The sequence below is a fragment of the Rhea pennata genome, chromosome 21 (genome assembly GCF_028389875.1).
Source record: "Rhea pennata isolate bPtePen1 chromosome 21, bPtePen1.pri, whole genome shotgun sequence".
Classification (NCBI taxonomy): domain Eukaryota; kingdom Metazoa; phylum Chordata; class Aves; order Rheiformes; family Rheidae; genus Rhea; species Rhea pennata.
In genome coordinates this window covers 8,924,759-9,068,937 of record NC_084683.1, presented here as the reverse complement: position 1 = coordinate 9,068,937, position 144,179 = coordinate 8,924,759, and the positions used below count along the sequence as shown (strand labels likewise).

At 47.3% G+C, this 144,179-nt stretch overlaps 1 protein-coding gene across 1 annotated transcript; it reads right to left on the bottom strand.

Moving 5' to 3' along the window:
• Positions 1-50,873: 50,873 nt before the first annotated feature.
• On the bottom strand, positions 50,874-128,748 carry LOC134149744 (uncharacterized). The gene is given in 26 exon segments (XM_062592950.1): positions 50,874-51,433; positions 52,987-53,013; positions 53,720-54,061; positions 54,846-55,187; positions 55,972-56,307; positions 58,406-58,468; positions 59,097-59,327; positions 65,148-65,210; positions 65,839-66,069; positions 72,858-73,091; positions 73,696-73,722; positions 75,478-75,819; positions 76,643-76,984; positions 78,972-79,313; positions 80,137-80,373; positions 80,376-80,477; positions 81,301-81,642; positions 82,466-82,807; positions 83,631-83,972; positions 84,796-85,137; positions 104,289-104,630; positions 105,454-105,795; positions 106,619-106,960; positions 107,784-108,125; positions 110,230-110,292; positions 128,646-128,748. Coding segments are annotated over 26 exon segments (6,723 nt in total).
• Positions 128,749-144,179: the final 15,431 nt, after the last annotated feature.

Here is a 144,179-nt window from a genome sequence, read left to right as displayed (position 1 = left end):
GCCTTCAGCCTGAGGTGAGTGATTCCCTTCCTGCACATACAGTTTTCCAGAGCACTGGCTCAAGCAAGGCTGGGCTCTTGGCATGAGGGCATGGGAGTCAGCAACCAGGCTCTGGTGCCCGAGGTCTCTGGGCTGTATTGGGATATCCTGCTCTCCCCTTGTTCCCATTCTCATCCTGGCATTTCCTCTGTGCTAATACCCTCCACCCCCCAGATTTGTTCCTCCTCATCCTCCTGACCCTGAACCCTTCGCTTTAGTCTTGGGGATCTCTTTATTCACTTGATTCCCTCTCAGTTTCTGCTGCCTCTACAACACCCTCCCGATGCTGCCATGCTGACCCTATTCTTGTCTTGTCCCCATCTGGTTCTTGCCCTCTTCCCAATGGAGAAGCACAGAGGTACCCCGCTGATCCTACAGTGACCAGGGGCTTAAACAAGGCCCAAGGTCAAGTGCTTTTGGCCAGCTCAGCTCTTCTGGTGCCCCTCTCTCCTCCTAGCACCCACAATAGGCATTGCACTAAGAGTGGTGGCTGCCTCCCTCCTCCTGCTGCTGCCTACAGCAATGTATTTCACCATGAAGAAATGTAAGTGATATGTGGAAGTCACTGATAAACCAAGAGGTGCCAGTTGCATCCTAACTTGGGACTGATGTTTTTGTGAAAGGCACAAAAAGTGAGCTCAAAACTTTGCTCAGACATCAGGCTGTCATTTTAGGTGTAGCTTCCCAGGCAGCCTGCTGGAGAAATATCCAGCAGCAAGTCAGACCTGAAGTCTGCAGAACCTGAATGTAACTCTGAATGAACTGCATTGGTTTAGGATGACGTGCTCTTGCCTCCTGTTTGACAAGAAGCAGAGCCTCTCAGGTCTTTCCTTTGTCACCTGAAGAGAACAAGTTGCCACGATGGGAAAGATGTTGCACCTGCTGTGGTTCCCTCTGGATGCCAAAGGGAGGAAGGAAAGACTGAAGACATCCCTGCCTGATGCAGAAGTTTGCCTTCAGGTCTCAGGGCTACCTGCAGAGCACCAAAAGGGAAGCACTGAGCTATGTGGCCAGTGTGGCCCCTTGCCACTTGGGATATTCATGGCTGCTAAGGACTTTGGGAGAAGGCAATTTGGGAAACAGGACTCCAGACAGGGTAGACTGGTCTGAAAAATTCCTCATGAAATGAGGTATCAATGTTCACCCCATCTTCGCCATCCAGCCCAGAACATAGCGATAGCTGGATCTTTTGTCATTATGGTGTTTTCCTCCCCACTTCCCTCCCCTTTTCTTGCAGTCACCTGTACAGAGAGAAATCAAGGGTGAGTAGAAATCCCTCCTAACTGAAGGGCTGTGTGGTTGAGGCGGAAGGGGTGATATCAAGCCTCCACTGCAACTCCCCTTCCCAAGTTTTTCCCACTCAAGAACCGTGTTGTTCATCTCTATGAGATGGTTTTCATCTTTGGTAGAGACAGGAAAATCTCAGGTTGCCCTTGGGTTGGATCAGGGCCTGACCAAAGAAAAGAAAGAGCCATCTGCAGGAGGGAACAACCTGTCCCTGAAAGAAATCAGCAGAGCCTCTGACCTTGAATGGCTTTTTTCCCTTCATCCCTTTCTCTAGGTCTCTTAGAATCACAGAATCATAGAATTGGCAAGGTTGGAAGGGACCTCTGGAGATCATCTAGTCCAATCCTCAAATGAGTGGCCTGTACGGGGATCAACCCCCCGACCCTGGCATTATTAGCACCACGCTGTAATACTGGCAGTGCTGAGGACTTTCCTGATGATTTGTTTAAGCACCCATTTGTTCTACTCTGTTCTCCTAAGGGTGGGGTCTTTGCTTGCAAGGCAAAAGTTGTCCCATATTCAGTATTATTCTTTCCTAGCGTCAATTCAACCATACAAACCTGTGCCTTCTCCCTTCTAAACAGCCACCTTTTTCTTCTCTTTTGACCTTGGCCACAAGGTCAGTCTTATCTAGTGGGAAAAGCAAGGCAAGGGAGGGGAGTCATTAGAAATAGCAAGAATAACTTGTAGCTGCAACAAGGTCTCAGGACTCCTATTAGGGAGGCCAAAATGGTGATGGTACAGGGGGCAGAAAGGAAAAGCCTTTTGTTTGGATGTAAGCTGGGAGGCACCACTGAGCATTTGTTCCCAGTAATGGAAGTGGAATGTGTGATTTGCTCAGGTCAAGGATGCTCAGGGCTGTTACCAGTGGCTACTGGGGTCTGTCTGCCTGGACTAGGCAGGAACAGGGCACTGCGAATACACATGCTGTGTATGCTCAGTGGGTGAGGAACTTTTGCATTATAAGCCTGGATGTGTGGGAGTAATCTTGCTGGGAGTGGTAGGCAGGAGCTCTACCTCCTGCTAGCTGTTAGACTCTAATTCCATTTGTCTCCCTGCTTGATACCAGTATTAATGAACTGGTCAGAGTTAAGGTGAGTTCAACATTTATAGAGGCTTTCAGGCTGTGCCATCACTGTTTTGCTCAAACATAGCACATGTCTGGGGAAGGAAATTCCAGCCCAAACCACATCAAACCCAACATTTCCCAAGAAGCTGAGATTTTTCCTTGGCATTGCTGTGGCTCTCAGTCCCCTCCTTCAAGTGCCCTGGCTCAGACTCAGGGTCTGTTTCCATGACAAACATCAGAAGGCTCAGGCTACTGTGCTTTCTCTTTGAAAGGTCAGCAGATCAAGCTGCAAAGTCATTATATGGCAACATAGGGAAAATAAGAGGTGACATGGCTAGATTCTGAGTTATCCAGCACATGAGATGGCATTCATGTGGATTGTTGTAAGCTCCCTCTCTCCATGAGGATTCATCTTTTAGGGGCAGGATCCTGGGACAAGGAGTTGGACTTTTCCAGAGGAGCTCAAGATGGCTCATTCCTGGCTGGTAATTCTCCTGTTCTCCACTGACTCTGGGCTTTGGCTCTCCTGGGGGATGTTTGCTTAGGGAGCTACCAGAAGATGCAAGAGACATCTCTCCATAAAATGACCCTGCTCCCAGCTTTGTGATGGGTGTGTTGTGCAGGCAGGGGTGGCATACACACAACTCATCTGGGAATGGCTGGGAAACATGGAGAAAGCTTTAAAGACTTGCAAGTTTCAGATAAAGGCATGAATTTCCATTCTAAACATAAATTGGTTCTTTCCTTACGCTACAAGAGATAGCCGAAATACAGCAAGTGGATTGCACCCTGCGAGTGAGTATGTCTCACCAAGGGACTGTATCAGAAACCTAGAGAGTTTGGCTCACATGTGGGCATCAAAAGTCAGCTGGCTCAGAAATCAGTAAGGCTTTTTGTAGTGTGGAAGCCTCTGTATTAATGTTCACTGCTAATCAATAATCTGATTAGAATTATGATGCAAGACCACTAGGAGCTTTCTACTGCCTTTCCTAGTCAACAAATACCTGTGTTTCCCTATCCATTTGTGGTATTTGGAGACTATACCACACGTGTATGTGGTACAACTGCTATCAGAAACACCAGCACATCCTTTCAGCAGTCATGTCCATCACCAAGGGGTCCTGGAATTGCTTTGCTTGCTGCAGACTTTGTCCTGTTCCCTTTTCTGACACTATCTGCTCAAAGGAAACACTGACCAGCAGTGATTATCCACCACCACACAGGTTGCCCCATGCCATGGCACAGTGTTTTAAAGGCTCCCATTGCATGGGTAGTTTTTGGCACAGCAAATGCAACAACTCTACTTTGGCTGGCAACCAGACTTGAGAAGCAAGAAAGTCAAGGGCAGGAATAAGATGCAGTAGCATGGAGTAAATGTGAAGCTTTTAGGGCACTGAATTCAACTCTTGTGATTATTTGCCCTGTTGCAGTTGGGACTGAGGTGTAAAATGAGAGAGATGGGGCTCGCCTGTTCTTCCCCCAAGTGCTGCGGTATCACCCCTGTGGCCTTGTGCAGCCCATGGCTAAGGCAGGCAGGCAGACTATCCTTACCTGGCTCTTACCTCTGCATCTGCAGCAAACTAAACACAACAATCAGCAATAGCGCCATCTTCTGAAAAGATTCCCCAAACTAACCCACTAACCGCAGTTAAGAGTATCTGTAACAACTAATCAGGATAGTGTCCTAGTTCTCATGTCTGTCTTGTCTCAGTTTGGTGAGAAACTGGACTCTCAGGCTGATGAAGAAGAGAAGTCCTTTGCAGGACTGAAGCCAGAGGAGTTCAGAAATTTCTGAATACCTTGGCACCCATAAGGCCATGGGGCACTGTGCCCAGCCAGCTTGCCTGAGCTCCTAGCATGAGCATGACCTGGGATATTTTCCAGGGGGAAATCCCTAGAAGAAATACAGTTTAGTGTTAAACTAGACACCAGCCCAAAATGAGGTATCGCAGACTGACTTATATTTTCTCCATCCCTACGTAGGTTCTTCTTCTGTTGCAGTTAAGGAAGTTTTTCCAACTCTTCCATACCCTTGTGCTGAACATGCTGGGGCAGAAAAAGCAATCTTATGGTAGACCAGACTATGACAACTTGGCTCATCCTAGATGTAAGTGCTGCCATCCCAGCACAGGCAGCACAGATAAGCCTGGATCCAATTTAGCAGAAGAAAATGGCTTTGTGGCATAGCATGTGAGCTCTTGGGTTGACTATGCATGCTGTAACCATGATGGGACAGGGCAGGACTCCAGTAGTATAAGTGCAATCCTATGCCCTGGCTGAGGCAAGCTGGCTTCTCTGCTGCTAGTAAGAGTAAGGTGATGGTAAGAGCAAGTGCATGAAAAATCCCAGCACAGTTCAGCTGGGCCTCAATATGATTAGAAAGAAGCACATGTAACAGCTGAGGTTCAGAAAGCCAAAAAAACTGGTGTGGATAGAGCTGCTTCAGAAAGGAGAATCTCTCTTTCAGGTTTGCACTTCTAGAGTATGTCCTGCCAGGACCAAACAATGAATTCACAGTGTATTCAGGTTTCATCCTGGAAGAGCTTTCTTCACAGAGTAGGCATTTAGGAGCTACCCCTTCTGCCCCCCACAAAACCCTAAACCCCAAGGCTATATCAGTGATAAGAATGGTGCATATTGGAGTGTTCTGCATGGCAAGAAAAAGGTAGAAGAGAGATGTCTCTCTGGTCCATTCAGTGCTCAAGGGTCTGATCTAGCAGCAGGGAGAAGAGATACCTTGAATTTGGCTCACCTGAGCTCAGATATCTTTAATGAAGACAGTTCCACGTGTGATCCCTGCATACCTCTGCAGTTGCCTTTCAGCTACTTAATAGCATTCCTTGAGTGATGTGTAAGGAAATTGGATGGAGATGCAATTCATCATAAAACTTCAGACATATTTATTTTTCATTTAAGCAAAAAAAAGTCATTATTGCATATATATATATATACACACATACACACTCACTCCTATGCCTATATACCTATATAAACCTACATGCATCTGTATAGGTAGAGATAAGAACATACTGATAGATCTATGATGCACGTCATGTCTATGTATTATATACACAATGAGATATAGGTATCATCACTTGAGGTACTCAAATATATATATTCACAAAACCATATAACAGTCACATATTTTCTTTTGGTATAAGTCATTCAGAATACACGTCATATATTAATGGAAAGGGCTGGGCATGCTTGAAATGTTGTGAGTGGCTGCATGTGGATATGTTTGCATGGACAGGGTCTGCAGTCAGGTGATATCCTCTGCACCTGAGCATCAGCTACTCCCTGGCAAGAAGCACAGAGTGTGCCAAAGGATTGGGCCACGGTGGTTTTTTTTGCAATGGGAACAAATTGACTGGAGACTGTGAGGATATCTGTAAAGCCCAATATGCCTGGTGAGTGGAAATGGGGTTGGAAAGAGAAAGATAGAGAACATTGTCTAATGGGAAACTGGCAGCATCAATAAGAACTGCCACTTTGCTACTGACAGATAGTCCTTCCCTGAAACAGAAAACCCCAAGCCTGGACTGGACATGCCAGCTCTCTTTCACTGCCTGGACTCCCATAGAAAAGGGGAAAAAATGCAAACAGGGGCTACCTTCACCATGCATTTTCCATGCTGGAACACTCTACAGTCTGTGTGTGGGAGTAATTCATGATGGCATACATTGAGGTGTTGTCCTTCTGTAGTGGACAAGGCTTTAAAGGGGGAAAAAATGACTTATTTCATCTCCTGGATCTGAGAATAGTATGTGATTTCTGGTATGATGTTGCTTCTTGATGGTCCCCTACTTCTTCTCTGTTGTTCTTTTCCCAAGAACTTTTTTCTTTTGTCTCCTTTCCCCCACCATGATAAACTTGTTTTCCAGGTCCCCAAAATCTCAAAATAGACAGCCCTCAGGTTTTAGAGGGAATACCCCACAATGTTCACAGTGGCAACAAAGATTTGCCATTGTTCATTACAAGAATAAGCATGTGCAGAAGATGCAAAAGAAGCAAAAAATTTTCTTTGTGAAAAAAAAGAATCTTTTTCATTAGAGAAGCATCACCTGTTTGCAATATAGGGAAACATAAGGCAAGGTCAGATGTGGGTAGCTAGATACCCAGAAGGTCTTTTGGTCCAAGTACATCCTTTGGGTATGTGGTAACAATAGGGATTTGGGACTCCTCAACATGAATGTGTCACAGGGTGCTGCTCCCATGCAATACTGTGTGAATTGAGACTTGTTCACACCTTGAAAGTGGGACCAACCCTGCTCTACCCCCAAGCATAAGTCCCTGCCAGCACAACACCTCCCTTGGGGCCTCATATCCTGGTGTAGGCCCAAAGACATGCCAGAACTCATCTTTCTGCTGTGGATGATGGTGGAATCTAGGAGAAGGGAAAAGAAAGTCATACTAAGTACTTGCTTCCCACTGCAAAAAACCACACTCCCTTGATGAACACCAAGCCTCATAGGGTGCCTGAGGACTAGAAGGAAGCCACTACCACTCTGATCTTCAAAAAAGGACAGGAGGGAGGACCCAGGGAAAGACAGACCTCCCAGCCTCACCTTGATCTCTGGGAAGGTGATGGATGTCATGTCCAGACACACAGAGGACAAGAAGGTGATGGAGAACAGTCAGCATGGATTCACAAAGTGGAGGAGGGGTGACAGCATGTTGAGACAGGTTATACCTTCTGCTAAAAACTGGTGATACCACACCTGGTGTGCTGTGTCCACTTCTGGGCTCTGCAGTATATCAGAAAAATGGAGCAAGTTCAGCGTAGGGCTACAAAGATGATTAAGGGACTGGAGCATCTCTCACAGGAGGAAAGGCTGAAAGAGTTGGGACTCTTCAGCCTGGAGAAGAGGAGGCTCCCAGGGGATCTTATCAATGAGTCTAAACATCTGCAGGGAGGTTGTAGGCAGAGCCAAGGTCTTCTCAGTGGTGCCCAGTGACAGGGCAAGAGGCAACGGGCACAAACTGAAACACAGGAAGTTCCGTCTGAATCTAAGGAAAAGCTGTTTTACTGGGAGAGAGACTGAGCATTGGAACACGTTGCCATGAGAGGCTGGGAAGTCTGCATCTTTAGCGGTATTCCCAAGCCATGCGAACAGGGTTCTGAGTACCTTGCTTGAGGTGACCCTGCCTGAGTAAGGGAGATGGGAAGAGGTGATCTCCAGAGGTCCATTCAAACCTCCTCTGATCCTGTAGGGCAGGAGTCTAGCCTCTCTCCTGTTTTCCCCAATTGCACAGGACACTCCGCTCTTGGGAGCAGAGTGAGCTGCCCTGACACTAGTGGCTGAGCAGAGAACCTGAAGTATACATGCATTTCCCCTAATCAATGAGATTTTCTCTTGGAGGCATGGGCTCAACAGGACTGTAATAACAGTTCCTGTAGCCGCAAGGGATGTTACACACACCTCCCTTTCCCCAGGCTATCACCTCAGGTACCCTGGGAGTACATTCCCGTCTACCACTGTCAACAGCAGGCAAGGCCAGCTTTGCAGAGCCAGCACATACTTACCTATTCCTTTGCTTCTGCATGCATGTGTGCATGTGGAAATAAAGTTACCCTGCAAATCGACCTGAGCTCACCTACTGCACAGATATACCTTCCTTCCCCATCCACAACACACTGTGTTTGCTGCTGCCTGTGGTTTCAGACTCTGCTCTCATATTTAGCAGTGAGACATTTCCCAGCCAGACCTGATTGCCCCCTTAAGTGAACTAATGCCCTCAGTTGCTGCACTTGGTTTTGGCTCAAGCTCAATACAGAAACAGCAGTGAGGTGAAATTAAAGAGCAATAAAACACAGAGCTGGGGGCTCTGTGAGAGCCAGGGGCTGAAATAGGTGGGGAAAGAACCTACCTGCCCAATGGACTTGGTCACTTCTAATGTTAGGACGCCTTTCTTTTGAAGACCTCAGCTGGGCTGTGCACACAGGGAAGAGCACGGACCCAGCAGACATAGGAGGACTTTCTCTTTCTAGAGGGACAGATTTCTTGTTTATCCCATACCTGCAAAATGAATTGCTGGCCAGGGAGGACGTGTGGCATGGTAGAAGGTGCCACATGGCTGCATAGACCAGAAATGACGGATTGGGTGGAGAACTCAGCAAGTGACACTGCTCCTCTGTGCCACTGTTGAGATCCCAGCATAACAGGTCCCTGGGCTCAGGGTCACTGACAGTGCTCGGGCTAACAAAGGCCATGAGAAGTTAGAGTCCCCATGAACAGAGGCGTCTCTGCTTTCCTCAGAGAGAGGAACCGACCAGTGCATCTGGCCATAGTCGGTTGTGTCCTCCGCGTGGATAAGCACATCTCGTTGCCTGGAGAGAGCAAGAAGAAAAGGCATTCAGAGTTTGCAGTTTCACAGCCCTCCCACAGTGACAGGCGCAGAGAAGTCCCTCCTGAGGAGGGCTATTTCTTGTCCTCCTCAATGCAATGGCCAGGTCATCTCGTCCTCCGCCATAAGGTGGAGCCATTCCTCAGACATGGACAATGCTGCTCCTGGTAAGGGACCACCCCAGGGCATCAGGTACAGATGATCACCCTTTCCCCCTCAGGCACACAGCTAGGAACGATTTCTGCTCGCTTTTGGTTTCTCTCTTTACAGGCAACTACAAGAAAAAGAGAGAGAGAGAGGCAGGAAAAAACACCCTTGGGGAGTGGGGGGATTTTCAGACCAGCCTACACTGTCTGGAGTCCTGCTTCCCAAATTGCCTTCTCCCAAAGTCCTTAGCAGCCATGAATATCCCAAGTGACAAGGGGCCACACTCGCTCCACATAAATCAGCTCAGTGCTTCCCCTTTGGTGCTCTGCAGGTAGCCCAGAGACCTGAAGGCAAATTTCTGCATCAGGCAGGGATATCTTCAATTTTTCCTTCCTCCTTTTGGCATCCATAGGGAACCACAGCAGGTGCAATCTGCTGCTGTGATGCAGACCTCTACAACTTCTTTGCTAGGACAGTGCCTGGGGCATTATGATGCGAGGCTTTAGATTCATGGAGACAATCTTGGGCTGGGGTGCAAGTCTGGGGGCTACTAATGCTCTGCAGGGCACTGCTTGGCCAGGAGACTTCTGCTCCCAGCCACCTGAGCCTTGAGCAATTGGTGCAAATGCCCTGGCAGTGGCCCGGATGTGACAGCCAGAGACCCCATGCGAGGTTTACAAAGAGCCTGTCTGTATCTATAGGAGTTGGGAGATTTTCAGGGGCCTTCAGAAGATCCGGGAAGGGCTGCCTGGGTCTGTTCCAGCCTCTGCCCTGTCTCAGCACAGGAGAGGCTGTATTACAGGCACAGCCCCAAAGACAGCATCCAGGCAATTCCTATCTCCTCAGGAGCTGGATCTCTCCCTGCTCATGTCCCTGCTGAGGGCTGTCTCCTGAGGGAGGTGGAGCTCAGATCTTCCAAGACAGCTGGGTATGTGGTGCAGAGGGTCCCACACAGCCTCTTTGTTGATTTTGTGTGTGGAGATGAGCTGTGTCACTCTCAGCTCTGCACTTCTCTTGGCCCCGTCTGTACCAGTAGATAGGGAAACCCGTGTCTCAGTTCAGCTTTCAGGATGTACATCCCCATCCCATCTTTCCAGAAAATGATTTTGGTTATCTCCAGAAAGACAAAATAGTGCATAATAACTAGTCATCAGGCTGAGAAGAAGGTATGTTGGGGATCAACTGAGAAATGGGGAGGTCATCTTGTAGAACGGCAGTGGTGGAGGGCTTGTCAAGGGCCAGTATTAGTGCCTTTGAGGTTGAGAAACGCTCTGTGTCCAGGATAGAAGATCTCTTCTCCAAGTTCACATCTAGAATCAAAATCCCTTTTGTTTCTGATCTCTAGCCGCTATGTATCTCCTTTGTCTGATCCCATGCTCATGCTCACACTTACTTGGTGACCTGCAGAAGTTTTGGGTGGTCACATGGGGCCTGCACTATGCACTATGGGGTTAAGAGGTTGAACATTCAATGAGTCACCTGTGAGCACCTGCCCAGGATACCATTCCACTTCCATGTCATGCCAGGCAAGGTATCTATTCTGGACACTCCTCATCATCCCTGTGTCTCTTTGCACCTTTGTCTCCAGGCTCTGCCCCATCACACACATGTCAGATCTCTACATCTCAGCAGTGAACTCACACCAAACAAACAATGTCTAAGTGATAATTCTCTGTCTACACAGCTTGAAGAATATCAGAGGCAGAAAGCTTATTTCTACCTAATATTAATTTTACCATTGCCACCAAGAAAAAAAAAATAACTTAAATTCAGTATAATATAAAAGAAAAAAGTAAACCTGTGGTAGTCCCTCTGGGTGCCCAGTAGAGAGCTTGGTCAGTAATTCAGTAAAGATAAAACAGAAATAGAGAAGCCATGCATTCCCCTTCTTTGGCTGCTACCTGAAAGATGTACACAGAAGAATGAACTCTGAATTCTGATGTCTTTAAAGAGAATGGTGAATTCATGATTTATTCAAGATGATTATTTAATATCAGTATTGTATATATGGAGAAGTGAGGATTGCTAAAAATATATGCCAGGCATAAAGTAAAAGTCAGACAGGTTTTTGCACAGACTTGCCTGGACTGGGATGAAATATACATTACTTGAAATATTTCTTTCTTATTTAATGTAATTCTCTGCAAAACTGAGTCTTCATTGCCTGCCGCCAAAGACTGGCGGCCCCATCTCTGGCCCACAGCCATCTCCCCTCTGACTTGGAAAGCAGCAGCAATGCAATGGTGAGGGAACCAGGGGCAGACATCCAACATGCCATACCCCATAGCAGCTTGCTCTTCTCTGACAGGAAACTACTCTGGTTATGAGCTTGCAGGCTCTGCTTTCTGAGCAGCTGTGAGGAGCAGCAGAAAACAAAATGTCTGCTCACCAGTAGCTGCATCTAGGAACAACCCTGACATGTATCTGTGGCCAGAGGTGTCTTCCCACAAAGAAGAGAATTAAAATCTATTCTTGGTCTTTTGCTGGAGTCTGGCCTTTGTCTCTGCCTTCTTCAGGGGCTTGTCCCTGCTTTTTTCCCTGGGTCTAGGATGGCTGAGTACACTGATGTCTGCTATCACAGTGGAATCCATGTTACTCACAGTGAGAAGACCTCCGTCCCCTCCCTCCTCCCAAGATACATCAGGGAACAGTGATCAAATTTGCCAGCAGGGCAAATTTCCCCATTGCTCCTCTCTTGCTCAGCACTTCAGATCTGAACCTGCAAATAGAATGGACTCCTGCATCTAGAAAGACCTGACTATCTATATTAAGGGCCTGAGCACTAGGACAGCAGCATTCCTAAGAAGGTTTTCAGCAAGTGGAGTTGTCTGAGAACAGACCTGATGCCTGTGAACTGAGTGGCAGAGTAGGACAGTGGCTGAAACCTGTTTGTCTTCATTGAGTCAGAAATACTGTGAAGATGTGACTTCAGTCCCAGGCTGGGTTGCTACCCTACCCTGCCTATTTTAGAGCCATGAAGTAAATGGAACTGTGCTCAGGGAAATCTTCTTGTTCTCAGAGCAGATTGGAAAGAGTGTTGACACTACATATATTTCCCCAGGCACATCCTATTTTTCCTTCTGCAGCCCTTGTTTGGATGAGGAGAGAAATTTAGCCACCTGAATGGGATTTCTTTGTCTGTATCTGCCTATGGAGAAGAGTAGCAGCAACACTGGAGGTGTAGAGGCAATATGTACACCTACACTGTGCTCGTGATATACCGGGCTCTTGTCTGTGCACATGGGCACTTGTGTCTGCCTAGAACAGGGTGAAGAAAGAGTATGCAAATTGAAAGAGGTCATGAGGGAAATGACAGGTGCAAATATGAGTGCAGAGGGACATTACAGGGAATGGCTTTTCAAAGCGGCCTTCAGGAGCCAGGTCTCTCTCATCTCTTCCCATTACAAGGCAGTGGATCCCACGTTGGAGGAAGGGTTCAGCTGCACTTTAGCACCTTCTCAACCCAGGCCAGTCACTGCTTTGCACTGCATCTGCTGACCCTAAAGCAACCTTACTCTGAAAAAAGCCCTTCCTTTCTCACATATACTTTTTGAGAACTCTCAGAAGCAAGATATTTGCCTTCTGTGCAGTCTGCATGCTCAGAAATAGCTTGTGCTATTTTTTGCACATAGCTCTATTTGAAGTCCTCCTTTCTCTGCTCTTGAAGTTTTGCCAGGTCACTCCAATGTGTTTACAGCAATGGCACTTATATTTGGCAATGAGATGCTTTTCTCAATGTCAAACATACTGCTCCTTCAAAAAAGACATTTCCTCATGATGCTTTGCTCTGTTTGAGCTGGGCTTGAAACAGAATTTCAAAGTAGCAGCTATGAATATAGAGGCCTGTAGCTGAAAAAGCTGGGTGCAGAGGATTGGTAGGCTGGAATTGCTACCAACTCTTTACATGATTATGACCCCAGCTTTCTGTGCTCTGGACTGAATGATGAAGAAGGCATACTGAACCTTCCCACTCTATTTAGGGAGGGATTTTTAGCACAGCCTATGGGGATTTGGAGTGTCAATCTCCAAACTAATGTAGCTCTGACACGCAGCAGCTATAAACATCCTAGTTGAAGACAGATGCATCTCTGACCCATACTATCCCCTTGTGCCTTTCGGCCAATGAGAGATGTCTCAGCAGGATTTGTTGTGCCTGAAAACCTCTCTGCCCTGTGCCCGTACCTCCTTGGACTCTTACTGAAGTTTTGCATGCAATAACTCTGCTAGGACTCATGTTCCCTGGAGATTTAGATCTATGGAAGAGATCTCTCCTTGTGCTTCTCTCCCCTAGACATAGCCAATTGCCAGTTCCTCAGTGAAAGGTGTTTGGCCAGACATAGCCATCTTGGCTTTTTTCATGGGCAGCATTACTCTCCTTTGAGTCCCCCAGCTACCTACACGGGCCTCCAGAATTAAGAAAGGAGTTGGCTGTTGAGAAGGAGTGGATGTTTTCTCATGTGTCCCTGATGAGTGTTTTTGTGTATGTGAATGAAAGTGTCACTCTGCAGCAGACTCTGCATAGCTTGGAGCTGCAGATAATGCATGTGTGCATTATGGATGAGATGAGAGAAACAGGTCTGCTGGGGAACCCTAAGGAGATTGCACTAGAAAAACAGAGGCACATTTGGGGCAGTCTGTGTCCATCCTTTGGGCATACAATTCAGAGCCTAATTGCAAGACAAGACTATGAAGCACGGATGAACAGAGAACTAAGGCACTAGTGTAAAACAGGTAATAAGCAGACTGTGCTCAAAATGATGAGAAAGGAAAAATGAAAATAATTACAGGCACTTTCATCAGCAATGGCCTTGACTTTTTATAGCTTCAGCTAATACAGAGAATTCCTGTACCTAACCTTACATGGAGGTTTTTGAGCATTTTTCTTCTCAAGTTTTGCTATATTGCATGTCATTTTTCTTAAGGCTGAATAAACCACTCGTTGTTAGTCCGAATTCAGAGTGCTGCTATATTGCATGTCATTTTTCTCAAGGCAAAATAAACCACTCCCTGTTAGTCTCAAATCAGAGTTTGGTAATATTCATGGTTAGGAATTGTTACTGTGATATTTGACAAATAAAGAAACATTACAGTAGACTTCCCTAGCTCGCTCTTTATTAATCTCAATTAGAGATGTCTCGAGTCAGAGAGTGAATCCAGTCTCCATCTACTGTTTAATCACTTAAATCTCCCACATAGGATTCCCTTCCTGCAGTTTTATTTTTATTCATTTCTTCTCTCTTTTTGAGAGTACTTGAGACATCTTCACTTGGCTGGCAGATATGCCATAAGTCCTATGTGGGATCTGGGCTCTCCTGGAGCATTGACAGTCCTTGTGACAACACCTGGGAAACTGCTAGGTCTCTGCAACACTTGTGTTTAGAAAAATGTATTGGATCCAAAGTGTCTGCATCTTCCTACTATATATTAGAGTTATGTGATAACTAGCTGAGGAGTAGATGCCCATTTTACAAAGGCAAGGTACTAATTTTCCCAGTGCATTTCCATCCTCATGATTCTGACATCATTTAAAAGTTTAAGTCCCAGGAAAAAGCTGCTTCACACAATTCCTCTCGTGTCCATTTCTTCAGAGTAATATCTACTGGGGATTACTGTATGCTAGCTAGACTTGTTGCTAGGCAGACACGCTGCAGCTCTGAATATTGTCCTGTTACCTCTAACTTAAGGGAAAAGAAGATTGTTTTGTCCGTATCAGTATGGGAACCTTTTTATCTCTAATCTATTTATCTGTTTTTTATCAAGTTTGGGGGTTGTTTGTTCTTACTATTATTATCATTGATTATGTCCTGTGCACTGTATACCCATTTTGGTTCTGCTGTAATGATGAAGAAGGACATAGGAGAAAGCAGATGGAGATCCTACTAGAGGAAAGAATACAGGAATATATTAAAGAAATCATGACAGAGACTGTGCAGCAGATAATTAAAGAGCATCTGGAGCCTAAAATCAAGCCTTTTCTTACAGAAGTTTTGAAAAAAAAAACAGATTTTAAAAGGCCATGGGAAAATACAGGGAATATTATGAAGTATATTGTTAAAAAATGTGGAACCATGAAGGAGATGAGTTGACTGTTCTCCGTTCTCCAACTTAAAATGTGCTACCACCATCCAATACTGATGTGCACCACAGAAAAATTGACCTGCCCTCTGAGAGCAGCAGCTCCAACAATTAACTCATAGCTATGAAGCAGCACTCAGTTGATCTCACGCTCCCAGGCTTTGCCTTTGCCTGAAGCACAGAATGAGAGACATCTTCAGGTCTCAAAGAGGAGGAGAATTCCTGTAAATGGCACAGGTCCACATTGTTCACATTTGCAAGGAAGCCCAAATTATTAAGTGCCTTATGGCAACAAAACTTTTTGAGCACAAGTATCAGCATCTAGATCACCTTTAACAGAAGATCACAAATTAAGATGCCTTGCTCATCCTCAGGTAAATCAGCCTTGTGGAAGGCTTAATATCTGGCTCTATTGTAGGAAGGACTTTAACCTGTCTTTAACAGCTAAGCATGTTAGACAGCATTGCGTCCAGGGGAATTTGGAATATCTCCAGAGATGGAGACTCCACAACCTCTCTGGACAACCTGTTGCAGTGCTCTGTCATTCTCACAGGAAGGAAGTTCTTCTTCATATTCAGGTGGAACTTCCTGTGGTTCAGTTTGTGCCCATTACTCCTTGTCATGTTGCTGGGCACCACTGAAAAGAGTCTGGCCCCATCCTTTTGACATCCTCCCTTAAGGTGTTTGTAAACATTAAGATCCCCTCTCAGTCTTCTCTTCTGTAGGCTAAACAGGCTCAGCTCTCGCAGCCTTTCCTCAGAGGGTAGATGCTCCAGTCCACTAATCATCTTCCTAGCCCTATGCTGGACTTTCTCCAGTAATTCCATGTCTCCCTTGTACTTGGGAGCCCAGAACTGGATGCAGTACTCCAGGTGTGGCCTCACCAGGGCTGAGTAGAGGGGCAGGATCACCTCCCTCAACCTGCTGGCAACACTCTTCCTAATGCAGCCCAGGAGACCATTGGCCTTCTTGGCCACAAAGGCACATTGCTGGCTCATAGTCAACTTGTTGAAAAATCCTTTCCCTCTTTACTGGAGAGTTTTACAGCTGGTGACTGCCCCAGCACCTCATTATCTTCCCCCTGTCCCTGCGGAGATGCTGCTGAAGAGAAGAAAAAGGGGAAGAAGGACCAGTATTAGTTCAGTAGTGTTGGCATGATGCCATTCTCCTTGAGCTGTTCACAGATATTTAGGATTTGGCCATCTAATCTGACAAGCATGAAATCTGACAAGCAGAAGATTTTTCCTCTATTTCTGAAGACCACCTTTATCTGTGACTGCTGTTACTATTGGTTGGTACTGGAGATAAGTTTTGGTTTCAATAAATGCATAGGTGACACTCTACTGAAGAGCCTCCCTGTCACTTCAGGTAATTAAATTTACTTTAATTCTCCCATATCCAGTAGGACATCAACCTAATGTCCCTTTTTTGTCTTTTTAGAGTAGTAACAATAAGACTCCTGATGAGGAATGTAAGCCCCCATGGAACAATCTGAGACAAAGCAGACATACTCTGTATTTTGGCATAGTTGTACTGGTTGCATATAGCTTCACTGGGCAGTTTTCCCGAGAATGCAACCCATTTGAGTCTTGTGTCATAAAAATTCACCTGATGTTTTCTCTGGAAGGTTGTTCCTGACTTGTGGCAGCTCAGGCAAATCTTCTGGCTATGGTGCCAGGAGGGATTTACAGGAATAAAGTGCAGGCAATTTAGTAAAGTGAAGGTTTATCTTGTCTTTTGTATTTTAATAGACACAGAAGACAGGAAAGTCTGTTGCAGTCTACTGAACATTACGCCCCTGACTAGTCCTGCCCTTTTTTGATAAATTCAAAGAAAGCATGATTCATCTGACTTAATGAGAAGGACAGGATTCAGTTCCCTAATGGAATTTCACTAGTGCTATTTGAGAGGCCCTAGAAAGTCTTAGATAGTCACACTAATCTAGTGAATATGAGCTGGGCCTTAGGCAAGATCTGCACCTTCCTGAGTCTGCAGGAGGGGGCTCTGTGGGTGCTCAAAGGAATCCAAAATTTCATTAGATATTTCTTGTGCTCAGTTGAATCAAAACTTGTCTAACTTTTGAGTGAACGTAACTCTTCTCCAGATTTCACTGACTATTGTCAGACACAAGGGAAGGTATTCATCTGCCTAAATATGATGACCTATTGCACTTTTAGGCACTGTCCAGCTCTCAGCTGGACCAGGAAAGATGCTTGCTTGCTGCGTATACTGCTTTTATCTCAGCTAGTCCCAGGCAGATCCTAGATACCTGTATTGAGGAAACTGGATCCCATCGAAGAGTTTCACTGACTATAATGATGATTTAGATACCTACAATTGAGTGTCTTTTCTGAATTCCACTCCTAAAAATAAGTGACCTGAATCTCATGCTTAGGTTCCTTTTCCGTTCAAGTGAAGAGACATAGAGACTCCAGAGATGAGACTCAGATAAGCTATTTCAAACTTCTGCTTTGAGATGAGATGAACAGCTCAGTAGAATGACTTAGTAGCATAAGGATATTGGCAGCTAATTGTCTTCTCCACTGTGGAAGCCAGTTCTGCACTTGGGAGACTTTTTGTTTTTCTTTTGTTTAAATCTATGCACTACAAAACTGTGCAGGCTCAATCAGGAAATGGATTTTTTTTTTTTTTTTTTTTTTTTTAACCTTCACCACAGAAAGGCTGTTTCCATCCTATGCTGATGAATTGTCAGGCAGTGGAAGCCGCAGTTCTTCAGACTGCAGAATAATACATTAGAACTGCCAAATCTACCAATTGCCAGAGGCTCTTCATCTGATCTTTCTCGGACCTCTGTGTTAGGATAGAGTGGATTGTTTTCTGGAGAGGCTGAATTTTCTCCATTGATTTATAAGAATAGGCCATCTTAAATTGAGTTGACATTGAGAGGCTTATGTTATGGAAGAGGACTATCACTCTCTGTTTTTAAAGAAAGTCAATGGAAAAAATAAATAACTCAGATTCAGCCTAGTGTGCCAGAAGTGAAGGGCTGACTGAAGGGGTCTGACATGAGAGGCAGCTAGAGTGCAGTTATGAGAACATGGAGAGCAGGCTGTTCAGGAAAAAAAAAAAACTATTCTCTTTTCAAAAATATCTTTTATTGTCTCCTTAATGAACTTCGGAAGCCACTGGACTAAGTTTTCCCCAAGTGCCTCTTCTGGGAGTCCCATCTGCTGGGAGAAAGACTCTTCTCTACTGGTCTTGCAGATTTCTGTGTGGTTCACTGCTTCCATCAATCTATTCCTCATTCAAGGACAAAAAGACAAAGAGGGTGCAAATCACAAACTTTATCTGAAATTAAGATCAAGAGGATATTCAATCTGTGACTGAAACAAATCCTGACTTCACAGAGGGCTAGCAAGGACTGTTTCATGTTTTTACAATAGCAAAACCACATCTGACTTACAGGGTAGATTTTTGCTCATTTAACTTCATGAGTGGAATTCAGCTCCAGCTGGAGAAACAAAAGTTTCATTGTCCATTTGTAAGCATGTACATGCAAGCTAAGTGTCTCAGTTTTCCTTCTAGTCAGTGGTGGTCTGATCAATAGTTAAAGGAGTTAAAAAGCAATCCTCCATACCCTACATTTCGTCAGCAATCTCTACTCTCCTGATCAATATCTTATTGCCCGAACATAGCCATCAAGTGCCATTTGAGACACTCCGGGGTATCCCAGACTTGTCAGCAAGACTGTCAGGTGTGGATGGGAACATAGACGCAGAGCTTGCATGAGCAGCATTCATCTCTACCTTTGTTTTATAGCTAAGTAGAAAATTTCTTCAGTGGCATTCATCTTAATGCAGTCATCTAAAATATATTGGTGGAGTAGCATCCCAGAAGTGCCTATTTCTGTCCAAGAGTAAAAGGAGTTTATATAAAACGGTGATGGCAAGTAAAAAAATCTGTACCATATACATATAGACATTATTCTACTAAAAATAACTATCTAATGCTTTTTAACCAATGTATAGCATCTGATTTAGCCTCCAGAAGAGTTTAGATCTCCTACAGGTTCCTCTCTCACATTCATTAACCTTGTGCAGAATTTTTGCATTCCTCAGGGCATATCATGTAGCAGAGAAATGAAGCTTACCTATAAAATCAGGCAAGCTAAATTGTGGCCCTAGAAGTGACTACAATCAGTCCCACTTGCTGTAAACTTGGAACATTCTGTATAAAGCCACAACTCTCTCACACTTGTTTGTCTACATTTTTCAGTAAAATTATGTTAAAATATTTCTGAGGACAGAAAAGGGTAAAATACAGGTATTCTAATGTGTCTTTGATCATGCTGATGTCCATTATTTACTTATGTGTAGCTAGACATAATCATTTCAATCACAATCATAGGAACCAGTTATCTTTTTTCTTTCTTTTCTTCCTTTTTTTTTTTTTTTTTTTGATTTGCATATTGGTAAAGCCATTTTTGAAGAGAGAATCTTACTGATAGTTCTTGCACAGCTGTGAACTGTAGAAGAGCAAAAGGGTGAAACAAAAGGAGGAGGAAGGAGAAATGACACCAGATAACATTATTTACAGATGAAAGTTAACTGATGGTGAAAAGTACTGATGAAAGTCTTTCCCTTTTCTGGGAAAGACTGGGGAACGTGGCACCGAGCCAATCCTTGCCGCGAGGGCGTGGGCATGGGCAGGTGTTCCATCCTGCTCTAGTCTCTATCAGGAGAAAGGGAAGCCCAGAGCTCTGGGGAAGGGTAAAGGCTGTCAATCTCATTGCTCTCCAATGAGAAGGAGGCAATACTGGGAGCATGACCAAAAGACAGTGTTCAAGAAGTGCCTGACAGAGAGGAGTGGAAGATACAGCAGGACACCCCAGAGAGCAGCCACATGTTGGTCTTGGGAAACTAGAAGAAATCACTAATCCATTTTCCCCTTTTTGGACTTATTAGGGGAACTGTGAGATGTGAAGCAGAAAATGTTCTCAGAGGCAATTACAGATACTCTGAAGAAGGAGGAACTGAGTTGTCCCTGGGACACTGGCAACACTGGAGGAGAGAGATTATCACCACTGATCCTATCATCCCCTCAATAATCCTGCTAATAGTTGTGATTGTCATTGGACACGGATGATGGAAAAAAAATAGGCACTTTCAGAGCATGGAACAACTTGTTCTGGAGCAAGCACTTCATTTCCATGAAGCACTCCTCTGCTGACTGCAAAGTCACCTGGGACAGCCAGCACATAGCAGCAGGCTGAAATCATAAGCTTGTGAAACAATGGGTCTGAATCTCATCCTAGGGTAGGGTCCAGGTATTTTAAAACATCCTGGAGTATCAGGGGCATCTGCTTAAGGGTGCAGAATAGGATGAGGTACCAAGGGAAGACGAGAGCTCTTCTAGGGCTCCAGCTGCAGACGAGGCAGGAAAGCCCAAGGCGTCTAAGGGAGATCAGGCTTTCTCCTTAGGTACACAGTCAGAAAGTAGAATGCCAAATGAAATATGGTGTTCACACTGAGGGCAGGATTATGTAGCAGAAGAAAAATCATGAATACAACAGGGCAAGGGGACATTGCCAAAGCACCGAGTGTTGCAAAGGCAGGAGTGAGGCCTGGCTGCAAAGGAAGTTCCTGCAATTCTGAGCAAGTTACCCTAAGCTAGAGGCCTAACTCTCAGTCTGCTCTGAGTGTTACCATAAGTCTCCATTTGTATTAACTATCCAGAGCTGGGAGGAGACAAGAAAATCACTCATCAGTATTAGTGTGGGTGTTAGAATGAATCTCAGCTCTTTGTCTTTATTGATAACTTTGTTTCATCAAAAACCTAAAAGAAAAAAAAAAACTTCCATGAAAACATAATGAAGAAAATAATTCTTGGGGTCAGAGGAGTCTGGAATTGCTCTTCCAATGGGAAAGTGCGCTTGCTGGTTTACTCCTGGTGTGAGACTGACTTCTGAGACTCTACGGGAACTCTATGGGAGTAGCTCAAACAGAGACTTCAGAGCAATAAATGTGCAAGGAGTGCAGAATACAGACATGGTAAAGACATGACATGGACAAAGGAATACCCCAAGGCACAGTGTCCATTTATAGAGTCCTCAAAGAATCCAGGGAGTGAAAAATTTCAGAAAAATAAATGATATTCTGTTTTTTTTAGCCAAGGACATTATCCTGGGTGCAAATGACAGGAGCAGAGAAGCAGGGAAAAGTAACCTTTGTTGCCTGCTGTTTTCTGGAAGTTCTGCTCTGATCAAGGAAAAGACAAGGAACAGTGTTTAGGTATTACCTGAAGGTGGTTGTTTTGTAGGATTTCCTTTTGCATGCCTGTGCCCAAAGGGGCAAGAGCTTCCAGTGAGCCCTTCTGCTGCTGTCCTCTGATTCTTAGTAAACCAAGCACAGGAACTGACCTGGAGAGCAGTGCTGAACATGAGTTCCTACCAAATGCCTTGGAGATCTTTCCCATGGGAACATGAGCTTGCCTGTCCCTCTGCCTGGATGCCAAATGAGAGTAAAACAGGGAGATGAGTGGGAGTTTCAAGCACGCTTGATTAGACAGAGAGATCTCTGAGGGCAGGTGTTGGTAAAGCAGAACACAAATTGGTAACTGATGCAAGGTTGAGGTGGGGACATAGCGGGCAAAGGAGGAGCCAGCCAAAGGGATGGTGTAAGTATTTGGCTTGGCCAGAGCAGAGCTCCAGGAGTGACTTTGTGTAGGGAAGTACACCTTCCCCTTCTCTGTTACTATCTGAAGATCAGGGAGGAGAAGCCCTGGCCTTAGCTACATCCCCTGTGCTCCTGCAGGCCTTGGCCATCCTTTCATGACTGTGGGAACTCCATACACCTCAACAGCCTGAGTCCAGGCTCATTTCTGGCATGACTGAGGCTGATTCATCTCAAGGAAAGGATGTGGTCTCCTTCTTCACTTATTGCTGTGCTGACAAGCAGCAGAGTTATAGCAAAGGCCCTCCAAATTGCTGCCACACCCTCCTCAGACCAGGAAAAAAGCAAAATATTCTTTTAATCTGTTTCTTTAATTCTTTTGTAAAAATATCCCCTTCTTCCCCTTTTCATTAGTCAAAGGCAGGAGCTGAGAGACTGTGCTGCAGGTTCTTTCCCAAAGTGAATGAAGAAGCAGCAAGGTGGAGCATGTGGCACCAGGTACTTGCTGGTCCATTCCCTTCTTGAGCTTGGGGGGATGAAGTCTGGCCCACAAGAACATGACTTACAGGGACAAAATCAGCAAAAGGTAGCAGGGAAATGGGCTGGAACACTTGTTCTGTCCTAGTGAAGGAGTTTGCTTTGTAACAGGTTGAAAAACATTGTTAATTTCTTTGAGTACATTTTCATTTTCTAAAATAGTTTGGGCATGGTTTTAGAGTTGAGAAATAAGTTCTCTCTGCAGCTTTTCCTGCACTATTTCTTCCTTTTTGCTTTTTCTTTCTCTAAAAGGACCTTTCTATGTGTTGTCTTGTAGTTTTGTTAGTTCTTCTTCTTGTAACAGTGCTACCACAGAGAAATGATCTACAGCAAATAAATGAAGACAACGATGAGAATGGAAAATAATGCAGAAACCTAGAGGGGAAGTAATTGTAAGTAGTCACTCTCAATGGATTTTTTAAAATTACATTGTGACTCACTGGTACAGGAACTTTTAAAATTTCAGCTTCCAAGATCTACTTATAAACTAAGATATCCTCTGCAATCATTGTTGTGATGGGATTTTCTAATGATAAAGTAAACCTATCCTTAGCACACATCCTTAGGTCTCAGTGTAAGCAAGGATTCACATTGGAAACTCACGTTACCCTCTGACTTAAATCAAGCCTGAACATTCCTTACTTCCAAGTCATGCAAAGGATAGATACAGAGACTTTGGTTTAGGCATTGTAGATGCCAACTGAGATGAACTAGGGTCTCTCAGGACAACCCATCCCTGTCCCCTCAGGGTTTTCCAGAGCTGAGATAGGGTCCAAAGCTGGGAGAAGGAGAGAAAGGAACCAGAACACAGGCTAGATACTCTAGAGCTTTTAAAACATTAGTCTCTGTATTTGTGCTTGTATCTTGTATTTCCTCTACCGTGAGGAAAGAGGAAATACGAAGGTGAGCCCGGGGGCTGAGTCTGATGGAGCAGAAAGCGAACTCCATGGTGCTGGACACTGCAGGAATCAGAGGCAGAAAAAGTGTCACACTTGGCCTCTTGCCTATACCTTTCCATTATGACTTTTATACCCTGTGATTTCCTGAATGTGAACCATGTGATGAGAAAAGAGCTAACTTGTTGGGGCTCTCTAATGACCATTTTTCTCACACCAAAACAGAAGAAAGAAGCTTATTCCCCTTTCAGGAAATGCTGCTTGCAAGTGGTTGGGCAGTGCATGCCAACACTTCCATGATTTACCTCTCTTAAACACAGAAGCTGCCCAAATACAGCAAAGAGGAAAGGAAATGATTGCAAGGTGCCTGCCCCCTAAAGTAGCTGCTGCAGCTGGGGAGTGTTTCCTGCTGATGAGCAGGGTGGAGGAGGTTTGTAGTGCAGTGGGAGATGGCTGCTGCATGGTGAACTCTGAGAGATCTTTGCTCAAGGAAAGAGGAGGCATATGGTGATGCCGGAGACAGGAACTGAGTAGGAGTCTCCCTGAGATCCTGGGGAGAGAGTGGAAGCTCTCTAGGTGTGATTTATAGCGGCGGGGGCGGGGGGGGGGGGAGGAGGAGGAGCAGGAGGGTGGAGAGAGTTTCAATTCAGTCATGTTTAACAATATTCCTTCACATCCTGAACCTGTTGCTATTGTTTTCTGATGTCTCTGAGCCCTTAATTCAAGATTTTTAAGAGGGCCTTGCAGGGTGCTAACAATGCACCTTGTATTTCCTTTGGTGGGACTTTTCTGAGCTAAATTTGGATATCAACTTGCTATGCTAGAGGCCCCTGTGTATGGGCTCTTGGGTTCTTTAGATGCAGAAAGCAAGGGCTTTGCCTTCTGTGAGAGCTGCAATTTTGAAAATGTCAGAAGAGAGAACTCCTGAAGAACTTTTTGAAGTGCCTCTCCATACCACTGAAAGGAAAAAGAAAAAAATTCCATCACTCATAAGCTTTGTCCTGAAAAGAAGCCAAAGGACTACTTCTAGATGAAAAGTAAGAAGCCCTTCAGATGCCCATGCACATCTAGTTTCCTGCACGTAAGGTCTAGCTGTCTTGTGTCACGCCACCTTTTCCTCCCCAAATCCTGCTAACAGATAACCCACTTCAGTCTGGAAGTACTAGGGCAGAAATGGATGGATGAATGACTACTGACACAGGCACCCAGCTCCTTTCTACATGGCTTTCTGCTGAGCACTGTCTGTCCAGAGCAGTGGAGGATGTGAAGTTTTGGACTGTCTATTATCAGGTATCTTGACTGGTGTCCAGACAAAACTCACTTCTCCAAGGCCCCTGGATAACGTATTTAATGTAACATGCATGTCAGTATGCATGTTGTGTTATGTCAGATACCTTATAAAGCAACACTTGTTCCTCATTTCAAAAGATAATACGTGTAGGAAATGTAACTTTTCACAAAAGACTTTTTACTGAAAATATTAAAAATAAAATTAACTCTTAATGTTGTCATTCTTTTTTCAAGCAAACTGGGTCCTGTGCAGGTGATATAATTCATAATAAGCATCTGGAAACAGAATAATAGACATCATATATATATAAACATGCAGTTTTATAGGGTTCTATTTACTTTCTTGCCATTAAAAAGGTGTGTAGTCAGGATGGTTGAAGTATAAGAGAGATCTTTTCATTTATGCCTATGGATGGAGAATTGTACATTACTAGGGGAGACATTCCTGTTAGCACATACAGTTTTCTAAATGAAGTAATTGCAGAATTGCATGCAGTTTTAATGGTAGTTGAAAGATAAACAATTTTTTGTAGTTAGTATGCTTTTTCCTAACTCTTGCAGTTTTAATAAGTTGATTGCATTTTAAACAAACTATAAATACCTCTGGGAGACAAAGTCTATGGCCTAACTTAGGTATTCTCTTCTATATGATCTGTTAGCAGTTTTTAAGGGTTTTTCTTCAGTTTGTTCATTTGTTTGTTTTACAGGAGGGTTCTGTCGGACACAGTTCTGTTTGACTTCCCATTTTCTGTATTCTTCACTCACTAATACTCCTTCTTGAATCCAGGATCACCGGTCAGGCACAGGCACAGTCCTTCTCTTCAGCAAGCAGATAATGATAGGTGCCGACACCAGGAGGAAAAAAGCCAGCACCCAGATGCTCAGAGAAACTGCAGTACCATACCCTGCAACGTGAGAAGGAAATGATGAGATGGTGGAGCCACATATGCCAGGGCTGTGCTATGGATTTCATTATCTGATGAACCAATACTGTGTGCAAATTTTTCTATGGGGATTATTTGATGCACAGAAATGGTCTCACGGGATGTAGCACTAAGAGAGGTTTTGTGACATAGATTCAGTGAAAGTGTAAGCTCTCCACATTAATCTGTTCTCAGAGTGAATGCTGTAGTTTAGGGGAGGGCACATCTTTTATCTGCCTTATCTAGTATCATGGCAAAGAAGGTCACAGCTAGCTTTTGATATGTATCATCAAATACAGTAAAAGACCCTGTGAGGTAGGGATGTTCTATTCAGAGATTACCCCAGTCACTCACCTGAAAATGCATGAGTACTACTCACAACTTTTGGGGGCTTGGGATGACTATGGGCATCCAAGAGCTGAGACACTCAAGGTGGGATTCAGTTACCTACACTCACAAACTGGGTGTTCCTTGAGGCATTCTTCAGCCTCCTGCCTGCCTCTGGCAGTGTCACATTAGTCTGGTGCCACATCCACCAGCTCCATGCAGATGTCCTGCATGCCTGGGGCATCTTCAGGAGCTGCAGGCACCTATTTTTAGGCAACACAATCCTGCCTTCATTCCTATACTGACAAGAGTGACTCGGTAGTAAAAATTGTTAGTTGAAATGTGGTCAGAGATGGATATTCTCTCATTGATAAAAATAAAAATGACCGTAAAATATAAAAGGATCCATTTTCTCACCTAGCTGCCCACTCACTCATTTTTCCTATTAAAGTTCCTCTTTCTACATATTTTTCTGTCTGTCCATCTGCACAGCTGTTGTTCTCTCTTTTATATATCCTCCATCCATGTTTTCCTACACATCTATCCTGTTTCTCACACAATAGCATTGCAGTAAAAGGCATTAATGGGGGGAACTCAGAGACGTGTACAAGTATGTGCACAGGACTGTAATCATCTTTCAACCAGAAGAAGTAAAATGAATATTCAGTGTCTCAACATTGCAACTACTGACCTTACAGAAACCTCCAACCCTAGTGCAGGCTGGCTGGAAAGCTTACATGAAGAGAATGCCTTAAGGGTTTACGTTTCTCTTCGAGACTGCCTGAAAACATAGGAGCTTGCAGTAGCTATGGGTGTGAGAAAGCTGCCCAGAGGCACCAGACAGTAGCCAAGCTGCTAGCAGAGAGCACAGTTGGGGGACAGCATTTACTGCTAAAAGGTAGTGACAGAAAAGGGTCTGCAGGACTGAAGTTTCCAAGCGAGTGAGATATTTCCTGCCATTTGTGATGACTACACTCCTTGTGTTGTACAGATTCATGACTGAACAGAGTGACAAGAAAGGAGTAACTAGAGATAGGAGACTTGTTTGGACAATTGAAAGAGAGCGGTCATTACGGTCATTACATTTCCTCTAGTCCTGCCAAACCTGAATATCCAGTGTGCACCCAGATATCAGCTGTTTAGGAGCAGTATATCAGCTGTGGATGCTCAGTGAGGCATTCAAACAGACACATACCAGTCTGTTAGGACCTTATTTTTGGAAAATAAGGCTGCTGTGAAATGTTTATCCATTAGATTTCCTACTTAGGCTAAAAAGAAAGAATGTAAAATGAGTCACACTGTGAGGGAGCTCTCGCAGGGAGGATGTCAGCATGATCCAAGGGATTTTTCACCTGTAACTCTGCCTGTCCCTGTTTGTTCACCCAGTACCCCGCTCTCTGCCAAGCTGTGCCTGCAGGTACCTGGTGCTGTAACTTGCAGGAACCGGGGATTGCTAGGAAGAGAATTCATCTCCTGGTTTTGCTCATCCTTGTGCTGGTAGTGGCAGGAGTATGTCCCTGTGCTTTGAGAGGATACTTTCCAGGTGTACTCAAAATGGAACTTGGATTTATCCTTAGCGAGGACCACAATTTCCTTCCCATCTTGGCAGAAGAAAATGCGTGTCAGAGGAGTGTCTGGAGGCACCACACAAGTGAGGGTGACAGTGTCCAGTTCATGAACAGAACTTGTGTCCAGGAATAGTGATGGAGCTGGGAGCTCACCTGCTAGGAGGAAGAGGATGCGTGATTGAACCTCCGTCACTCACTGAAAGGGAGATGGAGAGAAGGTAACAAGGGTTGGTACTTCCCTAGCAATGTCAGATGGATACGAAAATCACACAAGTTTGTCCCAGAGAGTTTCACACCAAATATGAGGAGTGAAGAAACTGTGGGCTGATGCGTGATTGAGCTTGAGGTCCATTGCTGCTTTACTGGTACCAAAGCTGCCTCTCGTAGAATTTCCCTGAGTCTTTCTGTATTAGATGCAGCCATACCTTTGACAATGACATGGATATGGATCAAGATAAAACCGTATCTGTAGTTCCCCACAATAATTTAATGGTGATTTCTTTTAAATCAGTTGTACAAATCAGTGGGCAGTCTGCCTGGTGCAAATAAATTAATGTTGCTCAATTACCTTTAGACCACTCTGATCTGTCAGAGTGGAGCCAACTCAAGGTTCACAAAAGCAACCTGATGTGAGTGAGAATAGAACTGGGTCAAACTCTACTAAGATCAGAACTGGGTCAAATTCTACAATGAGAATTACTTTGAGGTATTTTTGACAATGAGCCTGTTTTAGCAATACCTGTATTCTATGGTGGCAATAAGGCCTTCAGGATGACTTTGGCTGCTGCCAAACCCAAATTCATTGAGACAAATCAAGTTGAGGGAATATTAGGTCTACACCTTTGTAAAAACATAATTTCCCAGACTTTCAAGACCACATTTACTGTACACACGTCAGATGCCTCTTGGGCATAGTGGCAGTGCTTTCACTCCTACCTCCATGTTCACAGTTCCATTTCCTGATCCATTCACACTCAAGCTCATGGAATATAGATGATCACTTTGCACAGGAGAATGGACTGACAGGATCACACACATTTTCCTTTATGCATATGATTCTACTCTAAGGAAAAATGGAATATATCTCACTAAACTAAGCAGAATCATCTTTTCCCTTCTGTTTTAATTCAGCCATACAATGAAAAATGGGGTCTAGGAGTCTTGATCTCTAATTACCTTCTATCACACCACTTGCCCTACTAGATGCTCATAACCCTCACCCCAAGACTCATATCTTCACCTTAATCCTATACTGTATGACCTCTTCTCTCAGAGTTGACATGTTTTCCATCATCACTGCAATACTCCCATCTTGCATTCATAACAACAATATGGAGACATACTCACCTCCAGAGCTGCAAATTTCCTGGTTTGCCACAGGTGAACCTTTTGAAAAAAATACGCATTCATATTATTTACTTGATCGGATAAACAACATTTATAAGAATAAATTATATTGACAGTTTATTGTCCTTTTTCTCCAGCAGAAAAATAGCCTTCATGAATTTGGCCAGCCAATATAGGTTGTGATTAAGAGCACTCAGTTGAAAGACAAATGTTGCTCTTCATCAATGGAAAGCATCATGTTTTCCTAATACTAAAATAGGTTGACTTTGGTAGTCTGCATGTTTCTGACATTCAAACGACCATGTATTGTCAGACAAGGTCCACCTACAGCTGTTTTGACCTTTTGGTATGGATAATTGCATAATATGAGCGTTTCAGACCCGCTCAGAATGCCTGTTACACACTGGTTTATAAACAAATTCAACGAGGAGCAAAACAGAAGCTGAGAGGCATTGTCAAAGTGACCTCAATGAAAACTACAGGCTATGCCTGAACAGCCATGCTCTTGGGTCCTTTTGGGTGCATTCCCTGTCTATATCCAAGCTCATGCTGGGGTGAGACCATGCCTATCCTTTCCTGTGGTCTCTGTAAGAAGGAAACCCAAGTGTGGAAACTGAAGTGTGTAAAATTCCCTCCATGGGAGGGAATGGATCAGTTTGTGCTGTTAAAGCTCATGGAGCTTGCTCGTGTGAGCCAGAGTAGGTTCAACACATTACATGGCTCACCTCCACTTTCCAGCATCGCTCCCAGACCAACCCAACCCATCCACGCCATACTCACAGAGCAGGCCGATGCCTAGCACCATCATTCTCAGCAGAGGTGGTGAAAGTCGCATGAGTCTAGGATGTCGTAGTGAGCTTGGTACTGTTGGGATCCAGTAGAGTTGGGCTCGGTCTTGGTCTCTTCTGCTACTTGGTGTCAGTGAGGTAAGTTGCTTTTGCAGTCACCTCTAATCTTCAGGCAGCAAAGTAGTCGCTCTTGCTCTCTGATCTATCTCTTCCTCTTCCTCGAGGCTCAGAGAGTAGCAAATCCACAGCTTTTGTTCAGCTGAGAAACCTTGTCACTAGTCACTGTGTGGCTTGTGGGGCCATCTCCCCAATGCATGAGGATGTGCACCTTGTCACGGACATCTGCAAAATTGGCTATAACCTGCAGGCTCTTTCTTAGCTGCAGTGTCACCACAGTTCGTGCAAACATATGCATTGTATATATATATATGTATATATGTATATATACACACATAATTTCTCTCACCGTGCTTTTATTAGCTCTGATAGTAGCTATCTCATTGTGTAGGGAGTTATTCCACTGTGACATTTCACCAATGTATTACTAAGCCAAGTGAAACTGTGCTGCTTCTGTCATGTTTCTGCTGCTATCCCACCACATTGCTAGGGTGGAGGCACTCCTTGACCTTACTCAGAGCAAGGCATGATCTCTCATAGACCTTTCCAACATGAGCAGTTTTCTGGTTATGCCAGAACCACAAAGGAGGCAGCAGATGGAGGTTTCAGGGACTTCATTTATCCTTTTGGGACTTTACAGGGTGATGTCAAAGGTGCTGTTGCTTACAGGACTGGGCATTTAAATTTGTAGGACTGGAATAAAATATGATCTTCATGGATGTAAGAGGTAACAACAGGTACCGTCACATTTGGACTGGCTACCTATGCCAATACTAAAGTTATGTGTTATCCATCTGTCAGTCGGAGCTGCTGGAAGACATCTGGTTTCATATAAGGAGGATTGGCTTACATATTCAGCAAAGCCATCAAGCAAGAAATTCTCATGTTCATGCAAGCCCTAAGCCTCTACTTGCTGCTGAATCTCTTGTACTCCTTGAAACTTCCCTTGGGTGGCCTAGAACATGGTCTTAGAGGGGCCATGGCATATTTTTGAGGAAAAATGTAATTTCATTGGGAAATGGAATTTCTTACAGAGAGTAGCTTAGGCTCAAAGAGTTTATCTAATTCTAAGGTCTTCCCTACAACTGGTAAAAATGACCTAGGTGAGGCTCAATACAAAGACAATGGAGAACCATGGTATGGAAGGCAATGAAACTCCATTTACTAATGGCCTTTGCCTGTAGCTTGGTAAAAGGAATCTTTGAGCTGAGTAAGTTAATTACTGTAACAAATGGTCATTTACTAACCACCTGGATTAAAAGAAGGTAAGGTTCTCAAATCCAGGTGCTTATCACTAGTCAGATTTAATATCCATTCTTCAGATTTAATATCCATCATTTCAGACAACACATTCTTTAGGAAGCTATCAGAGCTTCTCTTGCTCTTCTGAATGTCAGTGTCAGTGTAGGTGAGCCCTTTCAGCCTCAGGTCAGCTACTTAGTTTATAAAAATATCAGAGTATCATCCCATATGTTCCCTACCTCCATTTAATGTTGAATTCATTAATCATCAGTGCAGCCTGGGCTCCATATTGTGCTTATGATGCATTTTGGGCTCATTTTGTTATCTATGTTAAAATGATCAAATCATTTCCAAACATGTCTGCTGTTTAACAGCTTGGACTTGTAAGAGACAAAGAGACTGGGCAGAAATTCTGTTCACCCTAAAGTCAGTTTCCACGTGCTTGATCTGGTTCACTAGAAGTGTCCTCCAAGATGCACTGGGATGTCTCACCTGGCTTATAGGTGCTCCAAAATGCTTCCAGAGCAATTCAGAACCTTAAGGTAGATATGTACCAACCCGCAGGCTGAACAGCATCCTAAACTCCAGTGACTGCAGTGACTCCTTTGCTTAACTGTAGATGTCTAGAGCTATTTCAGAGGCTCTAGAGTACCGGAAATCAGGTAGGGAGTCTGGCAGATGTCATATGGAGGAGATCTGTACCCTTCTGAGGATGCACATGGTGGTAGCCCATGGCACCTCTAATGTTACTAGAAGTTTGTGTGGGGGCAGCAGAGTCAATCTTTGGAATTTTTATCATGCGCTCAGTACTAGCCCAGAAGATAACAACAGAACTGTGATTAAAGCATTTTAACTTTTATAGTTTCAGGTTAGACACTTATTCACACTTATTCCACAGAATTTTTTGTTTGCTTTCTTTTCCCATAGCATTCCTGTCATTGGCTGTGTGCTGTGGATGGAAATGACTCCAATTATTGCTAGCTGCAGTGTAATGATTTTACACTTGAAACAGAATAAGAAATTACATCATAACTAGAGTTGTCTGTCACCATCATGGTGTTCAACCCTCCCCCTCGAGAGAACCTCATCCACTCTCACTGTTTGCAGAAGCTATACTGATGAGAAAATAAGCTGTGAAAAACCACTAAGAAAAAGAAATAGCTCTTCTAATAACACAAGCTCACACAGTTGTGGTTAATCTGCACCGTAACATGACTTCCTCTGTAAGGAAACTTGCTTATCACACACCAGACAGCCTGTGACCACAGTCTTGAGATCTACCTCAGGGAAGAGCCACTAGCATTCAGACAGTGTGGATCTGCTGTCACTGGCGTGTCAGAGTTAATTGCTGTTCAAAACCTGCCATACTGCTTTCACAGCTTGCAAGAAAAAAGTAGTGCAAAGCATCTCTCAGAAGTAATTACAAAAAAAGATATAACCATACTATTACAGCTAACATACAGTAATGTGCCTCTCCCTTCCTGCAGGGATTTGCTCTTTGGCCAGACTTTCTGAACTCTATTCTCAGCAAAAGAGAAGACTAACTGGGAGATCAGCTGCAGAAAGTGATTTTATGTCTTGAGACTGAATATATTTATGGAAAAGGGATATCCAGGATGGCTATCTCAGTTCTTTTACAAATAGGAATAGTAGGAAAACACGGGGTTTAAAAACCTCTGAAAACAGAGTAGGATGTTCATTTAGTGCGAGAGCAGTCTGATAGGTTCCTCAGTCCTCCCCACCTCCCCAGTGTGTGACTGATTCAACCTAATGGCTATGTGCCTCCCAAAGTGTGAAAACTGGAATACCCCAAAGGTCTTTCACTCCTCCCCATGGCTCTCTAGTACCTCACATGGTGTGCCAAAGGGTGGGAAGGGTGGTTGAGAGTCATGGGACAAGTAAAAATCCAAATAAGCTCTCTAAGAGACTCCTGCACATTGGCCTTATTATCAGCATTACCCTTTGTGTTCCATGTTACATTTGCCAGTGCTGGAACTCTTTAGGGGAAGGGCACTTGCAATTGTGTTGCCAGGAAAAAGCAACTTTGCTCTTGTGGTGAACACAAACAAGCACCAAGAGTACCAAGGAAGGAAGCACCTTGTGGAAGCAACATGTTTCTGGGGCACTACACTTTTTTATAAGGATGTCTAACATATCAAAAGGTAACAGCTAAATGGCTGCAAAGAGCAGGGATAGGCCTACACAGGTGCAATTATTTTTCAGAGGAAATTTGAAATGTAGGTGTCTAATGCAATCTGCTCATGAACAGGTTCCTCATTAATTAGTGTACACAGTACTAGAGCTGCCAGCTCCACAGGCAAACCATCTTTCAATTCCCATTTAATAAAGAAAGACGTGGAGTACAAACACCAGGGAACAGTGAAAATGGGAAGATGGGTAGCTGTAGAAGCTGTGAGTGCAACCCTTTGTCCAGGTTGCTCCTGATGGCTCCTCTCAGGAGGCAAGGGGTTGCATTGTACTGCAATGGTTATGCACAGCTCTACCTCGTGGCCCTCCTGAATCCCTCAGTCCAAGTGTGCCTGACTCTCACCATCAGATTTTAATTGGAGCCAACAGATGTGTCACCATCCTACTCTGGCTGCTCTCTTGCACTTTCTCTTCTCCCTCTCCAAGCTCAGTTGGCTTTTGCATATCTCATATCACTCTTAAATATTTGTGGGAAATCCCAGTCTGTGTTGTTGTTGATGCTGAGGGGTTTCCCTTTCCCTCCTGCCTCAATGAGACCTGGTCTGAGGAAAGGGTACAACTTCGTTGACCCTTCAGTGGGAATTTTCAGAATAAGGGCTGAAAATGCAATAACGTAAAAGGAGAGTGTGCTCTGTGAAAGGTCCAGGTTTAGGTTAGCCCTGAATCCTTGCTATCGAAAAGTCTGGCTTTGATCCCTACAACCCCCTCTTTCCTGCCCCATTGAAAAAGAGTGAAATGATGGACAGAGGATGTGGGATCCAGTCCTTTTTGGGCTATGCACTCATAGGAAGTACCACACCTTGTATCCCAGTCAGAAAATTGCATAAATCTGGAACTGAGGTCTTTGTTTTGTGCAAATATATCAGGGATAAGATTCAGACTCAGACAACTCTGTGGGAGGATTGTCCCTGATAAGAGAGGTGTCTGACACTTGTAGGAAGAATCACTCCAGGATTATTTCTATCCATCTCCAGGAATTACAGAAATGAATTGACAAACTCAATCAAAATCACAGCTTTTGGAGAGAGACAGAGAAGTGAATTCTACCCCAGAATCAGCAGACAGTTATCTTCTGGACTGTAAAGGTTAGAAGTATCACAGAATCACAGAATCATAGAATGGTTGAGGTTGGAGGGGATCTCTGGAGATTATCTAGTCCAACGTTCCTGCTCAGTCAGGCTCATGCAGAACACGTTGCACAGGATCATGTCCAGGCAGGATTTGAATATCTCTAGAGAAGGAGACTCCACAACCTCTCTGGGCAACCTGTTCCAGTGCTCTGTCACCCTCGCAGTAAACCAGTCTTTCCTCATATTCAGATGTCCATAAATACAAGCTAATTAATCTGAGCTACAGTAAGAGTTACAGAAATGAGTGGATGAGAAGTGGTCTGAGACCCTGGGATGGTATTTTTCTTCATTATCTTGGGTGTCTAATGTTACTTAATCTGAATTTCAGTACCCACTGAAAGACTCCCTACAGACTCACGGAGAGAAACAATCAGAACTACATACCCTGGGGCAGAGCCTACCTTCTCTAGAGATATATTCAGCATGTAGGCGAAGAAAGATTCTCAATTTTCAGTGCAATCCATTCTACTAACAGTTACAAATGGTGGTTTGGGATGCCTCTAGCTGGACAGGAGAACTGTCATCTTCCCTGTCACTTAGGGCCTTAGAAGGCTTCAAGAATAGTGAATCTGTTCACAGTAAAGACTTCTCAGGATGACTGCAGGGCATAAATGACTTGCTTGAAAGGTGAATGCTAGTTTCCTCCAAGGTGTTCAGAATTTGGCAGGTGACTTCTCCCATTTCCTCTCCTGTATTGTGACTTGACTCAGCATGCTGAAGAGTTGCTCACTGTCCTGGTATATTACAGTGTCAGAAAAAAGACTCTACTCATTCTGAGTAACCCACTGGATGACAGGTTTGGGGAACCATCCATGTGGTCTGCAGTCCATTTTAACCCCTTGCACGTAGCCATCCATGATGACATTCTAGTCATGCAAGCTATCCCATCATGTCTCTGTAATTGCAATGAGATCATGGCCCTGCAACCACACACAGATCTCCAGTTCCTCCTATTTATTCCCCATGCTGTGTGCATTGGTGTACAGACATTTCAGAGAAGTAGTTGTGCATCCAGGCAGAGTGCAAGGGGATTCCCCATAGCCATGTATCACATCTCTGGCTGCAGGGAGCTGCTGGAGGCCTCCCAACTTGAGCTGTGTTTTGTTGACTACCCCGTCTTTATAACTCTCACCTTCCCCCTTTCTACCTAGTTTAAAACCCTCTTTACAATGCTGACCAATCTGCTGGCAAAGATACGCATGCCCCACTTAGTGAGATGGATCTCATCTCTCCCCATCAGTTCCCCACCTGGGCTTGGAGGAAGAGGAAGACACACTGCTACCTTGTTGATACCACACCCTGAAAGCAATCACACTGCAGGATGTGGAGACAGCCTCCTCTTTGCAGCCCTTTTGGCTTCATTCAAGATTTAGTGCAAGTAACTGATACAGTTGACCAAATTCAGTTCTGATGTAAACCTGATATAATTTAGGGAGCTGCATCAGGGTTGACTTTGGTGCACTCTGCTAAAGAACATACCTTTCCCTGTTTCTGGCCCTCTTTGCCATTTGTGGACTTTGATATTGCCATCATGTTGCTGATTGTCCCTATCTCTGTTCTCATGGCAGCACTTTCAGTGTAGTATCTTTATTACTTTATTAGCATTCAATATTCTGTGTTTAGAAAGCAGTAAGGAAAATCAGGCTTTCTGATGACTTCTCAGCAGGTGTTAATCACCCTGTACTGCAGTGTCTGGATACATCACTGCATCCTAGGGCAGGCAGTTAACTGGCCTCACATCTACATCTGATGTAACTAAAATGGATACTGCTGGAACAGGAATGTCTACCACAAGCCAAAAGATCAGTCTATCTCACGCTTCATTAATTCTTGTGTTGGGAAAGGCAGCTGCCCTGTTTGGCTAGCTGGGTAGGCATAAATGGAGTAACTGGGGAAGAATTCAATTCATCCATTTTTAACTGCAAATTCTCAGTTTAACTGCAAATTCTCAATTTAGCTGCAAATTTAACTGCAAACTCCCATCTGAATCAGCAGTTGGAGGCTTGGAAATGTCAAAAATGTTTCAAGATACCTATAGTTAGACAAATGAATCCTCTCTCCTAGATGTACTCACTGCAGAATGAGTCTCCTAGGCTCATTTTAAGCTTAGTGAAGTTCACCCACCCACCCTGTTTTCAACTTCTTCATTGTGCAGAAAGTTCAAATCAAAGTGCAGAGAGCAAGATCAGACATGTATAGAGGCACTATACCAGTCCACATCTGGACAGACAAATTTCACCCAGAACACGGATTCAGCTCAGACACTTTGTTTAGCAACACTGATATTCCTGCTACAAAATGAGATATTTTTGTTAGGTCTATTTCTTTTAAAATTTCTTGTCATCCAAGGAGGGACTAAAAGAAATCCCATTAGCCACCAAGTCATATAATTTATGGAATTAAAACTTCAGAGATCATAAACACGTTCCCAAAGAATTAAACAGATAGGTCAATAACAGTGTTTACTGAAAATTGGTTAATAATTGTTCTGAAAGAGACAAAGGTTGTGCGTTTCAAAGAAAAAAAAAAGAATGAAATTATGCCATTATCAAAAAAAAAAAAAAAAAAAAAAGAAAGAAAGAAAGAAAGAAAAAATAAAAAAGAAAGTAAAAAAGCCATTGCTTCTCTTATTCCTCGGCACTATATATATTGCTAAACAGATACCATAGAATCATAGAATCAGTAAGGCTGGAAGGGACCTCTGGGGATCATCTAGTCCAACCTCCCTCCTCAGCAGGGTCACGCTGTAATATATTTCAACTAAGACAAATAATCATTGCTATAACAGAAAGGTAGACAACAGAGTTAACATTGACACTGCAACATGCATGAAATCCATAGACATCACTGTGTGTCCTGAAATTTTAATATGAACAAGTTAATCGGTAAACTGAGACAATCTCATAAAGACCTGATGTTTGCTGCAGCTAAGGTAAAACCTCAATTATTCACAGTACTAATTAGGAATTTTTAATTTCATTCACATTTCTGCAGACACATCTCATCTACTGGATGAGATGATTATTATCATCTAATCTTGAATTTACATTGTGATAGAGAAGATAAAAGAAATACTTGCTGAAAAAAAGATCTAACTTAGCCCTGACAGTTTGTCCAGTTGTCCCTCACAGGACCATCCTTTCTATCCCATTTATTTCTCTCTGTGAACCTACTAGGAAGAGACAAGTTAGTCACACACACCGTATTTTGCTGACTACACCTGAAGAGATGTGTAAACCTGCTGGCACCTGTGGGCAGAGCTTGGATGAAAGAAACAGAAGAGTAGTTCCCTTGCACTCACTACAGCAACACTGGATCTCCATCTTGTGTGGAAGCGAAATTATTTTAAAGAGTGATTCTTACCTGCTTTGGTGAGGGAAGATGAATAGTGTTATGGGATAGTCATTTTTCCTCTGTGCCAGAGAAACTAAACTTAGGATTTGAATCATGCAGGATGGCAAAGAGTTATACATCCCTCACCTTTAGAAGAGAAGCGCATAACTGTAGAGAAGGAAAATGAAAGTAAGAATCAGATACTTAGGTTTAAATTCTGCTTTTCTCTGCCTGAAAGTCACTTCTCTGCCAGAAGATCATGTCTTGCCTTCTAGATGTGTGATGGATTATCAAAGAGTGTTGTACTTGCAATTAGGTTCTTGGACGGTCATTTGAGAGTTTTAAAACAACAGTATGACCTGTTGAATGGCTATTCCTTAGCAGCAAAAGTAAATCTTATTCTAGAGTTGTTAAAACTGGATTTTACCTCTTGTTGAAAAGGGAATATCCTCACATCTTAACTGTATGGAGCAAAGGGGTTGAACCCTGGACGGTGAAACTGAAACAAAGGATAATGTATTAAAGATTAACTTTGGGTGTAGCTCTGCCTGAAGATCACATGCTGTTCACTGTAAGGCCAATGCTTTGTTTTAAAGTTACATTGGGAGTAACAAGCACATGTTCCTTGAGACTTGGGCAGTCTTTATTTAGAATCATATTCCCTTTGGAAAACATCATCTCTTTGGTGATTGAACATGATCAAGAAGACAGAACTCATGCCTTGTTATCTGTGCCTTTGCACTGTGAGACATGCTATTGGAAAACCCATTGCTGCATAATACCAAGAAAATGTGTCTATTATGAGTTTCTAACTGGAAAATGTGAAAGAACAGGTCTCACAAGGAAGCTTTGCTGTGTGGAGTTGTCCTCAGTGAGCTCAAGCAGGGCTTGATTGTTTGAGGGGGTTGGCTCAGAATTGCAGTCACTATTCAAGGAGAAGCTATGCCTTTTGTTTAGATACTGTCATAGCTGTGTAAAAGAATCTCCTCTCTTGGCTGACCAGATCTGTATTCAAGCTGTTCCTGTCCTGTGACTCATAACATTTTTTTCTTGTGTGCATTGACATTTAACTGGGCAGTGACTGGTGAGTTTAGAAGAAAGTAGGAAGATGAATTCCAGGTGAATGTGTGAGCTCACCAGCTTCTGTACAGGTAAATTCTTAAAAATTCACTTCAGTCTTTCTGATTTCCCTCTTACCTATGACTTGATATCATGAACATTTCTGATCTTTGGCTTCTGTTGGTTGCAATCATAATTTTTAAATGCTTCTGTTTGACTTAGAGATTCATCTGTCTGAATGTTTATGTCTGCAGTTCAGGAGTTTACACTCAAAGTGGTCCCTAGGTTCCCTTTGCAGGACAAGAAGACATGTGACAACAAGTTGAGTCATTGCTACTGCACTGATACCATTCTACAAGCTAGTGACATTTTAGAGGCTTTGGGTTATCCTACTTGGTCTGGGGCTGAAGACTTAGCAACAAATTATTTTGCCTGAGGACAGCATCTGATACGATTTTGAACACAATGAGATACTTTCTGGATCCTCCAGCTATCACTCCAAAAAGTGGAAGATCTCTTTCAAGTTCACAGTGCATTCGAAATCAGTTGAATTATATCACCTTTGAATACTATACTGGAATGCTATATATTTGAGTGACTAAATATAGATTTAAATCAATTCTTTTACCTGAGAGTATAATCAACATGGCAACACAATGCCTTATTTCAAAATTCACCATGTGAAAGTTCACTGATTCCACTATTTTTTTGTTTTCTGCTATGAAAAGATTTGATTTGGAGCTACATAATTCAGTTCTGATACAGATCCACTGCCGTAATATCAGATCAGTAAGACTGACTGGATTGAAATCAAACCTAGTGTATGCAGAGATGAAAGTTTTAACTTCAGAAGCAGCTAAAGGTGGTAAATAGGTCAGTTCTAATTAATAGGTGGTACACTCCTCAAGGGGAGTATTTTCAACATAGACATGGTAAAAATGTAGCATAGCTGACTGCTACTTTAAGGAAAACAGGAAAGAAACATAAGTTTCACCCTCTTTGCAGAGCAAACATGAGGAGGAAAAATTTGCACAGTAGAAGGACGCAGCTGGTTTATCACAGGGCAAACTAGCTCTGTTAGTTATTTCATCTTGTCACAGGTGACCAAGAACATCAGTTTTGTTTCTGTTAACATGTATGGTGCTTCTGTCAGAACAAAGTCTACCAGTAAAATCACCATGGAAAATCAAATAGCTTTTACATATCACCTTCTGGACACCAAAAGGTCTAGTGATGGTCTCTCTTACACTCTTAGCATTGCCATGACCAGTTATAATGAAGGGTAGAACTGGAGCATCTCTCTTATGAGGGAAGGTTACAAGAGCTGGGCCTGTTTAGCCTGGAGAAGAGAAGCCTGAGAGGGGATCTCACCAACGTATACAATTATCTTAAGGGAGGGTGTCAAGAGGATGGGACTGGACCCTTTTCAGCAGTGCCAAGTGACAGAGCAAGAGGCAATGGGCACAAACTGAACTACAGGAAGTTCCACCTGAATATAAGGAAAACTTATCTCCTGTGAGAGTGACAGAGTAGTGGAAAAGGTTGTCCAGAGAGGCTGTGGCATCTCCTCTGGAGATATTCCGAACCCACATGGATGTGATCCTAACATGCTCTAGATGACCCTGCTTGAGTAGAGGGATTGGATGAGATGATCTCCAGAGGTCCCTTCCAACCTCAACCATTCTGTGATTCTGTGAAGTGCACCAAAATTAACCTTACTTACTATGATCAAGATGCTTACACAGAAGTGATTGATGAGCTTCTGGCTGCCAGTCCCAGAGGAATTTTGGCTGCTTTTGTCAGGTGAATACAATCTTACTGCAGAAGCCCAAGTACGGAGTCTGGTGGTGGTATCATTAACTTGTATGGAGACCATCTAGGGCACAGAAACTCCTTTCCTTTTGTTGGGTCCTAATATCTTCATGAGTTGTATTCAACTTGCAGACTAGGTCACTTAAGGTGTGATTCAGGAGCTTAAATTCAGACAAAACCTTCAGATGACATATAGCATCAGACAGTCAAAGAAGAATTAAAGTTGGAAGACATCAGTCTTTAGTCCAACCTCTTTCTCAACACAAATGCGGTTAGAGCAGGGTGCTCAGGGCCTCATCCAGCTGAGTTTTGATTATCTCCAAGGATGGTGATTCTTCCATCTCTGTGGTCCCTGATCAAGGGTTCTGCTCCCTTATGGAGAAAAAGAAATGTTGGCACTCTGCTCTCATTACCTCTCATCCTTTTACCATGCACCTCCAAAATGAGTCTGACTCCATCCTCTCTACCTTCTCCCATTAATGAGCTGTAAGCAGCCATAAAAGCTCCCCTTTGCCTTCTCCAGGCAAAGCCACATCTCTCAGCCTCTTCTCATACATGATGTGCCCCAGGCGCCAATAACCATCTTAATGACTCTTCTGACTTGCTTCAGTATGTTAATGTCTCTTGAACCTAAAATGGACACAATGTCCAGATGTGGATTAGAGTGGAAGAATCTATTCAGAATGATATAATTTGAGGAGAATACCTTCCTTCTGCATATTGGCTACACTCTTGCTAATACAGCACAGATGCAGTTAGCCTTCCCTGCTCCAATGGCACACTGCCTATTCCTATTCAACTTGTGGATCACCAGGAACCACAGCTCCTTTTCTGAAGAGCAGCTTTCTAGCAAGTTGTTCCCCAGCTCATCCTATTGCATTAGTTTATTCTGTGCTGGGGACTCAACTTGGAATTTACCTTTGTTGAGCTTTGTAAGGTACTTCTCAATTCATTTCTCCAGATTGTCTAGGTCCCTCTGAAGAGCAGACCTTCTTTCCTATATATCAACCACTACCCCAACTTCGTCATTGTCTCAAAAACTGCAAACAGAGTACTTTATCCCATCATCTAGGTCATTAAGAAAGGCTTTAAACAGTTTTATATCAGTCCCTAACAGGTGTCACTGGTATTCAGCCTCTGCTGTAGTTTATACCACCGATCACAACCCTTTGTGCCTGATGATCCAGACATCTTATCATCCACTTACCCAGTCCATATGTCCCCAATCTGGCTACAAAGGTGTTATTGGAGATCGTGTCTAAAGACTTACTTAAGTCAAGGTATACAATATCTGCTATTCTTTCCTTATCCATAGAGTAAAATAGAAGATAATCAAGATTGCCAAGTATGATTTGCCCTTGGTAAATCCATGCTGAGTGTTTCCTCCCATCACACACACTTGTTCTTCATGTACCTGGACTTGATTTTGAGCAGGATTTACTCCTTTATCTTCTCAGGGACTGAGATGAGCCTGAATGGCCTTTTGATCCCTGAGTGCTCCTTCTTGTCCTTCCTAAAGACTGGTGTTATGTTTGCTTTCCTTCAGTCCTCAGGAACCTGCCCTAATTGCCATGATAATAGAAAGAAGCCTTATTGTGGCTTTGGCCAGGTCTCTCAGCACCTTCAGTTACATCCTGTCTGGTCCCATGGACTTGTGTGTCTAATTGTATTGGATTGCACTTCATTCCTGCAGAATCTGCTAGTAGGCCTGTCAATCAAGGGGTCCACAAGACACATCGTACCATCAAAACCAAGGAAAAAGTGCTGAGTATTTCAGCTTTTACATGTCCTTTTTCAATGGGTCCCAGTTCCATTGAGCACTGAGCCTACATTTTCCTTAGCTTTCTTTTTTGCAGTCCATGCACTTATAGAAACGTGTCTTGTTGGTCTTCATATGCCTCACTAGTTTCAACTTCAGCTGAGCTTTGTGTTTCCTGACTCCATCCCTCCATATCTATGGCATAGGATCCATGGGTAACTCACATCCTTCTGGAGCGGCAGCTGGAGTCCTGGGCATCTCAAATGACAGTAGTATGACAGCTGTATCCTAGCATCCATTGCCTACAAAAAGAATTGAAACTCCAAGTCCAAGTAGCTAGATAAATTTTGGTTTATTCTTCTGCAGGCTGAGGCCAGGCAGAGTGACCACAGATGGGAGCTTCTCACCCTGATTCTGTTACTGTCAACACAAAAAGAGGTTGTTTCCAGTCCAGCTACCCCACCATACATTTCCTTGGGATTTGATATGTTTCCTTCCTTCTGCACAGAAGTGTCTGCTTCTTTCCGTTGCAATGGAGACAACTAGCTCAATTATAAACAAGACTCATCACATTAGCAAGGAAGATCCTGCAATTTGCTGTTCATGTGTTTCTGGAAGATAAAGTTAAAGCCCCCAGGGCTTAGCGTAACAATGCCACAAAATCAGTAACTCTATAGCCATATGCGTAACTGCTCATGTTTACTCCAATTTACCTTTCAGATCAGATTTATTGAGAACATTACAAGAAACAGTTGGGCAGATGAGCAGTCTTGGATTGTGGTGTTTCTTCCGTGTCAAGCTTCTGTTCCAGATCTCCTGTGCAGGTAAACGTCTCATCCTTGTATCTTCTCAGAGGACTCACAACATCCATCATGTACTTGCTTTGTTTTTATTCTTGCCTGCAGTCATCCTCTATTGTCCACTCTGGGAAAGAGTACTGTAAGGGCTGGCTTTAATTACATAAAGTGAAGCATCTAATTTCATTTGAGGTGCTGTCAAGTACTGCACTTTCTCTGTGGCATCCTAAACAGGACATGGGGTTCCAGTGGGTCTTGTACTGAATCCTGGTTTAAGATTGCATTTGAACACTTGCATTTAGGTTCCTATATTCAGGTGTATTTACTTGATGTTTGCTTGCTCTGGGCTTGATGGCCTGGGTTCTGGCCCAGGGGAACTCAGACGGATCTTTCTTGCCATCCACAAAGGCTGCTCTCTCCAGCTATCTCTTAGGATTTTGAACTTGCTACTGCCTTCTCTCTTCTTCCCTCTTCATCCTCTTCTTTCTTCTTCCTAGCTGCATCTCCATTCTGTGGTCTGCAAGTTCTCTTACTCTATCATCTCCTCCATTCCATGAGTTCCATATTCAAAGCTCCAATAGTTCACTAGGCTGCTCTGATGCACTCTACTGTAGCTGCCTACAGTCACACTGAAACAGCTGGCATGGGGTTTATTTCAGATTTTGGGAAACACACAAATAAAAATTATCTCAGTAGCCCATGAATGTTATTTATTGAATAAATAAATTGTCTGTTGAGTAGATGAGTCTTGGCGACTTGTACTTTCAAAGATTTCAGACCATATCTTGTCTTATTTTCCCCAGAGAATCCTGATGTATCCAGATGGATCCAAGCTGACCATACTATCCTGATAGTTCTTGTTGTTATAGCCTGCATTCTCAGTCTCTTTGCCGTTGTGTTCCTCTTTTGCTATTGTTCAGGTATGGACATTTTCTCCCACATTGGCAGCCTGTTAATGTACTTATAGCATAAAGCCAAACTCTGCTGCCTTCATCTCATATTTATTGGCTTGGCTTCCAGGAGAGGGTGGTGGGTTAGCAAGGAGCAACTGGTTCACACCTAGACAGGTGAACAATGAATGATTGCAGATGATAAGGTGTTGGAGCCAAGGTTCACTCTCCCCATCCTTTCCTTGTGGCGTATGGGCACTGGTCATGGGCCTGGGCTGAGACATGAAAAGCAGCCGTAGTTCCAATTTTCATCCTCTTCCTTGCAGAATTTAATAAAAAATTCTGATAGAAAATGTCTATCATAGTCATAAGTTTCAAAATTATTATTATTTATTCCTAATAATTAGTTCTTTGTAGTGACAGGGAAGGTGTACCCTGCATTTCTGATACTGCAAGGATCGAGTAGAGCAGAACACGGCTGAAGGCTGGTGTATGGTTTGATGGTAGCATACAGCTGCCTCTCTAAAAGCCCTTATTCTTTGAATAAGGATGAAGAGTTTGGAGACAGAAAAGGCATGCATCCTGATACGTTGTATTCATAACTAGGTATTTGATACAGTGAATAGCTGTACTGCAAGGTGAATTGTATGAGAAGGCTTTTCAGAACTAATCCCTTCCTATTTCATTAATTTGCTGCTATGTCTCTTCATCTACAGACTTCCTGGAAAAATGTTGTTGAGAGGTGAGAGCATTTTAACTTGTTGGTAAGGGGGGGAATCCTGCATTATGTTCTTGCTCTCACAATTTTAATTTACATTCAAAAAAAAAAAAAAATCCCAGAGGTGAGTGGTCTCATTTGCTTTGTTTTCTCTCTCTTTTGCCAGTCTACCATATCAGAGTAATTATACAGTGATTAATGCACTTTAATATTACTGTGTCTCAGAGGGTCACGTATGCACAGTTGCAAGTCTACATTGGTGACAAACCTCAAGTATGAATCTCAACTTTATTCCCTTTTAATGCTGGAGCCAGTAAAACAATGACATGCTTATTTAGACAGTTAGTGTATAGTCTAATAAGATTAAATTATCATGAAGATGATTCATTTTATACTGGAAGAAAAATATATTAAACATATCTGGAGCATTACATACAATACTTTGTTTCATCCACTTTAGTAAGGTAAAGAACCATTTCCCGTGAGAGTCATTCCTGCATTGTAAGTAGGATCTGATAAAAAATGAGTGAGCAGTGTGAATATCGGCCTAAACAAACCTTCTGAAGAACTGGTTGATATTGCAGTATCAGTATCAACTTTTTCTGCAGAAGGAAGTAGAATATACTTTGGAGAAGAGAGGATTTCTAACAGCTCATAGAAAAATGAGGATGGCTTTGTCTGGTTATTGCCCAACCTCATTGTCTTCCTTGAATTTAAATGTGGATGTTGATGTGCTCAGAGCTTGGAACAGAGACTTGTCCTATTATTTGCATATAGAACTTCTTCATCATTTTAAGAACTCTTAAGATCAATCTCTATTAGCACTCTGAATTGATCTGTCAGGTTCTTTAATATACACTGGAACTGCATTGACACTCAGACTTATCATTCACTTGTCAGATGTTTACCTTTTTGATTTTAATCTAATGAATAAAATCAGGTTTTTTTCAGCTTGAATTACCTGTCTTTACTCCTGTCTGTGCTTTCCTTTACTTGTCTTAAAGTAGGTCTTTTCCAAATATTCTTCAAGTTAGTGTCAGTGAGTGGGGGAGACCGTGCATGCAGCGCATGATTTGAAAGCTTCATTAGAAAAATGAAGATTCTTTACGTGATTTCATTGCAGTATGTCCAATGAGTATAATGTGGTTGATTTCTGAAGAGGAGGTTGTTTTAACACAGGAACAAATAGAAGTCTGTTGTGATAAAGATGAGGTTCAGGAAAGGGTTTCATAGCACTTGCTCTTCTCACTTCACCATTCCTCCAACGCTCCTAATCATATACATCTTTAAGGGAATTCTGTAGCTCTCAAAGGAGGATATGTGAGTCACTGCCCTAGGTGTTGCAAACAGTACAATAGAAATAGACAGTATTTAGAAAACAAGGGGATGCTCTCCAGAGGACCATTTCAACTTCATCTTTGCTGTGTTTCTGTGACATTCTCACTGAATCATATGTATCTGATATTTGGATCACATTTGAGCTTCATTATCTGTAGATCCTGGTAAGCTGTGTGATCAGGCAAAGCCTGTACACATCCTAACAGACCAACACGTGTTGTATGGATGAGGTTTTTGTATTGATCCAAACCCAATGTGGCTGAAGGATCTTCCTCTTTTAGGAGCTCATTTCCTTTATCCGTAAATGACAGTCTTCTCGTAAAGTCTCTGCATATAACATGATTTGTTTTCAGCTTATATTGGTTAACATCAGGCTGGAAACAAAGCTGATTTTTTTTTTGCACACAGGAAACTCATCTACTCTGCATGATTTTTTTACCTGTAGCAGCAAGGTTCCCACCTTCGGAAGAGGCCAAGTGCTAGATTGCTGCAGATGTATATTAGGGCAACAGACGGCAAAATCTGTTTAGATGTCTCCTCCTTTTCAAACCCCCTTTCCTCAGTGAAGACATCACAGCATCACTCATGTTGGAAGGGACCACAAGAGCGGTGTAGGCCATGGCTAGAGCATGTTAGACAGGATCGTGTCTAGGTAGATTTGAAATATCACAAGAGAAGGAGACTCCACAACCTCTCTGGGCAACCTTTTCCAGTGCTCTGTCATTCCCACAGGAAAGATTTTCCTCACATTTAGATGGAACTTCCTGTGTTTCAGTTTTTGCCCATTGCCTCTTGTCCTGTCACATGGGACAAATGAAAAGAGTTTGGCCCTATCTCCTTGATACCCTCCCTTCAGGTACTTATACACATTGATAAGATCCCCTTTCAGGCTTCTCTTCTCCGGGTTAAACAGGCCCAGCTCTCGCAGCCTTTCCTTATAAGAGAGGTGCTCTAGTCCTCTAATCATCTCTGTAGCCCTATGCTGGACTCTTTCCAGCAGTTCCACGTCTCCCTTGTACTGGGGAGCTCAGAACTAGACGCGGTACTCAAGATGAGGCCTCAGTAGGACTGAGTAGAGGGGCAGGAACGCCTCCCCTGACCTGTTGACTCCCTTGGTAACAATCTTCCTTATGCACCCCAGGAGACTTTTGGCTTTCCTGGCCACAAGGGCACATTGCTGGCTCATGGTCAGTCTGTCATCCACCAGCACTCCCAGGTCTTTCTCTGCAGAGCTGCTCTCCAGAAGGTCAGCCCCCAGCCTGCGCTGGTGCCTAGGGTTATTGCTCCCTAGATGCAGACTCTGCACTTGCCCTTGTTGAATCTCAGGAGGCTCCGCTCTGCCCAACTCTCCAGCGTGTTCAGGTTTCTGTATGGCAGCACAGCACTCAGGTGTATCAGCCACTCCTCCCAGCTTGGGATCATCAGCAAACTTGCAGAGAAGTCGCTCTGTCTCTTCATCCAGGTCACTGATGAATAAGTTGAACAGGATGGGACTCAATACTGAGCCCCGGGGAACACCACTAGCCACAGGCCTCCAACTAGACTCTGTGCCACTGATGACGACCCTCTGTGCTCTGCCATTCAGCCAGTTCTTGATCCACCTCGCTATTCACTCGTCTAACCCACACTTCCTGAGCTTATCTAGGAGGATGTTACGGGAAACAGTGTCAAAAGCCTTGCTGAAGTCAAGGTATGCAACATCCACTGCTCTCCCCTCATCTACCCAGCCAGTCATTCTTCCAGCCCTCAGGCACCTCTCCAGTTCTCCAGGACCTTTCAAAGATGATGGAAAGCGGCTTGGCAATAGCATCCACCAGCTCCCTCAGTACCCGTGGGTGCATCCCTTCTGGGCCCATGGATTTGTGGATGTCTAGCCTGCCCAGAAGGTCTCTAATCCTTTCTTCCTCAACCAAAGGAAAGTCTTCCCTTCTCCAGACTTTCTCCCCTGTCTCCAGGCTCTGGGATTCTTGAGGGCTGCCCTTAGCAGTGAAGACTGAAGCAAAGAGGCATTCAGTAATTCTGCCTTCTCTGTATCCTTTGTCGCCAGGGCCCTTGCCCCATTCAGTAGCAGGCCCACATTTTCCCTAGTCCTCCTCTTGCTGCTGATGTGTCTGAAGAAGCCCTTCCTATTGTCCTTGACATTCCTTGCAAGACTCAATTCCAACAGGGCTTTAGCCTTCCTTGCAGCATCTCTACATACTCTGACTGCATTCCTATAATTCTCCCAAGTAGCCTGTTCCCCCCTTCCACATTCTGTGTACTTTCTTCTTCTGTCTGAATTTGGCCAAGAGCTCCTTGCTCACCCATGCAGGTCTCCTGCCCCTTTTGCTGCACTTCTTACTCAGAGGGATGCACCGCTCCTGAGTTTGGAGGAAGTGATGCTTGAATACTAGCCAGCTCCCCTGCACCCCTCTTCCTTCCAGGGCCTTAACCGATGAGATTCCTCCAAGTAGGTTTCTGAAGAGCCCAAAGTCCGCTCTCCTGAAGTCCAGGGTTGCAATACTGCTTGTTGCCTTGCTTCTTTCCTGCACGATCCTGAACTCCACCATCTCATGGTCACTGCAGCCAAGGCTGCCCCCAACCTTCACATCTCTAACCAGTCTGTCTCTGATGGTAAGGACAATATCCAGCAGGACCCCCTTCCTTGTAGGCTCCTCCACCATTTGCAACAAGAAGTTATCATCAACGCGTTGCAGGAGCCTCCTGGACTGTTTGTGCCTGTGTTGTCCTTCCAGCAGATATCAGGGTGGTTAAAGTCCCCCATGAGAACCAGGGCCTGTGGTCGTGAGGCTACTTCCAGTTGCCTATAGAAGGCCTCATCAACTTCCTCTTCCTGGTCAGGTGGCCTGTAGTAGACACCTACAACAGTGTCCCCCATGCTAGCCTGCCCTTTGATCTTGACTGGCTCCTCCTCCACCCCTAAGCAGAGCTCAATGAGTTCCCGTTGCTCTCTCACATAAAGAGCAACTCTACCACCTTGCCTTCCTGGCCTGTCTTTGCTAAAAAGCATATATCCATCCATGACAGCATTCCAGCCATGTGAGCTATCCCACCATGTCTCCGTGATTGCAATGAGATCATGGCCCTGCGATTGCACACAGATCTCTAGCTCCTCCTGTTTGTTCCCCATGCTGCATGCATTGGTATACATGCATTTTAAAGAGGTGGTCATGCCTGCAGGTTTCCCAGGAAGGGTGTACAGGGGTCGCCCATAGCCATGTCCCAAATACACATCCCCAGCTGCATGCACCCGTTGGAGGCCCCCCCAACCCAACTTGTGTTTTGTTGTCTACCCTGTCTGTATGACACTCCCTCTCCCCTCTCCTACCTAGTTTTAAGTCCTCTTTACTAGGCTGGCCAGCCTGTCAGGTTGATTAAGTAGGATTTCCGCTTGGTGAATCCATGTTGACTATTCCTGATCACCTTCTTTTCCTCCATGTGTCTGGATATGATATCCAGAATGAGCTGTTCCATTCCCTTTCCAGGGATGGAGGTGAGGCTGACCAGCCTAGAGTTACCTGGGTCCTCCTTCTTGCCCTTTTGGAAGACCGAAGTGACATTGGCTTTCTTCCAGTCCTCAGGCACCTCTCCAGTTCACCAGGGCCTTTCAAAGATGATGGAGGATGGCCTGGTAACAACATCCACCAGCTCCCTCAGTACCCATGGGTGCATCCCATCAGGGCCAATGGATTTGTGAATGTCAAGTTTGTGCAAAAGATTTCTAACTTGATCCTCCCTGTCCAAGAGAAACTTAATTTCTCTAGACTTTCTCCCTTGTCTCCAGGCTCTGGGATTCTTGAGGGCTGCCCTTTGCAGTGAAGACTGAAGCAAAGAAGGCATTCAGTAATTCTGCCTTCTCTGTATGGCCCCTTCAGTGCTGTAGCAGAGGTAAAATCATCTTCCTCCCCACACACCTCTTAACTGCAGTACCAGTGTGATATTTATGTCTAGGATGCCAGTGTTTCCTGGATAAGGCTTAGGTCCTTGTCAGAGGCATCCTTTGCAAGGATTGGGATGCTCTTCTGCATTTGAACTGTGTTTGAGTGCCTATATTATATGATCAAGATGTGGCGGTGATACCATTCAGTCTACCTCAACATTGGCAGATCAGCATTAATTTTCTAACCCTGACTCTCAGTTAAAGAAATGATTTCGGAAATGGCCTATGTTCTCTGAAGGACTTCTGTTCTCATCTGTACCTCAGATTTTGGCAGCTGATGAGGAGTTTAGAGTCCCAGAGCAGGAGTCCCAGAAGCCACCATGTAGAGTGGAGAGATAGCTTATTCACTTCTGAAAAATGGTAGGAAAGGAAGTGTATTACACATGCAGGGCCCTGTTGCAGCTCCAAGATTAGCCTGGAAAAATAAAGATCACCACTACTTCTTGAGATTGCATCTCTGAATAATTCATTTAGATATGTCTGCCAGAGATTTTATGTAATAACTTAGTACAAGGGAGGATAATTTCACTAGGAATCACCAATACAGTATTTTTTTGTGGGGTGCAGGAGCAATGGGGAACTCAAGGGTAAGTTTCAAAGGCCAACCTCGGATACCTGCTTCAAAGACAGAATTTAGGAGCTGAGTGAGTCAGGACATGGTGAACAGCAGCAAAGAGAGGAACATTCCTGCAGGAGGATTCTTCCTCCATGATGAATACGATTGGTCTCTTTATATGTATGTTAAAAACATAATGGAATTCTGAGCAAGGATATCACAGTTGTACTTCAATATTTAACTGTAACAGAAGGTACTCAAAAACAAACAATGTATCCTGACCATGCAGAACATGGGACATTATTCGGTTACATTAGAGCCAGACAGAATTAAAAGGTTGACATTATTCTAGTGATACACAACTTCCATAAACATTCAAAATCTCTGAGAAAAGAAATTAAAAATTTAAAGTTTTTTTTTCATCAGCAATTGCCACTTAAAAGTTAAGCACACCCTTGGATATTGAGTCATTTGATTATCAGGAAAATACTACAGGTGGGGAGTAAAAGTGAAAGAGTTGCTCTTTTCCCTCCCTTCACACGAAAAAAAAAATTAGGAAAACAAAATAAGAGGAAAAATACACCAGCTTAAAAATATAATTATTTCTGAGAACACTTCAATTTCCCAGACGGACAGAAGTCTGACAACAGAGCAATGTGATCAGTGGCTCTACATGCTAGACCTACATGATGAAGAGTGCACTATTCATCATCATCAAACCCCTGGACTATTTTCAATGGCTCAGTGTCAGGCTTTGTAGCAGTGGACCCTGTAGAGAAGAAGGGAAAGAACTTCTCTTCCTGGCTGCTGTCTCTGTCAAAGGTGAAAGTGTACACAACTGTTTTCTTGTGAACATTATAAAATGACAACTGCTTGGCTGAGACATCCAGGAAGATCCCAATCTTTCTGGGTTTCCCACTCACAGCCAAACGAGTCCAAGGAACTTTGCGGGCCCAATAGTCTTGCCCATCCACTAACCCTATGACCCAGAAGCCATTCTCTGGGGACAGAGTCAGTGTCCCCTCACGAGTCACGGGCTCCCGGGCAATGCCCACATCCCAGTTTCTCCTCTTTCCAACATCCACTTCCCAATAGTATTTCCCAGATGTGTATCCTTCCTTTGCCAAAACAAAGAGGTGGGAATCAAATCTCTTCTCTGTCCTGGGCACATTTCTGATATTGCCAGTATCTTTCACACTCTTCCCATCTTGAGAGACTTCCAGTCTGGGATGAGCCGTGTCAGCATCCAGGGTGACATCAACTGCAACAATCAAATCATTCCTTAAGTAGCAAAAGTCATGCAGTCTGCTTTTCAGAGGCTTTTTGTGCTTTGTTCCCATACACCTCTTTATTTGCCACCCCCACCCTCTCCACTTTTCTGTACCCTAGGCAGCCTCCTGCTTCAGGGTTCCTGTAGCTTCTCCCCCTCTCCTCCCTAATAACTCCCATGACCCTCTGTTGCTGTCTTTGGGCTGCTGCTGAGTGAGCAGCCAGCCAGCATGCATGAAATGCAAAGAACCCAATAGACGTTCCTGTGGCTTGAACATTCAGCACCAAGGAGGAGCATGTGGAGTTAATACCTTCTTTCTTCTTCTTTGAAAGTCAGTAGGGATAAGGGGAGAAAAGGGGCCAGGTGTTACTTTCTCTTTGGAAAAAAAAAAAAAAGAAAAAAAAAAGATAATCATGCCAACCTTTTTCAAAAGTGTAGACATGAAATCATAATGCCCAAAAGGAAGAATGGTATGACATAAACGTAAGTTGTAGTTGTTGAGATATTCAACTAATCAACCCTGTAAACAGCTGAAAACCACCTGGAAATCAATGCAGATACTCCTCTATGCAATAGTCCACAAGAAATAGTAAAATATAGATCCAAAGTTTCCAAAGTGTGCAGTTTGTATGCTTAAAAGCTCATAAACTGGAAGAGAGCCTAGCATGAATTATGCTGGAGGGAATAAAAACTCTATGTATGCTGGTATAAATGGTGTATGTTGGAATCTCCAAGTTGTGGGTCATGATACAGGCACTCAGAGGCATGGGAAACCTGAAAAATCTTTCAAGATCCTGCAGTAGTGGTGAGTTTTCCAGCTTAACCTGTTCTATGTTAGCATGATCAAATACTTAAATTACTGAACTGTGAAGCTCATGAGTTGATTTAAATGGTGCTTGCAATAATCCTATAACCCCAGCTGCTCACAAAACTTCTCCCTGTCCTTTATTGTGACCTGCTGGGCTGAAACAGGTATAAGACAGTCAACGGGCTTGTTCTTTCCACCTACCCTGCAATGACACTTCATCTGGAGAGGGATTTTTGGAATTTAGTTCAGATGCCACAATTAACTCCTGTGAAATACTGCAGAGGTTTTGCAAAACTTTCAGTAGTTTCTTCTGACCAGATTAGGGTACTTATCAATACAGATTAGAAAAGAATACTGAGCTCCAACACTCCAGCGATGAATAAAAGTTTCTTATTTCAGTTTACCCAGCTGATGTATGTATGTGATAGACATCTGAAAGGTTTCTAGCAAGGATCTAAAGGTTAAGGAGTTGCACATATAGTGGAGAAAGATAAGCTATAGATACTTATCCTAAAATTCCTAAGAGGGTAGAAACAGGATGGGAGACAGGCGCTAGAGTAGCTAATACAGGAAACTCCCACATTGTTGCCAAAATGGTAAGAGTCTTGGCAGGATTTGACTAAGGAAAAGTGATAAAACCGTGATTATTATTCTCTGAATTGATTAGCAGGCATATGCTTTCTAGAGTTGCATGTAATCTCCAAGAATTTACGTTCACCATCAGCTTTATACTTACCTGTGTAACGCTGCCTTTTGACAAATTCTGTGGGGAAAAAAATAAAGCAGGCAATAAGTAGATCAGTCAAGAAGTCCCAGCCTTCATTCAGTTAATACATAGCCCATACATGGCCCATATAGACTGTGCTGTTCTGCAGAAATGTGTTTGTTCTATAAGTAGGGAAGTATACTAAAAGATCCAGTGTCATTCTGCAGAACAGGAAAGTCGTTGGGAAACTGGGAAAGGCTTGCTCTTTTAGCATCGGCTTTAATACAATTGGAAACCAAGGGAGGAATACATAACGAGAAAAGGTCCTGGTCATTGTCAAGGCAGAAACACGAATTACCCACCCTCCAAGATATTCTGACATTGTAAACACAGGCGGTTTCTCTCCTGGAGGATGAAGGGAGCACACAGACTAGCTACTAGGAGATGGCAAAAAAAGATGAAACCAGTGAGACTTGTTTTCAAAACTGTGTGCCATACAAAGGACTAGTGGAGAGCACACATTACACACTGCCTTCCAAATGGAGGGCATGGAGAGGGAGCTTGGGCACCTGTGCTTCCTGCCTCCTCATGTGGACAGCGCTGGGCAGTATGGCCCGGGAGCCACCCTGTCAGGGAGGGCTTGCGATTCTCCGCTACTTGCATGGTTGTGCCCAGAAGCAGCTCAGAGCACGTTGTGGCTAGAGCACACCTTTCCAGCTTTGGCGAGGTGAAGGCCCACCGCACCAAAGATGTCCCTGCTCACCTAGTTTGCTCTCCAGCTCTGCCACGTTGCTCTCGGACCAGGAGCCCTGCGCTGCTTTCTCCACTTGGGACTTTATGCCCTCCAGGTCTGCTGCGGAGTGCTGGCGGTCACGCTGCAGGGACACCTGCATGCTCTCCAAAGATCTCTGCAGAGCTTGAACTTCCTGGGAGAGGCCGTGCAGGGTGGAAGTCCAGGGGTAGGCCAGTTCCTCTGGAGGGGGCGTTGCACGTGGGGCCGCTTCCACGTGGCTCTGTAAGGTGGTCAGCTTCTCACTCAGAATCCTCTCCACCTCCTCCTGCACGGCTTCCAGGGCCCTTGCAGTGTTTCTCTCCACTGCCTTTCCTGAGGGGCAAGAGAGGTGTCACTGGGACACTGAGGTGTCCTTTCTGCTGATGAGACCACGTCTCTCTAACAGACCGGCTCCCCTTTGCACACGCAACAAAATAAACCCATCTCTCACTTGCGCAGCACGGAGGACTTGCCTCAAGAGATCACGGCAGTGTGAAGCGGGCAGCTTGTCAACTGCCCTTTCCCTGGGAATGAGCGCTGTTGTGGGGAGCATGCTCCTGGGAGGAGGGAAACCCCACAAGGTGTGATTGGGAACTCCGTAAGCTGTGGAAGAGCAGTGGGGCTTCCCAAAGGCTCTGGCCTCATACGGCCATCGTGCCTGAATGCTTCACAAAGAAATGCCAGTGAGGACGGCAGTGAGAAATCCCCTCACTTCCCTTCTCCACACAGGTGCCTTGGCCTGTGGGTGAGAAGCACCCTTGTCCCTGCGGGAGGTGACCAGAGGAAGGCAGAGAAGGAAGCAGGACTTGGTAGGGGACATGCCTGAGCTCAGAGGGAGATGTCTGTCCCAAAACAGGGCTAGTGGAGAGGCCATGCTTCAGACTGCCTTCCAAACGGAGGGCATGGAGAGGGAGCTTGGGCACCTGTGCTTCCCGCCTCCTCATGCAGAATGCGCTGGGCAGTATGGCCCGGGAGCCACCCTGTCGGGGAGGGCTTGCGATTCTCCGCTACTTGCACGGTCGTGCCCAGAAGCAGCTCAGAGGACGTTGTGGCTAGAGCACACCTTTCCAGCTTTGGGGAGGTGAAGGCCCACCGCACCAAAGATGTCCCTGCTCACCTAGTTTGCTCTCCAGCTCTGCCACGTTGCTCTCGGACCAGGAGCCCTGCGCTGCTTTCTCCACTTGGGACTTTATGCCCTCCAGGTCTGCTGCGGAGTGCTTGTGGGCATGCTGAAAGGACACCTGCATGCTCTCCAAAGATCTCTGCAGAGCTTGAACTTCCTGGGAGAGGCCATGCAGGGTGGAAGTCCAGGGGTAGGCCAGTTCCTCTGGAGGGGGCGTTGCACGTGGGGCCGCTTCCACGTGGCTCTGTAAGGTGGCCAGCTTCTCACTCAGAATCCTGTCCACCTTCTCCTGCATGGCTTCCAGGGCCCTTGCAGTGTTTCTCTCCACTGCCTTTCCTGAGGGGCAAGAGAGGTGTCACTGGGACACTGAGGTGTCCTTTCTGCTGATGAGATCACGTCGTTCTAACAGACAGGGCCTCATTTTCACGTGCAATAAAATAAACCCATCTCTCACTTGCGCAGCACAGAGCACTTGCCTCAAGAGATCACGGCAGTGTGAAGCGGGCAGCTTGTCAACTGCCCTTTCCCTGGGAATGAGCACTGTTGTGGGGAGTATGCTCCTGGGAGGAGGGAAACCCCACAAGGTGTGATTGGGAACTCCGTAAGCTGTGGAAGAGCAGTGGGGCTTCCCAAAGGCTCTGGCCTCATATGGCCATCGTGCCTGAATGCTTCACAAAGGCACGTCAGTCAGGACGGCAGTGAGAAATCCCCTCACTTCCCTTCTCCACACAGGTGCCTTGGCCTGTGGGTGAGAAGCACCCTTGTCCCTGCGGGAGGTGACCAGAGGAAGGCAGAGAAGGAAGCAGGACTTGGTAGGGGACATGCCTGAGCTCAGAGGGAGATGTCTGTCCCAAAACAGGGCTAGTGGAGAGGCCATGCTTCAGACTGCCTTCCAAACGGAGGGCATGGAGAGGGAGCTTGGGCACCTGTGCTTCCCGCCTCCTCATGTGGACAGTGCTGGGCAGTATGGCCCAGGAGCCACCCTGTCGGGGAGGGCTTGCGATTCTCCGCTACTTGCATGGTCGTGCCCAGAAGCAGCTCAGAGCATGTTGTGGCTAGAGCACACCTTTCCAGCTTTGGGGAGGTGAAGGCCCACCGCACCAAAGATGTCCCTGCTCACCTAGTTTGCTCTCCAGCTCTGCCACGTTGCTCTCGGACCAGGAGCCCTGCGCTGCTTTCTCCACTTGGGACTTTATGCCCTCCAGGTCTGCTGCGGAGTGCTGGCGGTCACGCTGCAGGGACACCTGCATGCTCTCCAAAGATCTCTGCAGAGCTTGAACTTCCTGGGAGAGGCCGTGCAGGGTGGAAGTCCAGGGGTAGGCCAGTTCCTCTGGAGGGGGCGTTGCACGTGGGGCTGCTTCCACGTGGCTCTGTAAGGTGGCCAGCTTCTTACTCAGAATCCTCTCCACCTCCTCTTGTATGATTTCCCTTGTTGCCTTTCTCTCCACTGCCTTTCCTGAGGGGCAAGAGAGGTGTCACTGGGACACTGAGGTGTCCTTCTGCAGATTAGAGCATGTCTATTAGTAATGTACTGAGTCCCTGTGTCCTTTTTTTTTTTTTTTTTTTTTTTTAAATGAAGAAAGCGTGGGCCTGCTTTGAATTCTATGTTGTGAGAGGGTCTATGGAGGTGATTATTTTATTTTATAAAATATGTATCATACTGCTTAGAATGCTGGAATATGGCAGTACTCCACCAGGCTTTTCTGGCTAGGGTTCCAATGCTGAACTATTCGTCTGCACCTTCCTACTTCTGTTAGAGAAACTGTCACCTTGCTGAAGCTCATACTATTTTTCCTGATGTGGGAAGAAATAGAATGTTGAATTATTTTTCACTATGTATTTCCTGTGCAGTTGGGATGAATCAAGAAATTACCTCTTATCCACCTCTAAGTGGTTCCTGTCATACCCTGCTAAATACAGTGTTGCCTTTTGCTTGTGATGGGACACTGTGTTACCTCAGTGGCTTGTATGATCTGGATTTGAAGTTTTCTCTTGGTTTCTCTCTTTTGGCAAACTTTTTCTTAGCTTTACTCTACCTGGTAGCATAGTGGTTTGCTTGAAAACGTTACATAGAATCATAGAATCAGTAAGCTTGGAAGGGACCTCTAGAGATCATCTAGTCCAAGCTCCGTGCTCAAGCATGGTCACCTAGAGCATGTTAGACAGGGTTGCATCCAGGCAGGCCTTGAATATCTCCAGAGGAGAAGACTCCACAACCGCTCTGGGCAACCTGTTCCAGTGCTCTGCCACTCTCCCAGTGAAGACATTCCCCCTCTCGTTCAGGCGGAACTTCCTGTGGTTCAATTTCTGCCCATTGCTTCTTGTCCTGCCACATGGGACAACTGAAAAGAGTTTGTCCCCGTCCCCTTGACACCCTCCCTTCAGATACTTATCCACATTGATAAGATCCACCCCCCCACACCAGTCTTCTCTTCCCCAGGCTGAAGAGGCCCACCTCTCAGTCTTCCTAATGCACCCCACATCCTTTATGAGGAAGGTCTGAGAGAGATCTTTATGTAACTAGGTGTACGACACAATGAGAAAAGAAAGATTGAGGAAGCAGACTGTGTTTGAACGGGTGAAGATAAACCTCAACAGATCCAAGACCAAGTAGGAGGAACCCCCACTAACATCACGCTGCTCCACCAATACAGAAATCCAGATGATGACTTGCCACAAGTGCCATTCTTCCCGGTTCAGCGGGAAAGCTCTCACCACTCAACCTTGGTATCACAGGGCATTGAAAGGCTGAGCACACTGATGCAGAAAGGCGTAAATATGTCACCAGATCCACGCCTTCCGGAACTCTTTTTGTGTTCAGACATGAGAATTTGCAGTAATTGGAGTATTTAGTGTTGAAATGCTTGTGTCACTCTAACTGGAGTAAAAGTAAATCTTTGCTTTTTTAGGGTTAGATTTGCAGCCCCACTGGAACTAAGGCCAGGAAAAATTGTACCAGCATTGGTCCTCAGTGCACACGGCACATCACAGACAGGTATAGTGAGCTGTCATATTCCCTCAGCATTACAGAGACCCTCCACACAATTCCGACCTCTCTCAATATTTTGTAGCATGAGCACATGAGATGGACCTTCCGGAACACAAAGGGAAAAGGGGAACAGTGTATCTGAGATCTTCACACCAGGCTGGCAGGGGTGAAACAGGACCTGCTGCAGATCTGTACCCTTCTAGAATGGCATTTGAACGCCAGGCTATACTACCACCATGCTGCCAGTGGCACTAGTTGGACCGAATTGGGTATCTGTAATCTCTAAATGGCATGAGGTGGGTACGTTTAGAAAACAAAACCTGCCTCTACTCTGCAAAGCTCTCCTCCGACCAATGCTTCCTTTCTGCAGCAGGCCCTTTCTCTTGTGCTGCCAATTGCTCTGGAAGATGCCTTCCATTTCTCCAAAGCTTTCTCTGCACTTGAACTTCCAGGGAACGCCCCCTAATGCTATCACCAAAGTTGGTTTGGAGGAAACAGCGCGGCATCGGACATCTTTGCCTTGCCAGCAGTGTGTGCTTTGAACAGAGGTCTTCCCAGCACTCACCTGTGCTCAGAGACATCTCCTCTCCCTCTTTGGATGGTGGTCCACCTCCTCCTCTTCTGTTGTCTTCAGGAAAGAAAGGGTGAGAGTCTCAGGTGAGCTTCCTCCTCACGTTAGTGCTAGGTTCACAGATCACCCCGAGTTGCATGCTGCACCAAACCTGCCCCCTCATGCCCCCAGGCCCGCCTGCCCCAGTGATGGCACTGCTCAGCACAGAGAGCAGAAGCTGTTACTGGGCAACAGGAAATAAAGAGGCAGTGATGCCTGCTTCTTGGGGCTGGTGCGCGAGTGTGACCATCATCTGGCGAGCCAAGACGGAAACAGGTGGGCAGCCTCGTCAGTAATGCACAAGACTAGAGAGAAGCTTGCAAGAGTAGAGCATCCAAAGGTGGGCCCTCCTCGTAGAGCAGCCTGTTGTGACGGGCAATTGCAGGCAGAAGGGAGAACCTTGAACTTCATGGGGGAGTAAGGCGGGAGAAAGCTGCCATGAAGTTCCCTTCTCCCCCGTGAAGTCACTTTACAGCTCAGTTACATTCCCTGTGCTGCCTTTTTGCCAAAAGATGTGCTCTGTGATGGCCCCTCCTTGCTCAAGGAAGGACTTGCTCCAGCAAGACCTCTTTTCATGGCTACGACATACAGCCAGCTCATGCAAATGACAGGCACGGCTGACAGGCCAACTGTCACCATTACTTACGTCTTCCCTGTCTTTCTGGTCTTCTTTCCTCATCGGTCTGCTGTGAATGGAGACTCGGGCCTCTCTCCTGCGAGTCCACCCTTCCTCCTGGCAGGGGCAAATGTTCTCCTTTATGGCTGACATCTGGCCCCCCTGCCCCTGCAATGTCCTCTGAGCGGTGGCTCCGAGCTGTGCTTGGTGACTCCGCTGCTCCCAGCTTTGCTCCAAATTGTGCCTTGCTTTGGCTGGTCTCTGCCAAAAGAGAGCCCAAGCACTGTGGTAAGCCCTTAGCCACAGCCACCTGGTTTGCACCTCACCTTCTTTGGTAGCCACAGGAGGGACCCTAACGTTGAGGACAGGGCATGGTCATTGGCAAGCATCCCCCAGTAGGTGACTGATATTCCCCTCCAGCCATGCCGCTTGAACGAGCAACAACAGGAGCGTGCACACTGGACGTTACGAAGAGCTCATCCGGAGGACCGGATTGCCCTCAATCCAAGGTGTTCTTTCTCCACCGGGGCAGTGTGACATCCTGCACTGCTAAAGCACGCGATGATCCTTCTATTCCTTTGCGGTCCAGGAGGGCAGGGAAGCAGCGTGACTGGCTGGCTTTACCTTCACCTTCAACATGTGGCCTCACTTTTGCAGTTGACTTTTCCACTGGCAGTGGAGAGCAGTGCAGTTCACGAGAGCATGAGCGGTGTGACTCCAAAGTCATGGGCCCTCCTGAACAGCTGAATCCCACCATCGTGCAGGGCATGTTATGCCCTGCATGATGGGGTTCTAAGGGGAGCTGTGTGTTTCTGCCTCAGGGGAACAGGCCTTCGCAGGCCACGTTTCCACCTGGAATGAGCACCCCACCCCAAAGCACCCAGCTGGAACACAAGATACACAGCCAATTGGAATGGCACCCAGAATACTTACTCAGCTGCTCAAAGTGTTCTATTCGTTGTTTGACAGGCAATGCATTGGCCTCATCGTCGGGACCTTCAGTCACGTTGGAAAGGAAAACAAAAGAAGAAGCTCAGTTCGGTTGTTTCCCTTTCCCTGCCCTCTCGCCTAAAGGGCTTTAGGTTTCAAAAGATGCAAAGGCCTTGCTCCCAGAGCGGACACTGCTCCTTATCCTACCCAGCCCAAATTCAAAACCTCTGCTGCACCTGGAAGTCCCAACTGAGATCTGCAGCGCTGCGTGTGCTTTTCCCTGGGCCACAATCACTGCCTCACTCCGACCTTCCCTCCTCCCACCTCACCAGTGCTTTGCTCTGCTCCTTCCCTTCCCCTCGCACGATACTCACTGGAGCTATCCACCACGCACTTGGTGTTCTGAAAAATTCCTCTGAAAGCTTGTAGGCTTGGAGGAATCTTGTCTGTGGCTTGGGATTTTGGCCTGCTTCTTTCCTCAGACGACACAATGTTCCTGTCAGGAAGGCACCTTGGCAGTTCTCCAGGGGCACCTCCTGCTCCAAGCAGGGTATGTGCTGAGGTCCAAGCCTGCTGCTTGGGGGTTTCTCCTGGTGGCTCTGGAAAACCCCAGGGACAGAGATCAGGTTTGCGCCTCTTAGTCCTGCTGCAGCAAGGAAAGCCCACAGGCAGCTCAGAACTCAGCCAACTGAGCCCCAGCAGGGGAGCTGACAGCAGGGAAGTGGGGAGAATTTCTGCAAAACGTGGTGTGTGTGTGTGTGTGAGTGCGTGTGTACGTATGTGTCTGAAAGCCTAGATTCCATCTGCACTGTTTACAGTGAAGAGAGGAAAGCAGGATGTTGTGGCCTTTGCATGTGGGCATTGAGGCACTTCTTACTCCCCTAAGAACGACTGGCAGATAAGGCATGTAGCAGAGGTAGAATGAGGAGAGCTAATACAGGGGTGCAGAGGCAGTGTTGATGATACACATCCTCTGTCAGCACTGGTTACGTCTTGCCTGACTTTCCAGTTTCCCCTGTCAGGTTGCTCTGAGAAGTACTGGACTCTGTTCTGGTAGAATGGTGGTGCTAACATTTGACTAGACCTTCAGACTTCTCTTGTGGGGCAATAGAGCTAGGCGTAAAAGACAAGTGGAGGTGTTAGTTATGTCAGCTGGAAGGGAGTGGTTCATTCTGGGAAACTGGTGACACGCTAGTTTTCTGGGCTTGCCCTGCCTGCCTGCAAAAGGCAGGCAGAAGGTGACTTGAGGGGCAGTATTCAGAGTCTGGGTGTGCTGGAGCAGGGTCTGGAAAAGTGAGTCTTTCAAGAGAATCCTTGTTCAATGAGATTGGAGGATGTTTTCATTTTGGAGCATGAGGAATGTTCAAAGAGCAAAGCACTGCTTCGGGTAAGCTTGTCTGAGCTTATGACTCTCACTCAGTGTGCATCGCAGACAGTTAAACTGTGCTGCCACAATCCCTCAGCATTATGGAGACCCTCCAAGTAATTCTGACCTCTCTCAATATTTTGTAGCATGAGCACATGGGGTGGATGTTCTGGAATGCCAAAAGTAAATTAAAGGGGAAAAGAAAAAGGACAGGGTATCTGAGATTTTCGCACCGGGCTGGCATGAGTGACACGGAACCTGCTGCAGATCCATGCCCTTCTGGAATGGCATTTGGAGGCCAGGCTGTACCACCACCATGCTGCCAACAGCACTAGTTGGACTGAACTGGGGACCTGTAATCTCTGATCTAAACCCCATCCCCACACTTGGTCAAATGCAGCAGCCCACCACAGTGCAGACGTCATAGTGATGGAAGTGTCTCAGATGAGTTAATGACGAATAGATCCACAACAATCAGGGGTAGGTACAGTCAGCGCTGTGGCTGACTACTCTCCGTACCCTGGCGGAGGTCAAGCTCCTTTACCATACCCCTCTGTCCACTTTGGAAGACATCTAACTGCTGCCTTTGAATTCTGTACGAGTAGGAGCAGCCATAGTATTGCCAAGACTATGGGCTTTGTCCCAGTGCAGGGCATTCCTCTGACACCCTTCCCAAACTCTGTCAAAGCAAAATTTGAGTCCTCCAGACACTCTGTGGCTTTTTACATGTAACTGGCCACACGCAACAGGAATTGCATCCAGCAGACTTACTTGCATGTTCAAAGATATTTGTTTGTCCTTACAAGTCCTGCAAGGAGAGAGTCCTGGTGCCCTGGACATTACCTTTATATGACCAGAAAAGGAGGAGAGAAAGAGGAAGCTTAGTTAAGACCCTTCCCTTTCCCTTGCCTTGCCCCTGTGCAGAAGGAGTCCTGGGTGCTGAAGAGCCCGAGGCATTGCTCTCAGGGTGCCTGCTCGCTACGCCTTCCCTGTCACCCGGGCAGAGTGCCTTCTGACTTGCCTCTCCACTGTTAGCTCGACTTCCCCACTGGGGGAAATGAAGACGCTCCTGGCAGGAAGCCAGCAACGATGCGCGAGACTGGGTTTTCTGTACAATTCGACGCGCAGGCAGACAGTGAAACACCTGGTCTATTTTTGTCATGCAGCACAGAGAATGGCCGCTGGTGACTAGCAGATGCCAAGCTGTATGAGAAAGGATGTCTCCCTTGGAGCTCCTGCCTCTTGCACAGAATGTCTAGCTGCCATGCAAAGCCTGCTGTTGGAAGTGAGCGTAATTACAGAGAAAATAAACACATACTATTTATCCCTCCCTCTATATAATCTGTACACTGGGCACTCGGAGCTGACATTCTGCAATACCAAAAGAGAAAAGAGGGAAACACCAGAAAGTTACAGTGTTTCTGAGACGTCCTCGCAGGGCTGGCAGGGCTAATGCCAGACCTCCTGCAGATCCGTGTCCTTCTGGAATGGCGTTTCACAGAATCACAGAATTGCGGAACAGCCGAGGTCGGAAGGGACCTGTAGGGATCACCTTGTCTTGCCCCCCTGCCCTAGCAGGATCCCTTAGAGCAGGTTGCCCAGGACCCTCCCCAGACAGCTTGTGAAAAGCTCCAGGATGGAGACTTCACACCTCTCTGGGAAGTTGGTTTCAGTGCTCAGTCACCCTGCCAGAAAAAAAAATCTATGGTTTCTCCATAGATTCAGACAGAACTTCCTGTGTTGCTGTTTGTGCCCATTTCCTCTTGTTCTGTTACTGGGCTCCACTGAGAAGAGTTTGGCCATGTCCTCTTTGCAGCCTCCCTTCAGATATTTAGACACAGCGGTGAGATCCCCCCTCAGCCTTCTCTTCTCCAGGCTGAGCAGCCCCAGTGCTCTCAGCCTTTTGTCAGGCGAGAGATGCTTTTGATGATTTAGAGGCCAGACAGTTCAGAGGCCATTTGGAGGCCAGACTTTACCACCACAAGGCTGAAAACGACAACCGTAGGCCCTACCTGGGGCTCTTTAATCTCTGACCTAAATCCTGTCCTCACGCTCGACCAGAGGAGCCAACACACCATAATGCGGAGGTCAGAGTGAACTGTTACGCATGAGATCTAGGAATGACCAGGGATACAGTTGGCCCTTGTGAACAGCTCCAGGTCAGAGTCTCCAAACCTCTCTGGGAAGCCTGTTCCAGTGCTCAGTCACCCTCACAGGAACTGCTGACTTCTAATGAGGTACGATTAGGTGCAGTCAGAGAGGGAGGAGGAGGAGCAGCAGTATTAGGAAGCGGAGGAGTATCGCTAGGTCAGTGAGATTCCGGTGAGGGCAGGGCTTTCCTCCAACACCCTTCCCAAATGCTGTCAAACCAAAGCCTGCATTCTCCAGAAACTCCGCTGCTTTTCACCGGCAACTTCACAACCTCCCTTTGGCTATGGCCACGCAGAATCTCTGCTTCAGTGTGTTTGGAGGGCACGCACCAGAAGAGAATGGACGACAGGCCGAGACCACGTATCAGAAAGAAAAGGACCATTAGCCTAGGAGACAATTTCTGGGCACCTTTCCTTCACTCCTTTGGGAACTCAAGCATGGCAGGTATTTGAGCAGGAAGAGAGATTGCCCAGGCACTCCCCTCTGTCTTATCTCAGCCTCCCTTGAATGGGATTCATGATGTTCACCAACTCAGTGATGTTTGTGTTTGCCTTCCTGTGTCCTGTGCCACACTCCTCATCTCTGGCACTCTCCCCTTTTCTCAGTGCATGAGAGGTCCCTGCCTCGAGGCAGAAGCTTGGACTTTATACTGAGCCCAGCTAAGGAGCCTCATCCCTAACTCCAGCCTTTCTTCTGCTTGCGTGGAGGAAAAGCCCAATCCCCCCATCACAATAGGGCTGGAGGGGAGCATTGCTGAGGACAGCTGGGGCTTCAGGCTACTCCTGATGAGCCCCCCCTGAAGAAGGCAGCACTCCTCTCCAACAGCTGTGCTGCTGTCTGCCTCCCAGACCCAGCCCTGTGCCCATCTGTGCTACAAAACAGACCTCCTCGCCAAAGCCCAGTGTGCCCAGCACACGCAGGAGTTGTATTATTGCCTGTGTTCCCTGTGGCTGAGATTCTGGCCCTCCTTCCCCTGCAGTGTGCTCTGAATGGTGTCCCTGAGCTCTCCCTGGTGACTCCCATGCTCCCAGTTTGGCTGCGCTTTGTGCCTTGCTTTGGCTGGTCTCTGCCAAAAGAAAGCCCAAGCACTGTGGTAAGCCCTTAGCCACAGCCCCCTCGTTTACAGCTCACCTGTTCTGGTGGTTGCAGGAGAGACAGTAATACTGAGCACAAGGCACAGTCATTTACAAGCGTTCCCCAAGGAAGTGATTAATGTTCCCCTCCAGCCATGCCACTTGAATGAGCAACAGTGGGGAAAGCCTTGCCTTAGCTCTTTTTCAGCACTATGTCTACATCCTACTTTGCACAGCATGGGTGTTCAGGAGCACTTTGGTTATTTCTGCTGTAGCCTCACGCGTCTCTCAGCTGGCCTCAGAGGCATGCCAGAGAATGGCATGAGCTGGGTGCGTTTAGGAAGCCAGACCTGCCTCTGCAGCAGGTCCTTTTTCTTGTGCTGCCAATTGCTCTGGAAGATGCCTTCCGTTTCTCCAAAGCTTTCTCTGCACTTGAACTTCCAGGGAACGCCCCCTAATGCTCTCTATCACCAAAGTTGGTTTGGAGGAAACAGCGCGGCATCGGACATCTTTGCCTTGCCAGCAGTGTGTGCTTTGAACAGAGGTCTTCCCAGCACTCACCTGTGCTCAGAGACATCTCCTCTCCCTCTTTGGATGGTGGTCCACCTCCTCCTCTTCTGTTGTCTTCAGGAAAGAAAGGGTGAGAGTCTCAGGTGAGCTTCCTCCTCACGTTAGTGCTAGGTTCACAGATCACCCCGAGTTGCATGCTGCACCAAACCTGCCCCCTCATGCCCCCAGGCCCGCCTGCCCCAGTGATGGCACTGCTCAGCAGAGACAGCAGAAGCTGTTACTGGGCAACAGGAAATAAAGAGGCAGTGATGCCTGCTTCTTGGGGCTGGTGCACGAGTGTGAACATCGTCTGGCGAGCCAAGATGGAAACAGGTGGGCAGCCTCGTCAGTAATGCACAAGACCAGAGAGAAGCTTGCAAGAGTAGAGCATCCAAAGGTGGGCCCTCCTCATAGAGCAGCCTGTTGCGAAGGGCAATTGCAGGCAGAAGGGAGAACCTTGAACTTCATGGGGGAGGAAGGCGGGAGAAAGCTGCCATGAAGTTCCCTTCTCCCCTGTGAAGTCACTTTACAGCTGAGTTGCATTCCCTGTGCTGCCTTGTTGCCAAAAGATGTGCTCTGTGATGGCCCCTCCTTGCTCAAGGAAGGACTTGCTCAAGAAAGACCTCTTTTCATGGCTACGACATACAGCCAGCTCATGCAAATGACAGGCACGGCTGACAGGCCAACTGTCACCATTACTTACGTGTTCCCTGTCTTTCTGGTCTTCTTTCCTCATCGGTCTGCTGTGAATGGAGACTCGGGCCTCTCTCCTGCGAGTCCACCCTTCCTCCTGGCAGGGGCAAATGTTCTCCTTTATGGCTGACATCTGGCCCCCCTGCCCCTGCAATGTCCTCTGAGCGGTGGCTCCGAGCTGTGCTTGGTGACTCCGCTGCTCCCAGCTTTGCTCCAAATTGTGCCTTGCTTTGGCTGGTCTCTGCCAAAAGAGAGCCCAAGCACTGTGGTAAGCCCTTAGCCACAGCCACCTGGTTTGCACCTCACCTTCTTTGGTGGCCACAGGAGGGACCCTAACGTTGAGGACAGGGCATGGTCATTGGCAAGCATCCCCCAGTAGGTGACTGATGTTCCCCTCCAGCCACGCTGCTTGAACGAGCAACAACAGGAGCGTGCACACTGGACGTTTCTCCACCTGGGCAGTGTGACATCCTGCACTGCTAAAGCACGCGATGATCCTTCTATTCCTTTGCGGTCCAGGAGGGCAGGGAAGCAGCGTGACTGGCTGGCTTTACCTTCACCTTCAACATGTGGCCTCACTTTTGCAGTTGACTTTTCCACTGGCAGTGGAGAGCAGTGCAGTTCACGAGAGCATGAGCGGTGTGACTCCAAAGTCATGGGCCCTCCTGAACAGCTGAATCCCACCATCGTGCAGGGCATGTTATGCCCTGCATGATGGGGTTCTAAGGGGAGCTGTGTGTTTCTGCCTCAGGGGAACAGGCCTTCGCAGGCCACGTTTCCACCTGGAATGAGCACCCCACCCCAAAGCACCCAGCTGGAACACAAGATACACAGCCAATTGGAATGGCACCCAGAATACTTACTCAGCTGCTCAAAGTGTTCTATTCGTTGTTTGACAGGCAATGCATTGGCCTCATCTTCGGGACCTTCAGTCACGTTGGAAGGGAAAACAGAAGAAGAAGCTCAGTTCGGTTGTTTCCCTTTCCCTGCCCTCTCGCCTAAAGGGCTTTAGGTTTCAAAAGATGCAAAGGCCTTGCTCCCAGAGCAGACACTGCTCCTTATCCTACCCAGCCCAAATTCAAAACCTCTGCTGCACCTGGAAGTCCCAACTGAGATCTGCAGCGCTGCGTGTGCTTTTCCCTGGGCTACAATCACTGCCTCACTCCGACCTTCCCTCCTCCCACCTCACCAGTGCTTTGCTCTGCTCCTTCCCTTCCCCTCACACAGTACTCACTGGAGCCATCTCCAGATTTTATACTCAGCCCAGCTCTGGAGCCTCACCCCTAGCTCCAGCCTTTCTTCTGCTTGCATGGAGGAAAAGCCCAATCCCCCCATCACAATAGGGCTGGAGGTGAGCATTACTGAGGACAGCTGGGGCTTCAGGCTACTCCTGATGAGCCCCCCCTGAAGAAGGCAGCACTCCTCTCCAACAGCTGTGCTGCTGTCTGCCTCACAGCCCAGCTGGCTGCTCCTCCCTCCCATGCCCTCCTGATTCCTCCCAGGGATTCAGGCTTTATAGAGCATTCTAGTCCCCAGTTGAGGAGAAGACAGCTCACTCTTACCACGTTGCCAAGACATGTCCTCAGGTCTTCTGCTTTCCTCAGCCCTTTTCTCCAAGTTCAGTCTGCAATGCAAGGACAAGTATTAGCCCTTTTCTAGGAGCAATGTTTCCTCCTGTCATGCTGCTCATTGTCTGACAACCCAGTGTGCAAGCCATGCCCGCTCCTCCCAGCAGAAGTTGTCTCGTGTGCACCGTAGTGGAGAAAGGAAAGCCAGGGCTGCAGGATTATCTGGTGGACTGAGAACTGTCCACTCTCTTATTTTGCGCGACACCTTGGCTCCAGTGTAGCTCCCCGAGAGTTGAGCTGTGCACAGAAGTTTTCCTTGGTCAAAGTGAATCAGGGTGAAAATTGAATCTGCAGAGTGCAGAAGAAGAAGGTGCTTGACCCCAGGCACATTTTTGCCCAGGGACAGAGTGTTAGAAATGTTGTGCAAGTGGAAACGCCATAAGATTGTTTCTTCAGAGTCGACAGAGAAGGGCGTCTCCAGCCGGAGATTCAGAGCAGCAGCCTGAAGAGGTGCTCTGAAGAGCATGCTGACAGAGCCTCTCTTTCTTCCTCTACAGGCACAAGAGGCTGTTCTCTCAAGGCTTTGACTGGCCCTTGTGGAACTCATCTCAGAGCTCTCCTGGGATGAACTTCCGTGGCACAACTGGCCACTTGCCCAGGCCAGGCACGTGGTCTGACAGCTGAAGATGCTCAAACATTCCTGGGGCCAAAACTTGCCTGCAAGAGCACACTGCCCTGCTACCGCAGTAGCTTTACCAAGCTTTCCCATAGAGGAGCCTGGCAGATCTGAGAAGATCTTTTAGAGAAGGGATGCAGAGCTTGCATGAGAAGTGAGAAATGCTAACTGCTCTGCTTGTTACAGGGAAGGAGTTCTGCTCAAGGCGTTCCTGCCTATTCTGCTCTGTTGTTCATATCTCTTTCTCTTTTCTCAGCTGAGTTGCACTTTGCTGCCTGCTTGTCATCTGAGCTGTGCTCCCAACAGCCATTAAAAGTGTGTGTGTGTGTGTGTGCCCCTGGGAGTGTGTGTTTGTGCTGGTGTGGGGAGGCATTTCAAAAGAGCATTTCTGAAGTGCGAGGTGTAGAGAAATCCGGTCCCAGAAGGCACTCCAATCCCAGCAGACATGGCCTGAGAAGCTTCATGGGATTTGAAGAACGGACAATGGAAATGTGTCATGTATGCACATGAGTAAACACTTAAGTGCATACGTGTATCAGTGAAAAGGTAGCTATAAAAGCACCCTCTTCGTGCTTCATGTCTGCTGGAGAACAGCTCTGGAGAGAACCCTGAGAGGCTGGCAGAGCTAACCTGGCAGCATCCCAGGAAAGCAGGTTAAGCAAAGGGAGGAAGAGAAACCCTGAAGAGAAGCCTTCAAAAACCCACATCTGCTGCAAGATGGTCTAAAGCCCCCCGTGCACATCTTTGCTAGCTTCATGCAAACCGTAAGGTGGACCTAGACATCCAGTGCACGTGGAGATCTCCCCAGCATTGGACGCTGAAATGTCAGTGTGCAGGGATAAAGCTGGTGCCACCGCTCGAGTTTTGAGGTCGAATTCCCATGACAATATCCGCTCTAGAGTGAAGGGAGTCAAGTCTTGGCATGTGATGTGCCACTGCCTACAGTGACTAGATATCTGCTGTCTATGAAGTGTCTCCTGACAAACCAGTCATCTGAAGAGAGAGCATAGGACACCGAGGCAACTCACATCTTCAGGATGTTTTCCCCTTGCAACAGAGTGATGGAGCTATGAACTCCTAAAGAATCAAAGAGAACAGATGGAGAAAATGCAAAAACATACCTTGGGAGAAGGCACTTCCCATCCTGTTTCTCCAGAGAAGAGCTGGGTTTCACTTACACCATAACGGCACAGAGTTACGGGCAGGCAGTGTTCAGGGTCATTGGACTTTACGCAGTTCCAGGAAGCAGTGCTCATAAAAGACTGGGCCTTTAGACTGGGCTGAGCCTTTAGCACACTGCTGTTCCCTGACTGGCTGAAGGATTTGTACCACTCCAAGAAAGTCCTGAAAATAATATGTGTTCCAGGAAATCACGCCTGCTTGTCTCCTCCTCCTCGAAGGGAGTGAAGCCCAGGTACAGATTACAGCTGTGTGCAGTCCTGAGAGTTATGGCTCGTATGTGAGCTACTGCTTGGGCAAAAATTTACTCAGCTGACATCGTGACTGGTTTGGAGTGCACCTAATGGCTGCTTCTTGAGGTGGGGAAGTATCAGATGGCTCCTGCCACCCTTCTCTCCTTCCAGTGAAAAAAAAGCTTGAGCAGGTTAAGTCTGATGTATAAATGGTTTTGCTGCACCTTGGACTGAAAACAGTTGATGTTTGAGTGTTTGAGATTGTTCCCCTTGCTTTCTTCGGGAGGTGTTGTGTTGAGGAATGTCCCCATTAAAGCTGAGGCTGGGACATTGATGGGAACATGACTGAGGCAGAAGCAGCTTGCAAGAACATTTTTCTTTCATACCCTCTGCAGAAAGCAGCCTTTTCTGACCGTGCCACTTTTGATCAGTTACAGAGTCAGCAGATACAGTTCTCTGCTGATCCTGAAGTCATTCCTGCCATCAGCCTGCAAAGGTTAGGCATGGTATGGTGGTCCTCCTGTAGCTACTGCCCAAGAATCTGCTGCTGCACTGAAATTCCTTCAGGCACCATCCGCAGCACAGGATGAGTTACCTGCTGGAGCTGCTGCCTCTTCTGGTGGGCTCTGGAAGGCACCCACATGACAGCCTGAAGCAATGGCTGGAAACGTGCTTGCCTGATTTCAGGGCTAGGACCCAATGGCATATTCAGACCCTTGGAGCTCAACCCATTCCCAAAGCTTTGGTGCCTCGTGCCCCTTGAAATGCCAATTGTCATCTCCTCTGAAGATGGCGAACAATATCTTCTGCATGTGTCAAAAGAATGGTCCGAGGCAGATGTGGGCTTGGGTGCACAGCAGCTGTTCCTTGTCTGGGTTTCATCTGCTCAGGTGGATGTGGGGAAAACTACCTATGTGTAATTTTACCTTGTAAAAATTAATCCTGTGACAGTGAGGCCAGCTCGGGCCTACTGGATGCTGTAGCAGAAGTAGGGGTGTCAAGACTCCTGAGCACGGCTTTGTGACCTACAGCTGCCCATGGAGAACAGCTCCGCAAAGCACTTCAGCATTCTGCTGTAGCCCCAGCTACTCCTTCTTGCCTTGTCTCAGCCTGTTCCCAGAACAACTTGCTCAGCAACAGCTCCCTTCAGCAGCTGGCAGCTCTCTCCAGCAAGCTCTTTACCCCACCTAACACCATCCCTGAATCACAGAGGTCAGAAGCCTCAAAGCATCGAGGTGTGCATTGTACGAGGGTGGAAGGGGCTGTAAACTTTTGAGCAGAGAAGGTCCCCTTCCCTGTGACGTGAAGAGTCCGCCTAGCCCATGTAAGTTAGAGAGGATGTCTTGAGCTACTGGCCTCCTTCTAAAGACATCTGTTCCAGGGAGCGATTCCTGGCCCAAGATACATGGAGCAGGTGGATGAATGTCTGCACTGCCTACTAGGACTTGTCTGTCCACGGCAGGTATTTGGCAATGGCAAAGAAGAATTAGGAAGTGCACAAGGGTCTGTGCAGGTTTCAGCCATAAAGCACGAGTTTTCCCACAAAGGATGCCTACGTCAGTAACTACACAACATCATTAACAGGACTGAGTCTCCCAGTGGGTATTGACTTGGTGCCCAACTTCTGCGTATAACCTGGTGCAAGGGGGTATACAGGCTTAAGTGCATTAAAGGGAAAAAGGGGGAGGGGAGGGGAGGGGAGGGAAGGGAAGGGAAGGGAAGGGAAGGGAAGGGAAAGGGAGGGAAGGGGAGGGAAACGGGGAGGAGGAGGGAAACCGGGAGGGGGAGGGGAAGGGATATGGGGGGGGGGGAGGGAGAAAAAAGTCATAGACACAAACTTTTCCAGAAACGATTGAATTTAAAGTTAAGTGGAAAGATAGTAAAGGCCAAAATTTAAGCCAATGGGGACAATATAGTGCAGACGGTATATTTGTATTTTATATGGATACTAAAACATTTATACAAAAATATATTACTATATAGAATATTATACAATAATATAATTATTACATGATTGTACCAGGTTTTGTGAAATAAGGCAAAGAGATTTAACTGGAAGCATTCATCACTATGGTTACAGAACTTTTTCATAAGAACAATAAAACTCTACAGTAGAAATACTGAAAAAGAATAATGTTATCGTATTTTTCAGCAGCAATTAATCAATTCAAGGTTAGTAACAGCCGTGCATGTTTTGCCAAGTGATCCTTAGGAAAGCACAGAGACGGGGCAGGAATATGAGAATATTTCATTTTTTCCTGGTGGAAAGCATCTATAAAAATACTTTCTCACTGAAGTTTTACCAGAAAGAAAGCAGCAAATAGTTTCCTTGGACTTGTAGCACAGGTTTGAAATGTTGTTCTAGATTGCAGAACACTTAAAAATCAGATAGAGGTAAAGCTGAGCAGAGACCAACTGTTAAATAGAAAGGCAACATATCTTACAGCACAGTTACTTTTTCACAAGAAGGTGTCTTGTAATGTGGACCCTGATTCTGTAGTAATTCTGAAGAATAGCAAAACCTTCTTCATATGGATACACTTTTACAGTACGTGATTTTTCTCTTCTTTAAGTCGTGAAGGATTCATAACACAATCCTTGTGACGTTTTTCAGTGTAGATGGAAACTTGAATAGTTACTCGTATTTCAGTCTTCGCTTACGTTCTTTTTTGCTTTTATTATTTTGTCTTGCAAATGGTCAGGAATTATCCTGGCTCACAAATTAGCAAGTATTCCCAAAGTCATGCTCATAGCTAGGGAGTTGGAGTCCCTCTCATTTCTTCCTGTTGTGAAATAAGTGTAAAGGCAAGAAGATGAGGCAATATGCTTAGCAATGCCAATGCACTCACAGCATTTCTAGAGCATGCTTCCTTCTGTGAGGATAAAATTTGCTCCTTTGCATTGCTTTTTGCTATAGCTGATGGTCTTCTCTCTGCCCACTTGCTGTCATACACTAAATGACGGAAGATACACAAATTAGGGGGCTTTCTGACAGCGCACAGCCTGGTCACCGGCTGCACATTATACGCTCCTTGATGAAGAGTGTACTATTCATCATCAGCAGCCTCCTGGACTATTTTCAGGAGCTCAGTGTCAGGCTTTGTTGCAGTAGACCCTGTAGAGAAGAAGGGAAAGAACTTCTCTTCCTGGCTGCTAGCACCACCAAGAGTGAAAGTGTGCAAATGTGTTTCATTTTTGACATTAAAGAACGACAGCTTCTTGACTGAGACATCCAGGAAGATCCCAATCTTTCTGGGTTTCCCACTCACAGCCAAACGAGTCCAAGGCTCTGTGCGGGCCCAGTAGTCTCGCCCAAACGCTAACCCTATGACCCAGAAGCCATTCTCTGGGGACAGAGTCAGTGTCCCCTCACGAGTCACGGGCTCCCGGGCAATGCCCACATCCCAGTTTCTCCGCTTTCCAACATCCACTTCCCAATAGTATTTCCCAGATGTGTATCCTTCCTTTGCCAAAACAAAGAGGTGGGAATCAAATCTCTTCTCTGTCCTGGGCACATTTCTGATATTGCCAGTATCTTTCACACTCTTCCCATCTTGAGAGACTTCCAGTCTGGGATGAGCCGTGTCAGCATCCAGGGTGACATCAACTGCAACAATCAAATCATTCCTTAAGTAGCAAAAGTCATGCAGTCTGCTTTTCAGAGGCTTTCCATTCTGTATCCCCTTACATCCCTCACTTGCCATCCCCCCTTCCAGTCTTGTGTACCCTAGGTAGCCTCGGGGTTCCTAGAGCATCTTCCCCTCCTTCCCCCAATGTCTCCCATGACCCTCTGTTGCTGTCTTTGGGAGGCTGCTGAGTGAGCAGCCAGCATGCATGCATGAAATACAAGGAACCCAGTAAACACTTCTATAGCTTCAGGATTCAGGATCAAGTAGGTGTGTGTTGGTCCTACAACCTTCTCCCTTCATCTCAGAATCTTTGTGGAGGTGATGTGAGGAAAACCACCGGGCTTCCTCTTTGACCAAACCTAGAGTCGTGGCAGCTTTTACAAAAGTAGGGGGATGAAATCTGGGTGTAACACAGGTTTTTTGCAGAGTCTTTGGCAACCCATGAATAAGTTCATCTAAGCTCTTATTCATAGGCTAAGAAGCTCTGAGGATGTTGATCGCTGAACTGCTCTCTGAGTAGGACAAACCCATTTCACAGAGCTGTGTTCAGACTCATGTCAAAATGTGGTTTCCCATTCTTACCTGTGCGATATGGCATTTCCATAACTTCTGTAGGGAAATGAATAAAGCAGCCAATAAGTGGATCCATCAAGCAGCCTTTGTCCCCAGCATTTGTGCACACAGCCCATGTTGTTGACCCAGACTTTTCAAATAACGTGTTCATACAATGAATCAGAAGACACATTAAAAGCCCTAGCTCCATCCTCCGAAGAGGGAAGACTTTGGGCCACTGGTACACCTGGTCCTGAAAACAAGGGAGGAAGTTCTGAAGGAGACAGGGGAAAGGTCATTGACAATGGTAGGAGAGAGGTATTGGAGAGAAGGGGAGATGATCTTGTCAGAAGGAGGTGACATGGTTGGTCATAGAAGGGGAGGAATGGAGTTCTAGTTGCAATGTTCTTCCTGACCATGGACCACTGGATCAATCTACACCTCCTCAATAGACGGACAGCCACTAGTGACAACTGAATCGTCTTCCCCAACTCAACACTTTGGCTTATGGTGCCTTAAAATCCCTCCACAGCTCATTAGAATTTCTGGCTTCAGAGCCTTCAATAGATGTGTTCCTCAGCAGGGAGTGGGGCAGGATCAAGGCTGAACATGCAACTGGTTTGCCCTGGATACTTCACTCTGAAGTTGTAAAAGCTCCACTTCTTCTTGTAGTTGATGGGAGTCTGAGAAATTCAGTACACAATCGCATATTCCACTATGCTTCCAGACCCAGAGGCCTGAAAGACAACATTTCTGACATGGATATTGAAAAAAGAAAAGGTTCTCTGAAAGACTGCTCCTATCTTTAAAAATCACAGAGGTGTTCTGCTCAGGTATTTAGGTCCACAGATTCCCTTAATTTGGAAAGAAAAAAAAATGAAGTTGTATTTGTGCTACAGCTTAATCCTTGTGAAGTTCATGAATTAAAAAAAATGCTATGAGGTGGCATAAATTTCATGCCCTGGCAGTGTTTCTCTCCACTGCCTTTCCTGAGGGGCAAGAGAGGTGTCACTGGGACACTGAGGTGTCCTTTCTGCTGATGAGACCACGTCTCTCTAACAGACCGGCTCCCCTTTGCACACGCAATAAAATAAACCCATCTCTCACTTGCGCAGCACGGAGGACTTGCCTCAAGAGATCACGGCAGTGTGAAGCGGGCAGCTTGTCAACTGCCCTTTCCCTGGGAATGAGCACTGTTGTGGGGAGTATGCTCCTGGGAGGAGGGAAACCCCACAAGGTGTGATTGGGAACTCCTTAAGCTGTGGAAAAGCAGCGGGGCTTCCCAAAGGCCCTCGCCTCAAACTCTCTTCCTTACAGCCCCAGCTGAGCTACCTCCCTCTGTCTGGCTTGGCCAGCTCCCACCGCCTGGCCCTCACAGCAGTCCCCGCCTCCGAGGGTGTGAGGGCACATGCCCTGGGCAAGGAGGAGCAGCAAAGGAAGCGCTATGCCCGAATCTCTGCATTGCTTTGCCTTGGTTTTCCTGGCTGCAGGGAGCAGGGAGGAAGAGCACAGGCCCTGCAATTCTGCCTGAATGCTTCACAAATGCACACCAGTCAGCAGAGAGCCCACGCTACAGACTGCCTTCTAAACGGAGGGCATGGAGAGGGAGCTTGGGCACCTGTGCTTCCCGCCTCCTCATGCAGACGGCGCTGGGCAGTATGGCCCGGGAGCCACCCTGTCGGGGAGGGCTTGCGATTCTCCGCTACTTGCACGGTCGTGCCCAGAAGCAGCTCAGAGGACGTTGTGGCTAGAGCACACCTTTCCAGCTTTGGCGAGGTGAAGGCCCACCGCACCAAAGATGTCCCTGCTCACCTAGTTTGCTCTCCAGCTCTGCCACGTTGCTCTCGGACCAGGAGCCCTGCGCTGCTTTCTCCACTTGGGACTTTATGCCCTCCAGGTCTGCTGCGGAGTGCTGGCGGTCACGCTGCAGGGACACCTGCATGCTCTCCAAAGATCTCTGCAGAGCTTGAACTTCCTGGGAGAGGTCCTGCAGGGTGGAAGTCCAGGGGCAGGCCAGTTCCTCTGCAGGGGGCGTTGCACGTGGGGCCGCTTCCACGTGGCTCTGTAAGGTGGCCAGCTTCTCACTCAGAATCCTCTCCACCTCCTCCTGCACGGCTTCCAGGGCCCTTGCAGTGTTTCTCTCCACTGCCTTTCCTGAGGGGCAAGAGAGGTGTCACTGGGACACTGAGGTGTCCTTTCTGCTGATGAGACCACGTCTCTCTAACAGACCGGCTCCCCTTTGCACACGCAATAAAATAAACCCATCTCTCACTTGCGCAGCACGGAGGACTTGCCTCAAGAGATCACGGCAGTGTGAAGCGGGCAGCTTGTCAACTGCCCTTTCCCTGGGAATGAGCACTGTTGTGGGGAGTATGCTCCTGGGAGGAGGGAAACCCCACAAGGTGTGATTGGGAACTCCTTAAGCTGTGGAAAAGCAGCGGGGCTTCCCAAAGGCCCTCGCCTCAAACTCTCTTCCTTACAGCCCCAGCTGAGCTACCCCCCTCTGTCTGGCTTGGCCAGCTCCCACCGCCTGGCCCTCACAGCAGTCCCCGCCTCCGAGGGTGTGAGGGCACATGCCCTGGGCAAGGAGGAGCAGCAAAGGAAGCGCTATGCCCGAATCTCTGCATTGCTTTGCCTTGGTTTTCCTGGCTGCAGGGAGCAGGGAGGAAGAGCACAGGCCCTGCAATTCTGCCTGAATGCTTCACAAATGCACACCAGTCAGCAGAGAGCCCACGCTACAGACTGCCTTCTAAACGGAGGGCATGGAGAGGGAGCTTGGGCACCTGTGCTTCCCGCCTCCTCATGCAGACGGCGCTGGGCAGTATGGCCCGGGAGCCACCCTGTCGGGGAGGGCTTGCGATTCTCCGCTACTTGCATGGTCGTGCCCAGAAGCAGCTCAGAGGACGTTGTGGCTAGAGCACACCTTTCCAGCTTTGGCGAGGTGAAGGCCCACCGCACCAAAGATGTCCCTGCTCACCTAGTTTGCTCTCCAGCTCTGCCACGTTGCTCTCGGACCAGGAGCCCTGCGCTGCTTTCTCCACTTGGGACTTTATGCCCTCCAGGTCTGCTGCGGAGTGCTGGCGGTCACGCTGCAGGGACACCTGCATGCTCTCCAAAGATCTCTGCAGAGCTTGAACTTCCTGGGAGAGGTCCTGCAGGGTGGAAGTCCAGGGGCAGGCCAGTTCCTCTGCAGGGGGCGTTGCACGTGGGGCCGCTTCCACGTGGCTCTGTAAGGTGGCCAGCTTCTCACTCAGAATCCTCTCCACCTCCTCCTGCACGGCTTCCAGGGCCCTTGCAGTGTTTCTCTCCACTGCCTTTCCTGAGGGGCAAGAGAGGTGTCACTGGGACACTGAGGTGTCCTTTCTGCTGATGAGACCACGTCTCTCTAACAGACCGGCTCCCCTTTGCACACGCAATAAAATAAACCCATCTCTCACTTGCGCAGCACGGAGGACTTGCCTCAAGAGATCACGGCAGTGTGAAGCGGGCAGCTTGTCAACTGCCCTTTCCCTGGGAATGAGCACTGTTGTGGGGAGTATGCTCCTGGGAGGAGGGAAACCCCACAAGGTGTGATTGGGAACTCCTTAAGCTGTGGAAAAGCAGCGGGGCTTCCCAAAGGCCCTCGCCTCAAACTCTCTTCCTTACAGCCCCAGCTGAGCTACCTCCCTCTGTCTGGCTTGGCCAGCTCCCACCGCCTGGCCCTCACAGCAGTCCCCGCCTTCGAGGGTGTGAGGGCACATGCCCTGGGCAAGGAGGAGCAGCAAAGGAAGCGCTATGCCCGAATCTCTGCATTGCTTTGCCTTGGTTTTCCTGGCTGCAGGGAGCAGGGAGGAAGAGCACAGGCCCTGCAATTCTGCCTGAATGCTTCACAAATGCACACCAGTCAGCAGAGAGCCCACGCTACAGACTGCCTTCTAAACGGAGGGCATGGAGAGGGAGCTTGGGCACCTGTGCTTCCCGCCTCCTCATGCAGACGGCGCTGGGCAGTATGGCCCGGGAGCCACCCTGTCGGGGAGGGCTTGCGATTCTCCGCTACTTGCACGGTCGTGCCCAGAAGCAGCTCAGAGGACGTTGTGGCTAGAGCACACCTTTCCAGCTTTGGCGAGGTGAAGGCCCACCGCACCAAAGATGTCCCTGCTCACCTAGTTTGCTCTCCAGCTCTGCCACGTTGCTCTCGGACCAGGAGCCCTGCGCTGCTTTCTCCACTTGGGACTTTATGCCCTCCAGGTCTGCTGCGGAGTGCTGGCGGTCACGCTGCAGGGACACCTGCATGCTCTCCAAAGATCTCTGCAGAGCTTGAACTTCCTGGGAGAGGCCGTGCAGGGTGGAAGTCCAGGGGCAGGCCAGTTCCTCTGGAGGGGGCGTTGCACGTGGGGCGCTTCCACGTGGCTCTGTAAGGTGGCCAGCTTCTCACTCAGAATCCTCTCCACCTCCTCCTGCACGGCTTCCAGGGCCCTTGCAGTGTTTCTCTCCACTGCCTTTCCTGAGGGGCAAGAGAGGTGTCACTGGGACACTGAGGTGTCCTTTCTGCTGATGAGACCACGTCTCTCTAACAGACCGGCTCCCCTTTGCACACGCAATAAAATAAACCCATCTCTCACTTGCGCAGCACGGAGGACTTGCCTCAAGAGATCACGGCAGTGTGAAGCGGGCAGCTTGTCAACTGCCCTTTCCCTGGGAATGAGCACTGTTGTGGGGAGTATGCTCCTGGGAGGAGGGAAACCCCACAAGGTGTGATTGGGAACTCCTTAAGCTGTGGAAAAGCAGCGGGGCTTCCCAAAGGCCCTCGCCTCAAACTCTCTTCCTTACAGCCCCAGCTGAGCTACCCCCCTCTGTCTGGCTTGGCCAGCTCCCACCGCCTGGCCCTCACAGCAGTCCCCGCCTTCGAGGGTGTGAGGGCACATGCCCTGGGCAAGGAGGAGCAGCAAAGGAAGCGCTATGCCCGAATCTCTGCATTGCTTTGCCTTGGTTTTCCTGGCTGCAGGGAGCAGGGAGGAAGAGCACAGGCCCTGCAATTCTGCCTGAATGCTTCACAAATGCACACCCGTCAGCAGAGAGCCCACGCTACAGACTGCCTTCTAAACGGAGGGCATGGAGAGGGAGCTTGGGCACCTGTGCTTCCCGCCTCCTCATGCAGACGGCGCTGGGCAGTATGGTCCGGGAGCCACCCTGTCGGGGAGGGCTTGCGATTCTCCGCTACTTGCACGGTCGTGCCCAGAAGCAGCTCAGAGGACGTTGTGGCTAGAGCACACCTTTCCAGCTTTGGCGAGGTGAAGGCCCACCGCACCAAAGATGTCCCTGCTCACCTAGTTTGCTCTCCAGCTCTGCCACGTTGCTCTCGGACCAGGAGCCCTGCGCTGCTTTCTCCACTTGGGACTTTATGCCCTCCAGGTCTGCTGCGGAGTGCTGGCGGTCACGCTGCAGGGACACCTGCATGCTCTCCAAAGATCTCTGCAGAGCTTGAACTTCCTGGGAGAGGCCATGCAGGGTGGAAGTCCAGGGGCAGGCCAGTTCCTCTGGAGGGGGCGTTGCACGTGGGGCCGCTTCCACGTGGCTCTGTAAGGTGGCCAGCTTCTCACTCAGAATCCTCTCCACCTCCTCCTGCATGGCTTCCAGGGCCCTTGCAGTGTTTCTCTCCACTGCCTTTCCTGAGGGGCAAGAGAGGTGTCACTGGGACACTGAGGTGTCCTTTCTGCTGATGAGACCACGTCTCTCTAACAGACCGGCTCCCCTTTGCACACGCAATAAAATAAACCCATCTCTCACTTGCGCAGCACGGAGGACTTGCCTCAAGAGATCACGGCAGTGTGAAGCGGGCAGCTTGTCAACTGCCCTTTCCCTGGGAATGAGCACTGTTGTGGGGAGTATGCTCCTGGGAGGAGGGAAACCCCACAAGGTGTGATTGGGAACTCCTTAAGCTGTGGAAAAGCAGCGGGGCTTCCCAAAGGCCCTCGCCTCAAACTCTCTTCCTTACAGCCCCAGCTGAGCTACCCCCCTCTGTCTGGCTTGGCCAGCTCCCACCGCCTGGCCCTCACAGCAGTCCCCGCCTCCGAGGGTGTGAGGGCACATGCCCTGGGCAAGGAGGAGCAGCAAAGGAAGCGCTATGCCCGAATCTCTGCATTGCTTTGCCTTGGTTTTCCTGGCTGCAGGGAGCAGGGAGGAAGAGCACAGGCCCTGCAATTCTGCCTGAATGCTTCACAAATGCACACCCGTCAGCAGAGAGCCCACGCTACAGACTGCCTTCTAAACGGAGGGCATGGAGAGGGAGCTTGGGCACCTGTGCTTCCCGCCTCCTCATGCAGACGGCGCTGGGCAGTATGGCCCGGGAGCCACCCTGTCGGGGAGGGCTTGCGATTCTCCGCTACTTGCACGGTCGTGCCCAGAAGCAGCTCAGAGGACGTTGTGGCTAGAGCACACCTTTCCAGCTTTGGCGAGGTGAAGGCCCACCGCACCAAAGATGTCCCTGCTCACCTAGTTTGCTCTCCAGCTCTGCCACGTTGCTCTCGGACCAGGAGCCCTGCGCTGCTTTCTCCACTTGGGACTTTATGCCCTCCAGGTCTGCTGCGGAGTGCTGGCGGTCACGCTGCAGGGACACCTGCATGCTCTCCAAAGATCTCTGCAGAGCTTGAACTTCCTGGGAGAGGTCCTGCAGGGTGGAAGTCCAGGGGCAGGCCAGTTCCTCTGGAGGGGGCGTTGCACGTGGGGCGCTTCCACGTGGCTCTGTAAGGTGGCCAGCTTCTCACTCAGAATCCTCTCCACCTCCTCCTGCACGGCTTCCAGGGCCCTTGCAGTGTTTCTCTCCACTGCCTTTCCTGAGGGGCAAGAGAGGTGTCACTGGGACACTGAGGTGTCCTTTCTGCTGATGAGACCACGTCTCTCTAACAGACCGGCTCCCCTTTGCACACGCAATAAAATAAACCCATCTCTCACTTGCGCAGCACGGAGGACTTGCCTCAAGAGATCACGGCAGTGTGAAGCGGGCAGCTTGTCAACTGCCCTTTCCCTGGGAATGAGCACTGTTGTGGGGAGTATGCTCCTGGGAGGAGGGAAACCCCACAAGGTGTGATTGGGAACTCCTTAAGCTGTGGAAAAGCAGCGGGGCTTCCCAAAGGCCCTCGCCTCAAACTCTCTTCCTTACAGCCCCAGCTGAGCTACCCCCCTCTGTCTGGCTTGGCCAGCTCCCACCGCCTGGCCCTCACAGCAGTCCCCGCCTCCGAGGGTGTGAGGGCACATGCCCTGGGCAAGGAGGAGCAGCAAAGGAAGCGCTATGCCCGAATCTCTGCATTGCTTTGCCTTGGTTTTCCTGGCTGCAGGGAGCAGGGAGGAAGAGCACAGGCCCTGCAATTCTGCCTGAATGCTTCACAAATGCACACCCGTCAGCAGAGAGCCCACGCTACAGACTGCCTTCTAAACGGAGGGCATGGAGAGGGAGCTTGGGCACCTGTGCTTCCCGCCTCCTCATGCAGACGGCGCTGGGCAGTATGGCCCGGGAGCCACCCTGTCGGGGAGGGCTTGCGATTCTCCGCTACTTGCACGGTCGTGCCCAGAAGCAGCTCAGAGCACGTTGTGGCTAGAGCACACCTTTCCAGCTTTGGCGAGGTGAAGGCCCACCGCACCAAAGATGTCCCTGCTCACCTAGTTTGCTCTCCAGCTCTGCCACGTTGCTCTCGGACCAGGAGCCCTGCGCTGCTTTCTCCACTTGGGACTTTATGCCCTCCAGGTCTGCTGCGGAGTGCTGGCGGTCACGCTGCAGGGACACCTGCATGCTCTCCAAAGATCTCTGCAGAGCTTGAACTTCCTGGGAGAGGCCGTGCAGGGTGGAAGTCCAGGGGCAGGCCAGTTCCTCTGGAGGGGGCGTTGCACGTGGGGCCGCTTCCACGTGGCTCTGTAAGGTGGCCAGCTTCTCACTCAGAATCCTCTCCACCTCCTCCTGCACGGCTTCCAGGGCCCTTGCAGTGTTTCTCTCCACTGCCTTTCCTGAGGGGCAAGAGAGGTGTCACTGGGACACTGAGGTGTCCTTTCTGCTGATGAGACCACGTCTCTCTAACAGACCGGCTCCCCTTTGCACACGCAATAAAATAAACCCATCTCTCACTTGCGCAGCACGGAGGACTTGCCTCAAGAGATCACGGCAGTGTGAAGCGGGCAGCTTGTCAACTGCCCTTTCCCTGGGAATGAGCACTGTTGTGGGGAGTATGCTCCTGGGAGGAGGGAAACCCCACAAGGTGTGATTGGGAACTCCTTAAGCTGTGGAAAAGCAGCGGGGCTTCCCAAAGGCCCTCGCCTCAAACTCTCTTCCTTACAGCCCCAGCTGAGCTACCCCCCTCTGTCTGGCTTGGCCAGCTCCCACCGCCTGGCCCTCACAGCAGTCCCCGCCTCCGAGGGTGTGAGGGCACATGCCCTGGGCAAGGAGGAGCAGCAAAGGAAGCGCTATGCCCGAATCTCTGCATTGCTTTGCCTTGGTTTTCCTGGCTGCAGGGAGCAGGGAGGAAGAGCACAGGCCCTGCAATTCTGCCTGAATGCTTCACAAATGCACACCAGTCAGCAGAGAGCCCACGCTACAGACTGCCTTCTAAACGGAGGGCATGGAGAGGGAGCTTGGGCACCTGTGCTTCCCGCCTCCTCATGCAGACGGCGCTGGGCAGTATGGCCCGGGAGCCACCCTGTCGGGGAGGGCTTGCGATTCTCCGCTACTTGCATGGTCGTGCCCAGAAGCAGCTCAGAGGACGTTGTGGCTAGAGCACACCTTTCCAGCTTTGGCGAGGTGAAGGCCCACCGCACCAAAGATGTCCCTGCTCACCTAGTTTGCTCTCCAGCTCTGCCACGTTGCTCTCGGACCAGGAGCCCTGCGCTGCTTTCTCCACTTGGGACTTTATGCCCTCCAGGTCTGCTGCGGAGTGCTGGCGGTCACGCTGCAGGGACACCTGCATGCTCTCCAAAGATCTCTGCAGAGCTTGAACTTCCTGGGAGAGGTCCTGCAGGGTGGAAGTCCAGGGGCAGGCCAGTTCCTCTGGAGGGGGCGTTGCACGTGGGGCCGCTTCCACGTGGCTCTGTAAGGTGGCCAGCTTCTCACTCAGAATCCTCTCCACCTCCTCCTGCACGGCTTCCAGGGCCCTTGCAGTGTTTCTCTCCACTGCCTTTCCTGAGGGGCAAGAGAGGTGTCACTGGGACACTGAGGTGTCCTTTCTGCTGATGAGACCACGTCTCTCTAACAGACCGGCTCCCCTTTGCACACGCAATAAAATAAACCCATCTCTCACTTGCGCAGCACGGAGGACTTGCCTCAAGAGATCACGGCAGTGTGAAGCGGGCAGCTTGTCAACTGCCCTTTCCCTGGGAATGAGCACTGTTGTGGGGAGTATGCTCCTGGGAGGAGGGAAACCCCACAAGGTGTGATTGGGAACTCCTTAAGCTGTGGAAAAGCAGCGGGGCTTCCCAAAGGCCCTCGCCTCAAACTCTCTTCCTTACAGCCCCAGCTGAGCTACCCCCCTCTGTCTGGCTTGGCCAGCTCCCACCGCCTGGCCCTCACAGCAGTCCCCGCCTCCGAGGGTGTGAGGGCACATGCCCTGGGCAAGGAGGAGCAGCAAAGGAAGCGCTATGCCCGAATCTCTGCATTGCTTTGCCTTGGTTTTCCTGGCTGCAGGGAGCAGGGAGGAAGAGCACAGGCCCTGCAATTCTGCCTGAATGCTTCACAAATGCACACCAGTCAGCAGAGAGCCCACGCTACAGACTGCCTTCTAAACGGAGGGCATGGAGAGGGAGCTTGGGCACCTGTGCTTCCCGCCTCCTCATGCAGACGGCGCTGGGCAGTATGGCCCGGGAGCCACCCTGTCGGGGAGGGCTTGCGATTCTCCGCTACTTGCATGGTCGTGCCCAGAAGCAGCTCAGAGGACGTTGTGGCTAGAGCACACCTTTCCAGCTTTGGCGAGGTGAAGGCACACCGCACCAAAGATGTCCCTGCTCACCTAGTTTGCGCTCCAGCTCTGCCACGTTGCTCTCGGACCAGGAGCCCTGCGCTGCTTTCTCCACTTGGGACTTTATGCCCTCCAGGTCTGCTGCGGAGTGCTGGCGGTCACGCTGCAGGGACACCTGCATGCTCTCCAAAGATCTCTGCAGAGCTTGAACTTCCTGGCAGAGGCCATGCAGGGTGGAAGTCCAGGGGCAGGCCAGTTCCTCTGGAGGGGGCGTTGCACGTGGGGCCGCTTCCACGTGGCTCTGTAAGGTGGCCAGCTTCTCACTCAGAATCCTCTCCACCTCCTCCTGCACGGCTTCCAGGGCCCTTGCAGTGTTTCTCTCCACTGCCTTTCCTGAGGGGCAAGAGAGGTGTCACTGGGACACTGAGGTGTCCTTTCTGCTGATGAGACCACGTCTCTCTAACAGACCGGCTCCCCTTTGCACACGCAATAAAATAAACCCATCTCTCACTTGCGCAGCACGGAGGACTTGCCTCAAGAGATCACGGCAGTGTGAAGCTGGCAGCTTGTCAACTGCCCTTTCCCTGGGAATGAGCACTGTTGTGGGGAGTATGCTCCTGGGAGGAGGGAAACCCCACAAGGTGTGATTGGGAACTCCTTAAGCTGTGGAAAAGCAGCGGGGCTTCCCAAAGGCCCTCGCCTCAAACTCTCTTCCTTACAGCCCCAGCTGAGCTACCCCCCTCTGTCTGGCTTGGCCAGCTCCCACCGCCTGGCCCTCACAGCAGTCCCCGCCTCCGAGGGTGTGAGGGCACATGCCCTGGGCAAGGAGGAGCAGCAAAGGAAGTGCTATGCCCGAATCTCTGCATTGCTTTGCCTTGGTTTTCCTGGCTGCAGGGAGCAGGGAGGAAGAGCACAGGCCCTGCAATTCTGCCTGAATGCTTCACAAATGCACACCCGTCAGCAGAGAGCCCACGCTACAGACTGCCTTCTAAACGGAGGGCATGGAGAGGGAGCTTGGGCACCTGTGCTTCCCGCCTCCTCATGCAGACGGCGCTGGGCAGTATGGCCCGGGAGCCACCCTGTCGGGGAGGGCTTGCGATTCTCCGCTACTTGCATGGTCGTGCCCAGAAGCAGCTCAGAGGACGTTGTGGCTAGAGCACACCTTTCCAGCTTTGGCGAGGTGAAGGCCCACCGCACCAAAGATGTCCCTGCTCACCTAGTTTGCTCTCCAGCTCTGCCACGTTGCTCTCGGACCAGGAGCCCTGCGCTGCTTTCTCCACTTGGGACTTTATGCCCTCCAGGTCTGCTGCGGAGTGCTGGCGGTCATGCCGCAGGGACACCTGCATGCTCTCCAAAGATCTCTGCAGAGCTTGAACTTCCTGGGAGAGGTCCTGCAGGGTGGAAGTCCAGGGGCAGGCCAGTTCCTCTGGAGGGGGCGTTGCATGTGGGGCCGCTTCCACGTGGCTCTGTAAGGTGGCCAGCTTCTCACTCGGAATCCTCTCCACCTCCTCCTGCACGGCTTTCAGGGCCCTTGCAGTGCTTCTCTCCACTGCCTTTCCTGAGGGGCAAGAGAGGTGTCACTGGGACACTGAAGTGTCCTTCTGCAGATTAGAGCATGTCTATTAGTAATGTACTGAATCCCTGTGTCCTTTTTTTTTTTTTTTTTTTTTTTTTATGAAGAAAGCTTGAGCGTGCTGTGAATTCTGTGTTTTGAGAGGGTCTATGGAGGTGATTATTTTATTTTATAAAATATGTATCATACTGCTTAGAATGCTGGAATATGGCAGTACTCCACCAGGCTTTTCTGGCTAGGGTTCCAATGCTGAACTATTCGTCTGCACCTTCCTACTTCTGTTAGAGAAACTGTCACCTTGCTGAAGCTCATACTATTTTTCCTGATGTGGGAAGAAATAGAATGTTGAATTATTTTTCACTATGTATTTCCTGTGCAGTTGGGATGAATCAAGAAATTACCTCTTATCCACCTCTAAGTGGTTCCTGTCATACCCTGCTAAATACAGTGTTGCCTTTTGCTTGTGATGGGACACTGTGTTACCTCAGTGGCTTGTATGATCTGGATTTGACGTTTTCTCTTGGTTTCTCTCTTTTGGCAAACTTTTTCTTAGCTTTACTCTACCTGGTAGCATAGTGGTTTGCTTGAAAATGTTACATAGAATCATAGAATCAGTAAGCTTGGAAGGGACCTCTAGAGATCATCTAGTCCAAGCTCCGTGCTCAAGCATGGTCACCTAGAGCATGTTAGACAGGGTTGCATCCAGGCAGGCCTTGAATATCTCCAGAGGAGAAGACTCCACAACCGCTCTGGGCAACCTGTTCCAGTGCTCTGCCACTCTCCCAGTGAAGACATTCCCCCTCTCGTTCAGGCGGAACTTCCTGTGGTTCAATTTCTGCCCATTGCTTCTTGTCCTGCCACATGGGACAACTGAAAAGAGTTTGTCCCCGTCCCCTTGACACCCTCCCTTCAGATACTTATCCACATTGATAAGATCCACCCCCCCACACCAGTCTTCTCTTCCCCAGGCTGAAGAGGCCCACCTCTCAGTCTTCCTAATGCACCCCACATCCTTTATGAGGAAGGTCTGAGAGAGATCTTTATGTAACTAGGTGTACGACACAATGAGAAAAGAAAGATTGAGGAAGCAGACTGTGTTTGAACGGGTGAAGATAAACCTCAACAGATCCAAGACCAAGTAGGAGGAACCCCCACTAACATCACGCTGCTCCACCAATACAGAAATCCAGATGATGACTTGCCACAAGTGCCATTCTTCCCGGTTCAGCGGGAAAGCTCTCACCACTCAACCTTGGTATCACAGGGCATTGAAAGGCTGAGCACACTGATGCAGAAAGGCGTAAATATGTCACCAGATCCACGCCTTCCGGAACTCTTTTTGTGTTCAGACATGAGAATTTGCAGTAATTGGAGTATTTAGTGTTGAAATGCTTGTGTCACTCTAACTGGAGTAAAAGTAAATCTTTGCTTTTTTAGGGTTAGATTTGCAGCCCCACTGGAACTAAGGCCAGGAAAAATTGTACCAGCATTGGTCCTCAGTGCACACGGCACATCACAGACAGGTATAGTGAGCTGTCATATTCCCTCAGCATTACAGAGACCCTCCACACAATTCCGACCTCTCTCAATATTTTGTAGCATGAGCACATGAGATGGACCTTCCGGAACACAAAGGGAAAAGGGGAACAGTGTATCTGAGATCTTCACACCAGGCTGGCAGGGGTGAAACAGGACCTGCTGCAGATCTGTGCCCTTCTAGAATGGCATTTGGACGCCAGGCTATACCACCACCATGCTGCCAGTGGCACTAGCTGGACCGAATTGGGTATCTGTAATCTCTAAATGGCATGAGGTGGGTACGTTTAGAAAACAAAACCTGCCTCTACTCTGCAAAGCTCTCCTCCGACCAATGCTTCCTTTCTGCAGCAGGCCCTTTCTCTTGTGCTGCCAATTGCTCTGGAAGATGCCTTCCGTTTCTCCAAAGCTTTCTCTGCACTTGAACTTCCAGGGAACGCCCCCTAATGCTCTCTATCACCAAAGTTGGTTTGGAGGAAACAGCGCGGCATCGGACATCTTTGCCTTGCCAGCAGTGTGTGCTTTGAACAGAGGTCTTCCCAGCACTCACCTGTGCTCAGAGACATCTCCTCTCCCTCTTTGGATGGTGGTCCACCTCCTCCTCTTCTGTTGTCTTCAGGAAAGAAAGGGTGAGAGTCTCAGGTGAGCTTCCTCCTCACGTTAGTGCTAGGTTCACAGATCACCCCGAGTTGCATGCTGCACCAAACCTGCCCCCTCATGCCCCCAGGCCCGCCTGCCCCAGTGATGGCACTGCTCAGCAGAGACAGCAGAAGCTGTTACTGGGCAACAGGAAATAAAGAGGCAGTGATGCCTGCTTCTTGGGGCTGGTGCACGAGTGTGAACATCGTCTGGCGAGCCAAGACGGAAACAGGTGAGCAGCCTCGTCAGTAATGCACAAGACCAGAGAGAAGCTTGCAAGAGTAGAGCATCCAAAGGTGAGCCTTCCTCTTAGAGCAGCCTGTTGTAACGGGCAATTGCAGGCAGAAGGGAGAACCCTGAACTTCATGGGGGAGGAAGGCGGGAGAAAGCTGCCATGAAGTTCCCTTCTCCCCCGTGAAGTCACTTTACAGCTCAGTTGCTTTCCCTGTGCTGCCTTGTTGCCAAAAGATGTGCTCTGTGATAGCCCTCTTCTTACTCAAGGAAGGACTTGCTCAAGAAAGACCTCTTTTCATGGCTACGACATACAGCCAGCTCATGCAAATGACAGGCACTGCTGACAGGCCAACTGTCACCATTACTTACGTCTTCCCTGTCTTTCTGGTCTTCTTTCCTCATCGGTCTGCTGTGAACGGAGACTCGGGCCTCTCTCCTGCGAGTCCACCCTTCCTCCTGGCAGGGGCAAATGTTCTCCTTTATGGCTGACATCTGGCCCCCCTGCCCCTGCAATGTCCTCTGAGCGGTGTCTCCGAGCTGTGCTTGGTGACTCCGCTGCTCCCAGCTTTGCTCCAAATTGTGCCTTGCTTTGGCTGGTCTCTGCCAAAAGAGAGCCCAAGCACTGTGGTAAGCCCTTAGCCACAGCCACCTGGTTTGCACCTCACCTTCTTTGGTGGCCACAGGAGGGACCCTAACGTTGAGGACAGGGCATGGTCATTGGCAAGCATCCCCCAATAGGTGACTGATGTTCCCCTCCAGCCACGCTGCTTGAACGAGCAACAACAGGAGCGTGCACACTGGACGTTTCTCCACCTGGGCAGTGTGACATCCTGCACTGCTAAAGCACGCGATGATCCTTCTATTCCTTTGCGGTCCAGGAGGGCAGGGAAGCAGCGTGACTGGCTGGCTTTACCTTCACCTTCAACATGTGGCCTCACTTTTGCAGTTGACTTTTCCACTGGCAGTGGAGAGCAGTGCAGTTCACGAGAGCATGAGCGGGGTGACTCCAAAGTCATGGGCCCTCCTGAACAGCTGAATCCCACCATCGTGCAGGGCATGTTATGCCCTGCATGATGGGGTTCTAAGGGGAGCTGTGTGTTTCTGCCCCAGGGGAACAGACCTTCGCAGGCCACGTTTCTGCCTGGAATGAGCACCCCACCCCAAAGCACCCAGCTGGAGCACAAGATACACAGCCAATTGGAATGGCACCCAGAATACTTACTCAGCTGCTCAAAGTGTTCTATTCGTTGTTTGACAGGCAATGCATTGGCCTCATCTTCGGGACCTTCAGTCACGTTGGAAGGGAAAACAAAAGAAGAAGCTCAGTTCGGTTGTTTCCCTTTCCCTGCCCTCTCGCCTAAAGGGCTTTAGGTTTCAAAAGATGCAAAGGCCTTGCTCCCAGAGCGGACACTGCTCCTTATCCTACCCAGCCCAAATTCAAAACCTCTGCTGCACCTGGAAGTCCCAACTGAGATCTGCAGCGCTGCGTGTGCTTTTCCCTGGGCCACAATCACTGCCTCACTCCGACCTTCCCTCCTCCCACCTCACCAGTGCTTTGCTCTGCTCCTTCCCTTCCCCTCGCACGATACTCACTGGAGCTATCCACCACGCACTTGGTGTTCTGAAAAATTCCTCTGAAAGCTTGTAGGCTTGGAGGAATCTTGTCTGTGGCTTGGGATTTTGGCCTGCTTCTTTCCTCAGACGACACAATGTTCCTGTCAGGAAGGCACCTTGGCAGTTCTCCAGGGGCACCTCCTGCTCCAAGCAGGGTATGTGCTGAGGTCCAAGCCTGCTGCTTGGGGGTTTCTCCTGGTGGCTCTGGAAAACCCCAGGGACAGAGATCAGGTTTGCGCCTCTTAGTCCTGCTGCAGCAAGGAAAGCCCACAGGCAGCTCAGAACTCAGCCAACTGAGCCCCAGCAGGGGAGCTGACAGCAGGGAAGTGGGGAGAATTTCTGCAAAACGTGGTGTGTGTGTGTGTGTGAGTGCGTGTGTACGTATGTGTCTGAAAGCCTAGATTCCATCTGCACTGTTTACAGTGAAGAGAGGAAAGCAGGATGTTGTGGCCTTTGCATGTGGGCATTGAGGCACTTCTTACTCCCCTAAGAACGACTGGCAGATAAGGCATGTAGCAGAGGTAGAATGAGGAGAGCTAATACAGGGGTGCAGAGGCAGTGTTGATGATACACATCCTCTGTCAGCACTGGTTACGTCTTGCCTGACTTTCCAGTTTCCCCTGTCAGGTTGCTCTGAGAAGTACTGGACTCTGTTCTGGTAGAATGGTGGTGCTAACATTTGACTAGACCTTCAGACTTCTCTTGTGGGGCAATAGAGCTAGGCGTAAAAGACAAGTGGAGGTGTTAGTTATGTCAGCTGGAAGGGAGTGGTTCATTCTGGGAAACTGGTGACACGCTAGTTTTCTGGGCTTGCCCTGCCTGCCTGCAAAAGGCAGGCAGAAGGTGACTTGAGGGGCAGTATTCAGAGTCTGGGTGTGCTGGAGCAGGGTCTGGAAAAGTGAGTCTTTCAAGAGAATCCTTGTTCAATGAGATTGGAGGATGTTTTCATTTTGGAGCATGAGGAATGTTCAAAGAGCAAAGCACTGCTTCGGGTAAGCTTGTCTGAGCTTATGACTCTCACTCAGTGTGCATCGCAGACAGTTAAACTGTGCTGCCACAATCCCTCAGCATTATGGAGACCCTCCAAGTAATTCTGACCTCTCTCAATATTTTGTAGCATGAGCACATGGGGTGGATGTTCTGGAATGCCAAAAGTAAATTAAAGGGGAAAAGAAAAAGGACAGGGTATCTGAGATTTTCGCACCGGGCTGGCATGAGTGACACGGAACCTGCTGCAGATCCATGCCCTTCTGGAATGGCATTTGGAGGCCAGGCTGTACCACCACCATGCTGCCAACAGCACTAGTTGGACTGAACTGGGGACCTGTAATCTCTGATCTAAACCCCATCCCCACACTTGGTCAAATGCAGCAGCCCACCACAGTGCAGACGTCATAGTGATGGAAGTGTCTCAGATGAGTTAATGACGAATAGATCCACAACAATCAGGGGTAGGTACAGTCAGCGCTGTGGCTGACTACTCTCCGTACCCTGGCGGAGGTCAAGCTCCTTTACCATACCCCTCTGTCCACTTTGGAAGACATCTAACTGCTGCCTTTGAATTCTGTACGAGTAGGAGCAGCCATAGTATTGCCAAGACTATGGGCTTTGTCCCAGTGCAGGGCATTCCTCTGACACCCTTCCCAAACTCTGTCAAAGCAAAATTTGAGTCCTCCAGACACTCTGTGGCTTTTTACATGTAACTGGCCACACGCAACAGGAATTGCATCCAGCAGACTTACTTGCATGTTCAAAGATATTTGTTTGTCCTTACAAGTCCTGCAAGGAGAGAGTCCTGGTGCCCTGGACATTACCTTTATATGACCAGAAAAGGAGGAGAGAAAGAGGAAGCTTAGTTAAGACCCTTCCCTTTCCCTTGCCTTGCCTCTGTGCAGAAGGAGTCCTGGGTGCTGAAGAGCCCGAGGCATTGCTCTCAGGGTGCCTGCTCGCTACGCCTTCCCTGTCATCCGGGCAGAGTGCCTTCTGACTTGCCTCTCCACTGTTAGCTTGACTTCCCCACTGGGGGAAATGAAGACACTCCTGGCAGGAAGCCAGCAACGATGCGCGAGACTGGGTTTTCTGTACAATTCAACGCGCAGGCAGACAGTGAAACACCTGGTCTATTTTTGTCATGCAGCACAGAGAATGGCCGCTGGTGACTAGCAGATGCCAAGCTGTATGAGAAAGGATGTCTCCCTTGGAGCTCCTGCCTCTTGCACAGAATGTCTAGCTGCCATGCAAAGCCTGCTGTTGGAAGTGAGCGTAATTACAGAGAAAATAAACACATACTATTTATCCCTCCCTCTATATAATCTGTACACTGGGCACTCGGAGCTGACATTCTGCAATACCAAAAGAGAAAAGAGGGAAACACCAGAAAGTTACAGTGTTTCTGAGACGTCCTCGCAGGGCTGGCAGGGCTAATGCCAGACCTCCTGCAGATCCGTGTCCTTCTGGAATGGCGTTTCACAGAATCACAGAATTGCGGAACAGCCGAGGTCGGAAGGGACCTGTAGGGATCACCTTGTCTTGTCCCCCTGCCCTAGCAGGATCCCTTAGAGCAGGTTGCCCAGGACCCTCCCCAGACAGCTTGTGAAAAGCTCCAGGATGGAGACTTCACACCTCTCTGGGAAGTTGGTTTCAGTGCTCAGTCACCCTGCCAGAAAAAAAAATCTATGGTTTCTCCATAGATTCAGACAGAACTTCCTGTGTTGCTGTTTGTGCCCATTTCCTCTTGTTCTGTTACTGGGCTCCTCTGAGAAGAGTTTGGCCCTGTCCTCTTTGCAGCCTCCCTTCAGATATTTAGACACAGCGGTGAGATCCCCCCTCAGCCTTCTCTTCTCCAGGCTGAGCAGCCCCAGTGCTCACAGCCTTTTGTCAGGCGAGAGATGCTTTTGATGATTTAGAGGCCAGACAGTTCAGAGGCCATTTGGAGGCCAGACTTTACCACCACAAGGCTGAAAACGACAACCGTAGGCCCTACCTGGGGCTCTTTAATCTCTGACCTAAATCCTGTCCTCACGCTCGACCAGAGGAGCCAACACACCATAATGCGGAGGTCAGAGTGAACTGTTACGCATGAGATCTAGGAATGACCAGGGATACAGTTGGCCCTTGTGAACAGCTCCAGGACAGAGTCTCCAAACCTCTCTGGGAAGCCTGTTCCAGTGCTCAGTCACCCTCACAGGAACTGCTGACTTCTAATGAGGTACGATTAGGTGCAGTCAGAGAGGGAGGAGGAGGAGCAGCAGTATTAGGAAGCGGAGGAGTATCGCTAGGTCAGTGAGATTCCGGTGAGGGCAGGGCTTTCCTCCAACACCCTTCCCAAACGCTGTCCAACCAAAGCCTGCGTTCTCCAGAAACTCCGCTGCTTTTCACCGGCAACTTCACAACCTCCCTTTGGCTACGGCCACGCAGAATCTCTGCTTCAGTGTGTTTATAGGGCACGCACCAGAAGAGAATGGACGACAGGCCGAGACCACGTATCAGAAGGAAAAGGATCATTAGCCTAGGAGACAATTTCTGGGCACCTGTCCTTCACTCCTTTGGGAACTCAAGCATGGCAGGTGTTTGAGCAGGAAGAGAGATTGCCCAGGCACTCCCCTCTGTCTTATCTCAGCCTCCCTTGAATGGGATTCATGATGTTCACCAACTCAGTGATGTTTGTGTTTGCCTTCCTGTGTCCTGTGCCACACTCCTCATCTCTGGCACTCTCCCCTTTTCTCAGTGCATGAGAGGTCCCTGCCTCGAGGCAGAAGCTTGGACTTTATACTGAGCCCAGCTAAGGAGCCTCATCCCTAACTCCAGCCTTTCTTCTGCTTGCGTGGAGGAAAAGCCCAATCCCTCCTATCACAATAGGGCTGGAGGGGAGCATTGCTGAGGACAGCTGGGGCTTCAGGTTACTCCTGATGAGCCCCCCCTGAAGAAGGCAGCACTCCTCTCCAACAGCTGTGCTGCTGTCTGCCTCCCAGACCCAGCCCTGTGCCCATCTGTGCTACAAAACAGACCTCCTCGCCAAAGACCAGTGTGCCCAGCACACGCAGGAGTTGTATTATTGCCTGTGTTCCCTGTGGCTGAGATTCTGGCCCTCCTTCCCCTGCAGTGTGCTCTGAGTGGTGTCCCTGAGCTCTCCCTGGTGACTCCCATGCTCCCAGTTTGGCTGCGCTTTGTGCCTTGCTTTGGCTGGTCTCTGCCAAAAGAAAGCCCAAGCACTGTAGTAAGCCCTTAGCCACAGCCCCCTCGTTTACAGCTCACCTGTTCTGGTGGTTGCAGGAGAGACAGTAATACTGAGCACAAGGCACAGTCATTTACAAGCGTTCCCCAAGGAAGTGATTAATGTTCCCCTCCAGCCATGCCACTTGAATGAGCAACAGTGGGGAAAGCCTTGCCTTAGCTCTTTTTCAGCACTATGTCTACATCCTACTTTGCACAGCATGGGTGTTCAGGAGCACTTTGGTTATTTCTGCTGTAGCCTCACGCGTCTCTCAGCTGGCCTCAGAGGCATGCCAGAGAATGGCATGAGCTGGGTGCGTTTAGGAAGCCAGACCTGCCTCTGCAGCAGGTCCTTTTTCTTGTGCTGCCAATTGCTCTGGAAGATGCCTTCCGTTTCTCCAAAGCTTTCTCTGCACTTGAACTTCCAGGGAACGCCCCCTAATGCTCTCTATCACCAAAGTTGGTTTGGAGGAAACAGCGCGGCATCGGACATCTTTGCCTTGCCAGCAGTGTGTGCTTTGAACAGAGGTCTTCCCAGCACTCACCTGTGCTCAGAGACATCTCCTCTCCCTCTTTGGATGGTGGTCCACCTCCTCCTCTTCTGTTGTCTTCAGGAAAGAAAGGGTGAGAGTCTCAGGTGAGCTTCCTCCTCACGTTAGTGCTAGGTTCACAGATCACCCCGAGTTGCATGCTGCACCAAACCTGCCCCCTCATGCCGCCAGGCCCGCCTGCCCCAGTGATGGCACTGCTCAGCAGAGACAGCAGAAGCTGTTACTGGGCAACAGGAAATAAAGAGGCAGTGATGCCTGCTTCTTGGGGCTGGTGCACGAGTGTGAACATCGTCTGGCGAGCCAAGACGGAAACAGGTGGGCAGCCTCGTCAGTAATGCACAAGACCAGAGAGAAGCTTGCAAGAGTAGAGCATCCAAAGGTGGGCCCTCCTCATAGAGCAGCCTGTTGCGATGGGCAATTGCAGGCAGAAGGGAGAACCTTGAACTTCATGGGGGAGGAAGGTGGGAGAAAGCTGCCATGAAGTTCCCTTCTCCCCTGTGAAGTCACTTTACAGCTGAGTTGCATTCCCTGTGCTGCCTTGTTGCCAAAAGATGTGCTCTGTGATGGCCCCTCCTTGCTCAAGGAAGGACTTGCTCAAGAAAGACCTCTTTTCATGGCTACGACATACAGCCAGCTTATGCAAATGACAGGCACGGCTGACAGGCCAACTGTCACCATTACTTACGTGTTCCCTGTCTTTCTGGTCTTCTTTCCTCATCGGTCTGCTGTGAATGGAGACTCGGGCCTCTCTCCTGCGAGTCCACCCTTCCTCCTGGCAGGGGCAAATGTTCTCCTTTATGGCTGACATCTGGCCCCCCTGCCCCTGCAATGTCCTCTGAGCGGTGGCTCCGAGCTGTGCTTGGTGACTCCGCTGCTCCCAGCTTTGCTCCAAATTGTGCCTTGCTTTGGCTGGTCTCTGCCAAAAGAGAGCCCAAGCACTGTGGTAAGCCCTTAGCCACAGCCACCTGGTTTGCACCTCACCTTCTTTGGTGGCCACAGGAGGGACCCTAACGTTGAGGACAGGGCATGGTCATTGGCAAGCATCCCCCAATAGGTGACTGATGTTCCCCTCCAGCCACGCTGCTTGAACGAGCAACAACAGGAGCGTGCACACTGGACGTTTCTCCACCTGGGCAGTGTGACATCCTGCACTGCTAAAGCACGCGATGATCCTTCTATTCCTTTGCGGTCCAGGAGGGCAGGGAAGCAGCGTGACTGGCTGGCTTTACCTTCACCTTCAACATGTGGCCTCACTTTTGCAGTTGACTTTTCCACTGGCAGTGGAGAGCAGTGCAGTTCACGAGAGCATGAGCGGTGTGACTCCAAAGTCATGGGCCCTCCTGAACAGCTGAATCCCACCATCGTGCAGGGCATGTTATGCCCTGCATGATGGGGTTCTAAGGGGAGCTGTGTGTTTCTGCCTCAGGGGAACAGGCCTTCGCAGGCCACGTTTCTGTCTGGAATGAGCACCCCACCCCAAAGCACCCAGCTGGAGCACAAGATACACAGCCAATTGGAATGGCACCCAGAATACTTACTCAGCTGCTCAAAGTGTTCTATTCGTTGTTTGACAGGCAATGCATTGGCCTCATCTTCGGGACCTTCAGTCACGTTGGAAGGGAAAACAAAAGAAGAAGCTCAGTTCGGTTGTTTCCCTTTCCCTGCCCTCTCGCCTAAAGGGCTTTAGGTTTCAAAAGATGCAAAGGCCTTGCTCCCAGAGCGGACACTGCTCCTTATCCTACCCAGCCCAAATTCAAAACCTCTGCTGCACCTGGAAGTCCCAACTGAGATCTGCAGCGCTGCGTGTGCTTTTCCCTGGGCCACAATCACTGCCTCACTCCGACCTTCCCTCCTCCCACCTCACCAGTGCTTTGCTCTGCTCCTTCCCTTCCCCTCACACAGTACTCACTGGAGCCATCTCCAGATTTTATACTCAGCCCAGCTCTGGAGCCTCACCCCTAACTCCAGCCTTTCTTCTGCTTGCATGGAGGAAAAGCCCAATCCCCCCATCACAATAGGGCTGGAGGGGAGCATTACTGAGGACAGCTGGGGCTTCAGGCTACTCCTGATGAGCCCCCCTGAAGAAGGCAGCACTCCTCTCCAACAGCTGTGCTGCTGTCTGCCTCACAGACCAGCTGGCTGCTCCTCCCTCCCATGCCCTCCTGATTCCTCCCAGGGATTCAGGCTTTATAGAGCATTCTAGTCCCCAGTTGAGGAGAAGACAGCTCACTCTTACCACGTTGCCAAGACATGTCCTCAGGTCTTCTGCTTTCCTCAGCCCTTTTCTCCAAGTTCAGTCTGCAATGCAAGGACAAGTATTAGCCCTTTTCTAGGAGCAATGTTTCCTCCTGTCATGCTGCTCATTGTCTGACAACCCAGTGTGCAAGCCATGCCCTCTCCTCCCAGCAGAAGTTGTCTCGTGTGCACCGTAGTGGAGAAAGGAAAGCCAGGGCTGCAGGATTATCTGGTGGACTGAGAACTGTCCACTCTCTTATCTTGCGCGACACCTTGGCTCCAGTGTAGCTCCCCGAGAGCTGAGCTGTGCACAGAAGTTTTCCTTGGTCAAAGTGAATCAGGGTGAAAATTGAATCTGCAGAGTGCAGAAGAAGAAGGTGCTTGACCCCAGGCACATTTTTGCCCAGGGACAGAGTGTTAGAAATGTTGTGCAAGTGGAAACGCCATAAGATTGTTTCTTCAGAGTCGACAGAGAAGGGCGTCTCCAGCCGGAGATTCAGAGCAGCAGCCTGAAGAGGTGCTCTGAAGAGCATGCTGACAGAGCCTCTCTGTCTTCCTCTACAGGCACAAGAGGCTGTTCTCTCAAGGCTTTGACTGGCCCTTGTGGAACTCATCTCAGAGCTCTCCTGGGATGAACTTCCGTGGCACAACTGGCCACTTGCCCAGGCCAGGCACGTGGTCTGACAGCTGAAGATGCTCAAACATTCCTGGGGCCAAAACTTGCCTGCAAGAGCACACTGCCCTGCTACCGCAGTAGCTTTACCAAGCTTTCCCATAGAGGAGCCTGGCAGATCTGAGAAGATCTTTTAGAGAAGGGATGCAGAGCTTGCATGAGAAGTGAGAAATGCTAACTGCTCTGCTTGTTACAGGGAAGGAGTTCTGCTCAAGGCGTTCCTGCCTATTCTGCTCTGTTGTTCATATCTCTTTCTCTTTTCTCAGCTGAGTTGCACTTTGCTGCCTGCTTGTCATCTGAGCTGTGCTCCCAACAGCCATTAAAAGTGTGTGTGTGTGTGTGTGCCCCTGGGAGTGTGTGTTTGTGCTGGTGTGGGGAGGCATTTCAAAAGAGCATTTCTGAAGTGCGAGGTGTAGAGAAATCCGGTCCCAGAAGGCACTCCAATCCCAGCAGACATGGCCTGAGAAGCTTCATGGGATTTGAAGAACGGACAATGGAAATGTGTCATGTATGCACATGAGTGAACACTTAAGTGCATACGTGTATCAGTGAAAAGGTAGCTATAAAAGCACCCTCTTCGTGCTTCATGTCTGCTGGAGAACAGCTCTGGAGAGAACCCTGAGAGGCTGGCAGAGCTAACTTGGCAGCATCCCAGGAAAGCAGGTTAAGCAAAGGGAGGAAGAGAAACCCTGAAGAGAAGCCTTCAAAAACCCACATCTGCTGCAAGATGGTCTAAAGCCCCCCGTGCACATCTTTGCTAGCTTCATGCAAACCGTAAGGTGGACCTAGACATCCAGTGCACGTGGAGATCTCCCCAGCATTGGACGCTGAAATGTCAGTGTGCAGGGATAAAGCTGGTGCCACCGCTCGAGTTTTGAGGTCGAATTCCCATGACAATATCCGCCCTAGAGTGAAGGGAGTCAAGTCTTGGCATGTGATGTGCCACTGCCTACAGTGACTAGATATCTGCTGTCTATGAAGTGTCTTCTGACAAACCAGTCATCTGAAGAGAGAGCATAGGACACCGAGGCAACTCACATCTTCAGGATGTTTTCCCCTTGCAACAGAGTGATGGAGCTATGAACTCCTAAAGAATCAAAGAGAACAGATGGAGAAAATGCAAAAACATACCTTGGGAGAAGGCACTTCCCATCCTGTTTCTCCAGAGAAGAGCTGGGTTTCACTTACACCATAACGGCACAGAGTTACGGGCAGGCAGTGTTCAGGGTCATTGGACTTTACGCAGTTCCAGGAAGCAGTGCTCATAAAAGACTGGGCTGAGCCTTTAGCACACTGCTGTTCCCTGACTGGCTGAAGGATTTGTACCACTCCAAGAAAGTCCTGAAAATAATATGTGTTCCAGGAAATCACGCCTGCTTGTCTCCTCCTCCTCGAAGGGAGTGAAGCCCAGGTACAGATTACAGCTGTGTGCAGTCCTGAGAGTTATGGCTCGTATGTGAGCTACTGCTTGGGCAAAAATTTACTCAGCTGACATCGTGGTTTGGAGTGCACCTAATGGCTGCTTCTTGAGGTGGGGAAGTATCAGATGGCTCCTGCCACCCTTCTCTCCTTCCAGTGAAAAAAAAGCTTGAGCAGGTTAAGTCTGATGTATAAATGGTTTTGCTGCACCTTGGACTGAAAACAGTTGATGTTTGAGTGTTTGAGATTGTTCCCCTTGCTTTCTTCGGGAGGTGTTGTGTTGAGGAATGTCCCCATTAAAGCTGAGGCTGGGACATTGATGGGAACATGACTGAGGCAGAAGCAGCTTGCAAGAACATTTTTCTTTCATACCCTCTGCAGAAAGCAGCCTTTTCTGACCGTGCCACTTTTGATCAGTTACAGAGTCAGCAGATACAGTTCTCTGCTGATCCTGAAGTCATTCCTGCCATCAGCCTGCAAAGGTTAGGCATGGTATGGTGGTCCTCCTGTAGCTACTGCCCAAGAATCTGCTGCTGCACTGAAATTCCTTCAGGCACCATCCGCAGCACAGGATGAGTTACCCGCTGGAGCTGCTGCCTCTTCTGGTGGGCTCTGGAAGGCACCCACATGACAGCCTGAAGTAATGGCTGGAAACGTGCTTGCCTGATTTCAGGGCTAGGACCCAATGGCATATTCAGACCCTTGGAGCTCAACCCATTCCCAAAGCTTTGGTGCCTCGTGCCCCTTGAAATGCCAATTGTCATCTCCTCTGAAGATGGCGAACAATATCTTCTGCATGTGTCAAAAGAATGGTCCGAGGCAGATGTGGGCTTGGGTACACAGCAGCTGTTCCTTGTCTGGGTTTCATCTGCTCAGGTGGATGTGGGGAAAACTACCTATGTGTAATTTTACCTTGTAAAAATTAATCCTGTGACAGTGAGGCCAGCTCGGGCCTACTGGATGCTGTAGCAGAAGTAGGGGTGTCAAGACTCCTGAGCACGGCTTTGTGACCTACAGCTGCCCATGGAGAACAGCTCCGCAAAGCACTTCAGCATTCTGCTGTAGCCCCAGCTACTCCTTCTTGCCTTGTCTCAGCCTGTTCCCAGAACAACTTGCTCAGCAACAGCTCCCTTCAGCAGCTGGCAGCTCTCTCCAGCAAGCTCTTTACCCCACCTAACACCATCCCTGAATCACAGAGGTCAGAAGCCTCAAAGCATCGAGGTGTGCATTGTACGAGGGTGGAAGGGGCTGTAAACTTTTGAGCAGAGAAGGTCCCCTTCCCTGTGACGTGAAGAGTCCGCCTAGCCCATGTAAGTTAGAGAGGATGTCTTGAGCTACTGGCCTCCTTCTAAAGACATCTGTTCCAGGGAGCGATTCCTGGCCCAAGATACATGGAGCAGGTGGATGAATGTCTGCACTGCCTACTAGGACTTGTCTGTCCACGGCAGGTATTTGGCAATGGCAAAGGAGAAATAGGAAGTGCACAAGGGTCTGTGCAGGTTTCAGCCATAAAGCACGAGTTTTCCCACAAAGGATGCCTACGTCAGTAACTACACAACATCATTAACAGGACTGAGTCTCCCAGTGGGTATTGACTTGGTGCCCAACTTCTGCATATAACCTGGTGCAAGGGGGTATACAGGCTTAAGTGCATTAAAGGGAAAAAGGTGGAGGGGAGGGGAGGGGAGGGGAGGGGAGGGAAGGGAAGGGAAGGGAAGGGAAGGGAAGGGAAGGGGAGGGAAGGGAAGGGGAGGGGAGGGGAGGGAAGGGGAGGGAAGGGGAGGGAAACGGGGAGGAGGAGGGAAACCGGGAGGGGGAGGGGAAGGGATATGGGGGGGGGGAGGGAGAAAAAAGTCATAGACACAAACTTTTCCAGAAACGATTGAATTTAAAGTTAAGTGGAAAGATAGCAAAGGCCAAAATTTAAGCCAATGGGGACAATATAGTGCAGACGGTATATTTGTATTTTATATGGATACTAAAACATTTATACAAAAATATATTACTATATAGAATATTATACAATAATATAATTATTACATGATTGTACCAGGTTTTGTGAAATAAGGCAAAGAGATTTAACTGGAAGCATTCATCACTATGGTTACAGAACTTTTTCATAAGAACAATAAAACTCTACAGTAGAAATACTGAAAAAGAATAATGTTATCGTATTTTTCAGCAGCAATTAATCAATTCAAGGTTAGTAACAGCCGTGCATGTTTTGCCAAGTGATCCTTAGGAAAGCACAGAGAGGGGGCAGGAATATGAGAATATTTCATTTTTTCCTGGTGGAAAGCATCTATAAAAATACTTTCTCTCTGAAGTTTTACCAGAAAGAAAGCAGCAAATAGTTTCCTTGGACTTGTAGCACAGGTTTGAAATGTTGTTCTAGATTGCAGAACACTTAAAAATCAGATAGAGGTAAAGCTGAGCAGAGACCAACTGTTAAATAGAAAGGCAACATATCTTACAGCACAGTTACTTTTTCACAAGAAGGTGTCTTGTAATGTGGACCCTGATTCTGTAGTAATTCTGAGGAATAGCAGAACCTTCTTCATATGGATACACTTTTACAGTACGTGATTTTTCTCTTCTTTAAGTCGTGAAGGATTCATAACACAATCCTTGTGACGTTTTTCAGTTTAGATGGAAACTTGAATAGTTACTCGTATTTCAGTCTTCGCTTACGTTCTTTTTTGCTTTTATTATTTTGTCTTGCAAATGGTCAGGAATTATCCTGGCTCACAAATTAGCAAGTATTCCCAAAGTCATGCTCATAGCTGGGGAGTTGGAGTCCCTCTCATTTCTTCCTGTTGTGAAATAAGTGTAAAGGCAAGAAGATGAGGCAATATGCTTAGCAATGCCAATGCACTCACAGCATTTCTAGAGCATGCTTCCTTCTGTGAGGATAAAATTTGCTCCTTTGCATTGCTTTTTGCTATAGCTGATGGTCTTCTCTCTGCCCACTTGCTGTCATACACTAAATGACGGAAGATACACAAATTAGGGGGCTTTCTGACAGCGCACAGCCTGGTCACCGGCTGCACATTATACCCTCCTTGATGAAGAGTGTACTATTCATCATCAGCAGCCTCCTGGACTATTTTCAGGAGCTCAGTGTCAGGCTTTGTTGCAGTAGACCCTGTAGAGAAGAAGGGAAAGAACTTCTCTTCCTGGCTGCTAGCACCACCAAGAGTGAAAGTGTGCAAATGTGTTTCATTTTTGACATTAAAGAACGACAGCTTCTTGACTGAGACATCCAGGAAGATCCCAATCTTTCTGGGTTTCCCACTCACAGCCAAACGAGTCCAAGGCTCTGTGCGGGCCCAGTAGTCTCGCCCAAACGCTAACCCTATGACCCAGAAGCCATTCTCTGGGGACAGAGTCAGTGTCCCCTCACGAGTCACGGGCTCCCGGGCAATGCCCACATCCCAGTTTCTCCGCTTTCCAACATCCACTTCCCAATAGTATTTCCCAGATGTGTATCCTTCCTTTGCCAAAACAAAGAGGTGGGAATCAAATCTCTTCTCTGTCCTGGGCACATTTCTGATAGTGCCAGTATCTTTCACACTCTTCCCATCTTGAGAGACTTCCAGTCTGGGATGAGCCGTGTCAGCATCCAGGGTGACATCAACTGCAACAATCAAATCATTCCTTAAGTAGCAAAAGTCATGCAGTCTGCTTTTCAGAGGCTTTCCATTCTGTATCCCCTTACATCCCTCACTTGCCATCCCCCCTTCCAGTCTTGTGTACCCTAGGTAGCCTCGGGGTTCCTAGAGCATCTTCCCCTCCTTCCCCCAATGTCTCCCATGACCCTCTGTTGCTGTCTTTGGGAGGCTGCTGAGTGAGCAGCCAGCATGCATGCATGAAATACAAGGAACCCAGTAAACACTTCTATAGCTTCAGGATTCAGGATCAAGTAGGTGTGTGTTGGTCCTACAACCTTCTCCCTTCATCTCAGAATCTTTGTGGAGGTGATGTGAGGAAAACCACCGGGCTTCCTCTTTGACCAAACCTAGAGTTGTGGCAGCTTTTACAAAAGTAGGGGGATGAAATCTGGGTGTAACACAGGTTTTTTGCAGAGTCTTTGGCAACCCATGAATAAGTTCATCTAAGCTCTTATTCATAGGCTAAGAAGCTCTGAGGATGTTGATCGCTGAACTGCTCTCTGAGTAGGACAAACCCATTTCACAGAGCTGTGTTCAGACTCATGTCAAAATGTGGTTTCCCATTCTTACCTGTGCGATATGGCATTTCCATAACTTCTGTAGGGAAACGAATAAAGCAGCCAATAAGTGGATCCATCAAGCAGCCTTTGTCCCCAGCATTTGTGCACACAGCCCATGTTGTTGACCCAGACTTTTCAAATAACGTGTTCATACAATGAATCAGAAGACACATTAAAAGCCCTAGCTCCATCCTCCGAAGAGGGAAGACTTTGGGCCACTGGTACACCTGGTCCTGAAAACAAGGGAGGAAGTTCTGAAGGAGACAGGGGAAAGGTCATTGCCAATGGTAGGAGAGAGGTATTGGAGAGAAGGGGAGATGATCTTGTCAGAAGGAGGTGACATGGTTGGTCATAGAAGGGGAGGAATGGAGTTCTAGTTGCAATGTTCTTCCTGACCATGGACCACTGGATCAATCTACACCTCCTCAATAGATGGACAGCCACTAGTGACAACTGAATCGTCTTCCCCAACTCAACACTTTGGCTTATGGTGCCTTAAAATCCCTCCACAGCTCATTAGAATTTCTGGCTTCAGAGCCTTCAATAGATGTGTTCCTCAGCAGGGAGTGGGGCAGGATCAAGGCTGAACATGCAACTGGTTTGCCCTGGATACTTCACTCTGAAGTTGTAAAAGCTCCACTTCTTCTTGTAGTTGATGGGAGTCTGAGAAATTCAGTACACAATCGCATATTCCACTATGCTTCCAGACCCAGAGGCCTGAAAGACAACATTTCTGACATGGATATTGAAAAAAGAAAAGGTTCTCTGAAAGACTGCTCCTATCTTTAAAAATCACAGAGGTGTTCTGCTCAGGTATTTAGGTCCACAGATTCCCCTGATTTGGAAAGAAAAAAAAATGAAGTTGTATTTGTGCTACAGCTTAATCCTTGTAAAGTTCATGAATTAAAAAAAATGCTATGAGGTGGCATAAATTTCATGCCCTTGCAGTGTTTCTCTCCACTGCCTTTCCTGAGGGGCAAGAGAGGTGTCACTGGGACACTGAGGTGTCCTTTCTGCTGATGAGACCACGTCTCTCTAACAGACCGGCTCCCCTTTGCACACGCAATAAAATAAACCCATCTCTCACTTGCGCAGCACGGAGGACTTGCCTCAAGAGATCACGGCAGTGTGAAGCGGGCAGCTTGTCAACTGCCCTTTCCCTGGGAATGAGCACTGTTGTGGGGAGTATGCTCCTGGGAGGAGGGAAACCCCACAAGGTGTGATTGGGAACTCCTTAAGCTGTGGAAAAGCAGCGAGGCTTCCCAAAGGCCCTCGCCTCAAACTCTCTTCCTTACAGCCCCAGCTGAGCTACCCCCCTCTGTCTGGCTTGGCCAGCTCCCACCGCCTGGCCCTCACAGCAGTCCCCGCCTCCGAGGGTGTGAGGGCACATGCCCTGGGCAAGGAGGAGCAGCAAAGGAAGCGCTATGCCCGAATCTCTGCATTGCTTTGCTTTGGTTTTCCTGGCTGCAGGGAGCAGGGAGGAAGAGCACAGGCCCTGCAATTCTGCCTGAATGCTTCACAAATGCACACCAGTCAGCAGAGAGCCCACGCTACAGACTGCCTTCTAAACGGAGGGCATGGAGAGGGAGCTTGGGCACCTGTGCTTCCCGCCTCCTCATGCAGACGGCGCTGGGCAGTATGGCCCGGGAGCCACCCTGTCAGGGAGGGCTTGCGATTCTCCGCTACTTGCATGGTCGTGCCCAGAAGCAGCTCAGAGGATGTTGTGGCTAGAGCACACCTTTCCAGCTTTGGCGAGGTGAAGGCCCACCGCACCAAAGATGTCCCTGCTCACCTAGTTTGCTCTCCAGCTCTGCCACGTTGCTCTCGGACCAGGAGCCCTGCGCTGCTTTCTCCACTTGGGACTTTATGCCCTCCAGGTCTGCTGCGGAGTGCTGGCGGTCACGCTGCAGGGACACCTGCATGCTCTCCAAAGATCTCTGCAGAGCTTGAACTTCCTGGGAGAGGTCCTGCAGGGTGGAAGTCCAGGGGCAGGCCAGTTCCTCTGGAGGGGGCGTTGCACGTGGGGCCGCTTCCACGTGGCTCTGTAAGGTGGCCAGCTTCTCACTCAGAATCCTCTCCACCTCCTCCTGCACGGCTTCCAGGGCCCTTGCAGTGTTTCTCTCCACTGCCTTTCCTGAGGGGCAAGAGAGGTGTCACTGGGACACTGAGGTGTCCTTTCTGCTGATGAGACCACGTCTCTCTCACAGACCGGCTCCCCTTTGCACACGCAATAAAATAAACCCATCTCTCACTTGCGCAGCACGGAGGACTTGCCTCAAGAGATCACGGCAGTGTGAAGCGGGCAGCTTGTCAACTGCCCTTTCCCTGGGAATGAGCACTGTTGTGGGGAGTATGCTCCTGGGAGGAGGGAAACCCCACAAGGTGTGATTGGGAACTCCTTAAGCTGTGGAAAAGCAGCGGGGCTTCCCAAAGGCCCTCGCCTCAAACTCTCTTCCTTACAGCCCCAGCTGAGCTACCCCCCTCTGTCTGGCTTGGCCAGCTCCCACCGCCTGGCCCTCACAGCAGTCCCCGCCTCCGAGGGTGTGAGGGCACATGCCCTGGGCAAGGAGGAGCAGCAAAGGAAGCGCTATGCCCGAATCTCTGCATTGCTTTGCCTTGGTTTTCCTGGCTGCAGGGAGCAGGGAGGAAGAGCACAGGCCCTGCAATTCTGCCTGAATGCTTCACAAATGCACACCAGTCAGCAGAGAGCCCACGCTACAGACTGCCTTCTAAACGGAGGGCATGGAGAGGGAGCTTGGGCACCTGTGCTTCCCGCCTCCTCATGCAGACGGCGCTGGGCAGTATGGCCCGGGAGCCACCCTGTCGGGGAGGGCTTGCGATTCTCCGCTACTTGCATGGTTGTGCCCAGAAGCAGCTCAGAGGACGTTGTGGCTAGAGCACACCTTTCCAGCTTTGGCGAGGTGAAGGCCCACCGCACCAAAGATGTCCCTGCTCACCTAGTTTGCGCTCCAGCTCTGCCACGTTGCTCTCGGACCAGGAGCCCTGCGCTGCTTTCTCCACTTGGGACTTTATGCCCTCCAGGTCTGCTGCGGAGTGCTGGCGGTCACGCTGCAGGGACACCTGCATGCTCTCCAAAGATCTCTGCAGAGCTTGAACTTCCTGGGAGAGGTCCTGCAGGGTGGAAGTCCAGGGGCAGGCCAGTTCCTCTGGAGGGGGCGTTGCACGTGGGGCCGCTTCCACGTGGCTCTGTAAGGTGGCCAGCTTCTCACTCAGAATCCTCTCCACCTCCTTCTGCACGGCTTCCAGGGCCCTTGCAGTGTTTCTCTCCACTGCCTTTCCTGAGGGGCAAGAGAGGTGTCACTGGGACACTGAGGTGTCCTTTCTGCTGATGAGACCACGTCTCTCTAACAGACCGGCTCCCCTTTGCACACGCAATAAAATAAACCCATCTCTCACTTGCGCAGCACGGAGGACTTGCCTCAAGAGATCACGGCAGTGTGAAGCGGGCAGCTTGTCAACTGCCCTTTCCCTGGGAATGAGCACTGTTGTGGGGAGTATGCTCCTGGGAGGAGGGAAACCCCACAAGGTGTGATTGGGAACTCCTTAAGCTGTGGAAAAGCAGCGGGGCTTCCCAAAGGCCCTCGCCTCAAACTCTCTTCCTTACAGCCCCAGCTGAGCTACCTCCCTCTGTCTGGCTTGGCCAGCTCCCACCGCCTGGCCCTCACAGCAGTCCCCGCCTCCGAGGGTGTGAGGGCACATGCCCTGGGCAAGGAGGAGCAGCAAAGGAAGCGCTATGCCCGAATCTCTGCATTGCTTTGCCTTGGTTTTCCTGGCTGCAGGGAGCAGGGAGGAAGAGCACAGGCCCTGCAATTCTGCCTGAATGCTTCACAAATGCACACCAGTCAGCAGAGAGCCCACGCTACAGACTGCCTTCTAAACGGAGGGCATGGAGAGGGAGCTTGGGCACCTGTGCTTCCCGCCTCCTCATGCAGACGGCGCTGGGCAGTATGGCCCGGGAGCCACCCTGTCGGGGAGGGCTTGCGATTCTCCGCTACTTGCATGGTCGTGCCCAGAAGCAGCTCAGAGGACGTTGTGGCTAGAGCACACCTTTCCAGCTTTGGCGAGGTGAAGGCCCACCGCACCAAAGATGTCCCTGCTCACCTAGTTTGCGCTCCAGCTCTGCCACGTTGCTCTCGGACCAGGAGCCCTGCGCTGCTTTCTCCACTTGGGACTTTATGCCCTCCAGGTCTGCTGCGGAGTGCTGGCGGTCACGCTGCAGGGACACCTGCATGCTCTCCAAAGATCTCTGCAGAGCTTGAACTTCCTGGGAGAGGTCCTGCAGGGTGGAAGTCCAGGGGCAGGCCAGTTCCTCTGGAGGGGGCGTTGCACGTGGGGCCGCTTCCACGTGGCTCTGTAAGGTGGCCAGCTTCTCACTCAGAATCCTCTCCACCTCCTCCTGCACGGCTTCCAGGGCCCTTGCAGTGTTTCTCTCCACTGCCTTTCCTGAGGGGCAAGAGAGGTGTCACTGGGACACTGAGGTGTCCTTTCTGCTGATGAGACCACGTCTCTCTCACAGACCGGCTCCCCTTTGCACACGCAATAAAATAAACCCATCTCTCACTTGCGCAGCACGGAGGACTTGCCTCAAGAGATCACGGCAGTGTGAAGCGGGCAGCTTGTCAACTGCCCTTTCCCTGGGAATGAGCACTGTTGTGGGGAGTATGCTCCTGGGAGGAGGGAAACCCCACAAGGTGTGATTGGGAACTCCTTAAGCTGTGGAAAAGCAGCGGGGCTTCCCAAAGGCCCTCGCCTCAAACTCTCTTCCTTACAGCCCCAGCTGAGCTACCCCCCTCTGTCTGGCTTGGCCAGCTCCCACCGCCTGGCCCTCACAGCAGTCCCCGCCTCCGAGGGTGTGAGGGCACATGCCCTGGGCAAGGAGGAGCAGCAAAGGAAGCGCTATGCCCGAATCTCTGCATTGCTTTGCCTTGGTTTTCCTGGCTGCAGGGAGCAGGGAGGAAGAGCACAGGCCCTGCAATTCTGCCTGAATGCTTCACAAATGCACACCCGTCAGCAGAGAGCCCACGCTACAGACTGCCTTCTAAACGGAGGGCATGGAGAGGGAGCTTGGGCACCTGTGCTTCCCGCCTCCTCATGCAGACGGCGCTGGGCAGTATGGCCCGGGAGCCACCCTGTCGGGGAGGGCTTGCGATTCTCCGCTACTTGCATGGTCGTGCCCAGAAGCAGCTCAGAGGACGTTGTGGCTAGAGCACACCTTTCCAGCTTTGGCGAGGTGAAGGCCCACCGCACCAAAGATGTCCCTGCTCACCTAGTTTGCTCTCCAGCTCTGCCACGTTGCTCTCGGACCAGGAGCCCTGCGCTGCTTTCTCCACTTGGGACTTTATGCCCTCCAGGTCTGCTGCGGAGTGCTGGCGGTCATGCCGCAGGGACACCTGCATGCTCTCCAAAGATCTCTGCAGAGCTTGAACTTCCTGGGAGAGGTCCTGCAGGGTGGAAGTCCAGGGGCAGGCCAGTTCCTCTGCAGGGGGCGTTGCACGTGGGGCCGCTTCCACGTGGCTCTGTAAGGTGGCCAGCTTCTCACTCGGAATCCTCTCCACCTCCTCCTGCACGGCTTTCAGGGCCCTTGCAGTGTTTCTCTCCACTGCTTTTCCTGAGGGGCAAGAGAGGTGTCACTGGGACACTGAAGTGTCCTTCTGCAGATTAGAGCATGTGTATTAGTAATGTACTGAATCCCTGTGTCCTTTTTTTTTTTTTTTTTTTTTTTTTTTTATGAAGAAAGCTTGAGCGTGCTGTGAATTCTGTGTTTTGAGAGGGTCTATGGAGGTGATTATTTTATTTTATAAAATATGTATCATACTGCTTAGAATGCTGGAATATGGCAGTACTCCACCAGGCTTTTCTGGATAGGGTTCCAATGCTGAACTATTCGTCTGCACCTTCCTACTTCTGTTAGAGAAACTGTCACCTTGCTGAAGCTCATACTATTTTTCCTGATGTGGGAAGAAATAGAATGTTGAATTATTTTTCACTATGTATTTCCTGTGCAGTTGGGATGAATCAAGAAATTACCTCTTATCCACCTCTAAGTGGTTCCTGTCATACCCTGCTAAATACAGTGTTGCCTTTTGCTTGTGATGGGACACTGTGTTACCTCAGTGGCTTGTATGATCTGGATTTGACGTTTTCTCTTGGTTTCTCTCTTTTGGCAAACTTTTTCTTAGCTTTACTCTACCTGGTAGCATAGTGGTTTGCTTGAAAATGTTACATAGAATCATAGAATCAGTAAGCTTGGAAGGGACCTCTAGAGATCATCTAGTCCAAGCTCCGTGCTCAAGCATGGTCACCTAGAGCATGTTAGACAGGGTTGCATCCAGGCAGGCCTTGAATATCTCCAGAGGAGAAGACTCCACAACCGCTCTGGGCAACCTGTTCCAGTGCTCTGCCACTCTCCCAGTGAAGACATTCCCCCTCTCGTTCAGGCGGAACTTCCTGTGGTTCAATTTCTGCCCATTGCTTCTTGTCCTGCCACATGGGACAACTGAAAAGAGTTTGTCCCCGTCCCCTTGACACCCTCCCTTCAGATACTTATCCACATTGATAAGATCCACCCCCCCACACCAGTCTTCTCTTCCCCAGGCTGAAGAGGCCCACCTCTCAGTCTTCCTAATGCACCCCACATCCTTTATGAGGAAGGTCTGAGAGAGATCTTTATGTAACTAGGTGTACGACACAATGAGAAAAGAAAGATTGAGGAAGCAGACTGTGTTTGAACGGGTGAAGATAAACCTCAACAGATCCAAGACCAAGTAGGAGGAACCCCCACTAACATCACGCTGCTCCACCAATACAGAAATCCAGATGATGACTTGCCACAAGTGCCATTCTTCCCGGTTCAGCGGGAAAGCTCTCACCACTCAACCTTGGTATCACAGGGCATTGAAAGGCTGAGCACACTGATGCAGAAAGGCGTAAATATGTCACCAGATCCACGCCTTCCGGAACTCTTTTTGTGTTCAGACATGAGAATTTGCAGTAATTGGAGTATTTAGTGTTGAAATGCTTGTGTCACTCTAACTGGAGTAAAAGTAAATCTTTGCTTTTTTAGGGTTAGATTTGCAGCCCCACTGGAACTAAGGCCAGGAAAAATTGTACCAGCATTGGTCCTCAGTGCACACGGCACATCACAGACAGGTATAGTGAGCTGTCATATTCCCTCAGCATTACAGAGACCCTCCACACAATTCCGACCTCTCTCAATATTTTGTAGCATGAGCACATGAGATGGACCTTCCGGAACACAAAGGGAAAAGGGGAACAGTGTATCTGAGATCTTCACACCAGGCTGGCAGGGGTGAAACAGGACCTGCTGCAGATCTGTGCCCTTCTAGAATGGCATTTGGACGCCAGGCTATACCACCACCATGCTGCCAGTGGCACTAGCTGGACCGAATTGGGTATCTGTAATCTCTAAATGGCATGAGGTGGGTACGTTTAGAAAACAAAACCTGCCTCTACTCTGCAAAGCTCTCCTCCGACCAATGCTTCCTTTCTGCAGCAGGCCCTTTCTCTTGTGCTGCCAATTGCTCTGGAAGATGCCTTCCATTTCTCCAAAGCTTTCTCTGCACTTGAACTTCCAGGGAACGCCCCCTAATGCTCTCTATCACCAAAGCTGGTTTGGAGGAAACAGCGCGGCATCGGACATCTTTGCCTTGCCAGCAGTGTGTGCTTTGAACAGAGGTCTTCCCAGCACTCACCTGTGCTCAGAGACATCTCCTCTCCCTCTTTGGATGGTGGTCCACCTCCTCCTCTTCTGTTGTCTTCAGGAAAGAAAGGGTGAGAGTCTCAGGTGAGCTTCCTCCTCACGTTAGTGCTAGGTTCACAGATCACCCCGAGTTGCATGCTGCACCAAACCTGCCCCCTCATGCCCCCAGGCCCGCCTGCCCCAGTGATGGCACTGCTCAGCAGAGACAGCAGAAGCTGTTACTGGGCAACAGGAAATAAAGAGGCAGTGATGCCTGCTTCTTGGGGCTGGTGCACGAGTGTGAACATCGTCTGGCGAGCCAAGACGGAAACAGGTGAGCAGCCTCGTCAGTAATGCACAAGACCAGAGAGAAGCTTGCAAGAGTAGAGCAAGGTGAGCCTTCCTCTTAGAGCAGCCTGTTGTAACGGGCAATTGCAGGCAGAAGGGAGAACCCTGAACTTCATGGGGGAGTAAGGCGGGAGAAAGCTGCCATGAAGTTCCCTTCTCCCCCGTGAAGTCACTTTACAGCTCAGTTGCTTTCCCTGTGCTGCCTTGTTGCCAAAAGATGTGCTCTGTGATAGCCCTCTTCTTACTCAAGGAAGGACTTGCTCAAGAAAGACCTCTTTTCATGGCTACGACATACAGCCAGCTCATGCAAATGACAGGCACTGCTGACAGGCCAACTGTCACCATTACTTACGTCTTCCCTGTCTTTCTGGTCTTCTTTCCTCATCGGTCTGCTGTGAACGGAGACTCGGGCCTCTCTCCTGCGAGTCCACCCTTCCTCCTGGCAGGGGCAAATGTTCTCCTTTATGGCTGACATCTGGCCCCCCTGCCCCTGCAATGTCCTCTGAGCGGTGTCTCCGAGCTGTGCTTGGTGACTCCGCTGCTCCCAGCTTTGCTCCAAATTGTGCCTTGCTTTGGCTGGTCTCTGCCAAAAGAGAGCCCAAGCACTGTGGTAAGCCCTTAGCCACAGCCACCTGGTTTGCACCTCACCTTCTTTGGTGGCCACAGGAGGGACCCTAATGTTGAGGACAGGGCATGGTCATTGGCAAGCATCCCCCAATAGGTGACTGATGTTCCCCTCCAGCCACGCTGCTTGAACGAGCAACAACAGGAGCGTGCACACTGGACGTTTCTCCACCTGGGCAGTGTGACATCCTGCACTGCTAAAGCACGCGATGATCCTTCTATTCCTTTGCGGTCCAGGAGGGCAGGGAAGCAGCGTGACTGGCTGGCTTTACCTTCACCTTCAACATGTGGCCTCACTTTTGCAGTTGACTTTTCCACTGGCAGTGGAGAGCAGTGCAGTTCACGAGAGCATGAGCGGGGTGACTCCAAAGTCATGGGCCCTCCTGAACAGCTGAATCCCACCATCGTGCAGGGCATGTTATGCCCTGCATGATGGGGTTCTAAGGGGAGCTGTGTGTTTCTGCCCCAGGGGAACAGGCCTTCGCAGGCCACGTTTCTGCCTGGAATGAGCACCCCACCCCAAAGCACCCAGCTGGAGCACAAGATACACAGCCAATTGGAATGGCACCCAGAATACTTACTCAGCTGCTCAAAGTGTTCTATTCGTTGTTTGACAGGCAATGCATTGGCCTCATCTTCGGGACCTTCAGTCACGTTGGAAGGGAAAACAAAAGAAGAAGCTCAGTTCGGTTGTTTCCCTTTCCCTGCCCTCTCGCCTAAAGGGCTTTAGGTTTCAAAAGATGCAAAGGCCTTGCTCCCAGAGCGGACACTGCTCCTTATCCTACCCAGCCCAAATTCAAAACCTCTGCTGCACCTGGAAGTCCCAACTGAGATCTGCAGCGCTGCGTGTGCTTTTCCCTGGGCCACAATCACTGCCTCACTCCGACCTTCCCTCCTCCCACCTCACCAGTGCTTTGCTCTGCTCCTTCCCTTCCCCTCGCACGATACTCACTGGAGCTATCCACCACGCACTTGGTGTTCTGAAAAATTCCTCTGAAAGCTTGTAGGCTTGGAGGAATCTTGTCTGTGGCTTGGGATTTTGGCCTGCTTCTTTCCTCAGACGACACAATGTTCCTGTCAGGAAGGCACCTCGGCAGTTCTCCAGGGGCACCTCCTGCTCCAAGCAGGGTATGTGCTGAGGTCCAAGCCTGCTGCTTGGGGGTTTCTCCTGGTGGCTCTGGAAAACCCCAGGGACAGAGAGATCAGGTTTGCGCCTCTTAGTCCTGCTGCAGCAAGGAAAGCCCACAGGCAGCTCAGAACTCAGCCAACTGAGCCCCAGTAGGGGAGCTGACAGCAGGGAAGTGGGGAGAATTTCTGCAAAACGTGGTGTGTGTGTGTGTGTGAGTGCGTGTGTACATATGTGTCTGAAAGCCTAGATTCCATCTGCACTGTTTACAGTGAAGAGAGGAAAGCAGGATGTTGTGGCCTTTGCATGTGGGCATTGAGGCACTTCTTACTCCCCTAAGAACGACTGGCAGATAAGGCATGTAGCAGAGGTAGAATGAGGAGAGCTAATACAGGGGTGCAGAGGCAGTGTTGATGATACACATCCTCTGTCAGCACTGGTTACGTCTTGCCTGACTTTCCAGTTTCCCCTGTCAGGTTGCTCTGAGAAGTACTGGACTCTGTTCTGGTAGAATGGTGGTGCTAACATTTGACTAGACCTTCAGACTTCTCTTGTGGGGCAATAGAGCTAGGCGTAAAAGACAAGTGGAGGTGTTAGTTATGTCAGCTGGGAGGGAGTGGTTCATTCTGGGAAACTGGTGACACGCTAGTTTTCTGGGCTTTCCCTGCCTGCCTGTAAAAGGCAGGCAGAAGATGGCTTGATGGGCAGTATTCAGAGTCTGGGTGTGCTGGAGCAGGGTCTGGAAAAGTGAGTCTTTCAAGAGAATCCTTGTTCAATGAGATTGGAGGATGTTTTCATTTTGGAGCATGAGGAATGTTCAAAGAGCAAAGCACTGCTTCGGGTAAGCTTGTCTGTGCTCATGACTCTCACTCAGCGTGCATCGCAGACAGTTAAACTGTGCTGCCCCAGTCCCTCAGCATTACGGAGACCCTCCACGTAATTCTGACCTCTCTCAATATTTTGTAGCATGAGCACATGCGGTGGATGTTCTGGAATACCAAAAGTAAAGGAAGGGGCGGGGGGAAAAGGACAGGGTATCTGAGATTTTCGCACCGGGCTGGCAGGAGTGACACAGAACCTGCTGCAGATCCATGCCCTTCTGGAATGGCATTTGGAGGCCAGGCTGTACCACCACCATGCTGCCAATGGCACTAGTTGGACTGAACTGGGGACCTGTAATCTCTGATCTAAACCCCATCCCCACACTTGGTCAAATGCAGCAGCCCACCACAGTGCAGACGTCATAGTGATGGAAGTGTCTCAGATGAGTTAATGACGAATAGATCCACAACAATCAGGGGTAGGTACAGTCAGCGCTGTGGCTGACTACTCTCCGTACCCTGGCGGAGGTCAAGCTCCTTTACCATACCCCTCTGTCCACTTTGGAAGACATCTAACTGCTGCCTTTGAATTCTGTACGAGTAGGAGCAGCCATAGTATTGCCAAGACTATGGGCTTTGTCCCAGTGCAGGGCATTCCTCTGACACCCTTCCCAAACTCTGTCAAAGCAAAATTTGAGTCCTCCAGACACTCTGTGGCTTTTTACATGTAACTGGCCACACGCAACAGGAATTGCATCCAGCAGACTTACTTGCATGTTCAAAGATATTTGTTTGTCCTTACAAGTCCTGCAAGGAGAGAGTCCTGGTGCCCTGGACATTACCTTTATATGACCAGAAAAGGAGGAGAGAAAGAGGAAGCTTAGTTAAGACCCTTCCCTTTCCCTTGCCTTGCCTCTGTGCAGAAGGAGTCCTGGGTGCTGAAGAGCCCGAGGCATTGCTCTCAGGGTGCCTGCTCGCTACGCCTTCCCTGTCACCCGGGCAGAGTGCCTTCTGACTTGCCTCTCCACTGTTAGCTTGACTTCCCCACTGGGGGAAATGAAGACACTCCTGGCAGGAAGCCAGCAACGATGCGCGAGACTGGGTTTTCTGTACAATTCGACGCGCAGGCAGACAGTGAAACACCTGGTCTATTTTTGTCATGTGGCACAGAGAATGGCCGCTGGTGACTAGCAGATGCCAAGCTGTATGAGAAAGGATGTCTCCCTTGGAGCTCCTGCCTCTTGCACAGAATGTCTAGCTGCCATGCAAAGCCTGCTGTTGGAAGTGAGCGTAATTACAGAGAAAATAAACACATACTATTTATCCCTCCCTCTATATAATCTGTACACTGGGCACTCGGAGCTGACATTCTGCAATACCAAAAGAGAAAAGAGGGAAACACCAGAAAGTTATAGTGTTTCTGAGACGTCCTCGCAGGGCTGGCAGGGCTAATGCCAGACCTCCTGCAGATCCGTGTCCTTCTGGAATGGCGTTTCACAGAATCACAGAATTGCGGAACAGCCGAGGTCGGAAGGGACCTGTAGGGATCACCTTGTCTTGCCCCCCTGCCCTAGCAGGATCCCTTAGAGCAGGTTGCCCAGGACCCTCCCCAGACAGCTTGTGAAAAGCTCCAGGATGGAGACTTCGCACCTCTCTGGGAAGTTGGTTTCAGTGCTCAGTCACCCTGCCAGAAAAAAAAATCTATGGTTTCTCCATAGATTCAGACAGAACTTCCTGTGTTGCTGTTTGTGCCCATTTCCTCTTGTTCTGTTACTGGGCTCCACTGAGAAGAGTTTGGCCATGTCCTCTTTGCAGCCTCCCTTCAGATATTTAGACACAGCGGTGAGATCCCCCCTCAGCCTTCTCTTCTCCAGGCTGAGCAGCCCCAGTGCTCTCAGCCTTTTGTCAGGCGAGAGATGCTTTTGATGATTTAGAGGCCAGACAGTTCAGAGGCCATTTGGAGGCCAGACTTTACCACCACAAGGCTGAAAACGACAACCGTAGGCCCTACCTGGGGCTCTTTAATCTCTGACCTAAATCCTGTCCTCACGCTCGACCAGAGGAGCCAACACACCATAATGCGGAGGTCAGAGTGAACTGTTACGCATGAGATCTAGGAATGACCAGGGATACAGTTGGCCCTTGTGAACAGCTCCAGGACAGAGTCTCCAAACCTCTCTGGGAAGCCTGTTCCAGTGCTCAGTCACCCTCACAGGAACTGCTGACTTCTAATGAGGTACGATTAGGTGCAGTCAGAGAGGGAGGAGGAGGAGCAGCAGTATTAGGAAGCGGAGGAGTATCGCTAGGTCAGTGAGATTCTGGTGAGGGCAGGGCTTTCCTCCAACACCCTTCCCAAACGCTGTCCAACCAAAGCCTGCGTTCTCCAGAAACTCCGCTGCTTTTCACCGGCAACTTCACAACCTCCCTTTGGCTACGGCCACGCAGAATCTCTGCTTCAGTGTGTTTGGAGGGCACGCACCAGAAGAGAATGGACGACAGGCCGAGACCACGTATCAGAAGGAAAAGGATCATTAGCCTAGGAGACAATTTCTGGGCACCTGTCCTTCACTCCTTTGGGAACTCAAGCATGGCAGGTGTTTGAGCAGGAAGAGAGATTGCCCAGGCACTCCCCTCTGTCTTATCTCAGCCTCCCTTGAATGGGATTCATGATGTTCACCAACTCAGTGATGTTTGTGTTTGCCTTCCTGTGTCCTGTGCCACACTCCTCATCTCTGGCACTCTCCCCTTTTCTCAGTGCATGAGAGGTCCCTGCCTCGAGGCAGAAGCTTGGACTTTATACTGAGCCCAGCTAAGGAGCCTCATCCCTAACTCCAGCCTTTCTTCTGCTTGCGTGGAGGAAAAGCTCAGTCCCTCCTATCACAATAGGGCTGGAGGGGAGCATTGCTGAGGACAGCTGGGGCTTCAGGTTACTCCTGATGAGCCCCCCCTGAAGAAGGCAGCACTCCTCTCCAACAGCTGTGCTGCTGTCTGCCTCCCAGACCCAGCCCTGTGCCCATCTGTGCTACAAAACAGACCTCCTCGCCAAAGACCAGTGTGCCCAGCACACGCAGGAGTTGTATTATTGCCTGTGTTCCCTGTGGCTGAGATTCTGGCCCTCCTTCCCCTGCAGTGTGCTCTGAGTGGTGTCCCTGAGCTCTCCCTGGTGACTCCCATGCTCCCAGTTTGGCTGCGCTTTGTGCCTTGCTTTGGCTGGTCTCTGCCAAAAGAAAGCCCAAGCACTGTGGTAAGCCCTTAGCCACAGCCCCCTCGTTTGCAGCTCACCTGTTCTGGTGGTTGCAGGAGAGACAGTAATACTGAGCACAAGGCACAGTCATTTACAAGCGTTCCCCAAGGAAGTGATTAATGTTCCCCTCCAGCCATGCCACTTGAATGAGCAACAGTGGGGAAAGCCTTGCCTTAGCTCTTTTTCAGCACTATGTCTACATCCTACTTTGCACAGCATGGGTGTTCAGGAGCACTTTGGTTATTTCTGCTGTAGCCTCACGCATCTCTCAGCTGGCCTCAGAGGCATGCCAGAGAATGGCATGAGCTGGGTGCGTTTAGGAAGCCAGACCTGCCTCTGCAGCAGGCCTTTTCTATTGTGCTGCCAATTGCTCTGGAAGATGCCTTCCGTTTCTCCAAAGCTTTCTCTGCACTTGAACTTCCAGGGAACGCCCCCTAATGCTCTCTATCACCAAAGCTGGTTTGGAGGAAACAGCGCGGCATCGGACATCTTTGCCTTGCCAGCCGTGTCTGCTTTGAACAGAGGTCTCCCCCGTGAAGTCACTTTACAGCTGAGTTGCTTTCCCTGTGCTGCCTTGTTGCCAAAAGATATGCTCTGTCATGGCCCCTCCTTGCTCAAGGAAGGACTTGTTCAAGAAAGACCTCTTTTCATGGCTACGACATACAGCCAGCTTATGCAAATGACAGGCACGGCTGACAGGCCAACTGTCACCATTACTTACGTCTTCCCTGTCTTTCTGGTCTTCTTTCCTCATCGGTCTGCTGTGAACGGAGACTTGGGCCTCTCTCCTGCGAGTCCACCCTTCCTCCTGGCAGGGGCAAATGTTCTCCTTTATGGCTGACATCTGGCCCCCCTGCCCCTGCAATGTCCTCTGAGCGGTGTCTCCGAGCTGTGCTTGGTGACTCCACTGCTCCCAGCTTTGCTCCAAATTGTGCCTTGCTTTGGCTGGTCTCTGCCAAAAGAGAGCCCAAGCACTGTGGTAAGCCCTTAGCCACAGCCACCTGGTTTGCACCTCACCTTCTTTGGTAGCCACAGGAGGGACCCTAACGTTGAGGACAGGGCATGGTCATTGGCAAGCATCCCCCAATAGGTGACTGATGTTCCCCTCCAGCCACGCTGCTTGAACGAGCAACAACAGGAGCGTGCACACTGGACGTTACGAAGAGCTCATCCGGAGGACAGGATTGCCCTCAATCCAAAGTGTTCTTTCTCCACTGGGGCAGTGTGACATCCTGCACTGCTAAAGCACGCGATGATCCTTCTATTCCTTTGCGTTCCAGGAGGGCAGGGAAGCAGCGTGACTGGCTGGCTTTACCTTCATCTTCAACATGTGGCCTCACTTTTGCAGTTGACTTTTCCATTGGCAGTGGAGAGCAGTGCAGTTCACGAGAGCATGAGCGGTGTGACTCCAAAGTCATGGGCCCTCCTGAACAGCTGAATCCCACCATCGTGCAGGGCATGTTATGCCCTGCATGATGGGGTTCTAAGGGGAGCTGTGTGTTTCTGCCCCAGGGGAACAGGCCTTCGCAGGCCACGTTTCTGTCTGGAATGAGCACCCCACCCCAAAGCACCCAGCTGAAGCACAAGATATGCAGCCAATTGGAATGGCACCCAGAATACTTACTCAGCTGCTCAAAGTGTTCTATTCGTTGTTTGACAGGTAATGCATTGGCCTCATCGTCGGGACCTTCAGTCACGTTGGAAGACAAAAGAAGATGCTCAGTTTGGTTGTTTCCCTTTCCCTGCCCTCTCGCCTAAAGGGCTTTAGGTTTCAAAAGATGCAAAGGCCTTGCTCCCAGAGCGGACACTGCTCCTTATCCTACCCAGCCCAAATTCAAAACCTCTGCTGCACCTGGAAGTCCCAACTGAGATCTGCAGCGCTGCGTGTGCTTTTCCCTGGGCCACAATCACTGCCTCACTCCGACCTTCCCTCCTCCCACCTCACCAGTGCTTTGCTCTGCTCCTTCCCTTCCCCTCACACAGTACTCACTGGAGCCATCTCCAGATTTTATACTCAGCCCAGCTCTGGAGCCTCACCCCTAACTCCAGCCTTTCTTCTGCTTGCATGGAGGAAAAGCCCAATCCCCCCATCACAATAGGGCTGGAGGGGAGCATTACTGAGGACAGCTGGGGCTTCAGGCTACTCCTGATGAGCCCCCCTGAAGAAGGCAGCACTCCTCTCCAACAGCTGTGCTGCTGTCTGCCTCACAGCCCAGCTGGCTGCTCCTCCCTGCACCCAGCCCTGTGCTTGTCTGTGCTACAAAACAGACCTCCTCACCAAAGCCCAGTGTGCCCAGCACATGCAGGAGTTGTATTCCCTGTGGCTGTGAATACAGAAAAGGATGTTCCTGTAGACTGAAGGAGTAACACAGAAGAGAAGGAGCACTCATTTGTGACCCTAAAGCCATGGAGTCCTTGCCTCCCATGCCCTCCTTATTCCTCCCAGGGATTCAGGCTTTATAGGGCATTCTAGTCCCCAGTTGAGGAGAAGACAGCTCACTCTTACCACGTTGCCAAGACATGTCCTCAGGTCTTCTGCTTTCCTCAGCCCTTTTCTCCAAGTTCAGTCTGCAATGCAAGGACAAGTATTAGCCCTTTTCTAGGAGCAATGTTTCCTCCTGTCATGCTGCTCATTGTCTGACAACCCAGCGTGCAAGCCATGCCCGCTCCTCCCAGCAGAAGTTGTCTCGTGTGCACCGTAGTGGAGAAAGGAAAGCCAGGGCTGCAGGATTATCTGGTGGACTGAGAACTGTCCACTCTCTTATCTTGCGCGACACCTTGGCTCCAGTGTAGCTCCCCGAGAGTTGAGCTGTGCACAGAAGTTTTCCTTGGTCAAAGTGAATCAGGGTGAAAATTGAATCTGCAGAGTGCAGAAGAAGAAGGTGCTTGACCCCAGGCACATTTTTGTCCAGGGACAGAGTGTTAGAAATGTTGTGCAAGTGGAAACGCCATAAGATTGTTTCTTCAGAGTCGACAGAGAAGGGCGTCTCCAGCCGGAGATTCAGAGCAGCAGCCTGAAGAGGTGCTCTGAAGAGCATGCTGACAGAGCCTCTCTTTCTTCCTCTACAGGCACAAGAGGCTGTTCTCTCAAGGCTTTGACTGGCCCTTGTGGAACTCATCTCAGAGCTCTCCTGGGATGAACTTCCGTGGCACAACTGGCCACTTGCCCAGGCCAGGCACGTGGTCTGACAACTGAAGATGCTCAAACATTCCTGGGGCCAAAACTTGCCTGCAAGAGCACACTGCCCTGCTACCGCAGTAGCTTTACCAAGCTTTCCCATAGAGGAGCCTGGCAGATCTGAGAAGATCTTTTAGAGAAGGGATGCAGAGCTTGCATGAGAAGTGAGAAATGCTAACTGCTCTGCTTGTTACAGGGAAGGAGTTCTGCTCAAGGCGTTCCTGCCTATTCTGCTCTGTTGTTCATATCTCTTTTTTCTCAGCTGAGTTGCACTTTGCTGCCTGCTTGTCATCTGAGCTGTGCTCCCAACAGCCATTAAAAGTGTGTGTGTGTGTGTGTGTGCCCCTGGGAGTGTGTGTTTGTGCTGGTGTGGGGAGGCATTTCAAAAGAGCATTTCTGAAGTGCGAGGTGTAGAGAAATCCGGTCCCAGAAGGCACTCCAATCCCAGGGGACATGGCCTGAGAAGCTTCATGGGATTTGAAGAACGGACAATGGAAATGTGTCATGTATGCACATGAGTGAACACTTAAATGCATACGTATCAGTGAAAAGGTAGCTATAAAAGCACCCTCTTCGTGCTTCATGTCTGCTGGAGAACAGCTCTGGAGAGAACCCTGAGAGGCTGGCAGAGCTAACCTGGCAGCATCCCAGGAAAGCAGGTTAAGCAAAGGGAGGAAGAGAAACCCTGAAGAGAAGCCTTCAAAAACCCACATCTGCTGCAAGATGGTCTAAAGCCCCCCGTGCACATCTTTGCTAGCTTCATGCAAACCGTAAGGTGGACCTAGACATCCAGTGCACGTGGAGATCTCCCCAGCATTGGACGCTGAAATGTCAGTGTGCAGGGATAAAGCTGGTGCCACCGCTCGAGTTTTGAGGTCGAATTCCCATGACAATATCCGCCCTAGAGTGAAGGGAGTCAAGTCTTGGCATGTGATGTGCCACTGCCTACAGTGACTAGATATCTGCTGTCTATGAAGTGTCTTCTGACAAACCAGTCATCTGAATAGAGAGCATAGGACACCGAGGCAACTCACATCTTCAGGATGTTTTCCCCTTGCAACAGAGTGATGGAGCTATGAACTCCTAAAGAATCAAAGAGAACAGATGGAGAAAATGCAAAAACATACCTTGGGAGAAGGCACTTCCCATCCTGTTTCTCCAGAGAAGAGCTGGGTTTCACTTACACCATAACGGCACAGAGTTACGGGCAGGCAGTGTTCAGGGTCATTGGACTTTACGCAGTTCCAGGAAGCAGTGCTCATAAAAGACTGGGCTGAGCCTTTAGCACACTGCTGTTCCCTGACTGGCTGAAGGATTTGTACCACTCCAAGAAAGTCCTGAAAATAATATGTGTTCCAGGAAATCACGCCTGCTTGTCTCCTCCTCCTCGAAGGGAGTGAAGCCCAGGTACAGATTACAGCTGTGTGCAGTCCTGAGAGTTATGGCTCGTATGTGAGCTACTGCTTGGGCAAAAATTTACTCAGCTAACATCGTGACTGGTTTGGAGTGCACCTAATGGCTGCTTCTTGAGGTGGGGAAGTATCAGATGGCTCCTGCCACCCTTCTCTCCTTCCAGTGAAAAAAAAGCTTGAGCAGGTTAAGTCTGATGTATAAATGGTTTTGCTGCACCTTGGACTGAAAACAGTTGATGTTTGAGTGTTTGAGATTGTTCCCCTTGCTTTCTTCAGGAGGTGTTGTGTTGAGGAATGTCCCCATTAAAGCTGAGGCTGGGACATTGATGGGAACATGACTGAGGCAGAAGCAGCTTGCAAGAACATTTTTCTTTCATACCCTCTGCAGAAAGCAGCCTTTTCTGACCGTGCCACTTTTGATCAGTTACAGAGTCAGCAGATACAGTTCTCTGCTGATCCTGAAGTCATTCCTGCCATCAGCCTGCAAAGGTTAGGCATGGTATGGTGGTCCTCCTGTAGCTACTGCCCAAGAATCTGCTGCTGCACTGAAATTCCTTCAGGCACCATCCGCAGCACAGGATGAGTTACCCGCTGGAGCTGCTGCCTCTTCTGGTGGGCTCTGGAAGGCACCCACATGACAGCCTGAAGCAATGGCTGGAAACGTGCTTGCCTGATTTCAGGGCTAGGACCCAATGGCATATTCAGACCCTTGGAGCTCAACCCATTCCCGAAGCTTTGGTGCCTCGTGCCCCTTGAAATGCCGGAGGGTGAAGGAGGCAGCTGGTTGGGGCTGGCATGGGAACTCCCAGAACTTTGATATAGCTGTGCCTTTTGGGAGTGGCAGCAGAGGGCTGGACACCCCTGTCTGTGGAAAGAAATGGTTTCCATGAAGTAGGGAGGAGCTGAATCCCACCTTTCAAGTTAAGGTAACTCCTACCCAGTTTTTCTTGAGACAAACACTGCTGTGACTCTCCGAGCTTTACTAGAGCTGTTCACACAGGCTCTGACTCTTTAAAGGTGCCTCTACCTTTCCTAACTGCATCCTGTTGGCAATCCACCTGCATTAACAGCTGTCTTCTAGGTATTGGTATCCTACGTACGTCTGTACACAACCTGGAAAGATTCTCCCTTCTTGTAGGGAAGAACAGCCCTGCTTCCTGTTCAGCATTTGCAGACAGAAAAAAGGTTTTCCAGACCCCTATCATTCTTTTCCCCCCTTCTTCCTTTTAGAAGCCAATTCCTTGGCCCACACAAGTTAGATGCATCATGAAGGTGCTGCCATTTTTCATGACATCTCCTCTGAAGATGGTGAACAGTATCTTCTGCTTGCGTCAAAAGAATGATCCGAGGGCTTGGGTGCACAGGAGCTGTTCCTTGTCTGGGTTTCATCTGCTCAGGTGGATGTGGGGAAAACTACCTATGTGTAATTTTACCTTGTAAAAATTAATCCTGTGACAGTGAGGCCAGCTCGGGCCTACTGGATGCTGTAACAGAAGTAGGGGTGTCAAGACTCCTGAGCACGGCTTTGTGACCTACAGCTGCCCATGGAGAACAGCTCCGCAAAGCACTTCAGCATTCTGCTGTAGCCCCAGCTACTCCTTCTTGCCTTGTCTCAGCCTGTTCCAGAACAACTTGCTCAGCAACAGCTCCCTTCAGCAGCTGGCAGCTCTCTCCAGCAAGCTCTTTACCTCACCTAAAACCATCCCTGAATCACAGAGGTCAGAAGCCTCAAAGCATCGAGGTGTGCATTGTATGAGGGTGGAAAGGGCTGTAAACTTTTGAGCAGAGAAGGTCCCCTTCCCTGTGACGTGAAGAGTCCGCCTAGCCCATGTAAGTTAGAGAGGATGTCTTGAGCTACTGGCCTCCTTCTAAAGACATCTGTTCCAGGGAGCGATTCCTGGCCCAAGATACACGGAGCAGGTGGATGAATGTCTGCACTGCCTACTAGGACTTGTCTGTCCACGGCAGGTATTTGGCAATGGCAAAGGAGAAATAGGAAGTGCACAAGGGTCTGTGCAGGTTTCAGCCATAAAGCACGAGTTTTCCCACAAAGGATGCCTACGTCAGTAACTACACAACATCATTAACAGGACTGAGTCTCCCAGTGGGTATTGACTTGGTGCCCAACTTCTGCGTATAACCTGGTGCGATGGGGTATACAGGCTTAAGTGCATTAAAGGAAAAAAGGGAGGGGAAGGAAGTGGAAGAGGAGGGAAGGGGAGGGGAGGGGAGGGGAGGGGAGGGGAGGGGAGGGGAGGGGAGGGAAAGGAAGGGAAGGGAAGGGAAGGGAAGGGAAGAGAAGGGAAGGGAAGGGAAGGGAAGGGAAGGGAAGGGAAAGAAACAATAAAGAAGATATGTCATAGACACAAACTTTTCCAGAAATGATTGAATTTAAAGTTAAGTGGAAAGATAGTCAAAGTCTATATTTAAGCCAGTGGAGACAATATAGTGCAGATGGTATATTTATATTTTATATGGATACTAAGACATTTCTATAAAAATTATATTATTATATATAATGATATACAATAATATAATTATTACATGATTGTACCAGGTTTTGTGAAATAAGGAAAAGAGATTTAACTGGAAGCATTCATCACTATGGTTACAGAACTTCTTCATACAAACAATAAAACTCTACTCTAGAAATACTGAAAAAGAATAATGTTACCATATTTTTCAGCAGGAAGTAATCAATACTGACCCAGGGGCCTAATGGATAAGGTATCAGCCTATGGAGTTGGGGACTGTGGGTTGTACAGCGACATATTTATCTGGGTGTTATGGCTCGGTTGGTTAGAGCATAGTGCTAATAATGCCAAGGCTGTGTGGGTTTGATCACCGTATGGGCCACTCATTTGGGGATTGGATTAGATGATCTCCAGAGATCCCTTCCAATCTTACTGATTCTATGATTCTAATTCAAGGTTAGTAACAGCTGTGCATATTTTGCCAAGTGATCCTTAGGAAAACACAGAGAGAGGGCAGGAAAATGAGAATATTTCATTTTTCCTGGTGGAAAGCATCTATAAAAATACTTTCTCACTGAAGTTTTACCAGAAAGAAGGCAGCAAATAGTTGCCTTGGACTTGTAGCACAGGTTTGAAATGTTGTTCTAGATTGCAGAACACTTAAAATCAGATTAGAGGTAAAATAGAATTATTAATTGAAAATTAATAGAAATTAATAGAAAAAATAGCATGCATGACACTGGATTACTTGCTGCCCTTATTGTTAACATGTTTTTCAATTATTAGAGGTACATTCTTCTGTAGTTGCTTTTTAAAAATATATTCAGTTTACAAACTATTACTGGTCTTGTTCATTTTGTTCTGAATTGCACAGTATTAGAAATTTTTATTAAAATACAAAGTCTTACCTGAAAACTTTGAATTTCAGTGACTTTGGAGTTGCATAGGCAAACTTGTAAAGAAATGTTACTGAATTCTATGGACATAAAAGCAGTTATATAATAAAATACTCAGCATTTTAAATTGCTTTTATTGATGTTAGGTTGTTATGGGGTATAGATGATGCGATCTGTACCCTGTAGCTGGATTAAATTTTGTCTGGCAGCTGTTTAGAACTACTTTCTCTGGATGTTCACAGGACCCACCAGTTCTTATCATAGGCCTTTAAGTCGAACATTTTTAATTTGGCCTTTGTGTTTTGGGTAGCACTGCAAAGGACTGTGCTGCATCTCCTCAAAATAAATTCTTGCAGACCTGTGGCCATTCTCCTAGGTCCAGGATACCTGGGAGTAGGAATCTTGAAAGTTATCATGCCATGCCATGAGATTCATCATGGGAACAGAGCCCTGATGGAAAACCAGGTGCAATTCCAATTGGTAGTGATGACCAACACTGTAATGTGAATATTTTCTAGATAAACAGCATTGTATATAAATGTGTAAGATGCATGCAGAAAGATAGTTTCCAGTCATGACATAACAGTAAGATATTGTCATTTGACATTTGTCAGGTCCTTTTCTGGTATTTTGTGTAGGATTACTTCATATTATTGAATCTCTCAAATGGAGTAAATATAGACTTGGAAGTCATACCTGACTTTACTCATCAGATCAGATAGGAGGCTGGTGTCCATTGCTATTTGATAAGCTAGGATTTACACACAGCTAGTTTTTCAGTCCTTTCAAAGGTGGAGAGGACCTATCTGGCTATCAGGAGAGAGGCATATAGTGTCCAATAAAGGAGAAGCTCTTCTGGGTGCTTTTGGTTATAAGATTTTTAGAAGGAAAAGAAAATGTAATGCAAAAGCCTATTCAGAAATTTGTTGATTTTAGCTGAGATTTGCTTGCCTGTTTGTTCATTTTGTTTGAACTGTGAAGACACAACTTCTACTTAAGTTTTAGTTTCTGCTGAGAAAGGTAATTTTAGATCTCAGCTTAGGCAGCACTGAATACTAGAGGTCTCATCTATAACTCTAGAACAGGCTGATTTCTGCCATAAGGGCTTCAGTGGGACGGGAGATGAAACTTCTTAAAGATGTCATCTCTTGCCTACACTTTCTAGCTATCTAGTTTTCCCCACTAAGGGTTCAGTCTCTGGTTTATCTCCAACCCAGATAATATTTTTGCTAAATGATCTTCCAATTGATTCAGCTGGTCTCTGTTCATTTGCTGCACATCTGCTAGAACTCCTTGCTTTTCAAATCCACAGACAACACTTTTTTCTGAGGGATGTCAAACTGACAGCTGCCTTGGCCTCTGTTTTCAACTCTGAAAGAGGACTTTGGAGCTATTTTTCTAGATATTGTTGGATACTTATGAACTACTGGTCCAATAAAGTCTTCATTTCCTCTTGACTGGATCTGATCTCAGCCTTCAAGCATTCTTCCACCTCCTTTCCTAGAATAAATAAGAAAACATATTTAACAGTTTGTAATAATTTGATTATTATTAGTGTTTATAAATATGCTTTGCAAATAAAAGATAGACAGTATTAAATTAGAAGTTCACGAATATTGTTCTCAAAGGGCAACCAATGTGGTGGGTCAACTGAACATACAAAATATAATTATTAGAGCTTGGGAAAGACGTGAATCAAGATAGTACTTAACAAACAATTAATTTGGTCATAAAGGATAATTACTACCTCTATGTTTTAATTAAAAGGGAATTGAATTGGTTACTATGATTTGTCCAAAACAGTAATTATTTGAAATTTCCTGGAAGCTAGCAGACATGGTAAGTTCACAAATTAAACTTCACGCTGTTTCCTCTGGAGGCGAGATAAAGTACTGTAGCTGACCTGACCCTGCATTCAGATGATATGCTTCCCCTCTCAGTTGTTCATCTGTGCCATTCTTTTATGGCATCCCTTATTTATATTTTTGTAGTCCCTACATCAAATTATGATTTCTGCCGTAGTCTGCATCCCATGAAGTTTGTTTTTCAGAAGCAATTCCAACTGTTGCAGTTCATTTTGCAGCTCAGTTGTTAAATACTTTTGGACACTTTCTATCTTCTGATTCAATAAAGCCTTTATCTCCTTCACACTTAATCTGATCAGCTGCTTCCATATTAATTCTAACACTGAAAGAAAAAACATATTAAATTTCTTCTGCTAATTTTATATGTCAGAGAAGAGGTGCTTTTTTTTCCCCGAGGAAAAAAAAAAGAATAAACTATTTTGCTTGCTATACTTGCATAATACTTTAATACTTATTTTTTCCACTAATAATTAAAAAAAAAATATAAGTGAATTCCTCTGTTTTCACTGGATCAATAAACTGTTTTCTGGCCCTCTGAAGATAGATTATTCTAGCTCTCATTTAATGAATTAAAGAGCTAAATGCTTAACAAGATTTTAGCAATATGATTTACTCTTGGAAATAGAATAAGTTAATAAATGCAATTTCAATTTGAATTCAATAATTTCAATTGCAAGACAAATATCACCAAATTAACGCACACAAAAGAAAAAAAAAATCACCAGTTGATCATTCAAATAATCAAGTACGTCTAGCTCAAAAGTACATTCACATATAGATACTGCTTTCACCTTTATGGCTGAAGTGTACTACCATTTCTATGTTTTTAGTTATGCTGTCAACATTTCAACCTGCATTTAATTGCATTTTATTATTTATGACATATAAAAAACAAGAAGAAATGAACTAGATTATTTCTCTCTACTCTTATTAAAATAAAAATTAGAAGTGAAACAATGTTCTGTGATAATATATTGATCTCAAAAGCTTTTCCTCTGCATTCAGCAAAGCTGCATTTTGTAGTCCCTATATCAAATTTGAACACTGACTTTTTGACATACACATTCCCACAAAGCCTATGTTTTTTCTTGCTTAAATGATCTCTGTGACTATGCCAGTGCTAAACAAGTGATTTCCAGATCCATTTTTGAGAAGGGAAGTTTTATGCCAGGAATTCATGCCTTATTTTATACTGAAATACAAAAGAACAGCGACTTCACAGTACTTGTGGGAATATCTCATTTCAGGTCACACGTACACATTTCCAAGAAAAATACTAGGGCTATTGTGATGTGATATTGTCCCCAGAGGCTCAAAGTCCATATATCTTTCACCTCAAGAAATACCTTCATCATACAAATCAAAGCTTCCTGTTCCTTCTATTCATTATCTAACAAAATCTTAACACAAAATAGGACATCCAGTCCTTACAAATCCATTTTCTACCATAAGCATTTTTCTTACATTAAATAAAAGAAAAGGAAGAAAGGAGCAACCAAAATCATACCAATCACATTAATGTCTTCCCTTACCTAAAATTTCCTTTTTGCTTCTTCCTCTAACCAATGGACCTCTTTTATTTGTGATGCTGGTAGTTTCATTTTCAGAAACTTTTCAAGTTCCTGTTGTTTACTGCACTCAGTGAAGTCTAGTTTGACCAGTGTTTCCCCCTGTTTTTTTCTGCTTTTTGAGAAATTGATTGGCCAGTGTTTGTCTGACTTTGAGTCATCCTTTCATGTTGGGTTACCAGATTGGAAGAAGGCCCTTATAATTCAGCTTCTTAAGATTTTTGGATGTAACCTTCCTCATGATTCATTACAAGATGAGTCTTGAACTTTACATTCAGATCACATGCCTACAAGGAACACTGTTTTATTTCTTTGTTCAGTCCTCAGGAACAAACTAATATCTGTGACTTTATGTAATTTCAGATTTCTTGGGATCTTTGACTTCTGTGCTACAGAAAACTTCATCAGAGTTATTCGCCTACACCCTTTTTTGTAGCCAATGAAAAGAAGCAGACCCCTCTGTGGCGCATATCATCACACCATAAAGTAGATACTTGAAACAAGAAAGGTCAACCTTATTTTAGAAGTGCTTATTTCTATCCCATAACCCTAATGTGGATATAAAGAGTTAGCTCTGACATGTGAAGGTAGGTGAGATTAATGCTACTCTTTATTCCAGATAACAGACTCTCTTCTTTTTAAAGCAATAGTCCCAAATCATTTCCATGACATCTCCATGTCAAGAGGTGAAGTCACCAGCATTCTCATAGGAGGCATCCACATGATGGTTTTGTAATAGCCATTCCCTTGAGAAGAGCTCACTCAGCTCCCAGTACACAGACGGTCTGTATCATAAGTTCTTTGCACAGTGAAAGAAGAGCAGGAAATAAGTGAGTTAAGTAGAGTGATTTTTTTGTCACTTTTATCCCTTACCATAGTTTTCTTTCTGGTTCAATTCCTTATCTATGTAGACTGTTTCCTCAGGATTCTGCATTTCTGAGATACTGCACTTCAGGTGATCTTCCACTTGCTGCATTCCATCTCTGTTATTTAGATACAAGATAGTCAAAGCATCTTCATTCTCTTCTCTTTAGGGGGAGAATTTTTTCATCTGTGGAAGTCAAAGTGTAGATCTGCTCTGCTGACTGTGATGCTTGTTTCAAAAGAGGTTTCAGGAGATGCATCTCTGATGATGAACCTCTAGTTTCTTCTTCAAGTAACGAGCATGTCGTCTCCATTTTACTGGTCTTGATCTCTGTATGCACATCATTTACCAGAAATGAGTATATTTCCATTTCTTTATCTATTATTAAGAGAAAGAACAACCAAGGTCTAGGATTATAAAGTTTTATACAGGGAAAGTCACACAGGATTTCTGGGAATCTCATTGCACTGAAAGTACTTAAATATTAGGTTTGCTAGTGGTTCAGGTGCAGCTCAAGTGTCTAAACACAGGTTTTCAATGTTAACTGGAGGTGTCTGATATCCTGCTACCACTGTATAGGGGTGTGGGACTCCTACAGTTCTCCTGTCTTATTAGTCAATGCCACAAAAACATTCAAGGACCTACATATTCCTAACCAGATTTCTGTATTACAAAAAAATCCATGAGAATCAGTGCAACATTACTGGTTTCTCAGCTCAGAGTTTTTGAATAATGTAATCCTTAACTTCAAATAACTAATTAAAATATTGGTTTGTATGAAATATTCTTAAAATTGAAGTTTTTTTAAAGAAAAAATCATGATAAATGACTTAATAAAGATTTTTTTGTTTTGTTCTCATTGAATAAGTCAGGAGGGATAGCAATAAGCATGCAGCAGTTGTTGATTACCAGTTCGATCAGGCACATCTGGCATACCTAAGACAAATAACTCATACTTTTCAGCAGCTGCAGAGAAAAATATTAATCTACACTTCTCCTCAACCCCAGTACAAAAAGTTCACATCCACAGTGTGTGCTATGGTGTCAACACACACACTGAAAGACATACAGGGAGATGTCGATCAACTACAGTGAAGCTGATGCCAAGGCCTCACATTCTTTCAGTTATGATCATGTGGGAGACATTTTCTAGACATCTTATGTCCTTTTCTCTAGACTCTCTCTGATGGCTCCACATCCTTATTCAATACTTTTCCCTGACCCAAGAACAATACTCCGGCTGGTAAAGGACATAGGCAAATGCACGTAAAATAATCTTTAGTAATGCTGGGAGAAATATATTAGCATATTAACCAAAACATAAAGGATCTCTAAGAGTTGAAACCTGGCAGGTCTGAAGGATATGCTAAGAGCTGTGGAGATATCAGGATTTTTTTTTTCTTTCTTTTTTTTTTTTTTTTTTTTTTTTTTTACCCTCAGGACACATGAAGGGTAATTGCACACACAGTCCTGTCTTTTTGAGGGTGGAGAAAGCTGTGCCTGAGAGCAGTTTTATGGAAACAGGAAGAAATTCATTAATTCTGTATCCCAAGATTATGAATTGATTCATGGTAGTGGGGATTCTTGAAGGTGATTTACTAGCTGGTGCTAGACAACTTGAGAAGATATTCCATGTGTATATATGTAAGTTAAAAAGACTATATACAGGAAAAAGAGAGGAACATCACTGTTGAAAGGGTACCATGTACTCTTGGGAATGAGCAATATTCTCTCCAAAGAACTAGTAAGCTTTTCCAGTTTTCTGAGCATAATAATTCACTGAAGACAGATGTACAGAGTGCTTTTTTATAACCTTCCAAATTTGGTTTGCTCTTGATTATATATAAAACAGATCAGAGGAAAATATAGAGAATGATATTAATGATATTAAATAGCTTGTACTACCTGAAGTTTCCTGCTGGCCTGTGCATTTGCAGTTTCTGTGCATCTCTTTTCTTGAAAGACTCAAACCTAAAATCCAAACAGGGATTAGAGCAGTGTCAAGCCCTGTTCACAAATTTACTGGGAAAACTAGATCTCTAGAGTACAAGAAAACATAGTAGAGATCCACAGAAATGGAGGACAAAGTAGGAGATTTTGCTCAGCAGTCATAATTTTGACTTGAGGGCTAGGGGACACTTCTAATAAAAAATAGGAAATAAGAGGTATTGGGGGCAAATACTCTGGGATTAGTTATTGCAAATAGACCAACAGGGAATACCTATGACATCAGCTAGATAATACCCTCTTTCCCATTCCTCTCTTGCGAGCACCTACTTGACCTTTGCCTGTCTCTTGATGGTGAGTGAACTTCCATATATGGCACAGCTGTAAGAAGTATACAAAAAATAACAACCTCAATTGATAGTAGAAACCAATAGTGAGAAACTTAACAAAATTTGTGTGCTGTAGTGAAAAACAGAACACCTCTGTGTCATAGGCAAATGATTAAGCATCAGCTCCCACAGATAGGGCCTATTGTATACAAATCAGGGCCTTAAAGGAGATGGGGGAAAAGACAATGCTACTTATCTACAGGATCTCAAAGTCAAAAAATTTGCCTCTCAGAGGCACATTGCCTCTAGTGAGAGGTGGGACATCCCTGGTCACAGGTCAGCTGATCTGAAAAACTCTGTCACAGGTGGAGATTAAATGTCTCCTCTCTGCCTGGCAGTAGACTCTGCATAAGAAGGGCTGCTGTGCCACAACGATGCCTTTCTTATACTCAAAACTGAATCCTCATCAGTTATTTAGCACTGTTTTGCTTTGGATGTAATTAGCACTCCTTGATCTGATCTCCACAGAGTCTAGAAGACTCAGCCAGATTAAGCCTTGCCTTCCTAGATGACTGTGGCTGAGAGCAGCGATTCCTACTGCTTACATCTGCATATGCTACTGATCATATGCTACTGATCATTTAAGTAATCTTGCCCCTGTGATAGCTGTGGGCTTTGAGATCACAACTTCTCTAAACCCCATAGATCCAGGAGATTCTGCCATTAAGGGAAATAAAACTTTTCTTTTTTAAATAACAAAAAATCACTCATCTCCTAAGCATTAAGCTGAAAAATAACTTGTACATTTTATATGGCTTCTCCTCAGTCTGGAATTATTTCCTTCTTACGATATCTGGTTGAAGATCTAATAAGAATATCTCCTCCCCCCACACACCTTGCATTTTTTTTCTCAGTTGAGGCACTTGCACAAAGAAATTTTTGAGTGTCTGGTGTCACTTTTTGATATATAATGTAATCTCTTTATAAAATTCAAAGAGAGTAGGACTTCTAGTTTTCTCAGACAGCCATGGAAAACAGAAAATCAATATAGGTTGAAGTGCGATGATTCATTAGGTATGTATGTCTTATTTTTACAGAGGCTATTGTCATATATTACTGTACTGTGATAATGCAGATTTATAGATATGTTATTTATATTCAGGGGAAGCTAAAAGTGGGAAAGGATTAGTGTTTCCTAAAATTAGTTATCTGTATATTAGTGTCTGCGCTAACTATGCTTCTGCACTCCTACTATAGTCAGTGGGGTGGAGGCTATATGATCAGACGTACACATTTGAGGAGAGAAACAATCCTGAGCTCAGAGCTCACTTCTTCCTTTTGTTTAGTTCATTTTCTCAGTGAAGAAAAATAGGAACTTGCTATCTTATTAATCCCATATATTTTAGAAAGACAATGTAAATTAAGCTAATCAGATTGTCCTCTATCAACTGCAGATAGCTTGTTTAGACTTGAGAGAGATGAACACTACCCTTCCTCTGTTTTTATCCTTCAGCATATCTGACCTTAGGGATAATTCCATATCTAAAATATAACGCGTTTGGATTCCTTAGTCTTTTTTTGGGCTGTGTTTGGATGATCTTTAGTAGAGTCATTACATTAAATAAAGCAATCTATGCTATCCACCAAAAGCTTACACTATCAGCTATTTCCTTACCTGAAACTGCAGACCACATTTATCTACTTAAAAAATCTCTGAAATAAACGTCCATTTATTCAGACATGCCAGAGGAATGGAAAACAGTTTCCTTTCCAGACCAGGAAACTTTAACTAATTAAATAGAAGGAAAACATGAAAGTCTTACCTTAGCAGTGATCACTGCCAGCTTCAGTTCTGCTGCTTGATGTTGGATTTCACTTTCTGAGGTAGGTAAATAATGTCAATAATATAAGCAGCCCGAAGTGCTGTGAACTTCAATCTAAGTAGCTGATAAATGAGTGTAATAAAGAGGTCAAAGAATAGCCATTCAGAGAGGTTAAAGAATAGCCATTCAAACACAAATATGGGAGATTTCTGGAATCTTTACTGATACTTGACAATTGGACTTGGGAGGTGAGGGGGCTCCAAGGTCTTCTAGATGCTGTGTCCCGCAGCCTCATAGACAGCTTGGATATGGCCATAACTCCCAATATTAATGCTGAGATTAAGAAAGGGAGATGAACTGCTGCCAAAGACTGTTAGAAATGAAGGTGTTAGAACTGCCAGCTGCCTTGATGAGGCCACCATACCCTGTAAGCCCTCCCATGAGTGCCTGCCCACATGTGCACTATACTGCACAGGAGTTTGGTTTTATATTAGGTTTTAGAGATACCTCTTATAATGCTCAAATTATTTGGGGTATGGTTTTCTCTGAATGAGTGGGGTAAGCTTGCACACTGGATCATTGGGATGCGAGGAGCTGGCCATAGTTTGGTTTCTTCATCTGTACGAGTTTTAAAGGAATCCTGAATCCTTTGTATATTTAAAATATAAGTAAATGAAATAAGAAAATAATAAAGTATGTTGACAAACAATAACAAAAAGGAAAACATTTATTCTTATGTAAAATCTGAATTACATGAAATTATATACCAAAATTATTATACTTGGATTTGTGCAATTAACAATAGGCATAAACCATATCTTATAAGCTAAAAGGAAATGAGTTTCTGTGCTTGGTTTGATATCTGTATCCTCTAACCTTCCAATTCATATTTATGCATTTTTTCTCAAAAGCTTTCTTCAATTGCGTCTCAAGATTTTCATTCCCACAGTCTTCAGTCCTTTGCTTACCATTACCGCTGTGTTTGTCATCATTTCAGTACTTCTGAATTTAGTCCATGATTGGAGGACTACCTTCTAAAAAAGCTGAGCTTTTACTGAAATACTGGTTTTCAACTTCATGAGGATCATAGGATTTGTAATACTTAATGAGACAGGTGATCTCTGGGTGCTTTGCCTTCACTTTCTTCTGGGAATTAGGTTTGAGAAAAGGAGCATGCCTCCAGGATTCTGGCATTTGACTGTGTGTCTGGTGCCTCCTCAGCTGATCGTGGTATTGCCAGTGCATTGTGAACTGTTGTTTTACCGGCAGTAGTCCCCAACAGAGAAGAAGGGAAAGCTACTCTGATTCTGTCAGAGACTATTTGGAAAACTGTACAAGAAACTTTTTTTGTGGGCATTAGAAAATGACAACATTCTTAAGGATGTATACAAATCTCCTGCAGTCTTGTATGGTTCTTCTTTCGCTTTCTAGTTTGTCCAAAGGCAGGACTACTGTAGTCTCTCCCATTTCTCATCCCTAAACAGGAAAATTGTTAACAATGCATCAACACCTGGAAGACCTGTAAACAAGAAGTCACATAGCTTTGATGTGAATCTTTATAGCCTCAGGGTAGAATTATAGCCTGGAAATTGGAGCAGAAAAACTGGTTTTTTTCAGTTCAGGAACTTGGAAAATATCTCTGAAGGTTTGATCTCCTATAGTCAGAATCTCAGTAATACAGAAAGGAGAGCACTGGTCAAGTGACTGACAACGTACAGATAAAAATGGTGGGAAGATAGGAGTGGTCTAGAGTTCACTAACCAAACAGGGAAGCTAAGCTACTTTAATTTTGATAGGCAAATTAAGCCAGTCTTCACTCACTAGGAAGGCAAGAACACTCAATCACTGTAAATCTCTTTGCATATTGTTAAGGTTACATATCCAAATGAGAAGGATAGGACTGGCTTCCACACCATTTTCAAATGAACATTGAACTATTTTGTGCAAAATTTCAACAGGAGAAACTGTAAGTAAGTGCCCTATCTATTTACACTTTGTAGCTGCAGATAAAAGTTAATCATCTAATTTATTAATGAAACTGGGAAAAACTTAATCTCAAACAATTTAGATCTCTAAGAATTATTGACTCATCCTCATTGCCCCATGAGGCCTCTGGAGAAATGGGAACATTTAGAAGGCAATTTCTGCAAGTCCAGAAGTGACATGGATGACAGATCAGGTAAATAGCCTGCTAGAGGTGCCTACTTCTCTGAACTGCCATAGAAGGAATCTGACATGACTGGTGAAAATTTAGGCATCGAATTCTGAGGTGTTCTGGAGAAGTGTGTTCAAGGTCATCAGAAAGTTTCTCTATCCCATAACAGTGTTCTATTTTGAGGCAAATATACCTCCTTCATATTTACTTCCATTTTGAGGGACTGATGTGGGAAAATAGCATACTGGCTAGGACTCAAGATAAACAATTCTCTGCACTACTAAAAAAAAAAATAATCTGTCACTTTCTACCTTGATGAGAAATCTAGCTCCCTAGCATAAATGTTGAAATACAACTGAAGGTTCTCTCTGCACACTGCATGTGCAGCCTGACCTCAAGGACTTCTCCTTCACTGGCTCATTGAAGGATTAGCAAGCAGTGAGGAGAGTGTCTCATAAAAATTAGTAGTTAGCTCTGACTGGGAGGCACAAACTTGGGCGCTGTCTGACAGGAGTGCAGCCTCATCACTGGGTCTGAATTTCAGTCATCTATTCACTCATTATCATCATCAAACCCCTGGACTATTTTCAGTGGCTCGGTGTCAGGCTTTGCAGAAGGGGGCCCTGTTGAGAAGAAGGGGAAGAACTTCCCTTCCTCACTGCTGTCTCCATCAAGGGTGAAAGTGTACACAGCTGTTTTCTTGTGGACATTATAAAATGAGAGCTGCTTAGCTGTAGTGTCCAGGAAGATCCCAATCTTTCTGGGTTTCCCACTCACAGGCAAACGAGTCCAAGGCTCTGTGCGGGCCCAGTAGTCTTGCCCATCTGCTAAGCCTATGACCCAGAAGCCATTCTCTGGAGATAAAATCAGTGTTCCTTTGCGAGTCACAGGCTCCCGGGCAATGCCCAAATGCCAATTTCTTCTCTTTCCAACATCCACTTCCCAATAGCATTTCCCAGATGTGTATCCTTCCTTTGCCAAAAGGAAAGTGTGGGAGTCAAATCTCTTCTCTGTTCTGGAGACATTTCTGACCATGCCAGTATCTGACACTCTCCTCCCATCTTGAGACACCTCCAGCCTTGGATGAGCTGTGTCAGCATCCAGGGAGACATCCACTGCAACAATGAAATCATTCCATTAGTAGTAATAAACATGAAATCTTCCTTTTGGAGATTTTCTATGTATGTCTCCACAGACTCCTTGACTTGCGATGCTCCCACCTCTGTGGTGATGTGGAGTAGGCAACTTCCTGCCCCAGGCTACCTCCAGCTTTTGCACTTTCATATCTCCCTTGTCCCTTCTCTCTCGACTTAGGTTTGCTAACAGAGATGAGCCAGCATGTATGAAATGCAAGGTGCCTAACAGTTGCTGCTGTGACTCCAATGTGCAGCACAAAGAAGGAGCATGAGGGGTTATGCCTTTGTTCCTTTATCTCTGAAACTCTGTAAAGGTGACATGAGGAAAAGAATGAGGTCTTAGCTGAGCAACTTTTTTTATGAGTACAGGGATCAAATCATCATGGCCAAAAAAAGCACTGTATGGCATAAACAGAACAGGTAGCTGAAACTCAGCTGGAGATGCCTAATGATACTCAAGTATGAACTGGTCAGCAAGAGATGATGAAGAATAGACTCAGTGGAGTTGCTCCAACTAAAGTCTCTGAAAAATGTCAGTAATTCATGCTAGGGATTTCAGAAAATATGACCTCCTAAGGAGAAAAAAAATGCAAATTTAAATCCCTTTAGCTGTAACCTAGCTTGCTAGCAGTAAGGAATGATCTTTCCTCTGAAGGAGATGTTATCTAAACTACTCTCTGAATAGGGCAGATATATTTCCCGAGTTGAATTTAGCACTGAAGAACTCAGTCTGCAGTTGTTTTGCTCTCACCTTTGTAGCGTTGCAGTTTCACAAACTCTGCAGGAAAAGGAAGAAAGCAGGCAGTAAGTAGATCTATCAAGGAGGCCTGCTTCCCGATGTGCTAACCTGCAACCCATGTTGCCTGCAGCACGCTTTTAACAAGATCTCTAACCCAACCTGAAGCTACGCCCAACCTGAACAAAGAGAGAGGAGCTAAGATCAGTGACAGGAGAGAGGGAACCGGGAACAAGGGAAACCAATTTGCTAGAGGGAAATGCCTCTGGTTTGTCCTGAGAGAGAGGAATGGAGTTTGAGCTGCAATGCTCTTTCAGACCCAGAATTACACTCCTGGACCCATTTGCAGATAAGGATGCACTTTTCTCACCAGCAGCCCAGCCTCTTCCCTCATATCACCTAGCAGCACCTGAACCTTCTCTACTAGTGCGGTTCCTCTATGGTACCTTAAAATCTGCTCATGACCCATTTCACTTTTTGCCTTTTCAGTCTTTTTGTAAATCTTCCCTCTAACAGAGAGTGGAGCAGGATGTGAAGACAAATCTCCAACAGTCTATCCTAGGAAACCTCCTTCCCCCTCCCCCCTAAACCTGCTCTAAGTTTATCAAGCTCCAGTTCTTACTGTGGCTGATAAGAGACTGAAATACTTCTTTCATAATTGCGTTATACTCCCAGACCCAGAGGCTTGAAAGATAATTTTAAGGACACAGATTCTGGCCACAGACAAGGTTGTCTGAGGGGATTGTCTGAGGGGATTGGTCCAGACTTCTGGAGTCAGAAATCTGTTCCTCTTACCTAATTCAGTCTTCAGTTGGTCATAATCTGCAAGAGAGAAGAAAATTATCAGTTTTCTAATTCCCTGAGCATGGGGCTCCAATCTCACTGCAGCAGTGCCTCGGGAAAGCTGAGAGAGGTTTAATTTCCTGATTCCTGAGGTAAAAGACTAACATAGCCATGGGAAAAGATGGTCAGGTGTACAATGGTGGCCATTCATCCTAATGGATATGGGCAAGTAGGGGACAAGGCCTGCAAAGATTTTCTTTCCTGGAAAATCTCCCTATATTCTCCCCTTCTCCTGTGCATATGTAACTTCTAGTTATATAGGGTATATATATGATGTGCATATATTCACCATTTAAACATCAAATTGCCTGAGAGAAACTGGATTTAGATGCAACTGCACTAGTTGATCCAGAAAGAATTTGCTTTATGTGATATGCACAATACTGAATAAATCAGAAATTTGATCATTCTTCAACTGGACTTCTGGTCATTAAAAAAAAAAAAAAAAAAAAAAAAAGATAAAAAAAGGTTTTGAAACTAAAGCTGAGTAATACCACTCTCAGATATTTTAGTTCTGCTCTGATTGTCAATAGATATAAAATCTGCATTTTAAAAGATGTTCAGCACATAAGATATTCAAATTAATTGTGTGGGGTAGCAAATAGGAGAGAAATCTTATGAGAGATCATTAATGGCTGATTGCTACTCTGTATCTACGTTGATTCTCTTGGGAGCTTAGACACCCACATAAACTGCAGACGGTGTCATTGTAGGCACCACAGGTAGAATTTAACCTGAGAAGAAGAAAATTAATTTTAAGTGTGGGAGTGCAATAGATGCTCAGTCCAGTTGTCTACATTAAGTTGTCTAGGGCCATTTTGATTCCCATTCTACTGATAAAGGAATTGTACTCTAATTCAGTTCTTGTATTTCTCCCTTACTGGGACTCCAGGATCACAGATTCTGGATTAAACTGATTTCTCTTGACATATATTTCAGTGCAAAATATGCTCATATAATGAGAAAATCTATACTCCAACTCGCAGCCATACACTATCACTCACCATCACCTAACAGTGGGTTTTTAAATGCCCATAAAGAAGGTCGTTCACAGTCCTGTCTCTTCAGTGATCACTTACTGCTACTCCTACAAACTTCCCTTTGTTTCTTCTTCCTTCTCTTCTCATTCTCCCAGCAATGCCCATGTTCTCCACAAAGAACAATGCTGATCAAGTCTTTGGAAGAAAAAAGGAAAACAGTTTAGCAGTCAATTTAAGATTACCTGGTATGGAACATTGATGTAGTAGCCCAAGTCTGAGTAGATAATAATTCCATAAGGTCACAAGTTTATCTGTCATTTTAGACACTGAAAATGGAAGTACAAATGAACAAAAGTAGCAAAACTGTAAGAGGTTCAACGTGGCTTGAGAGTTAATCCCCCCAATACATCCTTCAGACCAAGACCTTCTACTGCATCCTGTGTATGCTCAAATTACTCCTAAAATGTAAGAAACCCACACAGGGTATCTAGGAAAGGCACAGGACCTACAAGTGTCACCTACTAGCCTCCCTTGTGAAGCATCTGCTTGACGCCAAGCAGCGACACTAAAACTTAGGGAAGGATGACTAAAGCACCTCTCATCCAAGTGCTGATGTCTCCATTAGAACTCAAATACCCTATTGGGGTCTTCATCTGGAATGCATTCTCCCCGCTCCTTCCCTTCCTCACTCCTAAAACAACACATGATGCTTCAGCCTCAAAACTTCTTCAATCCTTGGTTCTCAGTGGAGATTCTTCCTTCTGACCCTGGAACTTATTCATTACTCCTGTCCTAGAAACATCCTCTCTCCTCTTTCTGAGAAAAAAACTAGGTTCCTAGCACCGCTTTTATCCAAGAACCAAACCATTGGGAGCTTCCCAGATCTTGTCAAGAATGTCCTGGTTTACATCAACCCCCTTCTTTTCTCACAATCTGCTCACATGATCATGCTCCCTAGCTTGACTTTTCTCAGCAAAGCCCATGGTCCCTCAGACTTGACAGGAGACTGTTAATCAAGTCTTTGGTAATTCAAAGGAACATGGCTTGGCAGTGTAAGTGGCCTTACCTGAAGAGAATACGAAGTTTGTTAGCACACTGCTCCAGTCTTCATAAATCATAGAGAAACGGAGTTCTTGTGCCATGTCTGTCACTGAAAATGGGAGTAGAAGTGAATGCAAAGCAAAGGACTGCCTTATGACTTTTCATGGATTGGTCACCCACCAGGCAGAGAAAGCCCCAGAGAGTCAATCTGGCTGTCCAGCTAACCCTCCACTCTTACTCTTTGAGCCAAGAGCAAGCAGTGCTCCGTATCTACCCTGCCATCAGTCACCCCAGGCTCTCCCTTGCATTTCTCCACCTGGAGACAGTACTCATTTGTACTTAGCCCTGGCCACTCTTTTTGTGCAATCAACCACTGCTAAGAAGTGCTGATAAGCTCCTTTACTGCCCCTAAGGGCTTCACTTTCTTAACTCTTCTCTTCCCTTTCTCCTAACAATGCTTATACCCACTCAGACCTTGAAACTAGATGCTTTGGCACACCCGTAGATGGCAAATACTGGTTTGGTAGTGCACTATTGCATGCACCAAGAATCATGGAGGGCCTCAGTTTTTGTAGCATATCACCTACTGAAAATGGAAGTAGAAATGAACAGTGTGAAGGACTGCTGAGAAACTATTCCTGGTCTGGTCATGTTGCAGGCAGGGAAACATGCAGAAATTCAAACTAGCTCCTTGGATGCTCATCAGAGCCTCTCACTTCTGACCCAAGAACCTATATGCTGCCTCATTCCAAGGTAATCTCCTCGCTTCTGTCTGCATACAACCCAGATCTCCAGGATGACTTCCATCTAAGAAACCAAGCTATTGGGAGTGCCCCTTCCCTCTCCCCCTCCCCTTTTCTTACTATGAATGTGCTGATTTCCTTCAACTCTGTGCTTTAATTTCCATCCATGTGCTCTACTCACATACCCATGCTTACTCCAGATAGACTAACCTTTCCGCACTTACAATATTAGGATTGCCTAAGGAATGTCAAAATTCCCTCTTGTCTTTCTCTCTCCAAGCCCACCCCAGCCTCCCATTGACTCGTTTCCTCCATAGCTGATGGTTGGAACTGATGCTTGACTCAAACCACTCCGTCTAGGCAAGTGATCGCTGACATTTAGGTAATATAAACTAACATCAAAATGTACATGAGCCGTACATGATGACAAAAAATGGCTTCGTTGTGCAGTACTGTATGCATGAAGAATTATGGTGGACCTGAGTTTTTGTACCATGTCGCCCACGGTAAATGGAAGTAGAAATGAACATCTGTTTATTTCTTCTCCCTTCTCTTCCCTATTTCCTAATAATGCTCTAGTTAGTTAGGAATGTTAAACAAAGGTCACTGCTGATCAGATTTTTCACAACCTGAATGAATGAAGTATGACAGTCTAATTGCCCTTACCTAATTGTAAATACTTTTTTGATTGCATTGTGTTTCATACATTGTAAATTAATGATGGCTTGACTATTTGTGCCATAGCAGTCACTGAAAAGGTAAGTAGAAATAAAAACAATGCTAAGTACCTCTGTGTAGTTTGATGGCTTGGTGACATTGCAGACTGTGAAAAACTCCAAAATTGAAGATGGCTTGAGAGCTAATGTCCTGGACACATACTTCATCCCACAGCCAAGCTGGGCTGTGCCTCACATCTAAACTGTGTCATTTCTGTTTCTTTCCTTCGCTAATAGCACGCTACCTGCCTGTCATGTTTGTGCAGACACAAAATATTTCTCTCTGCTCATTTCCTACATTTACCCATTAGAATGATGAAATTTAATGTCCATCCTCCCTTTTCTTCCAACATTTATCTCCCTCAGAGGAAAACTTTTGAGTTTCACCTCTATGTATAGTTAAGCCTTTTTTTCTTGATCAGCTAGGCAGAGAAATCTTTGCAAATTCTGATCCCTTTATGTGTCTTGACTTCAATGCACTTATAAAAGGGTCACAAAGTGATATACATATGGTACACACTATGTCATAGGAGGAATGAAAAGTTACTTTTAATCTGAGCAGAAAATATGAGTGGCATACCTCGTTAAGTCTGAAAAAGTTGTCAGGTATACTTGTTCAACCAGATGGAGCAGGTTGTGAATCCTGGTGGGCAGGAAGACAAATGTGAAACCTTGTGAAAGTCTGAAGTCATCAGTGCTGCAGAAAGCAGCAGAATGCTCTGCCTATGGTACTGTTATGGCACATACTCCTGTAAGTTTGTATAATATACACATTTGTGACTGGACTATAGGTATGTAACTTGGAATATAGAGATGTGAGGGCAAATGTTTAAAACTGTAGCTCATGCAAAATGTCTGCAGGCTTATCTGGGGAATTAAAAGTAAGGCTGAATGAAAGTGGTTTGTGTTGGTAAGCAAGGCTTTGACTTCAAAAATTAGAGTGTATTCTTTATGTCTAAATGCAGTCAATACTTGATGAAGATGAAGGAAATACAGCATGTTGCTGATGGACCTTGTAAGAATGTAGCGATAAAGTAAAGGTTGAAATAATTCTATTTTCTAGGTTATTTCTAGGCTGTTTAAGCTTTCTGTCAATTTAAAATGACATTTATAAGCCACAAAAATGTTGACTATTTGAGAAAGTTAATGATGAGAAGACTTTTCAGTCATTTACTGTTGATTTCACTGAGGCAGATAGATATATTAGAGTAAGAGTTGGTTAGAACATGGTGCTAATAATGCCAAGGTCCCAGGTTCAATCCCCATATGGCACAGTTGTTTGAGGGTTGGCCTAGATGGTCTCCAGAGGTTCCTTCCAACTTTAAGGTTTCTATGATTACCAACAATACTCTGGATTTCCCAGTTTCTAATCAACATTTTTTTTCTAAATTATTCAGTCTATTTTTGATACTGGCATAAATTACCAGCACCTTTGTCATAATATGAATTAAACTATAATATTTTGCTCTCTGTCCAATACTCTTCAGGGTAACCTCTAGTCCATTTTTTTCTCATCTGCCTTTGGATTTCTATACTATGTAGCCTTAGGGAATATAACTCCTATTCTGCTTTTTGACAGTACTGATGCATCTGGATGCAGACCTGCCTCTTTCTCACATTTTTTTCATGTTAAATATTCCCATTAAACACTATTGAAATCATTTTATTTTTATTTCTGGTTTCTGCATGTGACATTTCTTTTACGGAAGTTCTAGTTTCTTAGGGTAAAGACAAAGCAAAAGAAAAAAACATAAGGACATTTTACCAACTGAAGACAATCTATTATACTAACATGATAAAAATATAATTATACCAATTAACAATGCCTAAGCATCAGCATGCAGCATGGCTAGTCCAGAGCTATGTGCAATCTGACTTACCATCACACATGTGCTAATTGGCCACCTTTGGCACCTAGGAGAGGTGGTGTTTGTCAGGGGTTACATACAATTTAAAAGAACAAAAGTTGAAAGTCTTCTTGACTAACTATAGAGATCCATAAAGTAAATATTTACCAATAAAATAAATATTAACATCTGAACTTGTCTAGATAACCTTTTTAGGGAAAAGGACGAAGAGGAGGAGGCACTCCTAGAGCATTTAGCCAAAGGCAGGTATCTAAAATAGATTCCAGGAGAAGCTAATTGCAACTGTTTCTTTCTTTCTACTGACTATAAAGGGAAGTGAGAGAATTGTCCCAGGTGTAGACACATATTTCATAGGTGTGTAAATATTAACTTTCTTGAATTATTACTATGTTCAGATGTAGTAGGTGAACCCTATTGAACAAGAGTTCAACATCTATAATACTTAACATCTTTAAAGTCTAATTTCCTTGGGAAAAAAAGGATAAGAACTATTATCAGCAATAACAAATAGTTTCTAATTGTTGTATGGAATGATCAAATTACCTAAAATATTGCATGAGTGAATGGTCTGAACATCAATAAACATTGAGATATTGCTTTGTAGATTTGCATGCTGCAGAAAAGTGTGATTTGACGAAATTACTAGACAATAGTCTTCTCATCAGATACTTTGGTCTACACACAAAATTGTGAAATCATAGAATCACAGAATCTGTAAGGTTGGAAGGGACCTCTGCAGATCATCTAGTCCAAACCCCCTGCTCAAGCAGGGTCACCTAGAGTATGTTAGACATGGTTGCATCCAGGTGGGCCTTGAATATCTCCAGAGAAGGAAACTCCACAACCACTCTGGGCAACCTCTTCCAGTGCTCTGTCACTCTCACAGTGAAGACATTCCCCCTCAGGTTCAGGTGCAACTTCCTATGCTTCAATTTCTGCCCATTGCCTCTTGTCCTGTCACACGGGACAACTGAAAGAGTTTGTCCCCCTTGACACCTTCCCTTCAGGTACTTGTACACATTGATAAGATCACCCCTAAGTCTTCTCTTCCCCAGGCTGAAGAGGCCCAGCTCTCGCAGCCATTCCTCATAGGGCAGATGCTCCAGCCCTCTGATCAGCCTCATAGCCCTACGCTGGACCCTCTCCAGTAGCTCCCTGTCTCGCTTGTGCTGGGGAGCCCAGAACCGGACACAGTACTCGAGATGAGGTCTCACCAGGGCTGAGT